At 42.5% G+C, this 121,896-nt stretch overlaps 6 protein-coding genes and 1 long non-coding RNA gene across 13 annotated transcripts in view; 5 read left to right on the forward strand and 2 right to left on the reverse strand.

The window, feature by feature from the left end:
* The window catches only part of LOC114565702 (uncharacterized), a 12,342-nt gene extending 11,095 nt beyond the window's left edge, over nucleotides 1–1,247 (reverse strand). The window contains exon 1 of the long non-coding RNA XR_003693964.1: nucleotides 1,083–1,247. This is a non-coding gene — a long non-coding RNA (uncharacterized LOC114565702). The remainder of the gene's footprint in view (nucleotides 1–1,082) is intronic.
* Nucleotides 1,248–10,414: 9,167 nt separating this feature from the next.
* Nucleotides 10,415–13,077, forward strand: ticam1 (TIR domain containing adaptor molecule 1). The gene is made up of 2 exons (XM_028593337.1): nucleotides 10,415–10,719; nucleotides 10,924–13,077. The coding sequence occupies exon 2, from the start codon at nucleotides 11,067–11,069 to the stop codon at nucleotides 12,888–12,890; it is 1,824 nt and encodes a 607-aa protein (XP_028449138.1). The 5' UTR covers nucleotides 10,415–10,719; nucleotides 10,924–11,066; the 3' UTR covers nucleotides 12,891–13,077.
* A 3,225-nt stretch (nucleotides 13,078–16,302) lies between these two features.
* On the forward strand, nucleotides 16,303–63,936 carry camsap2b (calmodulin regulated spectrin-associated protein family, member 2b). Its single transcript, XM_028592414.1, has 21 exons — nucleotides 16,303–17,041; nucleotides 22,286–22,545; nucleotides 29,732–29,911; nucleotides 30,989–31,075; nucleotides 36,225–36,366; nucleotides 38,052–38,191; nucleotides 39,662–39,752; nucleotides 39,907–40,011; nucleotides 46,830–46,899; nucleotides 47,020–47,304; nucleotides 48,764–49,493; nucleotides 53,314–53,460; nucleotides 53,546–53,777; nucleotides 54,747–54,930; nucleotides 55,891–56,605; nucleotides 58,361–58,497; nucleotides 59,341–59,552; nucleotides 59,649–59,748; nucleotides 61,538–61,653; nucleotides 61,759–61,877; nucleotides 61,965–63,936. Exons 1-21 carry the CDS (start codon nucleotides 16,900–16,902, stop codon nucleotides 62,262–62,264), a joined length of 4,494 nt encoding a protein of 1,497 aa, XP_028448215.1. The 5' UTR covers nucleotides 16,303–16,899; the 3' UTR covers nucleotides 62,265–63,936.
* Nucleotides 63,937–65,565: 1,629 nt separating this feature from the next.
* On the forward strand, nucleotides 65,566–82,400 carry wdr47a (WD repeat domain 47a). The gene is made up of 17 exons (XM_028592342.1): nucleotides 65,566–65,776; nucleotides 67,588–67,757; nucleotides 68,220–68,303; nucleotides 68,467–68,551; nucleotides 70,589–70,720; nucleotides 70,939–71,115; nucleotides 71,560–72,068; nucleotides 72,529–72,646; nucleotides 75,514–75,695; nucleotides 76,609–76,848; nucleotides 76,931–76,994; nucleotides 77,426–77,583; nucleotides 77,954–78,123; nucleotides 78,231–78,401; nucleotides 79,465–79,596; nucleotides 79,796–80,014; nucleotides 80,848–82,400. Exons 2-17 carry the CDS (start codon nucleotides 67,600–67,602, stop codon nucleotides 80,988–80,990), a joined length of 2,742 nt encoding a protein of 913 aa, XP_028448143.1. The 5' UTR covers nucleotides 65,566–65,776; nucleotides 67,588–67,599; the 3' UTR covers nucleotides 80,991–82,400.
* gpsm2 (G protein signaling modulator 2) lies at nucleotides 81,026–93,872 on the reverse strand. Of its 6 annotated transcripts, XM_028592345.1 has the most exons (17): nucleotides 93,650–93,872; nucleotides 92,671–92,709; nucleotides 90,369–90,752; nucleotides 87,728–87,949; nucleotides 87,505–87,640; nucleotides 86,707–86,846; nucleotides 86,467–86,590; nucleotides 86,193–86,308; nucleotides 85,648–85,803; nucleotides 85,440–85,548; nucleotides 85,078–85,207; nucleotides 84,914–84,990; nucleotides 84,529–84,717; nucleotides 84,224–84,383; nucleotides 83,926–84,116; nucleotides 83,073–83,279; nucleotides 81,026–81,377 (listed from the first exon to the last, which is right to left on the reverse strand). In XM_028592345.1, exons 3-16 carry the CDS (start codon nucleotides 90,431–90,433, stop codon nucleotides 83,085–83,087), a joined length of 2,010 nt encoding a protein of 669 aa, XP_028448146.1. In that variant the 5' UTR covers nucleotides 90,434–90,752; nucleotides 92,671–92,709; nucleotides 93,650–93,872; the 3' UTR covers nucleotides 81,026–81,377; nucleotides 83,073–83,084. The 6 variants fall into 6 exon arrangements, with proteins under 6 accessions (XP_028448146.1, XP_028448144.1, XP_028448145.1 ...); XM_028592343.1 differs by lacking the exon at nucleotides 81,026–81,377 and having other exon boundaries at nucleotides 82,474–83,279; XM_028592344.1 differs by lacking the exon at nucleotides 81,026–81,377 and having other exon boundaries at nucleotides 82,474–83,279; nucleotides 92,659–92,709.
* Nucleotides 93,873–94,031: 159 nt separating this feature from the next.
* aknad1 (AKNA domain containing 1) lies at nucleotides 94,032–106,331 on the forward strand. Of its 2 annotated transcripts, none has more exons than XM_028593503.1 (22): nucleotides 94,032–94,475; nucleotides 95,440–95,661; nucleotides 96,260–97,470; nucleotides 97,610–97,684; nucleotides 97,797–97,908; nucleotides 98,352–98,500; nucleotides 98,579–98,638; nucleotides 98,783–98,916; nucleotides 99,071–99,263; nucleotides 100,381–100,562; nucleotides 100,872–101,030; nucleotides 101,472–101,631; nucleotides 101,775–101,869; nucleotides 101,990–102,198; nucleotides 102,295–102,409; nucleotides 102,909–103,091; nucleotides 103,237–103,346; nucleotides 103,725–103,868; nucleotides 103,978–104,076; nucleotides 105,114–105,228; nucleotides 105,349–105,517; nucleotides 105,640–106,331. In XM_028593503.1, exons 2-22 carry the CDS (start codon nucleotides 95,457–95,459, stop codon nucleotides 105,808–105,810), a joined length of 4,050 nt encoding a protein of 1,349 aa, XP_028449304.1. In that variant the 5' UTR covers nucleotides 94,032–94,475; nucleotides 95,440–95,456; the 3' UTR covers nucleotides 105,811–106,331. The 2 variants fall into 2 exon arrangements, with proteins under 2 accessions (XP_028449304.1, XP_028449305.1); XM_028593504.1 differs by having other exon boundaries at nucleotides 105,117–105,228.
* Nucleotides 106,332–110,919: 4,588 nt separating this feature from the next.
* On the forward strand, nucleotides 110,920–120,483 carry fndc7a (fibronectin type III domain containing 7a). The gene is made up of 12 exons (XM_028593078.1): nucleotides 110,920–111,139; nucleotides 111,903–112,163; nucleotides 113,061–113,318; nucleotides 113,769–113,879; nucleotides 114,772–115,026; nucleotides 115,980–116,237; nucleotides 117,064–117,321; nucleotides 118,107–118,361; nucleotides 118,528–118,791; nucleotides 118,911–118,940; nucleotides 119,197–119,233; nucleotides 119,881–120,483. The coding sequence occupies exons 1-11, from the start codon at nucleotides 110,920–110,922 to the stop codon at nucleotides 119,226–119,228; spliced, it is 2,202 nt and encodes a 733-aa protein (XP_028448879.1). The 3' UTR covers nucleotides 119,229–119,233; nucleotides 119,881–120,483.
* The last annotated feature ends 1,413 nt before the right edge of the window (nucleotides 120,484–121,896 follow it).

Raw genomic sequence — 121,896 nt, forward strand, 5'->3', positions numbered from 1 at the left:
ATGTGCTGGAGGCCCAAATTCCGGGAGGAAGTCAGATGCGCACAGGCTGTTTCCGAGAATTCAGGATGCGCAAAAGCAACGCTTGTGGTCTACTTGCACTATTCCAATTCCTGTCTACATTTAAAAAAAAAAAAACAGTCATGCATGCATTACCTCGCACTGCACACTTCTTTACGAAATATTTTAATTGCGCCGGTTTGTTTCAGTGCTAATTCATTTTCTGGCTACGTTACGCGCACATCCACACACCTAGATGGATCACGGAACATGAGTCACGGCTTGGCGAGAGACGGATGGCGGCTGTGAATGATCGCTGTCTGCTTTCTGCTCTTCAGGTGTCTCGCTCGGATTATTTGGGGGGGGGCAGAAGGGCTGCTGTAATGTCGATACAATGACAGATGGTCCGCACAAAGCCGGTGCGCATTACAGCTGAAAAATAATAGCCACCATTTATCAGCGTTCGCCGACTTTCAGGCCAAATAGAAACAGCAGACTCTCTGGTGAGTGGAATTAATCAAAGTTATATTGTTTGGGAGGCTCCCACCAGGATTCCTTTAAGCTGCACTGGCTATAAACATGTCGTTCAAACTTTCCCAGCAGCGGAAACTGCATGTATCTGTATACTGTGTAGGCCTACAATCGATGCGTCTCGCAAAGAAATTCGAAAAGTTGGGAAGTGTGCAGAAAAAAAAGGGTTGCACGGATCCACCGCCCTCGGAAATCACGTTTTTCCCTCGAGTCACACGGATGTTCTTATGAAATGAGCGATGAAAGACGCGCTTCTCTATCCGCTGGCATGTTTCACATGCGCTCATTTAAGAGACGTGAAGCCGCCTCATTAAAGCGCCAACCCAGACCCCATCACGTCACTTTCACAACCGTTCAATGTGCACATTATTTAGCACAATATCTACTGAATCACATTAAACGAATATAGGCTATTAAAGACGCATATCATTTCCCTTTAACTACAGCCTCACTTTGTACAGATTCTACTGGATTTAACAAAACAACGCCTCCCTATTTTTTTTTTTTTTTTTTTTTAGTTTCTATAGTTGCATTTAACATGATGGCATACTTACACAAATTCCCCTTCACCCGCTGCATGGAAATCAACAGGATTCACTGTCCTGTCGAGGTGGACTGATGCGATTTCTTCAAGTCTGCCACAGTGGGGATTTTCACTCTCATCACATCCGTCCGAGACCAACTCCTCACCGACTGAGCGTCCGGCTCTCTGATCCACAGATTACGTCTGTTTGAGAGGCAGGAGGGAGGGCATCCGGTTTACAGGGATCACCGGGAGGACCGGGATTGGCTCAGAGGAGATAGTTTGATAAAATGCGCGTCTGCCATTGGATGACGCTGAAAGGAGGATTGGGAGGGTCTGTCGTGTATTATTCAGGAGAAACCAGGGTGGGGAGACGAAGAGGAGGATACTCGGGGCAAAGCGGCGTATGCAGACAATGCCCTGTGTCTCAGAAATTCAGATTTCATTGGTGGACGCATCCACTAGAGTTTATGGCTTCCAATAATCTCCTCAAATGGACTAACAGGCAAAATTGGAGCACTTTATGATAACCAAAGAGTGTCTGTGGTAGCTATTAGTGTTTAGAAATGACCTCAGAGTTCTTAATATAGGCTCTGGGATCACTGTAATAATAACCCCATAATGGCAATTTCATGTAGGAAAAAAAAATGATGTAACATTAGAGAAAACCTTAAGATTTACACCATTACAGCAGTATAGCCTATATATATTTCTCTTTGGACTTGTTCTTTCTATGTTTGTTCTATTTTAAGATTAAAAGTAAATATGCTGGACTAACCAGATGGAAGAGGACAACTATAAATAAATCAAACAACCATTATTTTGCAACATCAAACCTCAAGAAAGTCTGCGTGTGTGTGTGTGTGTGTGTGTGTGTGTGTGTGTGTGTGACTTTCTGTATGTGTGTATTTGTCCATGCATGTTTGTGGCTCTGTGTAAGAGTGTGTATGGGCGTGTGTTTCTGCTGTATGTAGGCTACAAGACAGCTGGAACTGCAGATTTTCCACACAGGAGTAGGGGAGGAAATGGTGCATGGATAATTCTCTCTTCAGATCCTTTGGTACTCGCTCCGAGAGTACTCAGCTGAATCAATACTGCTCAAAGCTTTCTCATGTTCCCCTTCTCACATCAGTGCTACTGTTGGGAGGCAGCGGAGTCCGGGGTTAGTCCATTTTAGGTGTTTTCTAGAGATGATCATTTGATTTAAAAACGCCTCCACTCCTTCTTTAGAGGGATCATTACAATGCTAAATCACCCTTGGCCTACAGCAGGCCTCCTGCATACACACATATTCATATCCATAATACAGACTGTGAGTTGTTAACCTGCATACTGAGCCGGTGTGTGAGCAGAAAGAGAAATCCTAATAGCCACAGCGGGGGCTCTTCTCTGACTGGTAGCCATGGTGATTGAACACATTTCTCCACACAGCAAGAAAGGCGGTCTGTCTGTGCTCCACCACACAGGCCTTTTATTAGGCCCAGACCCTCGGACTGAAAGGAAGGAAGCACCTAGTGGAGGATCACACCCACTTCATTGTGACTCTACAATTTTACGATAGTCAAGAGGCCGTCCACCACAAATTAGCTCTTTTTGGGAAGACGCTCCGCTCTTGTCTTCCTTAAACCGATAAAATAACACGCTCAAATCCAAACAAAGCATCACATCATCTGATTATTGTGCGGATTTGAAGGCTCATTTGCATAACTGCTGGGAATGATGCTCTCAGAAGTATAGCACCTAGATTTATTCAGTATTCAGTCTAATTTCAAACATCCAAAAGAGAGCAACAGCCTTGGCTTGATTTCCTTTAAGCTTCTAATCTCTCTTTTCTCTTAATTTAGCTACAGCTTCAATCACAGCTCTTTCACAAATCTAGAATCGTGTGGGAGTTTATATGTCAATGCTATCATGTGAAAATCTTAGAATTCCATATTCGCTGAAAACAATATTTTAATTTTAATTGAAGGGCCATGTGGTTTATAATGGGTTCTAAAGATTTTGGCCCCACTTTCTGGTAAGGCCACCTTTATAACAGAATTATAAGTTGTAAATTTTATTTGAGTTATAAGCCATCAATAAGAACTTCTTGGTTAGTGTTTATTTTGGGCCACTTACCTTCTGGAATACTACAGAGGATCCATTTATTAACCACTTATTAGTCTCGCATTGCCAGATCTTCCTCCACAGCACTGAAAAGGAGGGTCTGGCTAGTCAACACGGCATTCTGGGAGAAAAACATGCTCTGGTTTATTGGCATTTCTTTAAAACAATCACAAACTTCTTGAGCGGCGCTAAACACCGGACAGGGCCCCGGTGCCGATGCAAAATAGCCCCAGGAAGGAACTTGTTTTGGTGGAACATGTGTACGTTCAAAGGTTGTTTTAGTCAGGCAAGGTGGGATTTTTGTTTTTATTGTATATTGTTTTTTTTTGTTTTCCTCGAGATCGCAGAGGGTGGGGGGTGGGAGAGGGTTTTGGTTCTTGTTCAATTGTTTTGGTTGTTTTGTATGTTTTATGTTCAAAATATAAAAAGAATAAAAAATTGATTATAAAAAAAACAAGTTGTTTTAGTCATGCAACAGAAAACTCAAATAGGACAGATAGTATATCTAGCTGTCTGGATTTACCCTGCAGAGATCTGAGGAGCAGTTAAACATCGTCCTCCTAAATCCACCGGAGTTTAAAATTACAGTGGAAGGTAACGGACATCTGGCCGAAAAGAAGGACATACGGTGGAATTTCCTGTGGCACCGGAACAAACCCGGAAGTGGAAAGTCGTGGATATAGACTAACCAATTATTAACATAGATGAACTCCAAAACTAAGTAGAAAGTGGAAAAAGTCATGACCGTTTAACCATTTTAACACAAGACATGATGATGAAGAAAGAAGAAGAAGAAAGTGAAGAAACCACAATTAAGGGATTACTAATATTTATAACTGCATTTTTACCAAGAACAAAGGACAAACACCAGTCAAGGAGAATTTTTACAACATAAGCGAATTAAAAACCTGTGACATCACCACAATGTAAAGTCTATGGGCTGAGCTACGGGTCGTCACCGAGCTATGGGAACTCGCAGGCAGGACCAGCGGGAGAAACACTACTGCACAAAGTGGGCCGCATATCATGGACGTAAACTCTAAAGCTCAGAATTCTTTTTTGGCATATGCGCCAGGTGAGCAATCCTCATTGAACCAAATTGGCGCCATTTTAGGATCTGGAATCCTGTTGTTATTATACAGTCTTACCATTAGCTTATGGTGGCTAATGTTAGCAAACTTTAGATCTTGTTTAGTGATATTACTGAGTCAGCTTTCTGACTCCTCCCTACTTGTGCTACTGTAAACACTAGCTTTAGCATGTTGCAGAAAGCATTTCAAGAGTTTCATCACAAAAGCCACACAATAATGAAATGCAACTCACCATGTTTTCCCGCTTTTGTTCCCATTACACTCGCTTTCGATCATTTGATGATATCTTTAAAGCAACAATCGAGTCAAGAGTTGCCAAATCTTCTCAAAATCAATCATAAAACTCCAAAGTGAGTTTTCATCAATCTGCAAACATGTCTGTTTGCTTAGCTCATAATAAGTTGATATTTCTTTCTTTTCTCATCAAGGCCCATATGCAGCTGTGCCTGTGTAAGCTAGACTGATGTGCATGTGTGTGTGTGTGTGTGTGTGTGTGTAGTACATGCAGCCATGGACCGCACACAAATGGAAAGTGTCCGATGTGCTACTGTTGATTACCATTACCAACGTATTACACTGAGGCTTAAAACCATGGCTGTCCCATACTGTGCCTAGTAAGAGTGACATCTCCAACTGCTTCAGTAATGAGCTGTCTAACATGCTGTCATCCTCTACAGATGGAGCACATACTGTACAGTAGGCCACTCAACATTTCTGAGAATTATCCTACAGACATGAGAGGGGTATCAATCTTCTCATCTAACGCTCAGCAAGAAAGCAAATAAAATTATGTCAAACTATTCCTTTAAAGTTTCAGCAGTTAAATCTTACATGCTGTATATTTAGATAATTATAATTATAATGTGCATATGTCAACCGTAAAGGGCTATAGTGCTTTGGGTAATTTGGGAATCCAGATATCGAGTGTTTTTCCAAAAGAGAACAGGGGATATTAGCATTAGCAATCACCACTATCACTTTTTTTTGCCTCCAAATGTAAGTATAGCTATAAAATCTGGGTAATCATTAGACACACACAGGGTTTGTTTATTTGATGGGTCAGAAAACCTTCATATAGCTGTTGTCTGGTAACTGCTAATTGCAAAACCACAGTGTGAGCGCCTTATCTCACATCATCAACAGTATGGCACAGTCCCTGGCAACTCCGGACCACCTCCACCAACCCCACGTTCAACTTTGCCATCATGAATGCCTCCTGTCGGGTTTCATTCCTGCTCGATGCCAGCAACAAATTCTCCGTCTCAATTAATCACTGAGTTTCTAATGGAATGCTTCCCTTCAGGATGAGGCCCATCACAGAGGGGGCTGCAGTCAGTGCTGTTGGTGAAGCTGCTCTGATTGCCTGAATACACTCCCAGCTTTGGAGTCACTGCAGATGTCTGCTAATTGTGGTGATTATGGGGAACGGAGGGGGGTAGGAATATGTAATGAATTTCCCATTGCTTTCATGCCTCACATCCTTTGGTTATGTTCATCTGCTATACAAGTGGAGCATCCGCAGGGTTTGGAGACGGACAAAAATGAGATGGGAGGTTGGGCACGGGCTTTTGGACGGGCAGCTATTCTAACCGCAAGTGCAGCCAGATTTGGTCCATTTATTCTTTTTGTTCTGTTAATTTCTGATACAATGCTGGTTTTAATTCCTCTCCTCTCCTGCTCTATGCTCTTGTTCTGTCACTTCTTCCTCCTCTTCTTTACAAATCTATGAACAGCGGACGGCTTTAAAAAACCTTTAGCAACCTTTCTCACTGGCTAATAAGATCCAAATTACACCTAACAAAAAGCAAGTCAATGTTACCTATAAAGCCCAGAATCACAGATTCGTATTAAAGGACTTTACAATTTGAACAACTCAGACCACTGATTAACAGGGGGAAACAGGTAGCCTGGCTCTGGTAAAACAAAAACTACCAGCACCTCTAAAGATCACTAATTATAATAATTACATGTTCTTTTGTTAAATTTGCATTAAAACTATAGGGTAAAAATTAAAAGTTGTGTTTTTTGGGAGGTTATGCCCCAGACTACTGATCCAGGCTAGGTGTTTCCCCCTGTTGCCAGTCTTTATGCTAAGCTACGCTATCCAGCTGCGAGCTGTAGCCTTATATTTAACGTGCGAATATTAGAGTGGTATCAATCTTGTCATCTAACTTTCAGCAAGAAATTGAATAGACCTATTTCCAAAAAGTAAAGTTATTCCTTTAGGAAATAAATTAAATATACAATAATAAGCAAATATTAAACATAATACCTTGAATAATTTCAGGCAGAATGTGAACTGGAGTGAAGATGATGGATCAGAAATGATGTTGAGCAACTTCCAGGTGCCACCAAACATTCATTCCAATTGCATCCGTGATAAAGCACTGTAACGCCAGACTCCAGAGGCAGAAATAGACAAAATGTTACACAGTTCTCATGTTCGGAGTTACATTTTTTAATATTTTTACAGGAAAAAATAAAACTGGTGGTTGTGCATATTTAAAAGCCATATGTAAATTGCTTGTGCAGCTTAACAACCTATTAAACTGAGAGGATTATACACGCAACCTGAATTTCTGCACATTCTTCTTTTTTTTGGTTATCATGCCACTCTTGGACATGTTACTCTGGACGTTGAACTGGAACAAATCATATTCATACATTTAGCATATTAATGAAGTTAAATATCAGACATTCTCTCTTCTCTGTTGTAAATGCAAACATGCTATGATTAATTGTGGGATGTGCTTTTGCAAGGCAAGAGTTAGCTAATTCCTTTGGGGCGAGTGCCCTTCCTGTCACACTGATCAAAGGCTTGTTCTTGATATAAGCATAAACTGCTCCATGCCCCATCGCAGTCAATGTCTGTGCATGCGTGCGACTTTGTGTGTGTGTTTGTGCGAGTGCATGTCTGTGTGTGTGTGTGTCCATCCCCCATCACCAGAGGCTGTATTATGCATTGTTGTTGGCATGGCCTACATGCTCACCCAAGCATGGTGCAGTGTGGTACAGTACACACGTCTTCCCATCCCCAACGCACACCCCTGTCGTGTCCGCAGGCCCGCTTCATTTACCTTTGCTCCTGAATTAATGCTAGTTAACTGTCACATTAATTCAGATCTGTTGGCCCGCTTTGTCAACAACATAAACTAGCCTCAGTGTGTGATAGCCAGGGTTATTTCTGCTTTGATACACAGCACACACATGGCCTGACTATGCCTCAATGTATGTAGGCAACCTAAAGCTGCAACCATCCATATATAACATAATCTGAAAAAAAAAGCACTGTTGCGTAAGATTTTATAGCTGTATGCTGCTTTGTAACAAAATTGCAGAGAATGCAGCAAAAATATTCTCTACTTAGTGCAGTCGTGGCTGTAGTGCAGGGGTTTCATTCAGTGTTTCAATAGAGGCCAAACTGTGGGCGTGGATGCTCGATTGAATGAGTGCATGGCCTTGTATCGGTGTATGTCTTCACATGTACATGTGTGTGGAGCATATATTTGCCTGCCAGAAGCAAGTGTGTTAAATTCTCTTAGCATGTGTGACGAATCAAGTGGCTGGGAAAAGAGCAGCGCGTTGCATGGCCTCTCTCGCCCATCTCACAAACTGAATTCTAAAGACGCTATCGATCTGTCAGGATCTCAATTTGAATTTTGCTCTGGCCCTAACTCACTATCTTATCTATGTGGCTTTGTATCTCCCTGTCTGCATCTTCCAATGTGTCTGTCTTTGTACCTTCTTCTTTATTTCTTGCTCATTTTTTGAATAGATATCACACAGAATGTGTGAGAGAGAGAGAGAGAGAGAGAGATGCAGCAAGCATGAGAGACAGATAAAAAAGAGAGAGCATCCCCCACTCATACGTCTTTCATCCTAATCCGTAGTCTCTGTCCAAGAAAGGGCCTCCTTTTCACTTGTCTGCCCTAAAGCCTCTTATATGTGACCCCTCTGTGGCCCCCATCAGGGCTGTCTCCCACGGCCAGAAACCACGCACACAAACACACACAGAGACACACACATCTGTGCATTTTAGTTTGTAAACCATGTAAAGTTGCATGTGTTTGTTGAAACAACTTAATATTTCAACTGCAAAAACTAGCAGAGGTCAGAATGCATTTGCTCCAAACACCATAACCGAAATGGTTTAAAGTCACGATTTGCTGAACTGACAGAGCCTCTTACTATATAGTTTTGCCTGAAGGTGAGGCAAATTTACCGCCAGGCTGACTAACACAGCTGCTGGGAGAGCGTGTTTCTCGTTAAAAGAACTGACCTCAATAAAGATGGACGTTTGGCAGTCCGTTATGTAACTGACTGAGGATGATCCTAAGGCTGTGTGAATGTGTGCGGGTTTGTTCCAGTGCTTTCATGTTAGGGGCAGATTATGTGTGCATTTGCTTGCATGTGTGTATGTGTTAGAGGGGGTATACTGGGGCATATATGGTGTGCAAGTGTTTAGAAGAATATTCATGTGCATATCATGGCTAGTTAGGGACCGTACGAAAATTACTGGGGTGGTGAGGGGTGTGAATGTTACGTTTCACTTTTTTTTTTCTTTGCACCCTTTCCTTAACTTAAAAAACGGCAACATCTTTCTCCCCAATACCTAAAAAGACAGTACTGAACAGTAATGAATTGGTACAACTTGCTTAATAGTTTACCCCAATTAAAACCTAAACGTCTTTATAACATAGCCAATGTACAGATTAGAAGTGAAATTTTAAATTGTTAAATATATGGCAGACATCACAAAATGTTGAATATTTTGGAATATTCCAGCCACACTCTGCGACCTTGCGTTCAGGTAACCTTAAGTGCATCATACATGCAGAAAAATCAGCAATGCATTTAGTTTGTTGTGTATTTTGGGCTACTGTGGGATCCATGGTGAGATGAGATAGTGAGCCCAGTTGATATTTAGATGTAATATTATTTCGACTGTGATGTTTTTACTTTTGCTTCTATGGCTTCTGCTGCTGTAGCACAGCCCCCCCAGCAAGGAGGGAATGCTGTTTTCCCTCGCAGCAAAAGGAAACATGAGTCAGGACAGCGTGAGCGAATGTCACAGAGCAGTGACAAAATATGTGGTGAAAGCTCCTCTCCCTTTCAGCACAGAAGACATTCCATGGTTTAGATATGATACTGAGTGAAATAAAAACATATTATTGTTTTAACTAAGAGATATATTAATTATCCACCAATTCAACTACCTAAAAAGATTTGATAAGGCATTCAAATGGATTTGAATTTGATAAACGGATTAATAACTGGATTCAGATTTTATAAAACCCTATTGAACCCCATCCCTGGTCATTTAACCAATACAGTCCCATGCCCTGATTGCTATACCCTTTGATATAGTTAATATGTACAGTAAATAACTAGGCTAGGCTAGGCTAAAATAAAACATAAACCAATCCATTGCTCTCCCAGAAAAGTCAAACTACTGTCCTTTAAGCCAAAAGAAATCTGTAAAATAATTTTATACAATCCCATAGTTGGTGCATTATACTGTGGGTTATTATAGATGGGGGTATGCTTAAAACAACAGAGCTGTGGTCTTGGTAGCATGTGCTACAGTATATATCTCAACTGAATGCTGATACTATATTCTGTAAAGATCCATACATACCGATGCAATGCCCCGATATACATAGAAACCACACTTCCTATAGAGTTACTGCGATCCCTCAGAAGTGGTCATACAGTAAACATATCACACTGCACTCAGCACTACAGAGAGGCTCTCTGTCTGCACTGTATTGTGGGATTTGATGCTGGCTTGCACTCTGCCTGGTGTGACCCCACCCCTGGTAAATACAGGGTTGGAGGTTTCCTCTGTGGATAAAAATAAACTTGCCTCTCAGCAGAGAGGGGGGAGAAAAGCCAGAATTCTTCTCTCTTCTGCGCCCATTGTGCACGAGGAGCTAAAGACTTCCACACTCGTCGCAAGAGATTTTTTTGTTCGCAGATTTGCAAAGTTAATGATAAATCTGAGTCCACAAAAGTTGACAGAGTGTCACAAAGTACACATTATAGAAGTGAGCAGCAATTCCGGTGAATGCTTGCATTATTTATAGCGTTTGTTAAGGATGTTGCAACTTATTTGGTCATTTGGTGAGCTATGTTTTACCTTCTTCCTGCTTTTGTCTTTTGTCCTTCATGAGCTCCCTTACTTCACAAACTCTGACGTCATCATTATGTTGCGTTAGTGTTTCAAGCTGGCAGAGGCCTATTAGGTAACAGGCATAGGTACGGTCACTGAAAAACTTGATATCAAAAGTTTGACAAGACTCACCAGTGGTGTTCTGTGGTTGATATCATATGTGCATTAAGAGCTTCCTGTTTGGAGAAGAGAGTTTTGTACTCGTAGAACTGAACTGGAAAACTGGAGACTGAATGACTTCCTTATTTGAGCTGGAAACACACAGAGACTCAAGTTATGGTGCTTAGGACTCCATGCCGGTGAGTAATGGCATCAAGTTAATGATTGTTTAGTTTGATCTTGGTGGATCAAGTTTGATCTATTCAATTTCATTTGGGCTACTTATACAAACAAATGTACTACTTTTTGTTTTACCATGCAGTCAGAACAAAAAGCCCAACAAGTTGTGACCATAAATGTTGACTGCATAACTTCTAAAGTTTGTTAATTTGATCTCTTGACAGAAACAAGAATGTCCATGCAATTGTGCACCTCTCTCTTCAACTCAAGTTTATTGAAGAAATGAAGAAGAATATGTTGTTAAATCACATATGATCCTGTCTGCTTATCTCATTGGCTGAATATTGAGTAGCACGTAAAACTGAAAATGAATCAGGGGGGACAAGAAAATCAGGGGACAGGACTGAGAGATGTCTTAGACATACTAGTTAAGGCACCTCCGCAACAGCTGCTAAGCCTGACATTCAAGCTGGGTGAGTCTCCTGAAGAAAATATCGTACACGCCTTATGTCTGATCCTGCTCCAGAAAGAGGAGCGTGCCCTGAACAAACTCCAGATGCTGAAGGACAACTACCTCGCTAACCATCTAGCTGAGAAGTGGCAGATGAGTGGAGGCAAATTTGAAGATTTTGCTGATCATTGTGGTCATTTTCAAGAGTTTAAAGGAGAATTTTTGGCACTGTTGGCTCGTCTTTTCAAGGTTTTGTCCGAACAGAGGCTGTGTGGTCAACCTCTGAGAAATCTGGCGTATAAGAGAGCCCTTTCCAGGGACATTCAAAAAACAAGCAAATGTAAGGATCTAGAGTATGATCTGCTCAGAGAGGAAGCTAAAAATGTGTGTGGGCCTCAGTTTGCAGAGTTGATTTGCTCCCCAAAGGATCTCAAGTCAGGGTCTTACCATGATCCTCTTAGCAGCTTGGGTGAAGGAAACCCAACTTTAAAAATGACCCTGTCTCAGGAACAGTCAGAGAGAGCTCACAGTCTGCCCAGCCCACTGCAGACGACCTCTCCAATACCCTCATACCCCACTCATCTAGAGATAAGTATACCTCCAACAGCCTCATTTCAAGACGACAAAATAACATCAGATAAATCTAAACTAAACAATTCCGTCCTTGTTGGTGAACGTGATGCAAAAAATGCACTTGGGCAATCTCACACATCTCAGCCTAAATCCAGTGAACCCCCTATGTTTGGTGCAAAGAAACACTCAAAGATGGATGGCACATTAGCCGCAGAGGGCAGTAAGTCCGACAGTCTTATCACTCGATGGGAGACTTTAAACCGAACCACTAAACCAACCGCTGAACCAAACTTTGCACTACCTACTGCAACAACCTTTTTACCACCCAAGATGCCTGTTCCAAATGAAATGCATGAAAGTAAAGATGCAGAAGAGGAGGAAAAGCCAACATTTTATCCATTTGTTATCTTGCATGCACCTGAGGATGAAGATGTGGCCGAGAGCATGAGAGAGAGACTGGAAACTTTGATGCGAGTTGAAGGGGAAGGTGCAACTTTTTCAGGGGACTTTGCCGAGCCTGGAAAGAGCACTCTCAGGTGTGTAGAGGATGCTATCAACAACTCGGCCTTCACTCTTCTGCTGCTTACCTGCAACTTTAACACCCGCATGCTGGAGATGGAGACAGACTCTGCCCTTATCAACTCCATGAACAAGAAACACAAGTACAACACCGTTATCCCTCTGCTGCCACTGAAGAACTGCATGCCCAGAGAGAGCATCCCTTTGGTTTTGCAGACATTAACTCCCCTCAGGGAGAACAGCAGCTTTGAAAGGCAATTAAATAAGTTTTTGTCTCCAGTGAAGATTAAAAACCAGAGAAAAATCTGGACAGCAGAGCAGACAGTAAAAATGCAGCTGGAGAGACAGGAGAGACTAAAGAATTTAAACCAGTACCAGAAGCAGTTGATCAAAGAGTGTAGCACAGCACAGTTGCTGGAGAAAGAGAACCTGAGCCTTTTAATGGCACAAAAACTTATTTTCAACCCCATCGTTCCACCAGAACAGGACGGTGGTGACAGCAGTGTTCGGTGGCAACAACATCAACAACCAAATATTCACATTGAAAATGCTAGGTACATTATGATTGGTAATGACTCTCAAATGACTGTGGATTTTGGCGGAGGTGCAGACAAAGAAGATTCCATTCACAGAGAGGAGGAGCAATAACCTTAAAGAGGATATTTTCTGGAGTCACTGTATTTGTCAAAAAAAAAAAAGAGAGAAATCATGTTTTGTCTAAACACTAAAATGTCAACGCTGTAATAAGCATTGTGGGGTATTTACTGCAGATTGCTTCATTGTATTTACAGTAAACGTGTTGGTGAAAGCAAATTCAATAAAACTGTCAAAAGAGCAATTAAGTGCCATCTTAATGATTTCAGAGGACGCCGTAAAGAGAGTCTATTAAGCAGAACCGTTTCAGATGAATATTTAGCAGAGGACTGCCATCTACTGATAATGTGTGTGTATACTTCCTGATCTCAGCAGCTGCACAAACCCATTGTAGACACTAGGGAGCAATGTTGTTCCACGCTCCTCATTGCTCTCCACAGGATCTTTGAAATGCAGTGTCATCCAATAGCGCCACTGTTCTGGTATCTGAGAGCCAAAAGAGATTAAATCAAATCTTTATATTTTCCTTAGTAATGTTTACACGGGTGTGTGCAGGTTTCTGTAACCGTAACCTGTAGTGATCAGATCAGGCTTCAAGCAGTTAAAAAAAATCTCCAACATTTGATCTTTTATATCCCTGGCTGACTTTTGACTTTTATATCCTCTCATTTGAACTGATGTCACTTCTTTCCTGTCTCTGTCACAACTCTCTTCCATGTTTGGAGATACTGAGGACGACAGCAGCAAGCAGCAGGTTGTTAACAACGTGTTGGAGACATGAACATCACTGGTTGCCACTAACTAATAGAAAAAGATTTTACTGGTCTGATACTGAGGTACAAGTACTCCTTTATACCTGCAACCACTTCCTTCTTAAATAGGGGTCAGGGGAGGAGTCTTACTTGATCTCTTGGCTACATCATTACGTCCTCTCTCTTTTCTTTCTTTATTCCTTGGTTGGTTATACATTCTAGTCTGTTCACTATGTGTCGAGGATGTCAGAAACGTTGATAAAAGGTGTTGGTGATGCTGATGTTGTTGACGATGGTCGTTGTTGATTATATTGCGTCAACTTTGTAGGCCGATACGCACTTTTTCCTACCCTATGTAGGTTACATTGACGCTGCTATCCATGCACCTTGTACTGGTATTCATTTGTCCTCGTACTGTCACGGTTGTCCTCCAGTTGGACTGTGTGTAGAACTGTATGTATTTATGTGTCTTGTATGTGTTTATACTTGCTGCACACCTAATCGCCCTTCGGACACAAATTAAGTCGAAGATGATCATCTCAGGTTTGCGTTTAACCATGACTTGGCCACATATCTCTGACATTTTTCATCTATGAGCCAAACTGCACCCTGAGATTTCCTGACAGGCTGCTTTTAATAGTTCTGACAGAAAATGTATTACATTTAATCTTCTGTCATTTATTTTCCATTTTTGTTGATCTTTTCTTCTTGGATCTCCTTGTATACTGTTCATTTTTGCAAATACCTTTGTTAAGGTAGTTTTTATTTCCTCATTTAGTGTATAACACACATGTGTATGCTAGTTTCCTACTCTATCTGTGACAGCTTATTTTTCAGTGGTGGAAGAAGTATTCAAAGTCTTTTTTTGAGTAGATGTACAGCAGCAATACCACAATGGAAATAGCCAATCAGTGACTAAACGTCCTGGCACTCTTTCTGCACAAGTTAAAGTGAACAAGTACTGAAATAAAATAGTTGGTATTAAAATAAAAATGAATTTAATATTTGTAGTGATTAGGCATTTAAGTGTGTGCAATGGTTCAGCTGAAGCCAGGTTTGACTGTCACAAAAACAAGGTGACACAGGGGCATCCTATTTGCTCAGACTTGCTTCTGTATATCAGCCAGGTTATTACCCAAGACTGACTCTTGCTTCTCGAGTCGAACCTCAGATTGAAGAGGAGCAATGCGGATTCCGTCCTCTTCGTGGAACAACGGACCAGCTCTTCACTCTCGCAAGGATCCTGGAGGGAGCCTGGGAGCATGCCCAACCGGTCTACATGTGTTTTGTGGATCTGGAAAAAGGCGTATGACCAGGTCCCCCGGGAGATACTGTGGGAGGTGCTGCGGGAGTATGGGGTGAGGGGGTCTCTACTCAGGGCCATCCAATCTCTGTACGACCAAAGCGAGAGCTGTGTCCGGGTTCTCGGCAGTAAGTCGGACTCGTTTCAGGTGAGGGTTGGCCTCCGCCAGGGCTGCGCTTTGTCACCAATCCTGTTTGTAGCATTTATGGACAGGATATCGAGGCGTAGTCGGGGTGGGGAGGGGTTGCGGTTCGGTGGGCTGGGGATCTCATCGCTGCTCTTTACAGATGATGTGGTCCTGATGGCATCATCGGCCTGTGACCTTCAGCACTCACTGGGTCGGTTCGCAGCCGAATGTGAAGCGGTTGGGATGAGGATCAGCACCTCTAAATCTGAGGCCATGGTTCTCAGCAGGAAACCGATGGAGTGCCTACTCCAGTTAGGGAATGAGTCCTTACCCCAAGTGAAGGAGTTCAAGTACCTTGGGGTTTTGTTCGCGAGTGAGGGGACAATGGAGCGGGAGATTGGTCGGAGAATCGGTGCAGCGGGTGCGGTATTACATTCAATCTATCGCACCGTTGTGACAAAAAGAGACCTCCAACCTGGCCTGGGAACGCCTCGGGATCCCCCAGTCGGAGCTGGTTAATGTTGCTCGGGAAAGGGAAGTTTGGGGTCCCCTGCTGGGGCTGCTCCCCCCGCGACCCGATACCGGATAAGCGGTGATGGAAGATGGATGGACTCTTGCTTCTCGTGTCTTTGTGTGTCTGTGTGTGACCTAATTCAGCCTAAGCTCAGTTATATCTAGGTGCAGAACTATTCCAGCATGTGCACATTCCTGCGCAACCCAGGAGGGGCCCCGCCTGGCGTCCCTTCATCACCTTTTCGCCACTGGAAAGACATGTTAGAGGGCAGTTGATCATGTTTTCTCCATCAGAAAATGATTTACATTGGTTAATGACCAAGTAAATAGATCAAATTGAACCAAAAAGTGCTGGAGACACTTTATTGCACTTCAGCCAATTTCTGTGTTTTAGACTTCCAAGGAATCCTTTAAGATAATACAAAAGAAAACTACTAATACTTAGATTTGATGTGCAATATGTCTAGTCTGCCCTCTAGTAGCCTAAGTAATCATAACTGTTAGGAGTAGATAAGTCAATGTTTTTTTTAAATCTTTCCAAATCTCAAGGGGAAAAAAAACTAAATAAAATAAGTGTATTCAGACTATTATGCGTGTATTATTACAGAGTCATAATTTGTGAAGAATTCCTTTCTCCATTGAAACAGCATCTGGGATTTAGTCAGAAACCATTCTGCCAGTTAACTCCACCTTGGTTTGTGCTGTGGTGACTCCTGTCAGGACTGAACAGACGGTGGGGTGGGTGGATCGCGCATGCGCAGTGCGCTCTATCCTCCTATCGGTGCCGCAGGAAAAGCGCAGAGAAGACGCCGCGGAGAGATAGAGGGAGAGAGGAAAACAGTTAGAAAAGAGAAGGCAGAACAACATGGATCCGAACCGCGTCTTTAGTTAACGTGTGGAAGCGGCCCGCTGCTTGTTGGCCCGTCAGCTCTCCTCCTCTGACGCACAGCGGCTCCGTTATGTCGGACAACCTGAGGAGAATATTTCGTCAGGGAATGGAGGAAATCTTCAGAAATCCTGCTGCCGCTTAAACCGCGCTGCGCTCTCGGGCTTTAAGGATATTACTGAAACATCTAACTGAGGATGGTGCCCGTGTGACCGAGGAGCGCCCCTGTCAGCTATCCAACTCGTCCGTGCCCTCCAACAACCACGCCACACTCAAAGTTTTTTCTCTCCATTTTTTTTTTTTTTTTTTTTTTTCCAGAAGAAGGGGGGATTTTACTGCATTGAATTCCTCTGGACGGGATGTCATCCGCAGTCAGGAGGAATTCCTCTGGCTGACTGGTCCTCCAGCTGCAGTGTAGTGTAGCGGGCTCCCGAGAGAGAGAGAGAGAGAGAGAGACAGACAGACAGAGAGAGAGATAGAAGATGGGAGATCATGCGGCAGATGACAGAGGGGTGAGACGGACCTTCATCGTCCCTGCCATCAAGAGCTTCGATCACTACGACTTTACCAGGGCCAAGATCTCATGCAGCCTGACGTGGCTGGTGGCCAAGGCTTTCGGCTCGGGTAGGTGGCGCCTCGTAATCGCGTTTATTTATTTGATCTCTGGATTAAGTTAGTGGGAAACATTGTTAAGATAATCATTTTACATATGTGTGATAATGCGGGCTGATGTCGTTTTGGACCAGCAGGACTATTTCCTTGTAAACAACAGCCTGTAATCAGACACTGGCAAACCCAATTAAACTACTTATTTACTTAAATGCTCCTATTCCTTGTTTTTCTAAATAGAAATTACTTGACATATTTCCTCTCTTTCTATTCTATGGAATAGCAGCCATTGAAACCAAATAAATCATTATAAATATCAAACTTATATAGCCTAGGCCTAGTAGCCTATTTTAGGTTGATGGTTGAATTTCTGTATTTTTGTAATTTCCACACACATATCAATTTCTACTTGGAGTTCATAGGTCAAATCCGCTGCTTCCCTGCTCATGTCACAGTGTCATTGATCTAACCTGTTGCTTGCCTTAATGCCAATTATCCCCCACTGCTGTAGTGAGGCTAAACCGTTTATGTAACACTCTGACTACAGATCTGTTCTGCCAGCCACAGACGCAAGGACTTGTGTTGTCACTTGAGTCAAAGGTGTCAGAAAGTTCAATGCGATCGAATGCGTTTTGAGGCCATGCAAGTTTGCAAACACAATGCACACAAACATTCATTCCCACCCATAAAAACAATCTAAAAACACAAAATATTATAATGTAAGAACTTGGCCAACAGTGTCTGACACCACAAACACCACAAACACACATCATGTCAACAAATGCAAATGCATTTGTCATTCTATACACACAGTAAACCCTCTTATAGCCTACTGTGGCTGTTTCTAAGTCAAATGGCTTCTGGAATAAAAACCCAACTTCTGTTTGTTTTACTTGCAGCCGATGTGAATGTTTTCAAATATCTAATCAAAGAGGTAACGTCTTAAAATTGCTTGATTTGTCCAACCAACCGTCCAAAACCAAAAGATACTCCGTTCACTATCAGATTAGATGAGGAAAAGCAGCAAAGCCTCACAGTGGAAAAGCTGGACTATCGATTATCAGACAAGTGGCCATTAAGTTTCTGTTGATCAAGTGATTAATTGATCAAATTGATTGAATGACTACTGACTAATTGTTTCATCTCTACTAAAGTTAGCTGCGCGTAGTATAACTGCTTACAGACTATGAACTTTTATTTAGCTTTTCTTCACAGTAATAATGGGGATGTTTTCATCTGGATATGTGTGTCAGTAATTATTCTGCATATATGTGACTACATATACAGTATCTCCTGTCCTCAGTGTGGTCTGGCAGTCTGTCCTCATAAAGACTGAGTAATTCCAGTCTGCTCTCAGCCCACAGGTTTACTCCAGCCCTTAATGAATGCTTTAAACGACTGCTCATCCATGTACAGTACTCTACTCACACAGACAAACCTAGAAAGAGTGAGATCAAAAGACAGACCTCTGAATCACACTCATTGATCCAACAGGGAGCGCCAAATAGAGCTGCACGTGACTCACTTATTTTACTCTCAGAGCATGAAATGGTGGAGAGGGACAGCAACATGTCTTAGTTCAACAAGGCCTGGGGTTAGTTGGCATACTGCTGCCGCCTTGTTCCCCCCCCTCCATCCCTCTAGTGACACAGTTTCAGCTCCCAGCACCGCCGAGAACTGTGGCCCAATTCATAACCAGTCCTCGGAGCCTTGTTCGGCCTGGTTTGGAGAGATGAGCGATGGTTTGAATCTGGTGGCACCCAGATGTAACAACTTTCTCATCAGCTGAAAGTTTGTTCTGAAATTTCAAAGAGATGGATTTGCTGTTTGTTGTGCTTTCCTGTAGCCCGGGAAAACCCTGACGAACTTCCGGCAAATTTGAGATTTGCTCTGCAAATCAGTTTGGCCAAGAGCCCATTCAAGTCCATTTCCAATTTTTCCAAATCGAGGCACCAATCACAACCGTTGAGGCGGGCTTTACAGCTTTTTGTTTACATTCAACGTGATGGCCACCGAAGAGCAGCAACCCGTTGATGCCGCTGTCGCTGCTACGTCACCCGGATCGTTGCTCTGATTGGTCAAAGACTATCCAGTTGCGCCCAGAGGCATTTGAGTGGCGTCCGTTGGTGATGCCCCTTTTGGAAATGAGCTGTGAATGAAGCTTGCCCAGACCCACTCTCAGTTACAACTGAGAAGGGTCTGTTGTCAACCAGGCTAGCTTTCCTGTGCATATGGCACTTATCAAAACAGTGATTTACAGTAAGAAGAACGTGGGCGAGAGGGAGATGAAAGAGACTCAGAAGACAATTTATAAAAACAGGCACAATGAAGTGTACAACCCCCGAAGTAAAAGGTATGAAATGAAAAGAAAGGCAAAGAAAACCAATGGCTTTTAAGATGCAGTTTGTAAAGATGTGGTCTGATAGGACCGAGACAAAACACACGTGTGCATGTTGAGGTTTGTTAGTGGGTGTGTAATGAATGTCTCTACACTCTTATCCTGATGTGTTTCCATGTTGGCATCAGATGAGCAAAGGACCAATAGAGATCGCCTCAGATTTTAACAACAGTGTGTAAGTGCTAGCCTAATGGATTCAAGTATTGTTAAAGATCCCTACCAGACATGTTTTAATACATATAAAACTACTCGGCTTTGCATAGGTATTTGTGTCAGATTTTGCACAAAAAGTTCAATTAACGTGCTAAACATTGTTAGAATTACATCTCCTTCTTATTGAAAAATCCAGAATATATATGCAAATATTCAGTTCAAAATTTTAACCGTGGGGCACAAGATGCGTCCTACTTCACTGAAAAACCCATTCTGTGTGTGTGTGTGTGTGCGTGCGTGCAGGTGCCTATGCGTTTGCTGGAGGTTTCACATTGCATATTGCCGTGTTAAGTGAGCACAGATAAACGCCCCCCCCCCCCCCCAGCAGATACATTTGAAAACATTTTTTTTTTTTTTAAATGATCTAGTACATTACGTGATAACAATCTGTATAAAGTGGGAGATCAGCACTATTTCAAATGAACAGTGAGCCAACACCACGTACTAACAACATAGAAGCCAAAGCTTATGAACTAATAACCGAATCTCTGTAAAAACATATTACCAGTTGGCAACCCAGATCACTAACTGAATTTTTCTTTTTTTAAACAACGAGCAGTTAGCCAGCAGAGATAAACACTGCTGACCGTGACGGTGTGTATGCTGAGCTGTGATCCCGGGGGGTCTCCAGGGGAGCAGTCTTCTCCGTGCCTGGACTTCCTGTGGCAGCTACTTCCTGTCTGTTTCCTCTTTGATGGCCAACACAAAGGAGAGGGTTTTTACTTGACAAGGCAGATTTTCATGAACTCTATAAAAAAACGTGCTCTCTGCGCTATTGTACCCTGCTCTTCTATTTAAAAAAAAAAATGTAATTAACCTCGAAGCTTTAAGGTCATCCGACTAAACACTTTCAAGTGTAAACTGCCATTATCTGAAAAGAAAGCTTGTATCTTTCTGAATAGTTTCTGAGGGATTTCTCTTCAAAGAGTGTACTATAACTAACCATTTCTAACAAAAGAACCCAAATAACTTCACACAGATGACGCTTAAGTTACCAAAAGTGAGGCTTCTTTAAGTACAGCTCCATTAATCAACTTTATAGACATTCTGACAAACGTTGGATCGATTTAATAGCTGTGACAAGACGCAGAAGGACTGGTTAAACAGTAGATGTTGATGTGGTTTAACATCTGCTTGTTGCTTTGAACATCTATTTTCATCAGCCGGCACTGGGACATAGGAGGGCTGCACTAACCACACAGCCACTGGAAAACTCCCGAGGTTTGATCACAAGCTTTATGGTGTTTGAGCTTTAAATATTTAATTTCATTATGTTGTTTTGTTGAGCTCTTTTGCCTCTACAGTGTTGTTATTTCTGAGGATTTAAGAGCAGAAAGCTGTAGCTTTAAGATACATTCCTTTAGGGGGCTTCCTTTTCTTTCACCGTGATTCAGAGGCCGGCAGAGAGGAAATGACCCCATGCACCAGGAACACACACTTACACTGGAGCATGCAGTGTTATTAAAGTGTGTCACCATACACACACACACACACACACACACACACACACACACACACACATACACACACATTCCTATACAAGTCTTGTCTGACTAAAGTAATGGGATAGAGGTGCATAGATAATATATGTAATTCAGATGACTTGTATAGTATAACTTTAAGTCACAATGTGGTTAACAACAAAGTATGATGTAGAAATAGCGAGCCCTAAAGCCCTCTGTCTGTACGTGTGTGTGTGTGTGTGTGTGTGTGTGTGTGTGTGTGTGTGTGTGTGTGTGTGTGTGTGTGTGTGTGTGTGTGTGTGTCCAGCTATTTTCTTCAAATCAGATTTACTGGATGAGGTAACAGGATTAGAAGGTACTCTATCCTATCCACCTACACACAAACTTGACACACACACACACACACACACACACACACACACAGTGGCTTTGTGCTCACAAGATGTCATGTGGATCTTCAGTAAGATAAGTACCAACAATAGACACATGACATTGGTGCGCTTATAATAGTGAAAACTCTCTTCTCTGCCTGAGAACGGCCTTTCACCACTAACTGACCTTATGGCTCAGAGTAACTCATTTCCCTCTATTTTTTTGTGAAAATATACTGTTGTTTTTAGCGACGAAGCTCAGGAGATTTTGTGGTGTATGAAGTCTTTTCTGTGTCTGTGTGTGTGTGTGTGTGTGTGTGTGTGTGTGTGTTATTGTATGTAGGCAACAAGCTTTGAGCAGGTTGTGGGCACGAAGGCGAGGCTCTGAGTTACAATGAACTGGAGCCATAGCAACAATAACAAAGGCAATAAAATATAGAAAGAATAGTAGAATAGCGTTTTTGTGTTTTTTATTGCCTGCATGCATTCAGTGTTTGCTTCTTTGTGGATGGTGGGTGTCCCAGCAGCGATGGAGCTGGAAGACAGGAGATGCATATAGATCAATATCATCTGTAAACTGGGGCGCCCTGATACCTCACCCGGTTAAACGTGTGCCCCATGTACGAAGGCTCAGTCCTTACCGCAGCGGCCGGGGTTCGACTCCGACCCACGGCCCTTTGCTGCATGTCATCCCCCTCTCTCTCACCCGTTTCCTGTCTACAGTTCTTCCAAATCCCCCAAAAATCTTAAAAAAGAAAAATCATCTCCAACCCATACGTCCCCTCTCCCTTTCTGTGTCTTTCTCTCTGCACAGATGCAGTACCAGAAGAGCTGGCCGAGCCTTTATACAAGGACCAGTACAACCAGGAGCACCTGAAGCCTCCGGTAGCCTGCCTGCTCCAGTCCGCAGAGCTCTACTGCCGGGCGGGAAGCCTGATCCTCCGCAGTGATGCTGTCAAACCTCTACTGGGACACAACGCTGTCATCCAGGCCCTGGCCCAGAAAGGCCTGTACGTCACTGACCAGGACCGACTGGTCACTGAGAGAGATCTGACCAGCACGCCCATACACATGGTGAGTGGAGATGTACAGTACCTGAGTACGAGATTGAAAACATCCAGATTTTTCTGCTGGTTTTACATTTTTACAGTTGGGTCTAATTCATGTTTTTTCTGCATACAATTGTTTGTATTCATGTACATGTTGACGTGTAAAATGGGATCACCGGATTTAGATGTCAATCTGTTCATTTGAAAATCCATACATATGCTCACACACATGTAAGTGCGTAAGCATATAAATCAAGGCAACAACAAAGGACTCATTTTCATTCATTGAAAAAATGTCACAAACTAGCGAAGAATGTCAAACACAATTACCCAGAGGCCGAGATGACGTCTTCAAATTGCATGATTTGACGAACTAAAAGTCCAAAACCCAAAGTCCACACATTTGAGAAACTGGAACCAGCAAATGCTTGATAAATGACTTCCATCGACAGATTTGTTATTCAGCTGATGGTTTCAGGACTATACTAACAGTGGATGTTACTGTGTGCTCTGCTGTGTCTTCCCCTCATGGGGAATAAGTAAGTTATATGATAGTGTCTTTGTGTGTACGGCTCCATGTGTCTGACTGTTAAACCATCCTCCCAAGATCTGTCCTGTTGAGAGAAAAACAACCGCTAATGACAGGTTTCCTATAGCAACCAATTACTCACTGTTCGGTCTCTGTGTCATTCGACAGCTCCGGGCAAACATGCCCTACAGATATTCTAGTAGTGTGTTGTGGGCAGCACTGGATGGAAGAACATAATATTGCTGCAATGTACCGTTATCTTCCTTATTGATTCATCTTAATCTGAAAATTCATTATATTTTTAGTTCTAGATTAGTCATTTAGTAATAGAGACAAATGCCAAAGTAATGTCTTTATATTGCTGTTTTGTCCAACCAACAGTCAGTTTACAATGATATTTAACAGAGATAAGCAGAAAATCCTAACATCTGAGAGGCTAATTTGGGGCATTTTCGCTTGAGAAATGACTTAGCAACTATTATAACTGTCGATAATTTCCTGTTTATTGACTAATCAATTAATTAGCTCATTCTTTCAGCTGTAGAACATAATGCTGCCATCTTTTACTGGACTGTGTAAAGAGGATTCGATTCTGAGCCCCAAAAAACATGTATTTATGGTGTTTTAGTCATGAAAGGAAGGTGAGTCAGTGGCAGCAGATCCAGACACACTGCTACCACACGCATGGCTGGAGAGCGGGCACGTCTGCTGACGCCAAAAGGTGTCTGCATTGCAGTGCGCCCTCTCTCCGCTCGCTCCCTCCCTCTCAGACTCACACTCTGTTTCCCTGTCACTCTCTTACTGTTTCTTTCCTCATCTCTCTCTTTGCCACCTTCCTCCTTCCTTTCTTCATCTCTCTCTCCTCCTCTCATGTTTTTTTGTTTGTTATATATCCTTTCCTACCCCTACCTCTGTCTCATCCAAACTCTTACTGTCTACTATGGATTAAATGAGACTGGGACATTGTTATCTCCTGAACATTTAATTGAAGCGTAATCATATTTCACCAAGCCTGCCAGTGCCCACACTTGTGTCTCTCTTGTTGTAGCCAGTATTTTATTTGCCCTCTGCTTGTGCTCTCCAGTTTTTCCCTACAGCTCTGGGGGATAATTCAAAGTCACTAGTCTGGGCCATTTTTTATGCTTATGGTTGATTGTGCTCACTACATCATTCATTGATTGAGGTTGGCGATTAGGTGCAGCGCTTAATGACACGGTGTCCTTTCTCACCTATAAAAGTGCGAGTGTGTGTCTATACATCTCTCTTTGTCTCTGTGATTCTGTGTTCATGCAGGTGATTTAGCGTACACTTTCGGGGACAGTGTTAAGTAGACAAATGGAGCCCACAGCCCATCGACTCCCTATAGCTATTGACCTTCATTTGTGTAGCACACATTAATCTGTCCGTCCTTAATGTTGCTCTGTGCCCTTCTGGATTCATTAAATTGGCTCCGCAAAGTAGAGGAACTGCCTGTGTGTGTATTTGTGGACTCAGCATGATCATTTCAGTCATGCCAAAGTCAAGGCTTTTCATTTTGGGTTATGGTATATCTGCTGTGAAAATGATGACCTCATGGTTTTCCAAATACTGTGCAGCAGAAGAATAACTCCTGTCAGGGAGGAGGAGGAGCGTGGCAGTCTGTAACAGGGTGAATGGATATAGAGAGAGTAAGGAGGGAACGGGGGGGAGATGAAGAGTTTCGGGGCTGCCATTTGGCTGTGATTCAGGAGTTAGCAGGAAAGTAGAGCAAGAGAAGAGAGGAAAAGGTGGATGTGGGAGTTTTCAAGAGGACAGTTGGAAAGGGGGAGATGGCGAAGAGCTGTGGAAAGGAGGGAAGGAAAGAACGAGAGGAGAGGGAAGGGTAAGGTGATGCCTTTTTGGAGGGCGGGGACGACATGTATGTGCCAGAGAACGAGTGGAAAAGGCCCACTGTTAATATGGCCATCTGGAAAGAGGGGAGAGGAGGGGACAATAGGGAGACCATGGGGGAGGTGAAGAGTGGCGTACATGGAGGAGAGCAGGGAGGGTTGATGAGAGGAGGAAGACGTGATGTGCACTACTGCAGCACTGTGGAGGGTGGGGTCTGACAGTGAGTTAAGCAAGTCTGGTGCGCGCACACACACACACACACACACACACACACACACACACACACACACACACACACACACACACACACACACACACACACACACACTCTTCCAAAGAGCTGTCAGACCTCCAGCAGTGTGCATGAGACCTGTGAGTCCTTGTCTAGTTTACTTTCCGCTTTCTCTTCGACCTTTGTTTTCTGTCTCGCACGCTCTGCCACCTAAAACGCTAAGAAGAGAAATTGACGGAGGAGAGGGAGCTGTAGTGCTAATTGAAAGTTCCTGCAGTGGGGCTTAAAGTTGTACAATAAAAACACTTGTGTTGCTCAGATGTGGGCCATTTATGAGTGTGTACCTGCGTTGAATGGACACTTCTGATCTTTGTGGAGAAAGAGGTTACTTTGATTATCTGTTTGCACAGCTGTATTGTTCTTTCCTATAGATGCCTTTGATCAAGGGCACACACACGCACACGCACACACACACACACACACACACACACACACACACACACACACACTCATGCAGCCGTACAACACTAGTGAGGATGAATACTGATGCCCCTGTTCTGCTCTTTACAGCACTTTATGACTTGCATCTGCCATTTCCACAGCCTTATAAGGCCTGTCTGTCACCATGAGTGGTTTAGACTTGGTTACGTGCACACACACACACACACACACACACACACACACACACACACCAGGTCTTTGTGAAGGCATAATAGACAGCACATGGCTTTTAAATCCATGCTGTACTGTCAACAGTAGTTTTTTTTTTTGGATATGAGTCTGTAAGCAGTGGCTCCATATACTGTCGGTCTGTCTGTCTGTCTCCTTCTCTGTCTCTCGTGCACACACACATATGTACATACACACATGCATGTTAGATCTGAATACAATGTCCTATTAAAACAGTGAGGAAACACTGACACAACCTACACAACACAGTGAGGAACAATAACCTGGTAAAATATCAGAATCTTACACACACACATGTAGATGTAGCACCAAAGTATCAGTCCTCAGACCTTTGTCTTTGTCACATTTAGACTCTATTGATATAATGAATAATTATGGTAACAATAACTCTTTTTTTACTTTTAAAAACTGTTATTAAAGGAATAGTTTCACATTTTTGGGAATACACACAGAGTTAGATAAGAAGATTAAAGCCACTCATTTTGTTTGTTTTAATTATGAAGCTAGCTTAGTTTAGCAAAAAGATAGGGAACAAAAGATAGGGATAAACATAGGGAAACAGCCAGCCTGGCTTAATCTAAAGTTTAAAAATCCACCTAGTAGCACTTTTAAAGCTCACAAATTAACATGTTTTTTGTTTAATCTGTGCAGAAATAGAAATGTAAAAACGGAAAGTTGTGGTTTTACGGGGAGTTACTCGCTGTAACTATTATACAGTACTACTATTATACTGTTACTCTAAAAGTCCGTCCCCTGCTCTCCCAAAAATGTAGTCAATAAAAAGAAAAAATACATAATCCCCTGCCTTTTTTGACCCCCGTCTAATCATTTTCATACAGTCCCTTAAAACATTTTAACAAAAAAGTTTTACACAACTATATAGGCAAACAAAATTGCGATCCATGTTTGTGTTTCAATGCACATGTTAATTTACTAATTGTTAATTGTAATGAAACATAAATGAACAAAGTGATTTGTCATTACCATTCATATACATGTGGCTTAATACACACACACACTCACTCACACTCACTCACTCACACACACACACACACACACACACACACACACACACACACACACACACACACACACACACACACACACACACACACACACACACACAAACGGATGGGCACACACCTTCACAAGCTTAGCAACATTAAACATTTAGAAGGGTTTTATGCAAATGTGTTCAGAAAAGCTTCAATCACAGAAAAGGCTCAGTGGGTTTTCTGGATCTCCAGCTCCAGTCTAAGCTGCTTGGCCTGTCTCTCCCTCATTCTGTCTGCCTGTCAGTCAGTCCAGCTGTCAGCCAGACCGGCGGCTGTACCTCTGGAGAAGAATGCACGCAATGTCAAATATCTGACGGGCAATATCCTGAAGATGAAGGAATTCGAAACAGTGACTGCAGACTGTTACATAGACAGTTCAATATCAGGCTCCAATGCAAACAATCCTGTTTACCCATTTAATACACTACAGCTGTAGCATTCAGTATAACATACTGTATGTCCACCAGAATACATCATTATACAGGTATCCTGCATCAATGTCTACAGACCACTGTTCAGCTTTCAGTAAGCTTGTACATGTATTCTCTATTTTGTAAGAATGATAAAATGGATGACATATGCCTACATGAGGGGACACGTAGATCCAGTACATTCAAGTACCTCAGCACTTATTTCCACGAGGAGTCTGTTTCTAACAGCCGTATTTCTTCGGTACACGCTGTCTGTTTAGACTGGCAGACCTTGAACACCCGCAGCAGTTTTGATTCATAGCGCTGGATCAGTTCTTGGTTTCTTTGGGAAACATTTGGTCACACTGGCTTTTACAAGAGGCTCTGTGGTTCTGAATAGAGCCCTGTGCTTGACGGTACAGGCTGCGGTGGGACGGGTCTCACTGCTTTGTTTATGTCTGTTGGTTTGAGTCACCTGGATCATGGAGCACCTGACTTTAGGTTTTTGTTCAGTTAGGTTGCACACACACACACACACACACACACACACACAGAGTGTACATGTTTTTGAGTTGACCTGGTGGTGTGACAGGAAAGAGAAGGGGAGGTCCGTTAGCCTGACCGGCCTGGAATGGGATTAGAAAGGCCAGGAGAATGTCAAGCTTTGTGTGCTGTAGGTGTTGATGGCTGGTAAAACCACATTAGGTAATGTGTGCACTGTAAATGTACTTACTGTATATATTTACAGATGTTTACAGATGTGTTTTAGAGGGGTTGGATGGATCAGAAACTGTGATTCTCTTAAGATAAACATTTAGCTGACATCTCAGCAACTTTGTGGTGGCCACAAAACGTCCTCAGTTGACATCCCAAGTAGGTTTGAAGCATGATAGATTTACTGTGGGTACAGTCACTAAGGCATGCTACATACTACACATCAAGCAAACAAAAAGTGTGTGCTGCAAATGCAAGATCCTTGCTTACGGTACATAGCAAACTTGCATAGTGGCATTATTGAGCTTCGGCTAAAGTTCACAAACACAAATCCGCACCGAGTAAGTTGAGCCAATGTGATGGATAAGAAATTATAATGAAAATCAGTTGAGAATTTACTTTACTTTGTTACTGGCGCTGGTGATTTAGAGCAGTGGTTCTCAAACTTTTTCCAATAATGTACCCCCTCTGAAATGTTTTTTCAGCCAAGTACCTCTGACCAGCGCAAACCATTTTTGTTAGAAAAAAAGCCTATAAAAACATTATAACGCATCAGTGTCAGATTTACTAAACAACAACCTTGTAACTGAAAAACACTTAAATGCTATTTCTATTGTTTAGAATCCATCACTAAATGCATTCATTATTAGAGTATAATTATTTTAAGAATGAAGACTGATGTTTTTTAAATTAACATTATTTTAATTTTTATTAAATCTCACGTACTCCCTGCAGTGTTCCACAGTACCCCTAGGGGTATGCGCACCCCCATTTCAGAAACACTGGTCTAGAGGTTTAAGGTGCAGACCGCAACAGCCCCAATTCAAGTAACACTGGACATCTCTGTTACAATATATCCTGTCATCTCTCTACTGTCAATTAAAGTTCAATTATAAACTGCCCCACAAAATATCACAATATGCCAAAACCTCTGTCTATAGACATTTTTATTGCCACACAGCATATGCCGTCATATTTCCCAACTCTGATCGTTTACCTCTTTCTACTAGTGCACGAGGAATTTGTTTCACAGGATGACTTCTGCATTATTAGTTGCTCAGTATTTTTTTTTTTAGAAACCCTACTTGAAAGGTGTAATGCTGCAGCAGATGTCAGCATCGCGTCACTGCATTTGAGGACCGTTTTTGCATGCATAAGGGACACCACTCACACTGTCCTTTGCCTCATTCAGTGGGATCCTTACACAATTTCAAGACATTTGTCAGGTTTGACACACTGCATGAAAGTGAGGTAGAGGACACATGGCAGATTGTCGAAAAGCATTTTAGACAGAGGAGAGATGAGACATTTATAAAAAATTGTGTTGTCAAATCATAATTGCTGTCCTGTAGATGCTGTTTCAGTCTTTTGGAACTGTATCAAAAGGGTTAATACTTGCACATCGTTTCTCTTTCAAGAGAACAAAACGTATGATCTTTTGTTGAATGAAACTTTTTTGGCAACTCTGTGCTTAAAAACACACACACACACACACACACACACACACACACACACACACACACAATGACAAGGACATACTCAGAGGAGATGCACACAGAAAGTGTTGGCTGACAGTCAGTGTGATGCACAGAATCACAGAGAAGCACAGCGTGGGAATATAAAGTTAGGCCCTTAATTGTCAGTTTGATGCTTTTGGAAAGAAAGTGGGAGATAACAAACACAATCCCTGCATTGCTCTTATGTTTCTACAGAGTTCCCATCTGGCGCTCATAGATACCCTGATGATGGCCTATACTGTGGAGATGGTGAGTGTGGAGAGGGTGATGTCCTGCATCAACAGGTACTCCTCGGCTGAACCCCTACACGGTGACGGACACATCCAGGAGCTGCCTTATGACACCGAGGATGCAATCGCCACCTGGATCAACAAGGTACACATACACACAGGAGCGCGTTTGTGTGCACACAAAACCACGAGGACATGTGCTTTCCCACTGCAGAGGATAACAACTGAACACATCCTTAAGCCTTTTCCAATGTGACACACAGTTCTCTGTTTTATTCTGGAAATGGAAGACACGAGAGGTGCTGGGAAGTCTGTCAGCGCTCAATTCCTCCACACCGCTGGTTCAAAATCTCATCTGTTTGCAAGAGAACTAGACGAAGAACTGGCACCAACCACATGTAATCATGCCAGAGAGATTACCGAGAGATAACTGACTCCATTTAACATCCTCTGGTTTGCTAAAGCAGGAGTGGGAGAGTAAAATCAGACCCAGAGTAAACTGTAAGCTTTAAGAGGGCTGTGCAGTAGTTAAGTCTCTGTGATTTCATCTTTAGTTTATTTCATCATTTTACAGATTATTAAGCCATTTCAAATTGCTTTTACTTGCAGGAGACTTTTGACACAGTTGTCTCAAAATATGATGTAGACTTAATTCTACTTTGTTTAAAATAATGAAACAAGCCCCAGCATGGCATGGATTAGTCAATTAAACTTACAACGATCACTGCCATTCCCTGCTGCTAAAGCTCATGTGCTTGTGGCTCCGTTTACCAGTCCAAGACGGAAAGAAACACATGCAGCAGGATTAATTCACAAACATACACAGACATTTGAAAACACACATGGGGGATTGTCTTTCTGTGTAGCCCTGAGACCTAGCACGCCATGCTGGGGATTGGCTGATGCGACTTTGTGCACCTTCAAGCTAAAATGTTACATCACTGTTTGTACAGAAACTTTGAAGACAGAAAAGCAGTAATCATAAAAGAGGGGTCTTTTTTTTATAGAAAAAATACTAAATACAAATCAATGAAGTTCTTTCTACTTTGAGCTTGAGTCTGAAGTCAACTGTGTGCTGTTGTCATGTTCAAGTTTCTCCTCTCTCCACCATAGACTTACCATTCAGTCAGTGTGCACAAAACGCTTGTCTGAAATTTGACCTTGATCTCTGTCTGTCTGTCTGTCTATCCATCTATCGTCTGTCTGTCTCTATCCTCTCCAGGTGAATGAACACCTGAAGGACATTCTTGTCGAAGAGCAAAAGCTGAGAGAGGCTTACTTCCACGAGTCAAACACAACAACACACAAAGTAAGAGGACACGCACATTAACCACACAAACTCCCATTCATCATTACGTACAGAGCTAGCTTAGCTTAGCACAAAGACCTGAAACAAGAGGAAACCACTAGCCCCGTTCTGTCAAATGTTCAAAGATCTTTCTACCAGCACCTCTAAAGCTCACGTATTAATACTTGATATCTCTACCTTTGTTTAATTGGCACACCAACCAAAATGTAAAAAATGTCAACTTGTGGTTTTGACATTACTGTTAATTCTTTTACTCCTTATTCGCTTCAAACAAGCAAACAAGTTTATTTCCCCCAAATGTTGAACTATTTTCTTAGGAACAGCAAGAAAAACCAAATATCTTTATTTAATTAGCTTTTGTTTTGAGTTGTATTTTCTATTTTGCAAACTTCTTTTTTGTCTTCTGTCTGTTGATATTACATTTCAAATATTTCCTACTGTTACTCATAGGCATTAGCACATGTCCGCGTCCACATAAGGCACACACAGACGCACATGATACGTACACACACATACAGCACAGTACACAGAGCTCTGTACATCAGAGAAAGAGATGAGCTCAGTCTCAGACCAGCTGCAGAGAAATGTTGGCAAGAGTCGAAACGTGGCTACGAGAGAGAGAGAGAGAGAGAGAGAGAGAGAGAGAGAGAAGAAAAGTGAGGAGGTAAAATCAGAGAGAGGGGAATGGGAGAAATGACACCGGGGTGGGAGACATGGAGAGAGACACTTAGGAACTTTGTCAGCTGTAGCGAAAGGGACTCAGTGACAGACAGAGAGAGTGTTGTCATCCTGCAGGCCTCAGAGTTATGTAAGGTCCATGTGACACAACGAGTCAGTCTGCTGGGACAAACACACAGCAGTCAGCTACCGTCCTCTTCCACTCACTTAACCATGGAGCTACAGCACAAGGCCTTATCAGGCCATGACCCTCGCCGCGGGTCGCCGCTCCAAAACAGTGACAAGAGGGGGAAGGTTTGAAAATGGAAAAAGGAATATAATTTCACTGCGAGCATTGTACAATATAACTGTTGCAAATGGGAATGAGTAGGTAAACTTCCTGCAATTCAATAGCAAGTCAAAAAGCTAAACAGTGATTGAAACTCTGATTGAGCTGAATGTGTAAATAAATACCATAACTGACATCGAAAGAAAGCTTTCTTTCTTTTCTTTCTTTATTTATTTAAACAGGGACAATGTACAATATACATTAACCTTAGACAGGAGAGATGCATTATACCAGGTTGTAGCACTTGTGCTAGTTTCCACCTGAAAGAAAGCTTCAGCTAACTGGTGTGCTAACCTTTGTCTCGAGTCAACAAGACTAGAACTCCACAGCCATGCTAGCTGCTCTGTGAGGCTATGTTGAGGCACAGGGGTGCTTTGGAGCTAAATTCTAAGGCTAGCATGGCAATATGTTCACAGTAACAGCAACATGCTGATGTTTGGAAAGAGTGTGTGCCATCTTAGTTTAGCATGTTAGCATGCTAACATCTTCTGAATTAGCACTAAATGGCTTAAGCTGGTGGGAATGTCATTAGTTCTGCAGGTATTTGGTCATAAACTAAAGTGTTGAAGATGGCGCTAGATGAAAAGTCAAAGGATTACCAAAGTGATTAAAATTCATCCTGAGGGGGACATGAATATCTTGGTGGTCTAGACATTTCACTCAAAACCTCCAGGATTCATCATGAATGTTTGTATCCGTCCGATAGTTTAAAAAAAATAGTTTTCGATATATGTTCAATCTAGAGTTAGCGACTGTCTGACACACTGACATTGCCATCCATAAAGCTACACGGCAAGCATGGCTGAAAACACACGTTATCATTGGGTTACATACAACGGGTTGTAAAATTGTCACATGGTGAGTGTGTCTTTGTTCCCTCAATGGAGCCACAATAAATTACCACTCTGTTCAGAAAGAGCTGCAGGATGTCACGAGTGGCTAAATGAGTTTAGAAAGAGCTTTTATCTGCTGTGGGAGTTTCTTGGCAACTTTTCTCCCGCTCATTGTTTTGTTTTTGTGTCGTTATAGTTCGAGGGATCACTGCCTTAGTGCGATTGCCCTGTAAGCTGATAATACACATCGGTTATGTGACCCACCCCACACTGACACACATAGACACACTCAGGCTTTGTCAAAGGCAAGAACAAGGGAAGAAAGTCTTTTAAAGAGTGTGAGGAATATACTGTACACTCAGTGTCAGTCAGCTGCTTTCCCACTGCATGCTCCATCACACAGCTCCCTCTCTGCATTAACAACTTCAACAGAAGTCTATTCACTGACTAGGGCATACTCAAAGGAGATCTTTTCACACACACACACACACACACACACACTAATGGATAAGCGCAAGACAATTCTCAGTATGGAATCTATTCTGGGACGGCATAAAAAATCTTTAACCGTGGTCTTATGACAAAATACTCAGCATTTCTGTGTGTGGATACTGTGTGAATGTAAGCTTTTTGCTTTGATTACTTCCATCAAGGAGGTATATTAGTTTGCAACATACCTCAAAAGCTTTCGACAGATTTCAATAACATTTTTGGACGAAGGCCAAGGAATGAGTGCATATTCAAAAAAAATTAAATGGTTTCTTCACAGTACAAGAAGAAAAACAACTCTTATTGGATGGATTGCTATGAAATGTTGTCCAGATATTTGTGTTCCCCAGTGGAATAACCCTGCAGACTTTGGTATGCTTGAGTTTATGACCAAATACCTACAAAACTCCCATCTGCCCCAGCTGTAGATTACTTTGTGTTTAGTGCTAATCAGCAAATGTTAGCATGCTAACACGCTAAACTAAGCATGTTAGTATTGTTGTTGAGAGTATTCTTTTTCTTAGTTTGTGAGACTGAAGACAAAGTCCTTTTTAATTGCTCCTTATATGAAGATTTAAGTGCTACACTTTTTATTAAAATGTCCATCTCAAAAGACTTCTTCTGGTTGGATGATTAAAATCAAGACTTTCATTTTATTTTTAGAGACAAACTTATGTGTTTGCAATGTATAATGTTATATGTAAGAAGTTATTGACAAATTGATTAAATGAAGTGCAGCCTTTGCAGAGGTGTAGCATGCACTCTTGGACTTCTTACTATTGTTAAGAGAGAGATTGTCCTCCAGTCTCAGCTGCAAATAGCTAAACTGTTTTTGCTGTTTGCCTAATCCCTCTCCCACTCTCTCCTGTTGTTGTCCAATCATCATCCACCATCAAGTCTCCTAGCAAATGGTACTGGAGATTAGTACCTGTAAGTCCATCCATTCTGAAGAACTCCTCTTCACCGACCACCACCATCTTCCTCCTCTCTGTCTAATCCAAAACCTGCAAGAACACCCCTTCACTTTGTCCCCTCCAGTTCTCTTGTCTTTGCATGTGGCCCAGAGACCCATCATGCACTGGTCAGATACCTCCCACCCCAACCCTTGTCTCCATATTCCTTAGGAATCTGATTGAATCATATAGCAACCATTTTAAATAGGGCTGCATGATATTAGGAAAATATCTAATTGCAATTATTTTGACTGATATTGCGATTGCGATATGATTCACGATATTGAAGGGAATGATCATTTTTGTATCATTATTCTCATTTTCATTGATATATATATATATAAAGATTGAAGTGTGATTTTTTTTTTTTTTTTTTTTTTTGCGAGGATCTGTACCAAACAGAGATTTTTTCTTTAGTCTGTAGGATAGACTTTGTAGGCTGGGACGTCTCTGCAGCACCACAACACTGTATTTTAGAATGGTTTGACACATATTTTGCCTTTAGAAAATATTGCGGCCCCCTGCGATTTGGATATTGCACTAGTGCACTAGTCCTGTAGCATGATCATATGAATACCAAGAAATAGCCAATTTATCTTTTGTAAGACGTTCCACTTAAAACCCGATCAGAAACGAATGCCACTGCCCTGGTATTGTTAGCTACCTATTTTCCTGTTTGGTCTGGATGTCTGTTGTCTGTGTTGTGCATTAAAAAAAAAAAGTGGAAATTTTTTTTCTTCTATTGTATATATGTTAATTGTCAAAGACTGTTACTGTAAAACCTGTTCATTCTAGGGCTGTGCAATTACAGTAAACGAAATGTGGTCGTGATTCCGAGTTCGGCTCCTAGCGGTCACAAAAACAATGTAATCGAGAAAAAAACGATGATTTTGCACATTACATTTTGCAAGTAAACTCTTGTTTTCTCTTGTATTCTGAAGGGGAATTCAAAAAGTTCAATGGGAAAAGTTTCACAGTTTAAGGTGTTTTCACTGTTTTTTTAAGTTCAATAAATGCAACATCTTTCCAAAGTCAATCAGTCAGTCAAAGAGTAATCGTGTTAAATAAATCGTGATTTCAATATTGACCAAAATAACTGATTAGGATTTTTTTCCATAATCGAGCAGCCCTAGTTCATACAAACCAAATCTGATGAAAGAACATTTTGTTCCTCAGAGCTCGATGCAATAGACTGAGAGGCTGTCAGACAGTGAGAGCTGCTGTGATTAAAGCTTCATCACATCTCTTGTAAAATGCATACATGATGCCACTTTTATGTGTTTGCGGGAGTACCAAAACTGATGCCCTGAAGACATACGCAGTGGTGTTGTCTCAGTGGTTTTTGCAGGCCCAGACGCAAATTCTTATTAAAGTTTACATCACATCCACTGTACATCACCACAGTGGAAGATGTATAATGCTGAAAACAGCTCATTCATTTTGTTCTTTTTCTCCTTCTAGAGAACTTTTTCTGCTCCTCACAGGCAATCAAAGGGAGCAAAATAGTGCTGAAGTATTATGATTGCATCTATTTTGATCCATATAATTTAAGATAATTCAAGCTAATTTAAAAATGTAATTCCAGATGTTGTGTCTGATTATTTGCATGATCAATTTAATCTGCATTATTTGAGTTGAGCCTGAAGCCCACCCTATGCTTCCCTCAAATGAACCCTGTGTGTGTGTGTGAGAGTGAGTATTATTGAGTTGTAGGTGTGTGTGTGTGTGTGTGTGTGTGTTCACTGGTGCATGCTGAATAAAAGTGTTTCTGCAGATGCTGGTGTGTTTGCACCAAGAATCAGAGAGCCAGCTGTATTGTACATATCCAGCCCGATGACGATGTCTTTGTGCTGTTGCCATGGTTTCAGGCTCGCTATAGGAGGGAGCATGCCCAGCAGAGGAGCCCTCCATCGCTCCCCCTGGTGGAGAACCTGCTGAAGGACAACACGGACGGCTGTGCCCTGACCGCCGTGCTGCACTTCTACTGCCCACAGGCCGTCAGACTGGAAGGTGGGAACTCCCCCCCCCCACCTGATCTCACTAGCCACACCCTCTATTGTTGTGATTATTCCAAACAGACAAGAGTCAGTTCACTTATACAATTAGAAATAGGAGAGAAGTGGCATTCAATGAGCTAACCACATTGACTTTCAGTCCCAACTTGACAGCACAAAGGTGCTTCTTTTATCGTCTACAACCAGTGGTGGAATGTAACAATACATTTACTCAAGTACTTTACTTAAGTACAACTTTGAGGTACTTGTACTTTACTTGAGTCTTTTCTTTTCATGTCACTTTCTACTTCTACTCCACTACATTTTAGAGAGAAATATTGTACTTTCTACTCTAAATTAATCTGACAGCTTTAGTTACTAGTTACTTTACAAATTAAGATTTTTCGCACACAAAACACATGTAGTTTATAAAATACGATGTTTTATTATAACTTAAACAACCCAACAATATACCTGCCTACAAGAACAGCTGCAATGATTAGCCAATTATACACTTAGTTGACTAAACAGTCATGATTGTTTCCAGTTTCTAAAATGTGAAGATTTTTCTGCATTGAGTAGGCCTACTTTTGATACTTTCATACTTTTACTTAAGTAAAATGTTCAATGCAGGACTTTGTTACTTGTAACAGAGTTATTGTGTTTACAGTGTGATACTTTTACTCAAATGAAGGTTCTGAATACTTCCACCACTGTCTACAACAATATATTTGCATAGAGGGCTTCAAACTAAGCCTTTATTTTCTGAGGGCCTTTTGCCTTTTGAATATATACACAAGTATGTCAATTCAACAAAATGATAGCATAGTAGTCTTCTGCAGGAAAAGTTTCATAATTTTCAAAGGGTTAAACCTAATCTCAAAGAACAACATAATCAAGAGATTAAGGACTCTGTTCGGACTTTCTGTGGTTACATTTAATTATATAAATGGAGGACATTGTTAAGGATGTTGACCCAAGAAAATCACTGTGAGGCAAAGAGGGTTCAGGACAGATATGGAGAACGAGTGTGAGACAGAGAGAAACAAAGACTGGTTTCCTCTCAGCTCGCCCGCGTCCTCATTTCTAAAAATGCCTTCAGTTGGGCTGTGATTGGTCATGAGGGATATGTGACGGAGGACCGTTAGAGGAGTAGCTGGCAGCTATTTCAAAGATAAACAACTCTCCTGTCGGTGCTCTGAGACTCTTGGGATTGAATAGTCCACAGGGCGTTCATACACATGTGAACCAGATGTGGAAGCAAGTTAATTTGGGTCTCCTTACTGGCAGCTTGATTTACTCTAAGAATACAGAAAGGTACAGAATGACATCATTCCAGAAAAGTCAGCTGCTCTAATGTTAGGTTGTCTGTTCCTGGTCTGTTCCCTCTCGTCAGACATTTTACACATGCATGGGCCGTCCTCACATTAACGTCAGAGGGTAAAAATCCTGATGACTCATCCAGAGGGAGTTTGAAAACTTGTGTTATGAACTGTTTCAAGGATTTTGAGTGATTTAAATCAGCTACCGCATATGGTGCACATACTACTGTAGTAGAAAAGTAGGGTCATTTTGTTCTCATCTACTTCTAAGAAAATGTAAACTATGCCTTATCTTTGCCTTCTCTTCCTGTCTGGCCTTTGCTATTACCCCTCCCCTATGTGTGTTTGTGTGTGTCTGACCCCTCCCCTGGCGGAGCAGATATCTGCCTCAAGGAGACTATGTCTTTGGCTGACAGTCTGTACAACCTCCAGCTGGTGCAGGAGTTCTGCAGGAACAACCTCAACCACTGCTGCCATTTCAGCCTGGAGGACATGCTCTACGCACATGCATCCATAAAGGTAGGGAAGTATAAAAAAAAAAAAGAAATGTATGTGGAGGATGTGGAAAGTGTTTTTTTTGTATAATGTGGATTCAGTTACGTAAAGAAAGAGAGAAAAGAAAAGTGTTTGGGAGCATAAGGAGAGTCAGGACGGGAAATTCTAAATAGGCAACAATGAGTCATGCAAGGAAAAGTTTAATAGTGAAGTGAACGAGCAGGCTTGGTGCTCACAGGAGGGATTGTTACTGTGTGTGTGTGTGTGTGTGTGTGTGTGTGTGTGTGTGTGTGTGTGTGTGTGTGTGTGTGTGTGTGTGTGTGTGTGTGTGTGTGTGTGCGTGCGTGCGTGCGTGCGTGCGTTGGTGCTTTTCTAGTACAGACCCCCCCACACTTTCAGACAGAGGACAGATTCTGCTCAGAGGAGATTCACAGTCCTGACCCGTCCCTGCCTGCCTCCCTTGTTCTCTTCCCCTCCACATCCCGTCTGTTTTTATCAAACAACAAAATCTGTGAAACAACTGCTGATTTACCCAATTCTCAGGCGGAGATCTCCTTACTGTACAACTTTTAAAGCATCTCTGTGCCATTCAGACATTAGAAGCAGCAGTGTGGGTAAATAGTATGCAGGGAACGTGGGTAGAAACATTTGGTCACGGTCCGAGCTGACTGGGACTTTCCATTCTTTAAAACAACACAGCACTCTTTGCTCTTTTGCTCTGTATTCACTATTAAAATAAGTGTGTGTGTGTGTGTGTGTGTGTGTGTGTGTGTTGGTGAGATTGTGTGTGCGTACCCATTTATTTAATATATTACACAAAAATAAATGTTGTTTATGTCATTAAGCAGTTCTCTATGCTGTGCCTAAAACTATTTTAGTCTATGAGTCTATGGTCTCATGAAGATGCAGTTTATAGGAATGGAAATATTTTTGGTCTTTCTATCCCTGCTAGAAAGTAAATAAACTGACCTGTGTGTGTTTAACAAGAGGTTTACTACAGATGAAACCATCTGTATAGGCCCCCAGAGCCTCTCGGATGAATGAATTTATCATTGATTTGGGTTACTCACTCGCTGCTTTGTGCATCTATCTGTGAACATGTGACATATTTAAACTAAACTCCAGATGGTGTTTTATGCTGTGATCTGACAATGAAACATTTAATAATACACACACACACACACACACACACACACACACACACACACACACACACACACACACACACACACACACACACACACACACACACACCTGAGCCTGTTACCTGGCAACAGTTTGCGGGCCATGACCTCATTGATCTGTCAAAATGCTGTACGATATTGCGATTGTAGCTCATCTAACATCTGTACAGAGACATGGGGAGAGGAAGCTATGACTGCAAACAGACAAATGGCGTGCTAATGACATTAATAAATAACTGCATATATGACTGCAACATTAACATTGTGTGTGTGTGTGTGTGTGTGTGTGTGTGTGTGTGTGGTTTTTCAGAGTAACTACTTGGTGTTTATGGCTGAGCTTTTCTGGTGGTTTGAAGTGGTTAAACCGTCATTTGTACAGCCCAGAGTCTTCAACCCTAACGGTACAGTACAAGTTCACAATAACATCAGCATGCTATTGTTAACTGCAATGAAGATGACAGGTTTGCCATGTTATGCATGCTAACTGATAACTCTAATAATTAACTCAAGGTTGCAGTTGAATATTGAGTATGTGTTGTATGTTTCCCACTGCAGCCTGTGAGCCTGTATCATCCTGTAGAAAAATGGCTCCTGTGTCCAGTCCAGTTCAACAGAGCTATGCAGACAGACCTGGCAGTCCAGAGTACATCCCTGCACAGGGTAAAATATCTGGGCACAGATCTTTCTTTAGTGATCATGCAGTCAGAGATGTCTCACGTTCATGTTCCACACTCGTCAATACAACAGAAGCCTTGGTATCACTATTTTTCTCAAATTAACTTTCACAAAACAATTTTTTTTTCTTTCTTGAGTTTGTGTGAAAAGGTAGAGCCCCTCCTTTTCCCCAACTCACCTGACATGCTCCACAACATTTAAACTGACCCCTTATCCTACACGCACAAACGCGCTTACAAGCACACACACATGTAGCGGCGAAGGTTTGTAACTACACGCGGTGCCGGCAACCGCGGCGTGGTTCATTCATGCGCAATCTTTATTTACACAACTTTCAGTTACTCACCAAACAGCTGTAAACCACATAGCGAACGACGTCAAGAGGGTCTGGCTGCAGACTTCCAGTGTCAGGCTGCTTCCGTTGCAGGCTCCACTCTCAGGCTTCCCCCAGTGTCAGGACCGGAAATAACAAACTTTTTGTGCGTGTCTTGAAGGAGTCTGGCTCAATCTGTTCCCACGCTAGCCGCCAGCTAACGTTAGTTTAGCTAATAGCTAATTTGGCTGGAGCCTGCAACGGAAGCAGCCTGACACTGGAGGTCTGCAGCCAGACCCCTCTCAACGACGTGGTACCCGTCGATTCTACTCCATAACCCATTTCTTTCTGTTAATCCATACATTGTGCACGCAAACATCAACATTACACTGATAGCACCGACTTTCATTTTCCTGGTCACGCAGCAATTTGTTTCCCCAAGGAACACAAGCCCCATGACAATGGCTATTTTATTCCCTGTTTGGGCCAGGGGAAAGGGTTTATTTGAGCGGGGGAAAGCTATTGTATCAGTATAAAATTATGGGCTGTATTGTAATGCAATGCTTATTCAATTACAGGAAATTAATGTTATTAGTATTATTAGGAGTACATGAGGTGTGTGAAGTATATTTCAATGTATGTGTGTGATTAGATCAAATATCTGCTGAACCACTATACATAACAAAACCCCCTGTGATGTTGGTTTCTACCAATTAGTGTAATTGAAGGGCCTTATTTAAAGCGCAGGTTTTTCTGCCTCGAGAGAGAGTCGGGAGAGTGTCAACTTGCTGAGAGGTTGTATACAGAAACTTGTTGAGAGAAGAGATTTTTTTTTGCTTGTGCTAGTTAAATTGAAAAACCCAGTGGTTTGTTTTGGAAGTTTTTTTTGTTGTTAACAGATTGCTGGATGACGTATTTTAGAGCACTGTAAATAAATCTACATTTTCCCTGCAAATTCACGTTGGCTGTTGGCTGTTGGCTGTGTCTTCATCCCATCACCACCCATTCTCAGTGTGTCCTTGTCGCCACCATCCTGTGTTGACGTGGACGGGGAGGCCCATTTTTCACAGTTGGTGTCAGAAGTGGGATTGTGGCATCCTCGAGGACACTGAGAAAGAGGCCTGGAAGACGGGTCCAGGTACGACAGGCAATGTCATACAGACGGCTGGCCAAGGATGATGAGCAGGAGGGAGAAGGAGTCAGCAGGGAAGAGCTGGTGGATGACACTGGTGGGGCACCAGATCTGGCAGCTCTATACAGCCTGGTAGAGAAGTTCCTGCAGAGCCAGGATCGCGAGTAATTTAAGCAAGAGCAGAGGTGGCGAAGTGTGCAAGTACAGCTCAACAGCTTTCGGGATGAGCTGGAGCAGAGAGGTGCTGGCGGAGCTCCGCCACCAGCCACCCTACCAGCCAACCTACCAGACCCAGCAGCGCTACCAGCACCGGCAGCACTACCAGCAGGCTCCACAGATGCCTGCAGCACCACCGGCGGCTCTGTCGCCAGCAACGGGGACTTGAGCAACCGTACCACGGCTAGAGGAAGGGGACAACGTGGAGCAATACTTGACTACATTTGAGAGACTGGCTACAGCCTACAGGTGGCCCCAAGCTGACTGGGCTATTTTCCTGGTGCCATATCTGACCGGTAGGGCACGGGCAGCGTATGTAGCCATGGAGCCGTACGACGCAGTGGATTACTTCAAGGTGAAAGATGCCATCTTGGCAAAATATGAAATAAGTGCAGGAGTGTACCGACAGAGATTCAGGGACCCAAACCTGCAACCGGGGGAGACCCCAAGAGAGTTTTATAACCGGCTAAAAGACTTGTACGCCAAGTGGATTAAGCCAGCTGAAAAGACAGTTGAAGAGATTGGGGAGATCCTCATTCTGGAGCAGTTCCTCCGCTCTATGACTCCAGATGTGAGGGTGTGGGTCAAGGAGCATGATCCACACACTGGGCTCAAAGCAGCAGAGCTTGTTGACTCTTACCTGGCTGCTCGCCGTGGACCAAAGGACTTCCGCCAGCGGGGCGCCAACCGGCTGTCAGTTATGGGGGTGGAGTTGGTCCTAGGGGTAGTGAGCAGAGTTGGGGTCCAGGCACCAGATATTACCCACCACAGAACACTCACGTTAGGCATATCAGCCCGCCTACAACCATACCCCCCATGAGTAGGGACACACAAAGCTGTGTGTGTTCCATCCCTAGGCTTATTAAAAACCCTGTGTATGTTGGCAAGGTACAGACAGTAGAGGTCACAGTGAATGGCAGGCCAGCGAGGGCTCTTCTTGACACCGTCAGCACCCAGACTCTTGTCCAACCCCACCTGGTGGGTCAGCCCGAAACGCTGACAGGTGAACACCTTAGAGTGTGCTGTGTCAACGGATATGAGCATGAGTATCCTATAGCCGACATCTGTCTTGAGGTGCACAAACAGACATATAGGCTAAGAGCTGGCGTTGTTAGGGGTTGAGCCATCCAGTGATTTTAGGCCAGGATGTGCTTATACTGCCAGAACTGGTGCAGTCTACTCTGCCAGTGAGTATGGTTGCTACCAGGTCTCAGACCAAGACAGATAGCCAGAGGGAATTAGAGATGATGCCATTCAGCCGAGAGGAGATCAGTTCTCCAGAGAAGGTGAAGGCGGTGAAGATCCGTCAGCAGCGCAGACGAGAAAAGCTGTTGGGCACTGTTAGAGTTCTGGCTGAGTCAGAACCAGAACCAGTTGCAGGGGAAGGTATATGGGAAGTTCCCCACGATTTAAAAGAGCTGCAGAGGCAAGATGAGTCCCTAAAAGAGCTCTTCGGCAAGGCTACGGTAGTTGAGGGGGTGAGCACAGGTCAGGCAAAAGCTCTTTTGGGAGAATTTTTCTTTGTGCAACAGGGCCTGCTATATCACCAGCCTGAAGCGAGCAGCAATGAGCAGCTAGTGATCCCCTGTAGCCTAAGGCCAAAGATATTGAGCTTAGGTCATGACATCCCCTGGGCCGGTCATTTGGGAAGTGTAAAAACACTTCAGAGAATAGCTGGCAAATTCTTTTGGCCTGGCATTTATACTGATGTATACACATACTGCAAAACATGTCCCACATGTCAGATCTCAAGCAAGCACAAGGTCAAGCCGTTCCCACTTAAGCCTCTCCCAGTTATTGATGTGCCATTCACTAGGATAGGGATGGACATTGTTGGCCCCCTACAGCGCACACAGGCAGGCCACCAATATATACTGGTAATCTGTGATTACGCCACCCGCTACCCCGAAGCTTTTCCCCTACGAAAGGTCACAGCTAGAACCATTGCCACTGTACTTCTACAGTTATTCTCCAGGGTAGGGATTCCCCAGGAGATTCTAACTGATCAGGGAACAGCTTTTTTTTCAAAAACAATGAAGCAGGTGTATGGGTTGTTGGGTATTAAGGGGATTAGGACCACTCCTTACCACCCCCAGACTGACGGACTGGCAGAAAGGTACAACCAGACCTTGAAGGGCATGCTGAGAAAGTTTGTGGCTGCCAATGGCAAGGACTGGGATCATTGGCTCCCCTACCTCATGTTCGCCTACAGGGAGGTTCCCCAAGCCTCAACAGGGTTCTCCCCCTTCGAGCTCCTCTTTGGTAGACCTGTGAGGGGCCCGCTTGATCTCCTCAGAGATGCCTGGGAGTCACCAAAGCCTACTACCAGCAACATCCTCACCTATGTCATCACCATGAGGGAGAAGATGGAAGATGACCACCCTAGTGAAGGACAACCTGCATCAAGCGCAACGGACCCAGACCAATTGGTACGACCAGAGAGCAAGGCAACGAACCTTCCAGCCAGGCCAGAAAGTTCTTCTACTCCTGCCTACGGAGAGCAAGTTGTTGGCCAAGTGGCAGGGACCATACAGCATCAGCAGGAAGCTGGGGCCCTACAAGCTGGAAATGCCAGAGAGGAGAAAGCAGCGGCAGGTATTTCACATTAACCTGCTGAAAGAGTGGCACGAGAGAGAGGTGCCACTGAGCCAACAGCTGCTGGTACAAGCAGTGAAGGAAGAGGCAGACACTCCAGAGCAGTTCTTCCCTACAGACCATCCAGCAGGAGAGATTGACGTGACACATCTTACCCCTCAACAGCAGCGGGAGTTTTGGGCTGACATACCTGATGGCCTCTTCAGCGACCAGCCCGGATCCACATCAATGGCTGAGCACAACGTCCTGCTGAAGGACACCACACCACTCCGGCAGCGGATGTACCGAGTTCCAGAGCGAATGTTGCCGGTCCTCCAGGAGGAGCTGCAGGTAATGCAGAGACATGGAGTAATTGAGCGGTCGGTGCTACCTGGGACGAGCATCTTAGCCATCTTGGGGAGGTCCTATAGCGCATACATAAGGCAGGACTGACTGCGCAGCCCAAGAAATGCGCTTTGGCCCAGCAGGAGGTGCGGTACCTGTGGCACATCCTAGGTTTTGGGGTAATCAGACCCCAGAAGGACAAGATTGAGGCTATCCGTGACTGCCCGCAGCCCCAGACAAAGAAGGAGATCCGGTCCTTTTTGGGGCTTGCTGGGTGGTACCGGCGGTTTGTGCCTAACTTTGCAAGCCGAGCTGCGGCCCTCACTGACCTGACCAGAAAGTCTGGTCCGGTGAAGGTCAGGTGGGAGGAGAAGCATGAGAAGGCCTTCATGGACTTAAAAGAGGCTATGTGCAGTGACCCTGTGCTGCAGAGCCCAGACTTTACCCAGCGATGGACTGTACAGACCGATGACTCTGGAGTTGGTCTGGTGGCAGTACTATTCCAGGGTGAGGGAGAACAGCAACGACCGGTGGCTTACATAAGCCGCAAGCTGTTTCCCCGGGAGACCAGATACTCAGCTGTGGAGCTGGAATACCTTGCAGTAAAGTGGGCACTGGACACTTTTTTGCCAGGTAGAGACTTTGTCCTTGAAACGGACCACCGAGCCTTAACATGGCTTGGCAAGATGAAGGACACTAATGCACGCATAACACGTTGGTTTTTGGCTTTGCAGCCCTTTAGATTTGAGGTGCAGTTCAGGGCTGGCAAACAGAACGTGGTGGCAGATTTTCTGTCTCGCCACCCTAGTGGCGATCCTCCAGAAGAGGAGGGAAATGTGAAAAGGTAGAGCCCCTCCTTTTCCCCAACTCGCCTGACATGCTCCACAACATTTAAACTGACCCCTTATCTTACACACGCTTACAAGCACACACACATGTAGCGGCGAAGGTTTGTAACTACACGCGCTGCCGGCAACCGCGGCGTGGTTCATTCATGCGCGATCTTTATTTACACAACTTTCAGTTACTCACCAAACAGCTGTAAACCACATAACGAACAACGTGGTACCCGTCGATTCTGCTCCATAACCCATTTCTTTCTGTTAATCCATACATTGTGCACGCAAACACCGACATTACACTGATAGCACCGACTTTCATACACCTGGTCACGCAGCAATTTGTTTCCCCAAGGAACACAAGCCCCATGACAATGGCTATTTTATTCCCTGTTTGGGCCAGGGGAAAGGGTTTATTTGAGCGGGGGAAAGCTATTGTATCAGTATAAAATAAAAAATAAAAATTATGGGCTGTATTGTAATGCAATGCTTATTCAATTACAGGAAATTAATGTTATTAGTATTAGGAGTACATGAGGTGTATGAAGTATATTTCAATGTATGCGTGTGATTAGATCAAATATCTGCTGAACCACTATACATAACAAAACCCCCTGTGATATTGGTTTCTACCAATTAGTGTAACTGAAGGGCCTTCTTTAAAGCGCAGGTTTTTCTGCCTCGAGAGAGAGTCAGGAGAGTGTCAACTTGCTGAGAGGTTGTATACAGAAACTTGTTGAGAGAAGAGATTTTTTTTTGCTTGTGCTAGTTAAATTGAGAAACCCAGTGGTTTGTTTTGGAAGTTTTTTTTTGTTGTTAACAGAGTGCTGGATGACGTATTTTAGAGCACTGTAAATAAATCTACATTTTCCCTGCAAATCCACGTTGGCTGTTGGCTGTTGGCTGTGTCTTCATCCCATCACCACCCATTCTCAGTGTGTCCTTGTCGCCACCATCCTGTGTTGACGTGGGCGGGGAGGCCCATTTTTCACAGTTTGCTAATACATACTGGTGTGGTGCTTTTAGGAAAAATGACATCATCAGTACTATTAGCTGTTACCTGGGGCATGAATACAGAACAGTGGAAGAATGTGTGGATGTGTTTTGAAACCAGAGGCCCTCTAGTGGCTGATTTACAGACATCCTGTAGCTCTAATGCTACATTTGAGCGCTACACTTGAACATATAGCAACTACTTATTATACAGTATAATTTGTTTAGGCATAATCCAATAATCCTGGAATAAATAAGCAGTACTCTCGCTTAAACTGTGTACGTATTTAAGCCCTGTCTTCGTGAAACTAAACTACTCCACATGTGTTGTTCTCTGGCGAAGTAAGGGATTTGATACATCCTGTAAAAAGCCACTCTGTGTCTGTAACAGGTATAATGAAGAGGTCTACCTCCATGTCCTACGTGGATGGCTGTGTTGGGACATGGCCCAAAGAAAAACGGTTAGTACCTTAAACTCCAAAGTTTACTCCACTAAAGCAGATGACATTCATGTACCTCCAAATGTGAAGTGGTCTGTTGTTTCCCTATTGACCTAACAATACTTTTCCTTCCTCCCTCAGCTCCTCCTCTCGGGGAATCTCCTTTGAGATTCCTCTGGACGGAGACCTGACTATGCTGCCCTGTGAAGCTCCCTCCTTCAGCGGTATGACCCGCTCAGCCAGCAGTGACGGTCTTCAAAGTTTCAAAGTTCACTATGCATCCCGAGGGAGCATGAAGCGCCACCACTCCCTCATGCCCGTTGATGTCAATGGCCAGAGCAGACACATACCTGAGGAGGATGAGGAGTTCACCTCCCTCAAACCCCTGGGGCGCAACAACACGTTCTCAGTCATGGACCAAAGCAGGTACAATCCTCTAAATTGCCATATTGTCAATTTAAAGGGACAGTTTAGTTTTTCAATGGATGGCTTTTTATTTATTTATTTAAGTGTATAAATAATCTTATATATATATATATATATATATATATATATATATATATATATATATATATATATATATATATACAGTACAGCCCAAAGGTTTGGACACACCTTCTCATTAAATGCGTTTCCTTTTTATTTTCATGACTATTTACATTGTAGATTCTCACCGAAGGCATCAAAACTATGAATGAACACATATGGAATTATGTACTTAACAAAAAGTGTGAAATAACTGAAAAAATGTCTTGTATTTTTGATTCTTCAAAGTAGCCACAATTTGCTTTTTTATTAATAAGGGAAGAAATTCCACTAATTAACCCTGACAAAGCACACCTGTGAAGTGAAAACCATTTCAGGTGACTACCTCATGAAGCTCATTGAGAGAACACCAAGGGTTTGCAGAGTTATCAAAAAAAGCAAAGGGTGGCTACTTTGAAGAATCTGAAATATAAGACATGTTTTCAGTTATTTCACACTTTTGTGTTAAGTACATAATTCCATATGTATTCATTCATAGTTTTGATGCCTTCAGTGAGAATCTACAATGTAAATAGTCATGAAAATAAAGAAACACATTGAATGAGGTGTGTCCAAACTTTTGGCCTGTACTGTATATAGATAGATAGAGATGTATCCATGTGCCTCCAGCACCAGCAGGATACAGTATACATACAGATGCCTGTTCACTGTCAGATGCTCTTTTGTGCTGCTCCTCAACTTTCAAGAGTTCAACGTGCATGTAAACTTATTATAGATAGACCCCACAAAAAGTTTGATTTAAGTTGTGCTTGAATCCATATGTTACTTAAAGGTGCACTATGAGTTCCTGCATGGTATCAGCACGATTTCATTTTGGTCTCAAATCGTAAGCATCTCTCCTTGATCCGCTAGCTGCCTGCCCCCTGAATACACTGTGAGAAAGCCCGGTCTCGGGAGACAACAAAGGGGTCGTAAACGTCAAAGAAACACTAGGGGCACAGGCCGTGCACCAAAATACAACAAAACACTCCAGCCAATCAACGACAAGATGGTTGGGGGAGGGGGTGGGGGTTAGTGACAGTTACTCAGTTAGTCATGACAGTTACGGAAACATGGGGGAGGGGGAGGGGCAAGCTTGCTCTGTTTTGTTTGGTATTTACTTGGAACATCGACAGAAGTGACGTCATGCAGGAAGTCATAGTGCACCTTGAAGGGCTCTGCTAGAAAATCTCATTTTACAGGTAAAAATATTTTCAAACTGCATGAAGACACATAAAGTTAAGAAGAACATCCAGTAGTTAATCTTAATCTAGGTAAGTGGGAGAAATAGTGAAAACCCACCCAAAGCTGACTGTTAACTTAAACAACCATCTGTTCATTTACCCAAACCTGACTTTAGGTACTCCAATGGAGTCCTCCCGGACAGCAACCACATCCCCAACAATCACCATGGCAACCATAGTGGCCACATTAGCCCATCAACTCCTCCAAGCATTGAGGAGGCCCTGAAGATTATCCACGACACAGAAAGGCCCCATGCTAGCCTGGGTGTGGGGGACGGAGACAATGGCTTCTTTCTCCACGGCGCCGAGCCTTGGGGCCCTTCAGACCCTCCAGGAGCCCAGGGTCAAGGAGACGACCCGGACTCAGCTAAGGCTCGGCTGAACGACCACGACCTCAACTCTGTGTCCACTGATGAAGTTGACACAGGCATCCATGTGAGGACAGAGGACATCCAGAGCTTGGATGAGGACTCCTCCTCTCTGAGAGACTATTCAGATATAGACCCAGATTGTGAGGCCATGACCCGGTCGTGCCCTCTGCCCGACCAGCCGGATAGGGAGAAAAGCAGGGAAGGAGGACGGAAAGGGCTCGATGATGCTGACGCCGAGTATGAGAGGGGAGATAGAGGTGACAGGAGCAGCCCCTGTCCCAGTTCAGCACCCACAATCCCCAGGTCCTACACAGTCAGTCCCGTCTCGTCCTCCGGAGGCGGCCTGGTCCGGATGACCAGCTTTGCAGAGCAGAAGTTCAGGAAGCTGGAGGGAAGGAGTAGTGGAGGAACCACGCCAGAGAGTTCAGATCTCAATGTGCCGTATACACACCTGCCCAGAAGCATTTCTTCTCAGGTTTGTGTCCTATTGTGTCAGTCATTCCCTCTTTTTTTTTTTTTTTTTTTTATTATTATTTTCAACACAACACACAACCCCCGTCATCACCACCCATACAGACCAAAATCAAGAGACGATGACAGTAACTACAATATTCAAGACCAAACAAAATAGACCATAAACTATAAACCAAATGAACCTATGTATAAATGACAACACCTTAAGCCCAGTTCTTTTTTTTTTTTTTTTTTGATTTCTTTATTTAAAAAAAAGGGACAGTGCACATTAATCAACATGAGTACAATGTCCAACATGTAAATGTGCCAGATTTATTTTCATCTGCAGTCCCTAGCAGGTTGATGACTTAAAAAACAATAAATACAATACAACAATACCAACAAGTACACATAAAATAAGAACCACCATCATACACGTCTCTTCCCAGCACAAAGCTCCTTCAGAAAGTTCAGGTACTTTCCCCATTTTCCCGTGTAGACATACAATCTGGCAAACTGTTTGTTAGGTTCAGCAGGGAGGAGTAGGGAATGGTGGACCCAAAATGCAGAGGCAGGCAGGAGAACGTAGAGGTGGAAGGTTTATTAGTCCATCAAAAACAAAGTGCAAACAACAAAGGGAGTCCTGAAAGCAGCAGGCAAAAAACCAATCCAGAGTATAGAAAACAAAAGCAGGGAATCCAAAAAACAAGCAGAAAACAAACCAGCGACTACAAAACAAAAGAAATCCAGGGAGCAAAAAACCAGACACGAGCAAACACTGGGAGACACGACAGGCACACACAAAATGATCTGACAAAGGACAAGGGGAAACAAAGACTAAATACACAGACTAATGAGAAAACACAAGACAGGTGACACAAGGGCTGGGAAACAGGTGAAACACATTAGGCTGGGCAGAGTAATCAAAAAAGGCGGGAAAACACAAGACAGGAAGTAAAGTGGACAAGACAAGACAGAAAACCACAGACTTCAAAACAAAAAACAGGAAACGAAGGCGGATCCCCTCCGGAGGATGTCCGTGAAGGCACACTCTGTCAGGATGACGAACAGGACGGCTGTGGCTGAACCCTACAGGAGACCTGGCAGGCCGGCGAAGGCTAAAACCCTCAGAGGGCCGGGCAGGCAACGGGTCAGCAGAGCAGGAGCCCGACAAACAGGCAACGCGAACAGAGGTCAACAGGGGTGCCGACAGGGCACGAGGTGCAGGAGTAGGCCAGACCATAGACAGGACACGGGGACCAGGAGTCGGCCGGACCACCGACAAAACACGGGGAGCAGGAGTCGGTCGGACCGACAAAGGCAGAGTCTCTGAGGGACAGGACAAGGGCATAGTCACTGTGGTGATCTCATGCACAATCTCAGGGGCGCCGGGGACCGGCAAAGTCACTCGGGCGCAGGAGACCGGCAAAGCCTCTGAGGCATAGGAGACCGGCAAAGTCACTAGGGTGGTCTCAGGGGCACCGGAGACCGGCAAGGCCACTGGGGAAGTCTCTGGTATGCTGAAGACCGGTAAAGTCACCGGGGCAGTCTCTGGGGTGCCGGAGACCGGCAACGTCTCCGGGGTACTGAAACCCGGCAAACCCGACGAAGACTTTGGGAGGTCGGGGAGGTCTGGCGACGGAGACTCTGGGAGGTCGGGCGACGCAGACTCTGGGCGGCTGCACGTCAGCAGCGAGTCTGGGCGGCTGCACGTCAGCGGCGAGTCTGGGCGGCCGCTAACCATCCGGGGTACCGAGAGGCCGCTAACCAGCCGGGGTACCGAGAGGCTGCTAACCAACCGGGGTTCTGGAGGGCTGCTAGTCAGCCAGGAATCTGTGAGGCTGCTAGCCAGCCGGGGATCTAAGAGGCTGCTAGCCGGCCGAGGTTCTGGAGGGCTGCTAGCCAGCCAGGAATCTGTGAGGCTGGTAGCCAGCCGGGAACCAGGGATGCTGCTAGCCAGCAGGGGTACAGAGAGGCCGCTAGCCGGCCGAGGTTCTGGAGGGCTGCTAGCCAGCCAGGAATCTGTGAAGCTGCTAGCCAGCCGGGAACCAGGGATGCTGCTAGCCAGCCGGGGTACAGAGAGGCCGCTAGCCGGCCGAGGTTCTGGAGGGCTGCTAGCTGGCCAGATATCTGTGAGGTTGCTAGCCAGCCGGGATCCTGGACGGCTGCTAGCCAGCTCGGGGACGCTAGAGGGCTCGGGGGCACTAGGCAGTGCTGGAACACTGGGGAGCTCGGGGACACTAGCGAGGCTGCCGGCTAGCAGGGAATCAGGGAGGCCGCTAACTAGCCCGGAGTCAGGGGGGCTGCTAGCTAGGCTGGATACAGAGGGACCGCCAGCTAGTTGGGAATCAGGGGGGCTGCTAGCCAGCCGGGGATTAGGGAGGCTGCTAGCTAGCTGGGGTTCACAGAAGCTGCTAATTAGCCTGGACTCAGGGGAGTTGCTGGCTAGCCTAGACTCAGGGGAGTTGCTAGCTAGCCTAGACTCAGGGGAGTTGCTAGCTAGCCTAGACTCAGGGGAGTTGCTAGCTAGCTGGGGCTCAGGGAGGATTCTAGCTAGGCTGGCTTCAGGGAGGTTGCTAACTAGCTGGGACTCAGAGGGGCTGCTAGCTAGCCAGGGCACGGAGAGGCTCCTAGCTGGCCTAGGGTCATGAGAGCTGCACGTCAGCCCAGGGTCAGGAGAGCTGCACGTCAGCTCGGACACACTGGTCAGCTCAGGCATAGGCTCGTTGGACAGCACGGGCTTGGCGCCGCTGGACAGGGAAGACTCTGGGCTGGAGAGAGGGTGAAGCAGGGCATGGCGTCGGGAGCCATGTTGTCGTCTTCCCCGTCTCCGGCCTCCACGGTTCCCAGGAAATAGGGCTAGGCGAGTTCCCTCAAAGGATTGCTCGTAGTAGGGGGTATCTGCAGAACCGGCAGCTGCTGAGCTGACAGACAGGCTGGTGGGCATTTGCTGGCACTGGGTTAGGCCGGGAGTGAGAAGAGGAGCGTTGGACGCACACTTAGCCAAATATTGAAAAAAGGAGTCAAAAATGTCTCTGGCTCTCCTCCTGGTGACTGAACAGAATAGACAGGACTAGGAGTAGACTGAGTGACGGACATGAAACCTGTAGTCAAACTGCTAGCAGGTGGATGGGTCTGAGTAGAAATGAACCTTTTAACCCAATCTGGAATTGAGTCCTTAAGCCAGGGCCTGTCGGACACCATTTTACGAGCTAAAGACAGAATCACCGCTTTCTGGCAATCACTGCCTGTCTCTTTCCACATTGCTTTCAGCTCTATCAGGTCACAAAGTAGTTCAAAAAGTTCATCAGAATAAGGGCACGCAAGATCCATAATCCAGACAGGCCTAGAGCAGCAACCAGTAGACAAAAAAAAAAAAAAACAACTACTGAGAACCCACCAGAAAAAAGGAAGTACCTCTGCTGGGTCCGAGTGGTCAGGTCATTATGTTAGGTTCAGCAGGGAGGAGTAGGGAATGGTGGACCCAAAATGCAGAGGCAGGCAGGCAGGCAGGAGAACGTAGAGGTGGAAGGTTTATTAGTCCATAAAAAACAAAGTGCAAACAACAAAGGGAGTCCTGAAAGCAGCAGGCAAAAAACCAATCCAGAGTATAGAAAACAAAAGCAGGGAATCCAAAAAACAAGAGCAGAAAACAAACCAGCGACTACAGAACAAAAAAAACGACACAAGCAAACACTGGGAGACACGACAGGCACACACATAAACTCTACCTTTGTTGCAGAGGCAGAAATGCAATTTGGAGTGAGGTTAGTTGGCATAGAATTAATGCCAATGATTCACTTTTTTGATTCACTATTCACTTCTTTCTTCTTTCTTTCTAGATGTCTACACCTCCTTTGCCAATCACATCTCCCTCTCCAGTAACGCTTTCCCCCAGAGACCCCTCCCACCTGATAGCCTCAGAGATGATTCAGCTGAGGATGAAGCTGGAGGAGAAACGGAGAGCCATCGAAGCCCAGAAGAAAAAGGTAAACACATATAAACAAAGAAAGATAGTAGTATAGCTTTAAATGTAAATGCTCACGCCACGTTGCTCTCTTCACATTTTTCCAGGTGGAAGCAGCTTTCACCCGCCATCGTCAGAGGATGGGCAGAACAGCCTTTCTGAATGTAGTGAGAAGAAAAGGAATCACGGCCCCTCTCAGCCCCAGCTCAGGGGAAGCAGAGACGCCTTCTCCAGAGCCACTCCCAGCCTCAAAGGAAAGCAGCCAGGCCAGCATGGAGCGGGCAGAGAGATGCAAGCCAGACGGAGCAGCTCCGAAATCCCCCTGTGAGGATGGTGGAGGTGAGTAGTAGGGGCACAAGTAAAGTTCGCTTTCAGAAATGTAGTGAAGTTACTGTGTGGTCGTCACATTTTACTGAGGAACTGCCAAAATGCACAGAGTAGGTCACTAGCGCAAATTTTGAGTTTGAATTCCTTTTCGCTTTCTTTATGATCAGAGAAAATCCCCACACTCACATCTTGCATGTGTTACTATGGTTACAACATCATTAAATATATATATATATATATATATATATATATATATATATATATATATATATATATATATAGCTCGTCAGTTCAGTTCAATTCCGTTTAAATTATTATTATTATTTATTATTGAAATTCCTTACCCAGGTCTAGCAGTGTACACAATAAGTAATCTGTAAGTGACATAATAAGTAAAGTTATGTCACTTACAGAATGCTTTCTTAACAGCTTACAGCCAGAAGATGTATTAGGTAGAAGTTAAGCTTTTAAATCCATGCTAAAATCACATCTTTGCCATCATAAAGTCCTGTGGTGGATCTGTTTGCTCTCAGACCACAAACTACAGAACTTCCTTTTTTCAGGCTGTCTCGGCCCGGTTGTTTAATTCACACCGATTACCTTAACTAAATGGGAAAAAGTGTCAGAGGTCACTTTAGCAGAACCAAACAAGTTAGCTGTGAAAGCACCTAAACGTTATTTTCATCATAAATAATCTGTAAAACTATTTTTGATTAATCAATTAATAAAATGTCAGAAAATAGTAAAAAAAAAATGCCCATCCTCACGTATCAGAGCCTGGAATCAGCAAATGTGTGAGATTTTTACCTCATTCGATGATTTAAACAATGTTCTGTTAATCAACTAATTGATGAATTGACGAATCCTTGTAGTACTGAACCACAAAATAAGGGAAATAGAATAGCAGGCCAGACAAGGACAGATTGATGACCAAATTGGTAATTGACTGACTGACCTGTGTTATGTAATGTGGTGATACAGGTGTGGCTCCGGGAGAAATCGACCTTACAGAATACACACGCTCCATTGAGAGGCTGAACACGTCGCTGGGCTTCCTGCAGACAGAGATGCAGCGTTTGTCCCAGCAGCAGGAGACCATCATGTCCATGAGAGAGCAACAGCAACGAGCCTGGGTCATTCCTCCTCCTGCTCCATCTCCACACAGGTATCACCTAAGGATATACAGTATATGTAGAGCTGTAACAATTGCAAATTTTGCTGTACAATAAATTGTCTCAGAAATAATTGCGATTAACAATATAATTGTCTCTTTCATTCAAATTTTAAAATATTTATTTATTTATTACTTTTTCCAGCAAATAAAGTTTTGAATAAATACACAGTATATATAAAGTAAACTACACGTCTTTATTATCGTAAAACAAATTTTCGAACTGTATCCCGCCTTGTCATTTTTGTTGCTATGAATGTGTATAGGGTCAATTGCCAGCAACTAAAAATTCAAATAATAAGAAAAATACATAGTCCGACCAATAATCACTTTTATAATTACAATTTGGCATATCTAAACAAAATCAACAATTACCAGTCATACGCCTTAAAACCTTAGCTAATGTTAGCAATTAATTGCCGTTAGCAACGAAACCGCGATTATATAACCATTATGTTATCATTGTTACAGGCCTATATATATATATATATATATATATATATATATATATATATATATATTATTTTAATTGAAAAATAAGTTTACGATACAACTTTATCAGTTTACACTGAAATTTATTTTGCGTAAAGTACACACAAAGTTAGCCAACAATTACACATATAGTAAAAAAGATGAAAACACATCAACAGCCATGACAAAGAAACATGTTCCACGATATCTTTAGATCCAGATCTTAATTGGCAGGACACATGATTTGGGTTTAGCAACAGACAGACTGATGGTATAAAAGAGTTCTTGAGCCTGTTGTGTCTTAACGAAGGGACTCTAAATCGCCTGTTCAATGGCAAAAGTTGGAATTCATAGTTTAAAACGTGCATTGAGTCAGAAGAGATGCTGTTAGCAAGCCTGAGCATGCTCTTTTTGTGGGTTGTTTGAAAGGAGTGTGCAACAGGTACCGTCATCTACCACCTTGTGTGTTTGCTTTCCCCACAGGCAGCTCCGAGAGTTGCGTAGCAGCAGTGTAACAGGTCGAGGATCAGGCCGAGGCTCTGTTGGCTCTTTGTCTCCCATCCTTTCTTCTTCCGGCTCTCCCCGCGCTCCCAATCATTCCCCTGCTGGCCTTAAGCGCCGGCCGGCCTCCTTCCATGCCAGGACACCTAGGACACCCCGACCAAATGATCTGAAAGTCACACCCTTCAGTCGAATGCTCAACACCCCCACCTCTGTGGACAGCCTGCCCAGACTTAGGCGTTTCACCCCCAGCCAACCCCAGGTCAGCGCGTTTGCTTACCTGGGCCACGATGAGGGGCCTCGGGAAAGCGAGAACCAAGAGGCCAAAGACAACAGAGAAAACACTGAGGACAAAGATGAAGCAGTGGTAAAGAAGAGTGCTGGCACTCCTCAGCCATCTACTACAGAAGCAGCCAAAGAGAAGGAAGACGAGCGACAGGAGGGAAGAAAACAGGCAGAGCGAGCTCATTCCAAGGGTGGAGTCAAGCAGTGTCAACCGGTGTCTGAGATCCAAGGGCCCACAGGCAGCCGGGTAAAGGGAGACGCCCAGGACAGAAGAGACTTGGTGGAGGTGCCTCTGTCTGGACCGAAACCTCCTGAACGACGACCGCACCGTCAGGAGATGACGGGAGCGACAGAGGCCGGAGGAGACATGTACGGAGAAGACCAAAAGATCTGCTGTGGATTCTTCTTCAAGGTGAGCTGGAGCTACAGAATAAATGTAGGATCATGTGTATTGTCATGAAAACATTTTGTTTTGATTATCTTCCCAATGTCTAGGATAATCCATGTAATAGTTTCTGTAGATATTTTCTGTAACATGAATTTAATTCTCTACTTGAGCTGGACAAACACACATATAGGTAGGGGCTGAATTGGACACAGGTTTAGATGTAAACTTCAACCATAAACTAACATGACTTCATCTGCTTTCTGTTTCCATATTTTATTACCTCCATACTGCTTGTTGTGGGGATTTTTTTGTGTGGAAATAGAGTATGAGAACTTTCAGCCAGAGAGTGAATAAATGGATTTCCCAAAATGTCGAACTATCGCTTTAAGCTTCCGCAAAATTCCAATCTATACACACAAAAGACACAAGGATTTCCTGCAATTCAAGACCAAGATAGGCTTCTTTATATTTTGGATTTGACTGATATGTTGGCTTGATGAGCATCATCAGTTTTTCTTTTCTTCATGTCAACAGTCATGTGTCTTGTTAGCCGTGCTAGCATCAGAGCCCGCTTGTTTCTAGGGAATGCAGATGAAAATTAGCCTGCATGGCTTAATCTGGCACATTTACATGTTGGACTCTGTGCTCATGTTTATTGATGTGCGTTGTCCCTTTAAAATAAAGAAATCTCAAATAAAAAAGAAAATAAAAATAAGATCTATATTGTTTCCAAATGAATCAGATTTATAACAAACTGTTTCACAGTAGACATTTTGACTCGTCATAGCAGAAAGGAACAGTTGGCACTAATGAAAATAACAATGGCGTCCAAACAGACTTAAGTTATCGTTTATTCCAACATCTATCATATCTATCTATCAAGCCGCTGAACTCCAACAGTACATCTTAGCACAACAGAGAAAAATACACTAGTACTTCTTGCACTTTAATTATATGACAGTTCCAATTTAAGAATATTGAAGTCTGTACAGTCATATGTGTCCTTTTTATTTCCTAAGATGTTTCATTGATCTTATGTTTATGTTGATTTTAAAATGGTTTTTGAGTTACATGTTTGTGTTATGAAGCAACAGATTGTAGCACTATTCCCAAGACAAATTTCCCCTCGGGGACGATAAAGTGTATTCCATTCTATTCTATACAATTATTGTAATGCAGTGCAGCAAGTAATAATGTGATTAGCTGCACCTGTGTTTGACAGGTCAAAATGTCTGCTGTGGAAAAAGTGCTTTGCAACTTTAGTTTAACTCCAACATTTGGTCCCCCTGGTCACCACCTGCCCCAGGTTTAAAACCAGTGCAGACCAACTGATACAATGAATGCACTTTTCATTAATAATACAGTCTATACAGTCTTGTGGTGCTATAAGCAGGGAGCAGTGACAGGAAGAATCTCATGCTGCGCGAGCAGGCCACGACATGTGCAGTGTTGTGCCTGTTGAGCCATGAGCTAATCAAAGACAATACATGAGTGAATCTAGGCCAAAAATGACTGCCAGAACACAGATGCATAGTGGACCTTTTGAGCTGTGATTATAGAGAAATGTCAGAGCTTTGTTGACAGAAGGTAATTAATGCCACATTAAATACTAAATACCATCATAATTATGAAGGATCAGTATCCTCCCTTTCAAACATTTATGAGGGCAATTTCACACTAGGCCGTTATTTGTCATGATAAATGTCATGAAGGTGATGAAGATGCATGTCTACGTATAATCTGACGTATTCTGTGTGTTCGTCGCCCATCAAACCCCAGGATGATGTGAAAGGGGAAGAGGACATGGCAGCAAAGAAAGCAGCTCTGCTGGACAAGAGGCTGAGGAGGGAGAAGGAGACGCAAGAGAAGAAGCAACAGCAGGAGCTGGACCAGGAGCAGAAGAAGGAAGCTGCACGGTCGGTCGGACTTTCTCTCTCTCTGTCTGTCTATTTGCCAATTTTAACACTGTTCCCGATGGTTTGTAACATACATACGGGCAGCGGTGCAAGAAGTATTCATATCCTTAATTTAAGTAAAAGTACTAATACCACACTGTAAGTAGTGTGTAAAGTAAAAGCCCTGCTTTGAAAATGTTACTTAAGTAAAAGTATGTAAGTATCATCAGGAAAATGTACTTTAAAAGTATTTAAATGTAAAAGCACTCAATGCAGAAGACTGGAAACGATACAAAGAGTTCTGTCAATCAACTAAGTGTTTAATTGACTAATCATTTCAGATGGACTTGTATTGTTGAGTAGTTTAATTTATAATAAAACATAAAGTGTTTTGTGTGCAAAAAAATCGTAATTTGTAAAGTAACTTATAAATAAAGCTGTGGAGTAGATTAGTTAGTAAGTAAGTAAGTAAGTAAGTAAAATTTATTTGTATAGCACCTTTCACAGATAAAAATCACAAAGTTCTTCACAATAAAATGCAATACAACACAAGAAGTCACAATACGAGCAAATTGAAATACAAATAGAAAATGTAACAAACAACCATAAAAAAAACCATCGACTAAGTAAAAGCCTGCTTGAACAGCAGAGTTTTCAGCTGCTTTTTAAAAGGTTCAACAGAATCCACACAACGTAGCGAGAAAGTAGAAAGTGGCATGAAAAGAAAAGACTCAAGTAAAGTACAAGTACCTTGAGTTTTGAGTACTTGAGTAAATGTACTTAGTTACATTCCACCACTGCATACAGGGGGTCTTTTGCACTCGCAGTCACACAACGAGTCTTTGTCCCGGCGTCGTCCTGCAGGTTGAAGGCCGAGGAGGAGCAGCTGAAGAAGGATGACGAGAAGGCGAGGAGGGATTACATCAAGCATGAGTATATGAGGAGGAAGCAGCTCAAGCTGATGGAAGACATGGACCAAGTCATCAAGCCTCGATCTGGAAGTCTCAAGAAGAAGCCCCGGCCCAAGTCCATCCACAGGGACGTCGTGGAGACTACGCCCCCCGTCAGAGCGACAGGTGGGTGGGCAGCATATTAAATGATACGCACGAACGCGACACTTATCGATGCACGGCAGCCGCTGATCCGTGACCTGACCTGTCCTCGTGTTGCAGGGGTGCGTCCTCGAGGCTTCTCAGTATCAAGTGTTTCTTTGGCGTCTCTCAACCTGGCTGACAACGACAGAGATCAGCCAAATAACAGGAAGAACAACAGGTAAGACCCGCTCTCTGCCTGCAGCGTGGATTTTACACTCTCATCTTCCCCTTCATTTACAAATCCAAGATGTAAAGAAGCACAAGAGGAACAAATACTCTACATGCACCTGTCTTTGTCAATAATACACTGCCAGCCTTAAAAAGCAAAGAATTACACTATTGAAATTATGCGGAAATATAATATAAAGACAGGTTAAAATTGTGTTAAAAACGTAGTACCGAGATTGGATGACACAGTTAAACCGGAGGGTTCCCGGTTCAAGTCCCCCATACGGACCAAAGTATGGTGTATGGTGGTGGACTGGTAGCTTGAGAGGTGCCAGTTCACCTCCTGGGCACCGCCAAGGTGCTCTTGAGCAAGGCACCGAACCCCCAACTGCTCGGGGCGCCTGTCCACGGGCAGCCCCCTCACTCTGACATCTCTCCATTAGTGCATGTAGAGGTACTGAGCATGCGTGTGCAATTCAGGCCTGTGTGTAATGTGTAATAATAACAACAGAGTGAAAACATTGTAATTTCCCCTTGCAGGATTAATAAAGTATACATTATTATTATTATTATTATTATTAGAGCTGGCAGTTTGTCTAACATGTTTAACAGTTTTAAAGGAAGCTCAATTATTAGGTTAAGTTACAGCAAATTAGAAGTTGGCTGACAACTTATAGTTCTACGTGCTGACTTCACTCTTTACGTGCATCTCAGCTCCATGCACCTTTTCTTCAAACTCCTTACAATCCTATTTTATTCTTTAAATATAAATGTCACAATATCACACTTGTTTATAATGTATGTTTATTAAAACTGTAAAACGTATTTCAGAATTACTTGTTGACCATTCATCCATATATTACCAACACCCACCCCTTTTTAAATTTGTGTCACACCCAGGTGTCGTATACTCTGCTGTGGTTTTAATTTCATGGCGTGTTTTGATGTTGAGCTTATTTGTTCTTATTCCTAAGTCTTGACTTTTATGAGGCTTACACTCTCTTGAATCTCTTGTATCCCTCTCTCATTTCTCTTTCTATTTTGCATGCGTCCCTCAGAGGCAATAAAGTGTCCCATATCCCGTTCTTTCTAAGCTCTCCCAAAGACAGAAAGGGAAGGTCAGTAATGCTCAGAAAAGTGATGACAGATGACGCGTACTGGATGTGGCTCCATGTAGCTTTAGCCTGCATTCCATTAGACATTCTTTCAACACGCACTCGCATAAAAGTAGACCGATGTGTCAACAGTGCAATAATCTGACATATTCTTTTACTGCATTACGGTGCACGGGACCTCAGATGTTTCCGCCTCAGCTCTCCTGCTCTTTACCGTCTCTCTGCCTTCTGCCGTATTGCTATCAGGCTGTTGTTTGCTCTCTTCTCCGTGCTGGCTGCTCTCGCTTCACCACTGTGTTTGCTGTTTCCTCCACAAGTACTCAAGCTCATCCCTCTCAGTAGCCATAAAGACAGCACTGAGACTTTGCTTTGCTTGGCTGAACGTGCCTTTCTGTCCCTCGCTGCACAGCTTCGTCGGAGTCTGTACAGTATGATGTAATGCAAGACAACAGGCAGGGTTTGGAGAATTGTGTCACAGTGTCTGACCTTGTTTTACCACATCTTTCTGTGTCTGTGTGTGTGTGTGTGCGCATGTGTGTGTGTGTGTGTTTAAAATCTACGTGTGCATGTCTGTCGGCGTGCGTTCATACATGCTTTTGTGTATCAACAAATGTTACGTGTTTGTTGTGGGTGTGTGTTGTGTCCGTGCGTGTCATTTGTTGGTTTGTATGTGACTGTCTCCAGGCCAGACTCTGCAGAAGGTTTCTCTTCCTGTCCTTCGACTGGTAGTCGTAACGGAGAGAAGGATTGGGAAAATGACTCCACCACCTCATCCACTCCCTCCAACAATGAGTACACAGGTAGAGTACATACTGTTTACACAGTTTGTCAACATTGACACAGCTACTGCACATGACAAGACATTTTATTTCTTGCAGTCTCATGCCTGTGCTTTCTTTCCACAGGACCCAAACTTTACAAGGAGCCCAGTGCCAAGTCCAACAAGCACATCATCCAGAACGCCCTGGCTCACTGCTGCCTGGCTGGCAAAGTCAACGAGGGGCAGAAGAACAAGATACTTGATGTATGTTTTTTGCAATGATGGGTCTGTGTCTTTCTGCATTAAATATTCTGCACTAAACAATGACTTTTCTTTGTTTTTTTTCTGCAGGAAATGGAGAAATCCGAAGCCAATAACTTCCTTGTGTTGTTCCGTGACGCCGGATGCCAGTTCAGGTCTGTGTACGCCTACTGCCCCGAGACGGAGGAGATCACCAAACTGGCCGGCATCGGGCCCAAGAGCATCACAACCAAGATGATCGAGGGCCTGTACAAGTACAACTCGGACAGGAAGCAGTTCAGCCAGATCCCAGCCAAAACCATGTCCGCCAGTGTGGACGCCATCACCATCGCCAGCCATCTGTGGCAAACCAAGAAGCAGGGGACGCCCAAAAAACTGCACACTAAGTAGCGCCAGATGGCCGGGGGGAAGATTTGGACACGCTTCTCTGGAACGAACACAGAAGAAATTGCGGATTTTACTTTTTCATTAAAAGGACACACGATCCCACTGTAACAAATCACAACTGGAATGTAGAACACAAGTGGGCCTCACAGACATTGATGTTGTTACAGAGTTGTTACAATCTGGACTACTTAAATGGGGCACGAGTGTGTACTGTGTGTCAGCATGTGTATCAATGTTCTCATGTGCCAAAAAAATAGAGAGGAAAACAATAGGCGGACCAATGCCTTACCTAGTTGAAGCACTGAATGTTTGGTTTCTATAAGTTAATCATGTGTGGCCTTATGCTTGTTTTGTGTCATATGGATGCGCTGTGAGTGTCGGTGTCATTTTGTCAGCGCTTGTTGTAAAAAGTCTGTTGTGATACAGGAGAGCTCGTGTACTCACAGGTCTGGGATCAGACCCCTGGCCCCGCCACCCCGCCACCCCCTCAACCCACACACTCAAGCCCAGGTTGATATAAGGGTGGCCTGTCTGATCTGTGATCAGGTAGAGGCAGCATTCTAGATGAGTTTTGCTGCTATACAGGCATGTTTTTTAACATGTAACTGAAAAACCTATAAAAAGTTCAAATTTGTGTATGTGTGTGTATAGTGAAGTGCCAAGACGAGTAAAAATTCCTCAGCTGGTGATTGCAATTACTTTGCAGAAGTGTGAAATGATGAGAGTATGAGAGTTGAGCATACCTGCAATAGACTCTTAATTTATTTCATTTTGATAATGCTTTGAAGACATTTTGATCTTAGATTTTATTCAGAGAAACATAATATACTGTACATAAATAAGTTAAATTAGTTTGTATAGGATGGCAGATCCATTGGAAATGAACGAGTCCGCTTGTGATAGCTTTTTAGTAGCTTTTATAATTTATCACGTGTGCGTAGCAGTATGTTGTCGTTTGGGGCCTTTAATTGTGCTAGAAATGCAAAAACAAAAGTGTGATCACTCAACAGTATCACTGGGAAGACGATCATCAGTAGTAGAATAGACGGATGTCCCACCCTGTGTCATCACTCTGTGCAATTTAAGAGTAATTTAATCACCGTTGTTCATGTTGCAGTTGGAACTAACAAATACTCAAAATGCCACTTTCATGTGGATATTGTCTTACCTTTTAGATCTTGATTACCCTCAAAGTAGTCCACAATTGTAAATACATGAATTCACCTATGATAGCACTTCAAGACCCAGTCCACTGTCGTTGAGTTGTGTCCGCTTCAGGACTGTCATGCTTTTTACTTTACTTTCACGTTACTGTTACATTTTTTGTTATCACGTTCCTTCCTTAGTATGTGTTGGCACTGTACAGATATATTTTGGCATAAAGAAGTATTTTTTGTAATGACATTGACCTGTTGGAGGTGTGTACTAATGATGCAGTACAGTTGTTGAAGCAAGTATGTTGAAAGCAAAGGCAAGGTATATAAAGTCTTAATTGATTAGGCTTTATTGTGGTATTGTATGAAATTCCCTTAAGTATACTGACAAAAATCCTAGTTTTTTTTTCCAACTCTGAATCCATTTTTGTTTGCAATTTACTAAATATGCTCAACTGTTCATGGGTTTTGGTTGTTTTTCTATTACTTGAGCTTTATTAAAATGCCAGCTATCAACATTATGCATGGTGTCTCATTTCACATCCCTGTTATGATTGATTTAAGTGTAATATTGGCCTCATTTAAACTGACATAATATCACTCCACTACCACAGGAGCTAAGTTAATAACATGTAATCATCATAAACATATGCAATACCTGCTTGTATCGTCGTCATCATCATTATTGTGCTGTGTAGGCTGCACAAACACAGACTATCAGAGGGACTCACACAATTCACAAAAAATCTAGTCACTCTGCAACACCAGACATACTTTTGTCTTAATAATCATCATCCTAGTCATTGTCTGTAGTAGTGTGATGTGTGCTAAGACTAGTAAAACTTTACTGGCGCAGACACTGAATGGGCTGTTAAATAAAACATAAGTTATTCAGAAAATCTGCACTTTATCCACCATATGCTCATATGTCAGGGTTTATTTGTGTCCACACACACATTGCTAGTGACATGTCTCTAATGATAAATGAAATGGATCCTTATCAAATGTTTATGTTAAAAAAAATGGATATCAGCTGATATAGCCTTATAAATTCTGATCAAATTTGGTATCACTCTCAAAAACTCAGTATTGTTCTGTCTCTAATTGTTCCGCTGCTTGCTATTTTTCAAATTGATGTTTTCTATTAAGCACCTATGAGTTGCCTAAACTACTGTAATGGACAAATATGATGTTCTTAGATATATCACTTTACATTCCTTTATAACATACGTATAAATGTTTAACAGATGTGATATTTAGTTTTGCGTGGGCTGTGGAAATAATGTATTACATTATGCATTAGACCAGAGTTGTGCACAAACACTAATAGGGGCAGGGGTTAGACATTGAGCACTGGCCTGGTCTTTGGCTGGGACAGGATAGAGGTTTGCACTGAGGGGCCTCTGAAGGGTCAGTGCTAATGGAGACAGGACACTGCAGGCATATAAAGCACTAACAGCTTACATAAATGCCCAACGTTTTGGAAGTACAAGTTAAAATAGCCTACTACATTCTAAATCTTGCCTAAGTAAAAGCACTTAAGTATACATATGTAGAATGGCTCATGTCAGAATCATATCTATAACTCTGGATTATTATTAATGATGCATTATTGTAGACATCACATCACTAATGTTACAGCTAGTAGGCGCTACTTTTAGATACTTTATAGCCTATAGGCTACTGCCAGGTAGATTAATAATATCTCATCATTTATTAGTTCATTTATATTTTGTATTAATAATATGGCTCTGCAACGTATTTTGTATGCTGTAAGTGTAGCTATTAGAGTAAAAAATACAATATTGGCTTCCAAAATGTATAGAATAACACAAAATGGAAATACTCAAGTAAAGTTTGAGTGCCTCAAAATGGGCAGTTACAAACCACCACTGTAGCCTACACAAGCCAAACATTGTGAGGAAAGTATTAGATTGAAAAGGCCCCATGTTTACCTCTGTGCACGCCACTGCGTCGTGACACACTTAATACAATGTTTGACATTTTTCATCTCTGTCACAATATTTAAATTATTTCTATCATGTTGTATCCTTGCTGTTGATGAGTGTGTGGAGGGAGGGAGGGAGGGAGGGATGGATGGATAGATAGATAGATGGAGGCGGTGCTCCTGCAGACAGCAGGCGGGTAGCAGCAGGCAGGGCTGGGCAGCAGCAGCGGACCGCAGCGGAGAGGCAGAGGAACATCCAGCAGGGAGGGGACACAGCCATACAAGGAGGAGGGACAGACAGGCGAGACAACACTACTGACAATACCGAGCGGTACTCGTCGTGACAGCGTCTGTCAACAGCGCGGAAACAACCGGGGCGCAGTCTTTTTCATCCCATGCATTTTTAGAAACAGGTGAGCATTAAACGCAGCGCGTAGGCGGATTTGTGTTTTTCTTGGGAAAACTGTCAGTGCAGTGCGCACCCCGCCCGTCCAGCTAACTAACGGATGATGCCTCTCTCCTCTCGGCCTGGCTAGCTAGTCACTCTCCCCCTCCAACCGCCGGGTTAAATTAGCCCGCTTTGTAAGAGCTCCGACGTTAACTAGCTATTTGTTAGTTTTGCTGTAATCCGGTCGTTACATTCAGAAGCTATTTAAAGCTAACAAATAGCATAAGCTTCTTACAGACCACTGTTTGAGGCTTAGTGCCAGTGTTAATAGCTAACCATCTCCCATGCTAGCTTAGCAGGACTGCAGTGCTTGTGTCTTCGACTTGTAACGTTAAGCTAGGCAAACATGCTTTCTTGCTAGTTTTGTATCTGGTGTGTTATCTTTGATAAATAGATAGATAACCATAAATGCATTAGAGGCTACTTACTGTCATGTCAATAATAGAAGAGATAATTGTCTCCTGTGTAAACAAAACTTGTGGAGGAGCAGCGGTTACTGTCCTGATTCACCAACCTCTGTTGTCTTGCTCACTTACATCTGTTTATCAGAGTTTTAGGTTTAATGTGATTTAAGGTGTGACACAGTGCAGACACTGCCCTTACTAGCTATATCATGATCTTCTGATAGGGAACAGCTTGGCCTTTATCATAATAACATAAGTAGTTGTATGAAGATGGATAGTGGTTAAGTCAAATGCTGACAAGCATTCAAATATATCCTAAGCAGCACTTGGCTCAGTCCATCTGGATAGCACCACCAATTTACTTGACTAGGTGTAGCCTAAAGATAAAGTTAGCATGCAAACAAGAGTGTTTCAACAGACTGCACTGCTGTGAGGTAATACACCTTTGATCTGCAAAAGTTAAACTCTTCAGAGTAGGAGAAGTAATGTGAGATTTGTGACCGCATTTTGGGTTTATACATAGAGAGTTACTTTTATGTTAGATGAAATTTGATCAGGCTGTGGATTAAGATGAAAATCTGTACATTTGGGGTTATAAAGCCTTTTGTTCATGCTACAAAATGAGGCACTACTCATTTTATATGCATACAGTTCCACACATGCATATTTAGGAGCGTTCCAGTCTAACCACATTCATGTTCAGTCTTCCATTCATTGCCACTGACCAGCTTCACTTGAACGTCTGCATTTTATATGATTTCTCCTTTTTACAGTCACTGGATTTCTCCAAGAGAAACTTGCCACTAGGGCTGGGCAATATGGCTGAAATCATTATCAGGATATCAATGAGGATATTTTCTGAAAGTGATGTATGTCTAGATGCAAGTGTTTGCAAAATCATTATGAGGAATCAAACTGATGTTCAATGCAATAAACTGTGCCCCACTTTTATGCATTTCTTGGGACCAATTACTTGTAGCACTTAAACTTAAATGTTTGTCTTCAGTCTCACAAACTAAGAAAAAGAATACTCTCAACAACAATGCTAACATGCTGTTCACCATCTTAGTTTAGCGTGTTAGCATGCTAACATTTGCTAATTAGCACTAAACACAAAGTAGTCTAAAGCTGAGGCAGATGGGAGTGCTGGAGGTATTTGGTCATAAACTCCAGCAGACCAAAGTCTGCAGGGTTATTCCACTGGGGAACACAAATATCTGTGCAAAATTTCATAGCAATCGAGTAATAATTATTATAACCTCTTTGTTTTAGATGTGTAAAACAAACATTTAAGAACTGATTTTGTTAGTTTTTACTTTTGTGTGCGTGTGATTTAATTAGTTTTTTGCGTCTTTGACCTTGTTGTTTGCAGCCCGTCGTCACCATGACAGCGGAGGAAACCATAAATGTAAAGGAGGTGGAGATCATCAAGGTGGTCCTGGACTTTCTCAACTCCAGGAAGTTGCACATCAGCATGCTGGCTCTGGAGAAGGAGAGCGGCGTCATCAACGGGCTCTACTCAGACGACATGCTCTTCCTCAGGTAGATGAACTCAACAGCAACAGCCACACCGTGCGGTCTGGATACGGCCGTCTCACGTTGCAGCTCCTAAAAAGCTGCCTACTATGAAACAGGAACAGCAGGCAACTGTTCCGGTCATACATTTCAGATAGTGTCCTCTACACTGGGGATAATGTAACGCTGTACTACTGCTGTAGATGGGAGTGCTTCCTTGAAAGTCAGCCAACAGCGTGTTGTCTGCAATTCTACTCAGCCTGAGTGTTAAATACATTTTGGTATTTCACCTAGTGTCTCTTAATATGCTGTCTCGCGTTGTCATGGTACCCCTTTTTATTAAGAAAATACCACAGCAAGTAGAGTGTTCAGTTTTATGGCCATGTTTCAATAAAAACAAATTCGAGTTTACAAATTTGTGGGACATTTAAAAATGAGGACATGATTCCATGTGTTACCTGTGTGTTTAAAAAAAATGATTTGTTTCAGACAACTGGTGCTCGATGGCCAGTGGGATGAGGTCTTGCAGTTCATCCAGCCTTTGGAGTGCATGGATAAGTTTGACAGAACAAGGTGGGTTCACTGTGTGAGTCACTGTCAGCACGTTCAGGTTCATGTATCCTTTTTTAATGCGGAGGTATGCCTGCAGCAGCAAAGTTTGACGCAAACGGCATCGCCACTTAAATTGCTTTTTTTTTTGTGTCACGGTTTCTAATGTCACCCGTCATGGCCGCAGGTTTCGTTACATCATCCTCAAGCAGAAGTTTCTGGAGGCTTTGTGTGTGAATAACGCCATGTCTGCAGAAGATGAGCCACAGCATGTAAGTCACTAATAAATGTACTATCTATTAGTATTTTCGAATGCTTTTTAAGCCTCCCAAGTGACAACACAGCCTTGAATTCTTTTCCTGTTGAATAGACTTTGTAACAGCTTTGTCTTCCCACTGACTGTCACTGGTTGTCTTGGCAGTAAACAAAGACGAGAAGAGAAGCAAACAGTGTTGTTCAAACATGTAGTTTAAAACTGCAGCTCTGCAAGTCATGTGAACAAACCTCACAATCTTTGCGTTTTAAAAGCAGGTTGTGTGCGTGTATGTGTGCGTGCGTGTGTTTGTGCTCAACAGTGGCTGCATTTGCATGCATGACGTAGCTATTGGCCTCACTGCGGTGAAGGACTTATCCGGGTTAAGCTGTTTATTTGCTCCTCTGATACTACGTGATCGACTCTCCATGTTAGAATAAGCCGTTTTTAAATAATATATGTTTACCTGTGATGTCCCGCCCACTAATGAAATGGTTGAAAGGGAAAGAAAGTGCCGTCCATCTTCTGCCCCCCTTCCTTTTTGTCTGAGCCATAGGTTGCATTTAACCCAAGAGAAAGAATGGATGTCTCAATAAGCAATACTAATGTTTTCTTAACAACAGAATTTACTCATATTTACAGCTGGGCGATATGGAGAAAATCAAATATCACAATATTTTTGACCAGATACATCGATGTCGATATTGTTGCGATATTGTAGGGTTGACTATTGGTGCTTTAACAAATATATACATCAATAATGTGGATATCATGGCAAATTATAAAACCGTAAGTAAGTCCAGAAAATGACATCACTTCACTGTAATGCAGCCTTTAAAATCAGGAAAAGTAAGTAAGTAAGTAAGTAAGTAAACTTTATTTATATAGCACCTTTCACAGACAAAAGGAGTCACAAAGTGCTTTACAGTAAAACAAAAACAGAGCAAAGACAACACAGCTATATGGCTAAACAACAAGTGTCATATCACGATACTACGATATCCAAAATTTAAGACGGTATCTAGCCTCATATATCGATGTCGATATAATATTGATATATTGCCCAGCCCTAATCATATTGCAAGGCGAGTATGAATATGACCAGAAATCCAAATTGATCTAAAGAGAAATCCAAAAGTAAGATGATTCTATGACACAGTAATCAGTTTATTTATGGGAATAAGCAAGTTGCATCTTCTCACAATCAGAGTGTTAGCTTTCTTGAGTTGTAGCTCAATAATGACGTGTCAATCCAAAATCGTGTCACTGAATAACACCTCCATGTAAATGTTGCCATGAGGATGTGCTGCCAGAGGGCTTTAGAAACAGTAACTGAAGAATGGAATACAACTGCAGAGTTGCCAACAGCTCTAGAGAACATTACAGAATGTTTCACTTTTGCATCAATTCTTTATGATTTGCAGAAATGTCACCACAACAAATGCATAATGAAATATTGACTTTGATGCTGGTGGCCATTTTGTCATAAACCCTTGCAGAGGCTAGACATCTCTGAGTCGGATCCAAGTGTTTGTAAATCCTAATTCAATTATCAAATAAATCACACATGCAGAGACATTCAAAACTCATTCTGTCTTTTCTACTCATGCTCTAGCTGTTGGCCGACTGTCACATGGCAGAGTTGCAGTTTGTGCAAGAGCTACCGTGTCCTATTAACTGGATTAGGTCAGACATCTGTGGACATAGTGTGCTGCTGTGCTGACGGGTATTGGTTTTTGTGATGTGGCGTCGATTGTGTGTTGGCAATTACTTTTCACGATAGTGCAGGACAACATTTTAGGAATAGGACTAAATCTGTGTCTTTTTTTTTTTTTTTTTTTTTTGTATCCTGTTCTGATTTCTTGTGCATGTTATCCTGGAAGCTGGTGTTTTTGTTTTCTCAGTCTCACTGACATTTAAAAGCCATCTGTGCCTCCGTTGTGTTGCTGGAGAAGCTCTCTCTAAAAAGTACCATGTTTTTCTATCTCTGCTGTTCAGAGAGAAACTTCTACTCCGTCATCTGTGACAATCTGAAATATGTATTAATGTTTTGTAGTTGGAGTTCACCATGCAGGAAGCAGTGAAGTGCCTCCATGCCCTGGAAGAGTTCTGTCCATCTAAAGATGACTACAGCAAACTGTGTCTGCTCCTCACACTGCCTCGCCTCACAAACCATGCAGAGTTCAAGGCAAGATCTATGAAAGTGGATGGAAACGGAAATATTTCATTTGTAAAAAATAAAGTTTACTTAACGAACTTAAAGTTTCTTGTTTTTTGCAATTTGCTGAAACTGAAAGCATCTTTTTTTACTCTCTTGTGCACTTTCTGACAGTTTAATTGATTTCACTTATAAAACAATACTGTGTTTTGTTGAAATCTTTACTTCCATGTTCCGTGTTCCTGCAGGATTGGAACCCGAGCACGGCCAGGGTGCAGTGTTTTGAGGACGCCTGCACCATGGTGGCAGAGTTCATCCCTGCAGACAGGAAACTGAGTGAGGCTGGATTCAAGGCCAGTGGGGATCGACTATTCCAGCTGCTCCTCAAGGGAGTCCTCTATGAGTGCTGTGTGGAGTTCTGCCAGGTTCGAACCACTAAAAGCAAGCATAAATACTGCGGCCTAAACCAGTTTACACATGGTCTAATGCAGAGGTGCCCAAATTCTTTCATATAAAGGGCCAAAAAATCTATCTGGATGGAAGGCCACAGGCCAAAAATAAATGTTGATGTTATGTGAAATAACATTACAATAAAATGTATTATTTTTTTTATAGAAAATTAACATTCTAAATTTAAAATAAAATTTCAAAAATAATATCACTGCTCTTTGATCTGCCTCACAGTAATTGTATTAGTTTGCAGAGATGGTCCATAAAATAAGAGGAGAATAAGCATGAGCATGTCAAATGTTATGGTGGGCCAAAACAAAGGGAGGACGGGCCTAACTTGGCCCGCAGGCCCCAAATTGGGCGGCCTTAGTCTTTGCCGATGATTGAAACTAATATTTGTTGCATTTGTTTGCGTGCAGAGCAGGGCGACGGGCGAGGCGATCACGGAGAGCGAGGTCCTGCTGGGTGTGGACATGCTGTGCGGTAACGGCTGCGATGACCTGGACCTGTCTCTGCTCTCCTGGATGCAGAACCTGTCTCACACCGTCTTCTCCTGCGCCTTCGAACAGAAGCAACTCAACATCCACGTGGACCGCTTGGTCAAGCCCACAAAGGCGGGCTACGACCTCCTCACCCCGCTCATCAGCAAACTGTCTCCGTACCCCTCGTCCCCGCTGCGCCGCCCCCAGTCCGCCGATACCTACATGTCACGCTCCTTGAACCCGGCGCTGGACGGCTTGTCTTACGGGCTGTCTGGCCAGGATAAGAGAGCGAGTGGCGGGGAGATAGCGCCGGGCAAAGGGGTCTCTCCCATGTCCCACTCGTTTGCCAACTTCCACTACCCTGGAGCGGGAGGCCAGAGCCTGACCAGGAGTCTCATGATGGAGAGCTCGGACTGCCACAGCATCTTTGAGGAATCCCCTGAAACGTAAGGGTTTGGAGTTGACCTGGTTAGAGCTGGAAAGATGAAGCGATTTATCGATTAGTTGTCGAACTATTAAATTAATCGCCAACTATTTTGATAATCAATTGATCAGTTTGAGTCATTTTTTATGAAAAAGGAGTAACAATTCTCTGATTGCAGCTTCTTAAATGTGAATATTTTCTAGTTTCTTCACTCCTCTCTGACAGTAAACTAAATATCTTTGAGTTGGGGACAAAAAAAAAAAAAAAGACATTTTGGGATGCCACCTTGGGCCTTTTTTTCACCATTTTCTAGACCAAACAACTTCTCGATTAATTGAGAAAATAATTGGCAGATTAATCGACAATGAAAATAATAGTTAGTTGCAGCCCCAGGTCCTGGTTTTTGTCAGTCTCTGGTTTTATGCAGGCTGTTGTCAGATGTCTTGGATAATCTGTTGCTCTGGTGTGTTTTCTCTGTGAAGATCTAGGACAGACACACCCGTGGATAAGATGATGAGTTCAGGCGGAGCTCAGAGTCTTCGTCCTGCCTCCGCTCCGGGCGAGGACGCGCCATCAGCTGGCACCGACGACAGGAACGAGGTAAACATCAACAACCTTTGCTTTTTAACTCGTTAGACCTGTTGTATGTCACACATTACTGAACAAGGGCTTTATTTTATTATGTCGCTGCGTTGTTTTTATGGGTGGGTGATTATTTTTTTTATTTTTTGGGACGATTTTTTAAATCTTTTATTTTTCCTAGAATCAATATTACGGCGACTACATAATATCCGTTTCCAGCCAAACAGACCGAAAGCAGAAAATGCAGGAAATCCACGTTATCTACTTCTTTACAAATGAAATAAATGTCAGACCGACTGACTGACATGTGATGTCCATTCTTCTTAGAAAACAGTTAGTTTTTAGAAATGTCTCATGATATATTGTCTCTAGAAGGGAATTATTCAACTTTTATTTTTGTTAAGAAGTAGAAGAAAAAAAACTTCTAGAATCGCAGTAAATCAAAATCACAATACAAAATCAAATTGGCACCAATGTATTGTGAAAGAAACCGCATATCCCAGGCTTAATTGTTTTCTTTCCTTGATGGGTGTTGCCTACACCACGGTCTATATATATATATATATATATAGGCCAGTTCTGGTGAATCTTTGTCAGTGTGGTGTGTCTGACTCATCTTCCTCCTGCAAGTCTGCATTGGAGCCTCGTCCCTGTCAATGCTGACATGGCTGCTTAGAGGGAGAGGCTCACTCCATTCCAGCGCTGTTGTCCTCTGCCTGGATGACAGACTTTGATTAAAGGAAGTTGTCCTTGTTTTGGTTTGTTGGTGGTGTATGCTTACATCATGTCCCAGCACTTCATGTACACCTTAAACCTTAAGTGCCTGTAGGAAATGGGCTTTTTGTGTATCTGTGTCCAGACACATGGAAGTGAGTTATTGTAGTTTAGCCCACTGATTTATCAAACTTCTTCTCAGAGTCCCAACTTAAATCTGAACACACAGACATGATACACATCTTCTTAGATATTATACTTTTCAAAAGGTCCACAACAAAAGTTTAGAATTCTTAGACGAAAGACTCTCCTCATAATTATGAAAATGTGTTTCATTATTAATCATTATCAAGTTGTTCTTAAAGTGCCCATATTATAAAAAAAAACACTTTCTGGGATTTGGGGTGTTCTTTTGTGTCTCTGGTGCTTCCACACCAATCCATCCATGCTGTTTTGAGTAAGATCCGGTTTCTGAATGTGTCCTGCCTTCAGTCTCCTAGTGAGCTGTTCAAAAGCGGCTCGGACTGTGATGTCACAGTCCGAAATGAGCTGGCTAACCACAACCGTTAGCTCGTAGCATTAGCATGCTAACGCTAGCATGCTACGTCGTTCTCAATAGCAAAGCACTACTACAACACACACAAGTTCACCATAATCTACAAAAGAACTACTTCCATGTGCGCCCTCATTTAGAAGTCTCCCAGCTAATCCTGCCTTGTAACTGACCAAAGTTGGAGAAACAGGCTTTCTTTTACTGTCTCTAGAGTTAGCTAGCTGACATGATCTACATCTGAGCTACTGAGCATGTGCGACTGCAATCAAAGATAGTAGTGAAGAAGAAGATGAAAAGAGGTCTCACTCTGTAGCTAAAACAGAAACCAGGTGAAAAGAGGATCTGCAGCTGTGAGAGAGAGCTGTGCAGTACAACAAAAATATGGTGTTTTTTGAAAATTAAACCATGTAAACCTATTCAGGTAAAACCTTAAAATACAGTTATGAACCTTAAAATGAGCATAATATGGGCGCTTTAATGTTTTTTTTTGTTTTTTTTTCATTACGGATTATTATGAGACATAATGCAGCTCTAGTTGTTTCAGTATCCAGCCAGTAACAAAAGAACAAAGCAGGGCAGAAACTGGGAGAAGAAGCCCAGGTGGATTTGGTTCCAGGTCAGTAGGGACATGTGGCTCAACAACTCAGGAGCTCAACCACAAAGAAAAAAAAAAAAAAAAGAGTCTTTACTGCCCTCATGATGCCTGTAAACACAACATTAACACAGTATCTTTTTCTGTCTGTCTCATGCTTTCTATTGTGGTCCCTTTTTGTGTGGCTCAGTGTGAAGGTAGTGCTTTGTACTGCCTTCCCCATCACCCTAGAGACACATAGAGCCCTCCTCCCCCCTCTTGTATCCTCTCTGCCCTCCATCCCTTTTCAAGCACGGGCCCAGTGCCAGTGTCTCTCCCCTCTCCAAACAGTAGAGGCTTTCCCATTAGATTGTCAGGACAGGAAGCAGAGGACAGAGAGGGGAAGTGAGCTGTCCTCATCTCTCAGTCTCACCCTCCTTCCTCCTCTAATACCTGAACCGACAGAAGAAATGGGTGGAGCAGGGTTCCTCTGATCACAATGCTGCCTTTGAGCAGTGTTATAAGAGTTGGCAGACTTTCCTCAGATGTTAACATGCTTCGCTGCGTGTGAAGATTATTATACTTTGTCTCCATGTGTCCTTTTTCATTTGTACAGATCTGTTTATGTTCCATTTATGTTTTGTTTTTCTTATCCAGAATGACTTAATCTTCTTTCTAAAAGCGACACCATCATAAAAAAAAAAGAGACTGAAACTTTTTGAATTGGAAAAATAATTTGATAAATAAATTAGGATACTCAGGATCCAAAAGAAAGTACAACGGTGTAAAGCGATTACAAGTAGAAGTTTGGAGGTTTGAAACCAGATTCCTAAATTGTCCAGAAGGCACAAGTAAGTTGATTTTTAAGGAAGTGCTATAATTTGTTCCAGAAATCGAGTTGCACCAGATATAAAAGCACTTTTTTACAAGTTTAGACCGAGCTCATGGAACATGAAGTGAAAGCCAGTCAGCAGAGGGAGTCTGATAAGGTCCTTCTGAGTGACAGAGGACTTTTTTGTTTTTAATGGCATCATGTTCACTCCTCAGCTTCGCGACTCCACAGAGAAGTATGAGGAGTACTATCGGCAACGTCTTCGCGTGCAGCAGCACCTGGAGCAGAAGCAGCAGCAGAGGCAGCTGTACCAGCAGATGCTGCTGGAGGGAGGGGTGCAGCAGGAACCCCCGCCTAGTGACATGCAGCACAGCCTCACAGAGAAGTTCCTCAACAGGTACAGACACGGCAAGAGATCCCTGTCAGACAGGTAGTGCACACATACTGTAACACACCTGTCAAGTCCTACGGCAAACTGCTCTGAAAGCAGTCGGCCGTGTCAGGGTAGTTCTGGTTCTCACTTAAGCTTGCTAATTTCTGTATGGGTTTTTAATATCTTCACACAATAGGGGAGCAGCTGTCCTACAAGGACAAGTAGACATGTTAAAGCCCCATGTGGCTTTTCCTAGTATGACACACACCTCCCCCCGCCACAAAAGAAAGCCACCTTCACTCCACACTGCACCATCTGTGGTGATCAGCTACATCACGTCACATGGGACCATCGCCTCATGTGTATTAATTATACACAATATTAGACCCAGACTTCACTCAAAAATAGCACCCAACTTAAACATGTATGTAAATGCTCCCAAACCACAACAAGAGTAAATTTAATTTCAAGTCTATGACAAAAAATGAATGTGGTAATTTTTGCTCTGTCTGCAGGACAAAGGCCCTTTGATTTGTCCCCCGAGAGTTCCTCCAGTCCTCCCTTTCCCCAGCCTCTCCCTGTCCCTGTCTCCTCTGCATTATTCACCAGAGTAGCTGTGCATAATGACATCATTACCTCAGTTGTCTTTTGTCCTCTGCCCCCTTTGTAGTTTCTACTAGATTTAACTGAGTCATCTCAGTCAGCGTACAGAGCCTGTAGGCTAAAGTAAAATGTGTTGTGCCTTTCTCCTTTTCCAAATGCTAAGTACAAGAAAGCTCTTATGAAACGAGAGAGGAAGAAAGGCACAGGCTAGAAGAAAGAAAGATTTGTAGAGACTGTGTGTGTGTGTGTGTGTGTGTGTGTGTGTGTGTGTGTGTGTGTGTGTGTGTGTGTGTGTGTGTGTGTGTGTGTGTGTGTGTGTGTGTGTCCGGCTCAGGTCCATCCAGAAGCTGGAGGAGCTTAATGTGGGGATGGAGGATATAGGGGAGGAAGTGAAGTCTCTGACCCAGCAGTGTAATGGCAACGGGAACACCCCCGCCTCTGAGGACAATAACAACACTCCATCTGTGACCCCGGGGAAGACCCGAGAGGGAGGGGTGCTCAGCAGCACCCCACAACGCAGCGTTGGGGGCCGCCCGGTCCCACCTCCCGATGAGTCCCCTGTCAACTCCCAGAGGTATTGTGGGTGCCATGTCTTTTGTCTCTATACCGGAGGTTGTTGCGCGGTTGAATTTGATGATTGACTTTTTTTTTGCCAGTGAGCAGAAACAGAAAGGAAGTCCACAAGGTGACACTCCAGGCTCCTTATCCCGAAGTAAAGAGGTAGGTATGCACACAAGTAACACCCAAACAATTCTGTCACACCTGCTGTAAATAATGTATCCCTCACCAAGCATGTAATTGTCTCGCTGCGCTGAAAAATGAACCTGAAATTACTTTTCTTCATGCTCTGTGTTTATTATTCATTTTCTCTCATGTTAGCTGTTATTACCGTCACAGAACAATTGTTCTCTGGCTCTCATCTGATTTTAAAGTTGCGCACATTCCCTCTTGTTTTTGTCACAGCATAGGACGCTACAGGGGTAATGCTAATTTGGCATTTGACTAAGCAGATTATAGCATGATAATATTGCGATGTCATGCCGGCATCATGACACTGTGAATGTCATAGGGTAGAGAAAATCCAAGATTATACTGCTAATTACACGTAATCTGTGTGTTCATGTGTTTTTATATGTGTGGTTTGTTTTCAGGGCGACAAGCCTAAAAGCCTGTTCGTGCCAGTTCATTCTCTGGAAGATACTCAGGCCATTCGAGCTGTCGCCTTTCACCCGTCTGGATCGCTGTACGCTGTGGGATCCAACTCTAAAACTCTACGTGTCTGTGCTTATCCAGAAACATTAGACCCAAGGTACAGTAACGTGGACAATCTCCTCAAAAGCATTCCAAAAACAATTGTCTAACCATTTTTTTTCTTCTTATCAAGAGTAGCCCCCTCTTAAACAGAATAATTGATATGATTGATTGTACGATGCATGCCATTTGAGTTGGTCACGGAAAGTTCAAATTCCGATATTTTGGGGCACTTTAAGGACTTCTCATCCATGTTGGTTTAAAAGTTGAAACTTAAAAAAAACAAGTAATAATGGTTGTTTTCATTCCAGAAAAACCTCCCCATACATTATTTGAATGTCTACCAGTTTACTCACTTCTGTTCTTCCATTTGTCTTTCCTCTCCTTCCTCTTTTTTCCCCCCTCTTCTTCACTCTTCCTCTCCTCAGTGGTTCAAGTCCAACAAAGCAGCCGGTCGTCCGCTTCAAGAGGAACAAACACCACAAAGGGTCCATCTACTGTGTGGCCTGGAGCCACTGTGGGCAGCTGCTGGCTACAGGCTCCAATGACAAATATGTCAAAGTCCTACCTTTCAGTGCAGAGACATGCAACGCCACAGGTACACACAGTTGGATGCTGCATTGATTTGAAGTCAGGGCACGGGCCTGTTATTATCAGCATCTCACAAGCATTCTCATCGTATGTTTGCGTCTCTCTGTGCCCTAGGCCCAGACCTGGAGTTCAGCATGCACGACGGCACCATCAGAGACCTGGCCTTCATGGAGGGTCCAGAAAGTGGAGGAGCCATTTTGATCAGCGCCGGAGCTGGAGACTGTAACATCTACACCACGGACTGTCAGCGAGGACAGGGCCTGCACGCCCTTAGTGGGCACACAGGTACACGGACTGTCTTATCCAATCGCCTGTCCTTCTGAAAAACTCATATGGAGTGGAGTCCAAGAGAGAAAGATTGGATTTAATTCAGTTTTATTTATAGGGCCCTATTTTAATGATCTAAGCGCATGACGTGAAACGCATGCCGCAGGTGCGTTTAGGCGTGTCCAAATCCACTTTTGCTAGTTTGACGGCAGAAAAAAAGGGTCCGTGCACCGGGCGCATGGTTCAAAAGGGTTGTACTTAGTGTCTTCATTAATTCATACGTGTGTTTTGGGCGTAACATGCAATAAACCAATCAGTCATCTCCCATTCCCTTTAAAAGCCAGGCGCGTTTGGAACTTGGCACATTGCTATTATGATGGCAAATTTGCACTTAATATTTTTATTTGGAATCTTTTTGTGTGTGTAGCAAGCATAGTGTGTAGCAAACATAGTGTGCGCGCGCTGTGCACGAGCCTAGGCGCATTTTACTAATGCGTAGTTAAAATAACAATGAAATGCTGCGCTATTGACTTTAGACCAGGTTTTTGTTGCTGCCTCAAGATAACAATACGCCAAGAATGCACCTGAACGCACCTCCCTGTAAGACCAGCCCGCCCATGGGCGCAGGTGCATGTGCTATTTAAACGACGCGGGCGCTGGACGGGAAATTGACAACTGCGTCGGTCTTAAACTAGAAAAGACACTTGCGTCGGGCTTCGCGCCGCACTGCGCCTGGTGCAAGACAGGGCCCATAGTATCAAATCGGAACAGAAGTTTTCTCAGGACACTTTACAGATAGAGTTGGTAGAGAAGTCTAGACCACTCTATAATTTACAGACACCCAACAGTTCTCCCCCCAAGAGCAAGCATTTGGTGCAACAGTGGCGAGGAAAAACTTCCTTTAAACAGACAGAAACCTCGGACAGAACCGGGCTCTGTCGCTGCCGGTTGGGACACAGAGACACAGATACAGAAATATAGTTTCATAATAATTACAGCAGTCGGTATGATGAACAGTGGCAGTTCTAGTAGTATTGCCACTGACAAGTGTGCGACGTGTCATTTCTGTGTTGCTCTTTAGGTCACATTCTGTCTCTGTATACGTGGGGAGGCTGGATGATTGCCTCTGGCTCTCAAGACAAGACGGTGCGTTTCTGGGACCTCAGGGTGCCCAGCTGTGTCCGAGTAGTGGGAACTGCCTTCCACGGCTCAGGTATCACCTGTGTGTTCACCTCCCTTCTTATATCAAATATCGCTAGCAAACCCTTGGAATGTTTGAGCAACGTATGGCACCAGAATGTAACACTGCTTCCATAATAGGTCCTGACTCTCTCAGTCAGCACAGAAGGCTTTTACTGGTTTTTACAGCTACTCCACTCTTTTTTTTTTCTTCTTCTTCTTCTTCTGCACAGGCAGTCCTGTTGCCTCAGTAGCAGTCGATCCTAGTGGCCGTCTCCTAGCAACAGGACAGGAAGACAGCGCATGCATGCTGTATGACATCAGAGGAGGACGAATCGTCCAGGTGTACCGGCCGCACTCCAGTGATGTGCGATCGGTCCGGTTCTCCCCCGGAGCACACTACCTGCTCACTGGTTCCTACGACACAAAAGTCATAGTCTCCAACCTCCAAGGTATAGTGGGTCTCGTCTGCTCACATATGAATGATATATTTATGATAAATAGTTTACTGCTTTTACCCGCCATTAGCTTCTTCATGTGGGCTATCCTGTTTTACTATGACCATAAAAACCTAAATGGGTCGTGCAGGTGTGTTTGCAGCCATGTACTTTATGAAACTTGTTGTTAAATATCCATGTGATCCAGGCAATGCAAGGCATCTCTCTGGCTCTATAGAGGAATTAAAAGAATGGTTTGAAAAGTTCTCTGTTTTATATCATTGTAAACTGAATATCTTTGGGATTTCGAATGTTGTCGGATTGTTTAAAAAAAGACATTTAAAGACGTCAACTTGGGCTTTGGGGAACTGTCACAGGCATTTGTGACTATTTTGTAAAAATGTTGAGTATTTTGGCAGTTTTATACTATAAGTGGAAAACAAATTGGTGGTGGGGGGGTTCGATTGTTATGTGCCAAACTATTTCTTGGCGGGGACCAGTGCCCTGGAGTCGTCACAATAATGGCAAGACTCCAGAGTGTGTAGAAAAATGTTATTAAGATCACGGATTCTGAGTTTTTCTTTTTTTTTTTTTAGAAACACCTGTTCTCAGTACATATTCTGTATCTTTTATGAGGAAGGGAGACTGTACTTGCAGTATGTTTTCCACAGCTTGTAATGTCTATAAAAAGGAAACGTAATAGAAAACTGGGTCTCCTTAAACCACTTACAGGAAAAAATGTTTTCAAAATAATGTGAGACGTGTTCTTGTCTCAAGGTGTGTCATGATTTTAACACCGCCTGACTGAGCTCCATTTCCTGTGTGTGTTTGTGTGTGTGTGTTGCTAGGTGACCTGACCAAACCGCTGCCTCAGACCGTGGTGGGAGAGCACGGCGACAAGGTGATTCAGTGTCGATGGCACACACAAGACCTGTCCTTCCTCTCATCCTCTGCTGACCGCACTGTCACACTCTGGACACACAACCCATAACACACACACACACACACACACACACCACACCCACACACACCCACAACCAGTTATAATCTAAAAGACACACATTCCCTCTAACACTCCTTCTGACTAACAACACTGTCATGCTCCCTTTCAACACACTTAACACACATTACCACATGGACTGTTGAATGAGCCTTTCACTCATCTGTAGGAAACCAAAATGGATACAACCCGGTGACACATCAAAAGCACACGTTGCATGTTCTCCTTTTTTCTTTACATTGCTCACATTGCATCCGTCACACCGACTGTCGTCATCTTGAAAAGGTTCAACAGCAGGATCATTCATTATTCTCCCCATCACTCTATCTTCACTCCTTACACACCGGTCAGTTGCTGCATGTCCTTTTCCCTGAGGAGCTGTTGAGGTTAGACAGGACAGAGTGCTTTGTTCATGATGGTGCCTTCCTTGAGTTCTCAGTTTCCATAGCAAAAATGTAAAACAGATAATATGGTCATTTTTTTTTTCCAAGATCAAATTTTGTTACGTCGTCTTGAGAGAAGTCCTACATTCCTTCTTCATTTTGCACATCATTTTTCTTACAGCTGGTGTTATGCTGCTATTGTTTGGTGACACAAGAGTTGAATTGATGGTGTGAAATGTAATTTGATCAGTGTGTCAGTAGTGAGCTTTTCCTATCAAGAGGCTGAATCTGTGGAGGTCATACTATCCTGTTGATCAGTCAGCTGTTGCTTCCCTGTGGGATGTGCCGATGTCTAATGTTACTGTATCCATTGCATTTGCTACAACTCCAAATGTGTAAATTAGCGTGTGTGCGTTTGTTTTAAATTTGAAACCAGTGTTTCTTTGCGCTGAAAATGTTAACAGTGTCTTGCGATGGCTTGTTTGCAATGAAAGATTGTTATTTCAAAGGGAAATACAAAGTGTAATTTGTGGTTGAGCGCCCTAGCATTCAAAAGCTTTGGTTTGTCTACTGTAACAATACACCAACAGTAGGTGGCAGTCTTTGGCCATAGCAAGGGTCGAACCATATGCACAATGAAATCTGAGTGGATGCACGGGTGTTTTGATATTTATTTAGAACCAGTATTTGGGGCATATGTATTGTATTTTTTTCATGTATTTTACATGCGCACTTTTTTTCTTTTAACATTGTCTCCTAAAATTGATTTACTTACAAAGATGCATATTTTATGTTAATTTATAGTACACAGTATATTGTTTTAACAAATAAGGCCAAACTAATACGTACATAGATGTATTTATTTCAGTTGTGTTTATGTATGTACAGTTATGTTTTTGAAATGCTAGTGGCTCTTGTATTAAGCCTTTTTAATTCTTGTTTTTAAAAGTGACTTAAATTAATTCAAGCTAACTCAAGTCTGACTGCTGGTACGTTCAATAAAGTGTCTTTTACACAAGCTGGATCTTTTGTGTCACATTGAACATTTAAAAAAAAAAAAAAAAAAAAAAAAAAAAGTCAAAACAAGATGCTTACGTGGATGAGGCTTTATTCCTCTGGCGTCATTGAAGCATTTAGTACAAACGATGTGTTAAATTCATTCTTTTATCAAATAGCTGGCTTAAAATATCATTTCCTTAACCTGACCTTGGATACTCTTCAATCCCCACCCCAAAAAAACCTCACATATAAACAAAATACATGGAACGAGTGCTGTACCTCTATCTACACTGACTCAGACACCACTGTGAGTAAAACCACATTACTTCATAGTGGTGAGACGGCCGAATCATAACAATCATAAAAAGTACAATAAATACAGACATAGCTGCAGTTGTGTATTGGAAAATACACATAGTGTGAACTGAAATGTGTAGTTGTACAGAAGGATAAAAAAAACTACACTTTGTCTTGTCCCTGATACTACTGAGAGTTTGTTGTTGTGCAAGATGTGCGAAACAAGTCCTTGTTAATTTGAGTTTTTTTTCTCCATACTGTATACTACATAATGCTGTTAATAATAGTGCTTTGTTTTGTCCAAAAAGGACAAATAAAGATAAAACAAGGCTTTCTTTTGTGAGTGACTACCCATTGGTCAGAACGCTTCATGAGATGAAAAACTAAAAACAACCTGACTGTCCCTTTAGTGCTTAGTTGAGCTGGAGCTGGAGCTAGGCCTGGCTGTTGCATTTGCTGCAGAAGGCAGGGTGACCCGTTGCTCGTCTATTCGTTTGGCCTGAGAGCGCATGATGAGGCTGAAGAAGTCCTCGTCTGGTATAGTGGGCCCCCGGACCGGAGGAGGGGGAGGGGCACAGCGCTGGTCATCTAAACGGGACCCCTGGTCGAGCGAACAGGAAGAAAGAGAGCTGCAGTTTGAGATCTGGTTATGTGGTTTTATATGTTCTTGGTTGTAAAAAGCACATTATAACTGTTAACGAAAAACTCAGGAGCAGAACAACTTATTTCACGTGCATGAAGAAGATTCGGGAGATTTTGCTGAATTCTCAATTGAGGAGCATTTAAGATTAAACAGTACAGTGTAGGTGCCATCCCAACTTCTGAATTTCCTGTCTTCCTGAAGGTGTATTTCAACTTTGCTGGATTTAAATTTAGCTGACCCTTTAAGGTAAACAAAGATATTGCAGGCACCTAAAACACAGATGGTCTCTCTCTCTCTGGGCATTATGCTAAAGTGTGGCAGGCCCACCAACCTCCAAAAGGAGACAGTCCTGACTCAAAACACTCCCTTGTCATCTAGCTGCCTAGACTCCCTTGATCCATGGAGGCCAAAAGCTGAAGTACTCCTCTGCCTGGAAAGGTTATGATGGACACTGACCTGAATAAGACCTGGGGTACCACTGTCTCAACATACATGGAATGAGTTTGTAAACTGGAAATTCGCCCCACAATAACTTCTTGTGTATTAAATGTACTGCATGCCTATCATTGTGCAGTAGCACTGTGTATTCGGTCGTATCGGGTACCTGGCACTTGACGAGCATATCGAAGAAGTCGTCGTCGGGCTCAGCGCTGTCAGCGTTGGCCATCAGGTGGCTGAGCACGGCCTGGTTGCTGTTTTGATGGAGTCTGAGGCCGGGCAGGCTTCCCCCCGCTGCCGACGACTCCTCCGCCCGCCGGCCTGGGGCGCCAGAGACGTTGGCGGACTCGGATACAGCTGCAAGAGTTTGAGAGAACCGATGAGGTGCCAGGAGAGATACACTGCAAAAAGGATGATGTACTGTGACGATGGGATTCATTTTGAGTGTGACTGCATGGCCTCACTTTTCCTCATGGCTCTGGGTGGCGTTTCTGGACCACTGCTTAATGATAACCTGCTGCCCTTATCCTGTATTGAACAGCGTTGGTCATCCATACGGTTGCTCTGGAAACGGCTCAGCAGGTCAAAGAAGCCCTCGTCTCCGAGCATGTCAGGACTGAATCGCTGGTAAAGTACAAAAACATGAACGTAAAAAAAAAAGAGCTAAACAGAACAGGCCTTGTTTAATGATAGCTGTATGCGACTAAAAGTGGTTTGTGTGTGTGCGTGTGTTAATGGTTATCAGCTGTATGCACCCTGTACTGCGTACCTTCTGTGGTCCCTGTGTGGCCGTCTGGGTGGTGTCCAGAGTGTTGCTGGTGTCCTGGAGGACCTTACTGGAGCCGCCAGCCTTGTACTTCTTCCCACGCAGACGGCTGACAAAGAACAGCTTGGAGGAGCTCTTAGCCAGCAAGGGTTTCGACTCTTTGGTCAGGATGTCACTGTTCCACTTCTGACCCTTCAACACACAGGAGGGGATTAGTTACCACAATGCAGAAGGGAAATGAGGGGAGAGACGATAAGCTTGGAGGAGATAAAGCAACCAATTATGTGGTAAACACTCGGTTTTAGTAGCAAAGCGGGACTTAAGACGGATAGAACATCGTGTGTGTTAGTGGGTTAAGGACTTCGAGGGACAGGAGAGGAGTCCTTACATTTATCTTGTCTGGAGTGAGTTTCATCAGCTCCAGCTTCTCCATGCTGTGTCTTCTGCTCATCCTGGGCCTCGCTCCTAAAGCACATACAGTAGAACAATTACAACCATGTTAAACACCAGTCATACAAACGGTTAAAAGAAGACGTGTAATGTATAACTCACCGTGCAGGTTGTAGTCTATGTCCGTATTCTCTGAAATAGTGGAGTTATTTGTGCTGTAACTTAGACCCAGAACCGTCTGGAGATCAGACACGTTCATACGAGCCGTCAGCTCCCCGCTTCTGTCTCCAGTCTAGAGGGGAAAACACACACACACACACACACACACACACACACACACACACACACACACACACACACACACACACACACACACACACACACACACACACACAATTTGACTACTGAAGGACTTCTTTACCTGTTGTTTTGTAAAGTGTTTTAAAATATTGTTTCCAATGCTTTACTGTAAAGGCGAAATGCAGGAAAGGAAACCGTCCACTGCTCTCGTTTACATGACGTACCTCTTTGCAGATCTCCAGGTGTTTCTCAGCAAAATGCATGGCTTGGTCATGGTTCCCCAGTGCAGTGTAAGCATTTCCAAGACTCCAGCATGCACGACCCTCGCCAATCCTACATCAGAAAACACAATTAAATACATATGGAGGTGTAGTTAAAATTATTCTTCATATGTGTGTGTGTGTGTGTGTGTGTGTGTGTGTGTGTGTGTACCTGTCATTGAGGTCCTGGGCTATGATGAGGTGTTTGAGGTGGTAGTCTATGGCTCTCTCATAATCCTGCAGAAGTGTGAAGGTGTTGCCCAGACTGTAGCAGGCCTGGGCCTCCACAGCGCGATCCTTCAACTGCCTGGCCAGCTGCAGTGTCCTCCTGACAAACACGCAGACAAGCCGGTTCAAAACACTGCAGAGAGGCCTCAATATTTGCATCTGGCTTTTTACGTCACACAGGCTTACTTTCTCACAAGAAGTCCCCACAGTTCCCACATTCTTGGAACAACATACCACGTCATACACAAAGTAAAGTTTCCCTTTTTTTAGATATTGGGATTACTTGCTATTTGCCTGGTGGACAAAAAAAGTTAATTTTGAACCCTGGTTTTTAAATCAAGAATGAAAACATTACACTTGTATTTTAAAACACAACTTCATATCTGTGTAGATAAGTTATCATTATCTACTCTGCCGCCGTTGTTTAAGGAAAAATGTACTTGGGTCAGACAATGATTTAAAAAGATTCCCATGTAGGCTGTGGCTTACTTGTAATGTTCAGCAGCCACTTCGAATTCCCCCAGAAAGATATAGGCGTTCCCCAGGTTGCAGTAAGCCCGTCTTTCTGCCGAGCGGTCGCCAAACTCCTTAGCTATGAGCAAGCGCTGTTCAGAAAGAGACATAAAAAAAACATATTTTATCATACAGTATCTGTTAGAATAACTGTCATCACAGAAGTAGGTTTATAATGCTCGTCTATGGAGTGTGTAGACTTTGCAAATATGCTTTGATAGTGAAAGGGCTTTTTAGGGTTACGCCACACCTGTTCGTGAGAAGCTACCGCTTTGCGGAAGCTTCCCAACAAGTAGTAGGTGTTGCCGAGGTTACCATAGGTTCGACCCTGAGCAGCACGATCTCCAAGCTCCTTCACTATCGCCAAGTTTGCCCTGAAAATACACATACGGTCAAATGCACTATGATGGCATAACAGCAAAAAAAGGCATGGAGTCATTAAAATATCACCCGCGCATATTTACTAGCACCATACTGTGCAGTCACTTACTCGTAGTACTCAGCTGCCTTCCTCAGTGCCATCATGACCTCCTCTGGGAAATCTCCAGGCTCGGCTCCACTCCAACAGATACTTTTGCCTTTGGCGTGGTACACGTTCCCAAAGTTATACAGAGCTCGCGCATGACCGACCTAACACACATCCAGGAAAAACATGTCAGTGCTGGCTAGGGCTGCGTATTGGCAAGAATCTGGCGATACGATACATGGGTCACGATTCAATATATTGCAATATATTTCCATACTGTGCGTAAGGCGATATATTGGGATTTCTTTTTTAAATATATCTTTGTAAAAACTAATATTTAAAAAAAAAGACATGATGTGCATAAAAGTCAAAGAAGTTTACTTTATGTAAACAATTTAGTACACGCTATTCGATAGTATGGAGTATTGTGATTTTCTTTTCCTTCTTTAAAACCAAAATTTGAATAATACACAAACTATCATGAGACATTTCTAAAAACTTTTTTCTGAGAAGAATGCACATCAAATCTCATTTATTTCATTTGTAAAGAAGTTGAGAAAAAGATCTTAACATGTATTTTCTGCATTTTCTGCTTTTGCTGAAAACGGATATGATGTAGATATGATGTAGTAGCCGTCAGCGGTACCGTATAAACAGAAAATATGTAGCTAAATCATTGGTATAAAAAAAAAATTATTCTAGGTGAAAGAATCGATTATAAAAATCATTGCAAAAAAAAAAAAAAAAAAAAAATCGCGATACATAGGATTTTCCCCACCCCTATACACTGCAATAATAGGCTTGAATATCCTGCTGCCTCACCTTGTCATTAAGGTCTCTGGCTATGTCCAAGTGCCGCTGACAGCAAACCACAGCCTCGTCAAATCGCCCCAGCACCTTTAATGTGTTGCCAAGGTTTCCACTGGCTTTGGCTTCTCCAAGCAGGTCACCGATTGTCCTGTGCAACACACGTTGTGTTAGTAATAATACATGTTGTAATGATCTGTTGGTCTGCACGGTTGTGGGGTTCTTGTGCAGGTCCAACCTGGTCAAGGTGAGGTCATGCCGGTGGAACTCTAGGGCCTTGGCGTAGTCATGCAGGTGGAAGTAGGCATTGCCCAGCTGACTGTAGATGGCACTGAGCACCTGCAGGTCCTCTGTGCCCACCTGGATGGCAGCTTCAAAGAAGGAGACGCCTGCTCTGTAGTCGCCCACCTTACAGAGCCGCTCACCCTCCAACGCCAGCTCCAGGCAGGACACCTCCATCCTACAGCGGGAAGAAGCAGAGTCAGTGCATCAGGTGTCTAACAAAGATCTGGCCTGCTGTCTTAAAGTTGCTGTAGGAAGGATTGCGAAGATCCAGGACTAAGCCAAACAATTTGAACATTGACTACTTTGTCCCTCCCCCCTTTCTGCTAAAGCCCAAAATGGTCTCCTAAGCCCCTCCCCCCACGAGGGAGAATGAATGCGTGTAAATGAGAAGTGATTGACACGCCCTGGCCCTGATTGGTGCATCTGAACAGGGAGCGGTGGATTTTTGCAAATCACACTACAGGCTGTAGGTTGTGCCAGAGGAGCTGGATTTCTTCTTTTTTTTAATTACATGCTTCATGTAGTTCTACTGGAACATAGAGTCAGTTTCAGCAAATATGACAGAAAAGTTAGTTTTATCTCAGTTTAAGCAAATATGGCAGAAAGTTAGTTTTATAAGTCTTACCTACTGTACCTTTAACTGGTTTTTACTGAGCAGCACCAAAGTATCTAAATCCAAAGAGCATCATTAAGGCCCAATAATGAAGAAGCTGTGGAAAAACAGTCCTTCTCTGGCTGAAAGCTACAGCCAACTGACCGTAACCCACTCACAACCAAGGAACAAAGCTTGTAGCCTTTGCTTAGAAATAGAGCTTTGAGCTACTTCCTTCCACATACAAAGAACAATGGGGTCTGTTTGTTATGGTAGATCTCACATCCCTTTGACATGCCTCAGAAAGTGAAGTTGGTTCCTTCCTTTTACAGTCAAATGAAGCAAAGAGCGGGTGGAAATAGTAAAGAAAAAGTATGCCAATGTTCAGCATTCCCCTGGTTTTCAGCTTTGCTTTAGAATCAGAATTCATTTAAATATGTTGTGTCTTAACAGATCCCCATTGGGTACTGGAGGAAAGCAATATCAAATGTAGGATATAATATTTAAAAAGCATTTAGAATTGGGTTGTCTCAAAAAACTTAATAACCACGCCTTGTGGAGTTACAAATGAGGCTCAGGTGTTTCAGGGCCAGATCATAGAAAGGTCAGACAATGGCTGGTGCCTTATCTGCACATGGATTATATTTAGATTAAACTGCATATTTGTGCAAAGCAAAACTTCTCTGCTGCCAACTTTTGTTTTTCATGAAACTGCATTGTTGGGGAGAGATTGGCTTCACACAAAGTCTATTCAGTTTTTTCATCTAGTGTGGATTCCTCACGTGAAGTAAAAAGCTTACATAGTCTACGGTGTGCTATTAAAATGCTCATGTAATGCATTCTCAGTCTTAGGCATTAAATTAGAAAAGCCTATCTTTTTGTTTACTACAAAGTTACTGTAAAGCCATATTTTTCCAACACTGTAGCAAATACTAGCCTACCTGCTCGCTTTCTGTGTCTTACAACAACAACAGCAGCACATGGAACTTCTGAGAGGCATCTACCGAGGTTTCTACTAGAAAAACTTCCAGGCTGCAGCTCCTTCTCTTTGTCTGAAGCCTGGAGAGACCAATTTAGTAATCTGTAGTAAAGGATGGCGATCAAGATCTTGTTTGTTGTGATCTAAGTCTTAAAAAAAAAAAGTTTAAAAATAGCATTCCTTTCCTGTGACATCAAATCCATTGTTCATCTGACATCATAGAGCTATTTTAGCATCACGTATTGGAAAACCTTCAAGGAGACGTGTGTGATGTTACAGTCACAGTATTAACTTCCCAACGCATGGCAGCAAGGAAACTGCTCGATCATCATTTTCTCAGCTAATCTGCTTGTCTTTAAAGCTCCCTATTCTGACCCGGTCACCTGAGATTACACCTGTCGAGCGCACACCCGACAGATTACATTGCTGGTGAGTTCTAAGTAGATTTATTAGACACGCCAGGCACAAGCAGACCGAAGTGACGTTTAAGGGAATCAAGTGATTAATGATAACCAATCTGACCGTAGTAGTAGTATTTGTTGGAAAAAAAAAAAACATATCCTCCCACCAAGCATACGCCAACCATACCAAAATAAATTGGACACACACACGTGCTGCGAGTAACAAAAAAAGCAGTGATGAATATTTCAGGGCTTGTTAAATATTGAAGCCAACTAGAACAGGTCACACCTGCTGCCAGAGCTCTTTACCTGGGTATGTAGGGACAGCTGGCGGATGCTTTGTTGGGAAACACGCCTGCCTTTAGTCAACAAACAGTCCTCCCTCTATAATTTACCTAAGGCTTCAATTTTCAATTCCATATAACACATAATACCATCACTTCCTCAACAAGGAGATAGAATTTAAAAAAAGAGATTTGTCTTCTCTTAACCAACAACCAATCATTTCAATGACAGTCCATTCTAAAACTAACGAGGGAAAGCAAGATGTTAAAAAAAAAAAAACGAGCCAGGGAAAAATACTCCACAACCATACCTTAGTTGAGAGAGGAGAGATTCCTACCTGTAGCGGACATGAAAGGACTGCTCCTCAGTTCCCGTGCTAACCACTGAGCCACTGGTATCCATTGCTGCGCATAATATGAGGGAAAATCCCAGTCTCGTTCCGGAAAAAATGGTTGCGTTTAAAAACAAGAGCCAACAAGAAAGAAAATAAAAAAAAATAAAAAAATCTTTGGTCAAAGGGAGTTGGGCAAGAGGAGGTAAACCAAAGAAAATGTCACGAAACGTGGTCAAGTGTGTGAGCGTCCCTCTGCTGAGCGTTGACAGGGGAAGGCAACCCCATGAGTGTTAGAAAGAGCTGCAGAGTCCGGAGCGTCAGTCTACTCGGTTACGTTCGTGTACTGTGTGTTTTGCGTCACCGCACCTCAATCTCGCCAGTGGCCCTCTGTGAAGAGAACACAAGATGCTGTATGTGAAGCCTCATTCTGGCCGCACGGTGCCATGGCAACACCAACCAAACAGCAGCGTGCACAAGCAGGGCAGGCAGAAAGTGAGAGAGCAGGGTGAGAAAAAATGGATGGGGTTCAACCACACACAGTCTATGGGTTCAACACAGGCAAGCTGTCAATATAAGACGGTGACCCAAATCATCCAGGCTTGGAGATGTGCGTTTGTGCTATAAAGTTGCTACAAGGTGAGCAAGCTATGAATGCCACAGAATGGAACCTAAGCAGGCAGAGATGGCAGGAAAATATATCATCTCCAAAGAGTGTAAATGCAAATAAGAGGAAGTTTTTGAAAAGAAAGAGAAACCAGCAACCTGTTGCATGATTTATCAAGAAAAAAAAAGGTCACTAAATTAAAAACTGAAGCAAAAACAGAAGAACCTACTGTGCGTATGCAACTTCCACCAAAGGAAAGGACAGTGATAAGCAAGCTACATGGATAAGACTGCACCAAGTATAGACCAGAGCCAATCATTACCACATTTCTCCATGAGGTCATATTAGCCACACCCATTTGTTCCCCAAATTTCATGCCCTCCCCTCACACACACACACACACACAATGGAAAAATGGGGCAGACCAGATATTTGCAAACTGGGTTAATTCTTTATGCTAAATAACAGATAAATGAAAACAAAGACATGGCAAAAAACAGTGTGTATATTTTAAAACCTTTCAGAGACAGTTGAAGGACATGGCAATAGCACATAAATGGCATTGCATTTTATAGATTAGGCATTGTAAATGACCACTGTGTTCCTTTATCAGTTATCTACTGTATATATATATTCAGCCCTACATTACATATAGGCCACTCAACTGTATGCTAAATTGCCCCCTTTTAATATTACTTAAAAGTCAAAATATTGTCAGATATGTTCTGTACTAATGAATGCAGGCCCAGTTCTACCGATTGTGCATAGAAAGGAGGCCAGTGTTAATAAAGTACCTTGGATGAGGACCTTTGATATACAGTACAATAGGCTTGCTGAGCAGTATAGTAGTATTAGATCAGCACTGAGCTCATACTGCAAGAAGAGCACACATCTTAAAAACAGATGACAACCAAAACAAGAACTGTTTTGACAAATTGCAACAACTCAATCATGTCTTGTTGATGTCAGAATTTTCTACTGCCACTCAAACACAGTATGAGTGGCAGTAGAAAATCAACACTAAGCTTAGAACTGAGGGGGGGGCATTTTACAGTTTAGGGCCTGCTCACAAACAAGTGTGAATAAAATGTTAACTTTCTTGCTGATAACGCAAATTTATAAATAATACTAATGACTATAATTTACCATAATCCATGCATTAACTAAACAAAAACAGCCTCTGGCAGTGTATAGCAAAATCAGCTCTTTGCCCAGCCTGTTCTTCTTGCTGCTATGTAAATGTAACAGTTAGGTTATAATGCAAACTAAAGCCCATGGCTTTGGATGTCTGTGCAGTACATGTTCCAGCACATTATTATAATCACCAATTGATGTGTGCCAGTGTTGGTGCAGCCTTTTCCACCTTCAAATGCCAACTGGGTGTGTTTAAGAGAGCGCTGCCTTGCTCACAAAGCTACAGTGAGCAACAGGAAGGAGTGACCCATGACTAAAAGGCACATCAAAAGAAACAAGACGGCGAGTAATCACTGACTCTTCAGTCCCAAATAGGACATGATTTCATCTTCAGCAGATGTGAGCTATTTTCGTTGTGCTTACAGCCCATTGATGCACTAAAATGACTACTGCCAATGAGAGCAAAATCTAAATTTGGAAACACCACTCATCATTATACCATGAGCCAACAAAAGCCTGCACCAAAACAAAAGAAAGAAATAACTACATACGTACTGGGATACTGACCTGTGAGTCTTCCACACAGGAACAGGAAATCTGGGAAGCCTGCAAGGAAAAGGTCTGACCATGAATAACTTTACACCTAAATATACTGGTGTCGCAGTCCCTGAGTTACTGGTTACTTGAGTTTGTAGTTGAACATTAAAAATGTCTATCATAATATGGACACTATGATACAGATTTCTACATAACATTAAACTTGCACTGAATACTTGGTGGTTTAGTACTCCAGATGATATACACACACTCAGTTGCCAGTTTATTGGGTACACCTAAAACTAGCTGTACATAACACAGCAGGCTCACCTAATACCACTCAATGAGGGAAGGCTAAATATTAGAAACACATCCCAGTATTATTGCAATATATTTCAACATCACCTCAAACTACAGCTTCTAATTGACAATACATTTGAGCAAAGTGTACCTAATAAACTGGCAACTGAGTGTATGCAGCATATTAAAGGTCTGGGTGATGTGAGTGTGTGTATGCCTCTATAACTATGTATTACTAAACTGGCATATACATTAAATAACGAAAGTGCAAGTATAATGTGAAATGACATCTGTATGAAAATGGCCATATACATACAAGACAAATACAGTTAATTTTTGTATTAGGTAAGTTATATATACTTTAACTATATTCAACATACGTTCTTATAGATCATAAGGGCGTAAATAAACACAAACACGATTGATTATCATAACTAATCTCTACCGGACACATCACTCACTGTCAGTATGAGCTCTATTCAGACAGACTTTAGAGCAAATCTTCAATGAGGAGGCTTTAAAGCGAGGGTTGTGAACATCACACGTTCATGATGGGTAACTGTCAACGTTAACGTTACTGTATTGTCAGAAGTTTAACACCAGCTCGAAGACACACGCTCGGGCTGTGAATTTACCCTCTTGCTGGTTACAGTAACGTTATCCAGCTAAAGATTAGCTAGCAAATGAGCATGTTAGCTGCTAAACTTACGTTTGGCGATCCAGTTCGAACAATGGTGAATTCTCTTCTTTTCTTTACTTTTTCACAACAATAAAAACATAAGGTCGATTAAAAAAAATCTGTCTGTTATATAGGGACAAACTGTACTGACGTTATATGCAGACCAACACGCTACATTATCCCTTAACTTTTTGTAAAACTTTGATTTAACTTCGAGAATGAAGAGAAAGAGAAGAAGAAAACCGTGGCTGTACTACCGTATGTGTTTTCGCCAAGTAACCAATCAGGGGACGACATTCAAAGGTAGCCACACCCCGAACAACAGTCATTGGACCAATAGATTTGAATAGAAAAGAGATGACGTATTGTCATTATTTACAAGCAGACTTTATCATGTATGAAATTTCGACACCGTTTCCCTTGCAAAGTAAGCACACAGGACCACTTGGCCGCTGTGTATCGTTAGGGGAGGGGAGGGCGTAAAGTTCCCTTACTCAGACCTCATAAAAGACTCTCAATAAATACTTAAAATACTCTGGTTGGTATTTCAAAACTATCTCTACTTGCTGACGCTCTTTTTGGTGGAGGTTTCCCCACCGTTACCTAGCAACCAGGCTCCGCCTGTAAGCTGTGAGCCAGCCCTGCTCCAAACGTTCAGCGCTGCGCCGCTGCCGTGCAGTTTGCATTATTGATGATGCCACAGACACCAAACCTGTTCGAGATACCATATGTCAAGAAAGAAAGACCCAGAAATACACGGCTAGCTGCAAGATGATGTCAGGAGCAAGAGGATGGCTGCGGATCGGATCAACTTAAAACTAATGTCGCACTGCTGAAGGACCAGTTCATAACCCGAGTAAGTTCCCACCATAAAATCACTATATATAGCTATGAGACTTAAACATTTTGTATAAAATCGCAGTACAGACACTGAAATGTGAAATTGCCTTTTTGATAGTCTGACTCTGCAGTGTAGCAGCCTATGTTACTTTCTTGTAATGGCACACAGTGGTAGAAAATAAGTACTTTTACATTTTACATTTACTTGTATTTTTATACAGTTTACTTCACTTGAGTTTTTCTGCTCCTTTATATTAAAGTATCCCTTCAACCTACAATTCAGAACCAAATATTGCACTTTTTACTTCATTAAGTGTATTTGACAAAGTTACTATACTTACAGTTTATTGCTAGCCTGGTTGACATCAGACCCTTCCAGCAAATCTCAAATTTGCCAAGTTCGTCAGGGTTTTCCCATGTAAATAAACTATAGTTTATTGCTATACATATTGTCATTTTACATGCATAATGTCATTTTATGATGAATGTTAATTGGTTGTTATTAGATTAAATTTACCAACAGAATATTGATAACTCTCTTGACCATCTACGGTAAACTGCCGCTATATCATGTTAAAGAATGCATAACAATACTACAATAATATCATTTTTACAATAATGTAACACTGACAGAGCCATGTTAAAAGTATTCAATCAGTGTTATGCTGCAGAATAAGCCCTTTTACTTTTGATAGATGACTAAGATTTAAAATGCAGGACTTTTCTTCTAATGGAATATTTTAATATTTTGGAAATGCTTTTCTTATTTAAGTAACCTTCTTCCACCACTGTTTCTCACACACACTTTTACCCATAAACATAATTCACACCTTACACATGTCACGCAAACCTCACACAATGCACCGGATGTTAAATAATTGACAGCTTAGCACCTTTTGATCCAATGTTGTTGGCACCTTGCGTTGCTAAGTGATGAACAGGTTCTCCATCCTCCTTTCTCACCCCCTGTCCTGACACAGGTGAAGACAAAGTGTCCATGGAGGGAGAACCAGAGGAATCAGATGAGGATGTTAAGGGAGAGGACAAGCCCACTGTGCTCTGGGAGAAGTCCATTCAGCAGAGCATCTTTGTCGACCTAAGTGAGGATGAAAGTCTCCACCTCAGTGATTTGGAGAGTTCTTTAGCCTTACATCTGTCCCAGGCAGAGTCTGCTGCCTCCGAAGCAAGCATCCATCTCAGTGGTGAGTCCTGGAGTCACCGCTGTTTATTCTTTTTCTATAGAGTTTTTTGTTGGATGTTAAACTGGCTTGTTTTACCCATCCTGAACTATACAATAATAATATACAATAATTCTATAGTGTTATAACACATATGTAGCAAAGTTTGCGTTTTTCTCACACATTTAAAACAGATCATTAGTGATGATTTTAGACTTTGTGGCACACTGCTAATATGATACAACAGTGATGAGGGGAAATATATTGAATTTTTTGGAGCTATCTTTCCTTTTTGGTGACATGTAATGACATGTGTTGGCAGAGTCACAAAGTAAGTTGGAGCTGTCATTGTTAATGGTCTTAAAAAAAAAGTAAATTCGGTTGCCTGGGTGGCTGAACTGGTGGAGCGCACTTCCATGTACAGAGGCTTAGTCCTCGACGCAGCGGCTGTGGGTTCAGCTCTGACTTCTAGTCCTTTGCTGCATGTCAGTCCCCCTTTTTGCCCCTTTGCCCTGTCTAAGCTGTCATGTCAAAAATTAAGGCCTATAATGCTAAAGAAAAAAAGTAAATTTAAAGGCCCTCTAATTTGGTATTTATGTTGTTGGTGTTCTCTATTTTGCAGGGAGTGCAGAGCTGTCAGCCTTGGAAGTCACCTCCTCTGAGTCCAGTATTGTCAGCAGTCAGAGTGAGAAGGTGGTAGAGAGCAAGAGCAGCATTCTGCATGTGTCTGCCCAAAGACCAAACACCATGCAAGATGAGCCGCCCCTAAAGCAGCAGCATGACGACCCAGAGCAAGATACTAGTGACGAGGATCAGGACGACCTACCTTACGACGGTGTCCTCGGAAGCCCCTACTTCGACCAGGCAGCTAATTCTGAGGGCAGTATGAGCTCTGATGGGAGAGAAATAGTTCATGCAAGTCCTGATGTTCCTGCTTTGCTTGAATGTAATACAAGAGATAAAGATGATATTATAGAACGTTTGGGTTCTGTCGAGTGTAATGCTGAGAAACCAGCAAGTTTGTCGCAAGAGGATGCCCACACCAAACAAGACAGGTTTTTTGATCCTTCCAAGCCGAGTGAGGTTGCCCCATTATGCCCTTGTCCTTCAGACATTAACCAGTTGTTGCTGCGACACTTCTCCCAGGAGGAGCTGCTGTGGTCGGGTAGGCTGATTGAGGCAGAGACCCTGCCGGAGGTGTCCCTACTGGAGAGCGTGGATTACACTGTTTTTAGCTGTGCTCCAGCACACAACAGCACAAAGGTTAATGGTAACCACTCAGAGAGCTATGCTTGTAATTCTCAGATTGTTCAGAGTTTCTGCTCAGACAGGACTGATGAAAAGTGTACAACTGCATCAACAATTTCAAGTTTAGAGGAAGAAGCAGAAATGAAAATTGATAATGCAACCTCTACTGCTTCTGACAGCTTTACATCCAGCTCTGCAAGTGTACACTCAGAACAGGGCAGTGGGAATACCAGTGCCGTAGACGTAGAGAAGCAGGAAAACCCCGAAGAGGATGATCAGATTCAGAGAGTCCCACTTTTGCGCACCAGGTCCTTCAGCGAGATAAAGTATGGTCAAGGCCAAGTCCATTACCCACTCCCGGACTTCTCCAAGATTGCCCCCAAGGTGAAAATCCCCAAAGCTCCAAGCGGACCAGTCAGCTCTGTTCCTCAGAGCCCCACTGGCATGCACAGAGCCCAGTCCTCTCCAGGGATGTTAGAGGTGATCAACAGAGTCCTGGAGGATTCAGTCCATACATCGGAGAAGCCCTACGTCTTCAAAGACGAGGACAAACAGTCTGCTCCAGCACTGGTGCATCACCTGCAGGTAGAAAACATTCAGGGTTTACACTGCATTTGCACCTATGCTTTTTTGGTATTTTGCTTGTATTTCCTCCATCAGTATCTAGTATGAATGCGTGCATAGGACATAGGACTAACGTTTGTCTCATTCTATATGTCTTTAGGCTGAATATGATAAATTACTAACCAAATATGCCGAGGCAGAGAACCTTATAGATCAAATGAGAATAGGAACCAACGTAAGTAGAACGTTTTTTCGACCAACCTACTTTGTGTAGGTGCAGAAATCAATTATAATTTCCGAGTCATATTTTCAACGCAAGTTACAAGTTTATGGATCTCTTTTCACAGGCTCAGCCCTCCTCAGAACTAATGCTTTATTTAGAGTGTGATGATGATCATCAAGGAAACTTAATTGAGGGAAGCCATCTTGGATGCGTGGCTCCTCGCCTTCCCCCATCAGGTACGTCTCTGTGTCCGACATCTGATATTATGTCAGGTCCACGCTTTGCTTCGCTACCTGCAAATTAGTGTAGCTGGTTTCTATAGAGACAAATGGGGTCAGATGACACTATTCCAGTTACACAAACATGTTTTATTTGCTTTTGGAGCAATTTAATTAAGTGGAAAACAATAGCTGGGAACTGGACATATTTAAATCCTAAGATGGTCAGTAACTGTAGGCATATAGTTCACAAGACAGACATTTGCAAATTATTTGCATGTATACACTAAAAGTATAAAATATTGACACACGAGGTAAAGACAGGTAAGAAAAAATTATCCTTTGATTCCCCTTTTCTGTACCATTTCGATAGATATGTAAATGTCAAAGTTTATCAGAGACTCATTATCAGGGACATGTTGCTTATAAATTGATGGTGTTCATAATGGTTTTTTTATCAGAAAACTTAGGTGAGAAAAAAGAAACAATCCCCCAGAGCAACATTAAGGAGGTGAACCCAGCTCCCTCCAGCCAGCCTGAGGAGGGTCCCAGTGAGGGGGAAAGAATGACTGCTGAGCTGACAGGCATCATCAGCCAGTTCATGCAAAACGTAAGTTTGAAGCATATTAAAAGGCTACCATTAAATGCATAGACCTCTAAAACCATTTTTGAACCTTCTTCTATTCAGGTGGAAGAATTCAAATTGAGTGTGAGCAGCATGTCAGTGAGCACAGCAGAGCAGCAAATGGTAACTCTTGTTTACTTCCTGTTTGTAGTTCTTTACTGCATGTAATGCACAGAATATGGAAATGTAGAACATCTTGATTTTATGTCTCTGAGGTGCAAATTCTTTCTTTGCATGTGCATACATGTCAAATGTGCCCATTGTCAGATGCTGAGGAGTATTATGGAGGCTCAGGACCAATTGGAAAGAGAATACATTAGTAAGAAGGAGGAGCACAGAGCTCTGGAGATGCAAAACTACATGGGCCTGTCCAGGAACACTGGCACCTTTGACCCAAACAGGTTAGAGAGAGAGACCACGCCATCGCACCTGGGTGAATGTGTCCGCATCATTTTGTGTCTTCATGCGTGTGTGTGTGTGTGTGTGTGTGTGTGTGTGTGTGTGTGTGTGTGTGTGTGTGTGTGTGTGTGTGTGTATGTCTGTGTGCGCACGCAGGCTGATGGAGGGAGACATATTCAGGATAGGGATGCACCTTGAGGACATAAAGGAGATGATAGATAAAAACGTGTGTGAGCAGATTTCTCCACCCCACTCATCCTCCACTCCCATGCCCATGAAAGAGATGGTGCATGTCAAGCCCAGTCCTCTCTGCATGCCCACACTCTCACCTCCACCCTCCCTGCATGAGGTAACCAACTCACAGACACACCCATTGCCTCAAAAAAAAACTCACTCACCTTCACAATTCTTTGCCACTCTAGCAGCTCTGCTGTAGGAATGGCATGTAAGTCAGTCCACCACTCGGTCCACAGTGAAATATTTCAATAAATATCGGAAAGATTGCCATGCACTTTTGTACAGACATTCAAGGTGATCCCTAATTTTGTCTGTAGTACCGCCATGAAATGGACTTTTCTGGCTTTGTGTGAAATGTCTCAACAACAATGTACGTAAGGTATAGGCCACTATTTTTATTGGGGAAAACTTCTGGTAACAGTCGATAATGCTCACATCAATGGAGCTATTTTACAGTCGAAGTGCTGTACGTACACTTAACTTGCTTTTTGTGGCCACTTCATAATTTTAATCAGCTTTCCATAAATGTTCTGCTGTACATACACAATACCTGATCACTCATTTTGTAACGGCCTATGGTTGTATGGCAGTTTGTAGCGACATTTCCTCTCTGTGTCTGTGCAAGCTTAGTATTACAAATATAGGTTATCATAACCAGTGAGACCTAATGCATAGTAATGATAAAAAAAATAAGATCTGTTTGTCAGCAGCACATATTAAATACTCATTAACATTTTCGGGATTTATGTTGGTTATACTTTGTAGTGTATACATTTTATTTCAATTTTGCTTTAAAAGTTTAGGTTCCTTTTTCCTTCTCTTTTTTTGATACATTAACCCCATGGATTTTAGGGATTTGAAGCCACATTAGCAGCAGGTCTCTAGGATTTGCTAAAGTAGGTCAGTTAGTGAATTATCATTTATAGTTCCCAGAAGATGTGACCAGTGGCTTGACATTTTGGTTCAGAGTGAAATGCTTTGACAACTAAACAACATTTATGTTCCCTGCCCAGGATGTATAATCACTGAACCTCAATATTCTTTCAATATTTCTAATGTTATATACTCTAGCCTGGGTGCAGCCTGCTCTGTGTTGAATAGTAAAAGTTAATTTGTAGCATCCACACCCTGAAAAAATGCTGAGTATGTGTGTGTGTGTGTGTGTGTGTGTGTGTGTGTGTGTAAGATTACACTAACTGCCAATTATCTGACTGGGTCTCATGTTTCAGGGGCAAAGTGCAGGTTTTTCCCATATGGGTTATAAGATGGAGGCACGGAAAGAGGAAAAAAACAAGGAGGAAGTGGAGGAGGCTAGTGAGGTCCATGGAGATGAGGAATTACAGCAACGCAGTGAACTCATAACAACTGACTCTTTACTGAAAAATACTCAACACAGATACTGCCATTCAAGGTGCCTGTTAAGATATTTTCAACGCTCCAATAATATAACAATACAAAATGTGTATAAAGTACTTTTTATTATATTCTGTATAGAAAAAAGAAAATAGTTATCCTGGCTAGGATACATACATATGATAGAGTACTGTTTTGTCTAGCCATTGATGTTTTGAGTGCTGCTTACATGTGTGTTTGTGCTCAAATAATAGGCACGTTCTCAGCCTTCCCCTGGGCAGATAGGGTTTCAGGTGCAGTGTTGGTGTTAGGTTCCACCGAGTGTTTGAGTCGCTGTGTGCAGGCTTTCTTTTCTGTCCTGTTTCAGGAGCTCACAGGGCTCTGTGGAGGGACTGGAAATCCAGACAGCTGAAGCTGAAGAAGAGAGGAGCTCTGTTTCATTAGAAGTGATCGATAACAGTAACATCTTGGCATACCTGAGTGGAAGCAGCTCATCCTTGAGACAGAGGCAGTGGACACCCGACAGGTCAGTGTTGTGATGTTAAAGGCTACCTGACCATATAGATGTAAGAGCTAACTCTGACTGTGATTGGCTCTCTATTGTGGTTTCTCTGTACTGGTTAGCTTTTCAATAATGTATGGCTAATACAAGTAATCCATCTTGTAATTCTGTCAGTGTAAGTGCAAAATGTATGTATGTATGTATGTGTGTGTGTGTGTGTGTGTGTGTGTGTGTGTGTGTGTGTGTGTGTGTGTGTGTGTGTGTGTGTGTGTATATGTATATTTTACCGATGCATGTATGTAATTTATTGTATTTCAAACAAAACCCTCACCCTTCCCCAACTGTATGCATGTATGTATGTATGTATATTTTACTTATACATACTGTAAGTAATTTTTTGTATTTCAAACAAAACCCTCATCTCCACCTCACGGAATCTAAATATCTCACTTGTTGTTGCTGCAGTCGTAGCACCCCAGACAGTGTCTTGAACCCAGCGGGTGAATGGGATCTGGGTGAATGTGTGAGTCTGGCTGTGGAGGTCTCATCTTCCTCTGATGCACACAGAGACTCAGACACCCACATTCTCTCTGAGCCTCCTCTCAACACCTCATCTGTATCACAGGTCAGTCACAGATAGTGGGTTTGTTTGACAATTTTTGGTCTAATGTTTGTTGTGCAAGAGATTTTCAGGGATACTGTTTAAGTTACAGTCGTGTGTGGAGGATGCACAGGCTGCTTTATTTAAACGGGTTTTCTGGGGTGCAGAGGATTTTGAGCACGGAGACAGACAGTGGATTTGGGAGCTCTTACTTGAATCAATCCACTTCTGGACCATTTCAACCAAATCTACTCACAGAAAGGTACAAATCGATACACACAGCATCAATGAAATACATTAGTATTTAATAAAATTAGTTTCTGTAAATCCACAGTTACTATCTGCATGTCAATTTGAGACGTTTGATCCTCTCATCTTACAGTGTGCACTCCCAGAACAATGCTTTAAGTAGCACAGACAGTGAGGGCTCCTGCTCCAACCTGCAGACAGCCATCCATTCAGCCTCCCTCACCAGCCAGCGGCGGGTCAGTCCCCACCCATCTGTCCAAACACAGTCCTGTGGTGCAGCAGCAGCAGCAGTGGAGCGGTGGGTGGAGAGCACCACTAAGGAGCCTTCAGTCAGGCTGCAGGGTGAGCAAATCCATCTAATTAAGAAGTTCTCTTTTTATTTCATCTTATATGGTCAATACTGAAATGATAAGCACTTCTCCACCACTGACCAAACAGGATCTGAATGCAGCCCGCCTGCCCAGCTCCATCACCACGTATCAGAACCAGCACTCAGCACCACCATGGATACAGAAGAGAGAGGCAGCCCACTGTACTCCTGCTCATGTAATAGGTCAGTGTATGCTCAGGAGCAGCTAGTGTTAGTGGTTGACTGCTGAAAAACTACAACTTTAAGCTAAAGATTGAATCATCCTCTTCTCTGCTGTCGCCTATTTAATCAGTGAACCTTAGGGGTGTAAATCACACTTTTTATCACAATATGATATTCAATCAATTACTTGGGCGATAGAATATTTACTGATATCACAAAGTGTGCCACGATACGATGTTGATTTGATTTAATTCAGGGGCTTGCGACCGATATAAGACTAAATAACTAACATATGATTTGACAAGTTTATTACTAAGCCCTTAAAACACAAACAATTAAAAATAAACTACTCTTTTTGGTAAGAAATAAATACAATGTGGGAATTTCAAAATAAAGGCGCATCTTAAAGATGACGATATGTATCGATATTTTCACTTTGTATCGATAATATTGGATCATTGATGATTCCAGATAGATGTCGTTACACCCCTAGTGAACATCTGTATATGTGTCTGTTTAGTGAGGCTCTCCTGGCCTTGCAGTCAGAGGTATCCCGGCTGAAGAAGGACCTGGAGGAAGGCTTGGTCCAGTTGCCTCACCTAGCAAAGAAGATGGACTACCTCACCTCCAAATACAGACAGGATCGTCAGGAGCGCAAGTCTAAAACCAGACCCCGGACCCACCACAGACCAGCATGCAACAGGTGATCCCGCTGGCTGGTTTTAGTGGAGGAACAGAAGGATAATGGCTATTTTTGGGGGTGTATTGATGTATGAAAGAGACATTGTGTTCTTACCGTTTATTCATTATACTGTCATTATTATGACCCTTTTTAATCTACGCTCTAGTGTGTGGAAGCCATCAAGTGGCAGCACACAGAATGTGAGCGATCTCAGTTCCAGTCAGGTGAGGATAGAGGACTGGATCTCTTCAAACATGGGCCCCAGCCACAGCAAAGGTACTCCACCACCGCCAGTCTTGTATAAAGTACTTGAAAGCAATACTACTACTAAAGTCACCTTTTCGAATACTACTTGAGTTAAAGTCTTAAAGATTCTGATATTTACTGTAGTAGTAAGTATCAAAAGCAATTTTCTGAAATTAAATATATTTAATTATTAGATGCAAAAGTAAAATAGAACTTTGATTATGAACTTTATTGTGGCTTCCTTATAGTAAAGCATAATACTCAAGGTTTTCCACACCTTCTTAAACATCAAATTACTGACATTTGACATCAACAAAGAGAAAAACAGCAACAGAATTTTGTTTGTGAGTATCGTGTGTCCGTATATTTCCTCCGTCATCTACTATGGTTAGATCATTTGCTCTTCAGGTACAGACAGTGGTGAAACAGCTGGCTCTGAGATCATGTTGCAGTTCCACAGTTCGCCTATAGCGAGCAGGAGAGGCGGCAGCAGTGTGCGCTCAGCGGCAGAGTTTCAATATAAACTTCGTGAAGTGCTGCAATCCAACAGAGGTCAGAGCCAAAGCTGTTTTTCACAGTGTAGTTCTTTGTAAATTGTATATAATTTACATGGGTGATATGATATTTAAAAAATGGAACAACGTGTGTTATGCTCCTTCAGGGTCAGAGGGAAACGGCTCAGTGAGAACCTCTCGTCTGAACAGCTCCATTTTAAAAGGAGGGAAGGCTTCTGATAGCCATACCAAGCAGAGACTACAAAGTAAGTGACTTTATCATCTACTGTTTAGAACATCAACATTTTGGTGTCATTGTGATTGATGAAACAATGCATTTTGTCCGATTTACATATAGGAGATTTTAAACTAAATTCAACTATAAAAAAAATTGGTTTCAGAGTATACTGTAAGAGTAGTCCTGCATTGCCAGGCCTATCTCTATCTTAGCGCTGTGGAGTAAGGTCTGACTACACCACAGACACATTCTAGGATAGAGCATTTCTAGGATAGAGCATTTCTAGGATAGAGCATTTCTTTTAACCAATCACAATCATCTCGGGCGGCGCTAAGTTCCGGACGCATTGACAGTGGCTCTGCAAAAATAGTCTCAGGAAGGAACTTGTTCTGGTGCAACATTTGCACCCCGCAAATACAGAAATGTGAGCTGTTTAAATTAGCTGGATACATGGTTAAAACTCATTTACTAGTGTCTCGGCATGTGTAATTTGTCCAAAGCAATCCCTGCCCATCGGTTCCAAAACGTCCCAGTTAGAGAGGAAATGCCATAAACATATTCTTTGTAAATCTTTACAATCATTCCTCGGAAGAACCAATCAGGCCTGCATTGTTGCACGATTAAAAGTTTCTTCAAAACTTGCCTTTTTCAGTGTGTAGCTTGCTTGCTCAAAGTTTGTTGTTGTTTTCCGAAGCAACCAGAGAGCGGAAGGTGAGGGATGTCAGGCCATTATCCTGGAAATGTATCTGTAAGAGAAACAGTGTTGAAACAGGGCAGAGATATATCATATTTCATTTTTTTTTTTATTTGCCAAGTACATTTAAACATACGAGGAATGTATCTTCCGCCCATCCTAACTAATGAGGAGCAGTGGTCAGCGCCCAGAGACCAACTCCACTTGTAATGCCAGTGACTACAACAAGGGCAATGGCAGGAGTTATTTAGCATGCACGTCTTTATGAGTCATCGGAATCATCACCATGATTTTCAGTATTGTGTTCAATTGGTACATACTGTATACAGTACTGTAGTGCTTCTTATCTTACTGTATGTTCCCGCGATCAGCAGCCGTCACGGAGAGTTCTTACTCCAAGGAGGGGTGGTCTCTTTTCTCCTCTGCATCTCTCCAGAAGCCTCTTCTCCAGGTCAGCTACGGCTCCTCCAGCAGCCTGCCTGCGAGGTAAACACATACACATCACTTACTGAAAGCACACAGATATTAACCAGAGGTGAAGATATTAAATGATATAGTGTGGGTAAAGTGGAGTCATTCTTTCTTGCTGTGTGTCCTCCAATCCAGCTATAAAGTAAGGGAGCCGCCTCTGCAGTCCACGTCCCATCACAGAAAGCGCTCCACCCAGTCAGATTCGGCCCTCCTGCCCAGTAATGTGTATTTCCAGCGGACACCATCCCCAGTATCAATGCCCTCAAAGACTGGCAGCAGGACAGGCAGACACAGAGGGAACGAGGTGAGATTTCTTCACATGCATGTCTGCTGAGATCCTCCCTGTATAAAAGAACATCATCTGTGTTTCTCCAAAACAAAAAAGAGCCAGCAATTTCATAGGAAAGTCTGCTAACTGTTTCCTAGGAGGAAGACATGAATAGGACTCTAGACCAGGCTATTAAGATGGCCCGCAGCATGAAGAGGACCACCGACCGAATGGCCAAGAGACTGTCAGCGGACCTGGCTGAGACTCGAGTCCACAGGAGACATGACAGCATGCAGCCACCAGGGGGCAGGAAACACCACGAGTTATAACGAGCACAGTACACACCAGTTTACTCTGCCAGTCACTGATTTCCTGATGCCTATGTAGAACATATTTTTTTGAATGCTAAGTTATTTAAGGACCTGTTTATGTTAATTTATTGTTGTTTTTTTTTACATGGATTGTTTGTGTATTTATACATAGAAAAGTCTGAAATCACACAGCAAAAATATATTTTATTAGATATTATAACCACCTGTATATTGTAAGGTTTTTGGATTTTTCTTAAAAAGCATATGTTTGTTGATGGGCAGCATTTTGTTATTGCCTATAGGTCCCTTAAGTGTTTAAAAAAATTCTTCAGCATCTCAGTTTTATTCTGACCGGTGTGTAAAACGTAATCAAAAATACGTTACAGCCACTATAGTGGGAGAAAATGACTTTCTGACACAATATTTTTGATAGCAGAAAAAATGTGATCCAGTTGTGACCTCTTGTTAGGGGTCAACATCAGTCACAGTACAATCAATCACTCAGCAGATGAAGCAATAAACTTGATCTTTTCACAGTTCTCCATGTCAGTCCACTTGTGTCACCTAACCTTTTTGCTTTGTTTTATTTTACCTGCTCCCCAGCTATAAGCTATCCAGTACACATAAGCAGTCACAGGGTTAGGAGAAGAAGTTAAAGGTCCCATGACATGGTGCTCTTTGGATGCTTTTTTATAGACCTTAGTGGTCCCCTAATACTGTATCTGAAGTCTCTTTTATATAGACCTTAGTGGTCCCCTAATACTGTATCTGAAGTCTCTTTTATATAGGCCTTAGTGGTCCCCTAATACTGTATCTGAAGTCTTTTTTATATAGGCCTTAGTGGTCCCCTAATACTGTATCTGAAGTCTTTTTTATATAGGCCTTAGTGGTCCTCTAATACTGTATCTGAAGTCTCTTTCCCGAAATTCAGCCTTGGTGCAGAATTACAGCCACTAGAGCCAGTCCCACAATGAGCTTTCCTTAGTATGTGCCATTTCTGTGTCTGTAGCTCTTGAGGAGGAGAGAGAGGGGGGGGGGGGGGGGGGGGGGTGGCCTTGACCAACTGCCACTTTGCTCGTTTGAAAGTAATGATGTCTCTCTCTCTCTCATGGGTGGGCTAAATTCTCTGGGCGGGCAAAGCAGAGAAAGGGGAGGTAACCTTGCTCCTTATGACCTCATAAGGAGAAGATTCCAGATCGGCCCATCTGAGCTTTCATTTTCTCAAAGGCAGAGCAGGATACCCAGGGCTCGGTTTACACCTATCGCCATTTCTAGCCACTGGTGGACCATAGGCAGGCTGGGGGAACGCATATTAATGTTAAAAAACCCCATAAAGTGAAATTTTCATGCCATGGGACCTTTAAGTCACTTAAAAGTAGGCCAGATTTGTAATATTACAACTCAGGTTTGAATGAGTAACTTTTGTCCTTTTAGCCCGATTTGCTCATTTGGCACCTCTAATGTGCATCCCTGCTGGCCTGTGGGTGTGGCGACACAGTGTCTTCTTACCGAGTTTCTGTTTGCAGGGCTTTGCTGGTGCCAGGCTGTGTTCACATTTTGTGTTGGGTATCTAGTTTGACTGTTGTTGTTAGGGGGGGTATCAGGAAAGAAGATGTGTCCAAACAACATTCCCAAATGGTTCCATCTGATTGTTCAAAGAGCGGATAAAGTTCTCAGTGTGCATTGACCTCTGGGCCATCAACAGGAAGGAGTCACTGTGAAGCAAGCATAACTCTTCAACCAGTGCTGTTGATCCCTCACATTTAAACACAGACATTTCAGTGACTCATGTTGAATGTGTAATGAGACATTTTTAGTTAGCACGGTTGCAGAATCCTAAATGTCCACTGTAGGTGGGAAGCTAAAATACTGTGCAGTAAAATACTTTGTATATTGCAAATGGCCAGCCAAACTATTTATAGAAAATATTAAATATATTTTAACCATTGAGTAACCTTATTATGAGACAAAACTGATGTTGGTGGTGGAGGTGCAACGGGTTTCCCCACATAAAAACAAACATGAATTCAATACGTAACAGGTGCAAAAGAAGACAAAGGAAATCTGTTAGTATTTCACGTCTTTGTGATGGTCAGATGACTAATGTTTTCACGGAAAGGGATATCTTTATTAGATTAATTTCCCTCTCATGAGCAACGTTCTTAGGACTTGACTTGGAATAGTACAGGAAAAGCTGCTGTCATTGGCACTGTCACCTTATATAGCTGCAGGTGGGTTCTCATGTTTGTGGTCTCTACCAAGAGTTCAATAAAGTATGTCTTCTTCTTTAAAGGATGAGTGCACAATTTTCAAGTCTGTCTTAAATCAGTTTTCACTTGCTTGTACCTACTCAAGATATTCCCTTAAGTGCTTCCAGGGTAAGTAATGGAGGAGCAAATCTGCAGACTTCACTCTGCAAAAACAGGGACTTATGTACGACATTTTTTTTTGAGGACAGCCTCATTCTAAATTGAGATATGCATTTGAATATCTATTTTTCATAGAACCAGGACAGTGGATTTAGTCTCCCATCCCTTCCATTTCAAGAAGGAACATTTCAGGAAGGAGCAATTGTTACAGGAAGATAACACATTTAATGTCCATATGGAAACGTGAGTACTGTTCTCAGACGGACAAAAAGTGAACCTATCCTTTAAGGATACAGATTGTCTAACTTGATTAATAACAATCTTAACTCTTAATTCTTCGTTAGTTATGTCTCAAGGTTTTCAAATAGTTAATAACCAAAAACAATTCTTAACACAGTATCCTTTACCACATATTGAAGTATGCTGGAACACACAAAACAATATTGAATACTTTTTGTTCTTTGAACTCCTTCTGGCCTTTATGCACAAACAAGTTTATCTGGTCCACTGGAATCCTCCCAGCCCATCGTTATAATACACACCTGAGGTGGATCCTCAGCCACTGGGGAAGAGAAAAGCTATTATGATAACATCGCTTTGTTACCTTAACTGGAACTATTGGCACATACACAGTATTGTTATGTACATACAGTATAGAGAACGGTAAAGTGTATGATGACATAAGCCTGCTTGTTTCTGCTGGTTTGTCAGTGTTGTGGTGAAAGTGACAATTGAGCTCAGCTGATTCTAAAGCAGCTACATGAACTGCATCTATATCAGAGAATATAAACAAGTGTATTGTATACGTATACTAAGACACCAATTGCCATTGCAAATGTTATACTTTATTGACACCCAACTAACATGTCATATCTGTATTTACAGTGAACTCAGTGTTGATAGATTTGTGTTAACGAATTGAGGTCAAAATGAATAATGGCTCAAAAAGAGGTTTCATCTATCCCAAGAGTAATCAAATATTGTTTGGATGAAACCTTAAACATCATCTTCCTTTCACACAGAAACAGGTCATCACTTGTGTCAAGTTGTCTTTTTTATGTAAGATATAATGATGGATATTTCTCAACAGGGATGTTTGGGTATAGTTTCTTTGGGGGGGAGAAAATATTTCAACACTACAAGACAAGAATCAGAGATGGTTGCAAAAATGAAAAGTCTGCTACAAAAAGTCAGATTTTTATCGACATTCTGGTCTTACAACGATGAGCATACTCGTCTCACTCTGATAGGCCGCCCAGACACCCCTGTGGGGAGGAGTTACAGCCTTTGGGCTCTTTGGTATTTGCTGAAACAATAAAGGACCTGTCGTTTCATCTGAAAGAGAGGGAGGGCAGGGGGGGACAAAAGAAAAAAAGTCAAATTTAAGCCTGAGCTACTTCCCTGAAGTCATTTTGAGAAACATCATCACACATCTCGCCTCCAGGCAGCAGAAAAACGCTGAAGGCATGGCAGAAACTAGGTCAAAGATGCTGAAACTTTTGATTTTATTCACATTCACGGAGGTAAGAGATGAGATTCGTTTCTAAATGTACACTGATTATCTCTTAAATGTTTTCACAAGAATACAGTACAAAGAACAATTTTACCAGCATCAGTGTGCATTGGTTGGCAAGTTTCCCTATCTTTGATAAAGTGCTTATTTTAAACATCCAGATCAATAATAGTGTGTGTAAAGGGAGGACTTTTGAAACATGTGAACACTGGCTCTTTTGAGTGTCACTGCTTTCAACAAGTGTGTGCGGCATGTCCAACCTTTGCTCAATAGACAAATTCATTCCGACCTGAAAGAAATACCTGCGCTGACCAGTCCTGAAATCTGTGTTGAGTGAAGGTAATGTGCAGCCTGCTGCCTCTCATGCGCCGAGAATATGATACAGGCATTAAATCCTGCTGCATAATTAGCCTCAGGATATAATGTGAAATACCAATAGCGCGCTACCCTTGGAATGATGTCCTGTCTTGAAAACACTGCATTTCCTGTCATTTCTCATCAGGGTTATTTCCTTTCAGTCATTAACCTGCCATGTTTTTTCATTTTCAGATTTGTGCTGCTCAAAGTGGTAAATTATCTTTTTTTTACATTTGCCTTGAGATAGTTTATAATGATCCCAAACCAGTGCCTGACTGGGACCCAAAAAAGGTGGAGGCACCATAATTCAGCAGTTCCATGACATGATCGTTGCATTTGTCTTGGATATATTTATATTCATATTTCTTGTAGGGGTGACCCCGATTAGTTGACTATTCGACGATTCGATCTAAGGATCCTGATTCAACTAATCTCACAGTTGAATCGTCGCGGTTTCTGAAAATGTGGTTATGAAACAAAGGATCATTCCATTTGGGCTACATTGGGGTGCTGAATATCCAATTTTATGTAGAATTGCTTGTTTTTTTCCAAGAAATCATAGCCTTTTTTTGGTATGAATATCTGCCAAATTATAATACTGTTAATAACAATTAGAAGTAAGGTTACTCATGTGGAAATAAAATCAGACGTGCCGGTACCATTTCAGGCACTGTCCCAAACTCACATAATGTACAGTATTCCTTAATTTGAAATGCAAATTACCTTAGAAAGCATCAGGCTGTTTTTATTTCCCCAAAATATGATAAATTATAATATAATATAATATGTATATATAATATGATACTTTTTGAATGTATCCCATCATTGCTTTCTTCTCTATCTCCGTCAGCCGTCACCGTGTCAGTGTTTACAGTCACATCTAAGAGTATGACAGTGCAGTGGAGCGGCTACACTGGGGCCAGCTCCTACAAGATCACAGCAACACCCAGGAACTCCCCGGGACCATCAGTCTTCACTCAGTTCAGTGGCAACGTTGTGATGGGCTCAGTCAACTCCCTGTCACCCAACACAGTGTACATCATGAAGCTAGAAGCCATGGACAATGCCCTCAATGTCCTCAGCAGTGCAGCGACACAGGAGACCACAGGTCAGTGACAACAGCGAGGAGAAGTAAAGGAGGAAAATGAGTCCTGGTGGATGATTCAGATTCAGATAATATCCATAAAGACACGTGTCTTACATTTATACAGTGGTGGAAGAAGTCCTCAGAAATGAATCTGCTAATATTTTGGTAATCAATTAATCATCACTTTTCCCATGAAATCCCATGATCTCCGGCCCCAGCTTCTCCGCTGTGAGGATTTGTTGCTTTTCCCCGTGGGTCGTCTCTATAAACTGGATATCTTTCGGTCAGACAAAAACAAAGCGAACAGTTTGTAGACATCACATTGGGAAGAAGTTTGTAGACATCACATTGGGCTCTGGGACATTTCTCACTATTTTTAGAAGTTAAATTGAACAAACAATTAATGAACAAGAAAAATAAAATTCATGAAATCTTCTCATGTTTTGAGTAAACAATCCTTATCTGTATAGAAAGAAGTAGCCATAGCTTTCAAATAAATGTAGTGGAGTAAAAAATACAATATTCTTTCTTAAATATGGTGGAGTAGAAGTAGTAGCATAAGAACTCAAGAAAAGTACAAATACTACACAAAAGTGTACTTAAGTATAGTAGTAGAGTAAATGTACTTAGTTACTGTACTTTCTACATTTCTAGTATATTTCTGTATATATACAGAAACTGTTATAAATTGTCAATCAATCGTCATAAAGTAACCTACTTTATTTTAAAGCATTCTATTTTGTTATCTGTCGTACTGATTTTGCTTCTATCATTTGCTCTCCAGCTCCTGACGTCCCCAGCATTGAACAGGCCTACTCCAAACACAGCAACAGCATCACTGTGGAGTTCACAACCGTTTCCGGGGCAAGCAGCTACCTCCTGAGGGCAGAGTCGAAGACCGGTAATTTCTTCTCTGAGACGGTGGTGAGCAGCTCCCCCGGCACCGTGGTGCAGCTCCAGCCTTACACGGACTACAGTCTGAGTGTCATGTCGATCAACTCTGGGGGGAGGAGCCAGCCCTCGTACCCAATCGAGGCCAGGACAGGTACGGACCAAAAGTCTTAAAGAGTCCTAAAAACCCTTCACAATGTGACTTCAGTAATTCAAATAGTGATAGAAGATTGAAAAACTGATCAAAGTTTAGACAACACTTTTTTAACACATACAGTACAGGCCAAAAGTTTGGACACACCTTCTCATTCAATGCATTTCCTTTTATTTTCATGACTATTTACATTGTAGATTCTCACTGAAGGCATCAAAACTATGAATGAACACATATGGAATTAAGTACTTAAGTACATAATTCCATATGTGTTCATTCATAGTTTTGATGCCTTCAGTGAGAATCTACAATGTAAATAGTCATGAAAATAAAGAAACACATTGAATGAGAAAGTGTGTCCAAACTTTTGGCCTGTACTGTATATCATTTTCACCCTGAAGACCGATACTATTATCACTAATAATCTATAGAATTTAATGATAATGACCTTTTTTGCCCACTTTCACATGTCCGGACGGACACTACACATTAGAAGCCGTTTACTGAAGATGGTAATCGGTGTTTGCAAAGTGAAAGGCAGCCTTTTCTGTTGACCCTGTAGGACAATAGTTTGTTGGCTCACCCTGCCGGCCATAATGGCGTGTCATTTCACCGCCCATTGTCACAGAGTCTCTGCTCTTTGCAGCCAACACACAAGGGTGTAAACTGAATCCATGCCTTTGCAATATACTATTCTCATAATATGAAAAGCAAAAACCATGAGAACTGGGTTGTCTCTCTTCCCCGAAGGAGTAATGTAACATAATCACAGGGAAACGGTTTCCATCTCACACCTCTTACAAAACAAATCAAGTCAGGAGAGTAGAAGTAAGAAACCTGTGTGTCAGTATCTTTTCCCTTTACCCGTCATTGCTGTCCACCTTGATCTGTCTTTAGTGGTAATGGCGCCCAAGTTAAACACCACCTCTCCTGAAAACGGCACCATCCTTGTGACCTGGACCCCGGTGGAAAACGCTGTCCTCTACACGCTCTGCATCATCAAGGAGGGCTCCATGTCCCGCAACAAACTCAACACCACGGACACCATAGTGAGCTTTGGTGGCCTTGAAGCAGGGGCCACCTACTGTATCAAAGGCACAGCCTGGGACGCCGCGGGTCGAGCTAGTGAAGACCTCACCACCTGCCAGATCACACGTAAACACGATGAGATGTCTTAACATGAATCCAACATATTATTAGCAACTATAAATCAGCCTATTTGTGGATAAAAAAACAATAATGATGAGCTTACTGGCTTAATAGGTAAGGTAATCACTAAGGAAGCCATCCACAGATACAATTATCCGTAAGGATTCACAGTGCCACATTTATGTTTATATTATACATTGGTTTATAAAAAATGCCAACAGTTATTTTAATAGCTTAGTATTCTATGCACTATAAAAGGTATGTATAAAGGCTTTAGGCCACCCACCCAGTTTAGTATGCAACTTCATTTTATACAATATATGTAGTAGGGGGTCCCTGCTCCGTCTCTCTCTCTCAGTTAAGGGGTCCTTGGCTTAAAAAAACGTTGTTGACCCCTAATGTAGAACATGAATGTAGCAGATACTGTTACTCATTTCCTTGTGATTTCACTTCCAGGCCCTGCAAGACCAGAAGTGATCGCCGTCGAGGTGACTCAGGGCCGATCTCTCGGGGTCGCTGTGTACTGGATGTCAGCGCAGGGAGCGAAGAACTATGTGGCCTGGACCAGTAATAGTCAAAACTGTTCTTCAACAGTTAGTGGTTACTGTTTTATCACACCTGTGGAGTGTGGCCAGAACCACTCTGTCTCTGTCATAGCCTATAATGACGCTGGGCCCAGCAGCCCCTCGAAACAACTAAAATACATTACATGTGGGTATATCACACACAACCATAGCCACATACAACATACTTGTATGCATGTGGCAAATATCAGACACAAAATCCTACATGTTTTAAAGAATAGTTTGACATTTTGGGATGTATGCTTATTTGCTTAACCCTTGTGTTGTCCTCGTGTCAAATTTGACCCTTTTTTCAAAGTGATTTATATCAGAAATATGGATTTCTTTCAACCAAATTGCCCAAAAATAACATGGATGTTTCCATACAACTTTCTTCAGGTAAAATTAACGATCACTTTCATTGAATTTTTGGGTGTTTTATTCAATTTCATAGCATTTAAATTTTTTTTTAAATGGTTTCAAAACAGTATCCGGACTAAACTTTGACATCTGATACCCATCTGTGATCCACTCAACATCCTCTGATCTTAACTATTAGTCAAAATAAATCATAATTTCTGCTTTTTTAACTAAAAACATGTATAATTTCATATAAATGAGGTTTGTTGACCATGAATTCCAAGAATAAGTGTAAAACCTATTATTAAACCAGCTCAGGTTTTTTTAAAAAGCGCCAAAAGCATGCAAAAAGTGACAAATACATCTGAAAAAGCAAGTTCATGGTTGACGGGAAGACAACACCAGGGTTAAATTAAATAAGAAAAGTAATGCCACTCGGCAAGAAAGCAAAATAAGGGTATTTCCCAAAATATCAAACTTTTCCTTTCACAAGTGGTGTCCATTCCTATGAACCTCTACGCCTCTTTCTCTGACAGATCCCTGTCCCCCAGAGAACATCTGGGTGGAGGAGCCCAAAGCAGGCAACTGCTCGCTTGTGTGGAATGAGGTGCCACTAGTGGAGTACTACATGGCTTTCATAAAGAGGGACGACGGGACTGAGAATTCGTGTAACACCACTAAAACCACGTGTCCATTTTCCTGCATGTGTGGCTACACCTACCTCACCACCGTCTTCCCCTACAACGAGGCCGGCTCCAGCCCTTACGCAAACGTCCGCAACTACACCACCAGTAGGACCAGAAGCACCCACATAGTAGTACCAGCACTGATGCATGTTTTTGTTATCAAGTATAAGGACCATACAAGTGGTTTTGTTTTATTTAGCTCATTAACTTCACATCAAAAATGTAACCTGTGGCTGCTCCACAGCACTTTTTAACATATGAAAAGGCCAAATGAAGCTGGGGTTGGCAGTTTTTTGGAAAAGGCAACAAAAAAAAAGCCAGAATTAAAAAATATAGCTCTCCCCTCTCTGTCCTAAGCCCCTCCCACCAGACGAGCACTGGCACATGCACACGCTTCATACAGTAAACATTACGAGTGAGTCATTTCAATTATCCCGTTTGTGATTGTGATCCTGATGCCAAATTGTAGCAATCCTTTTTTGGAGTTGCTTTGCAATGTAGGCAGTTGTTACCAATGCTGGAATAGATACTTTTTCTGCAGGATTTTTCACCATTGAATCAGTCTGTCACCATCTGAAGGGACTTGCACCACGCCATCTGCATGTGTAGAACAGCCAATGGGAATGCCCTCTCTCTGAAATGACCTGTGATTGGTCAAAGTCTCCCATCTCAGGCTAGATTTTCTACAGCCTGAAAACAAAGCCAGGATGAAGTGCAGAAATCTAGTTTTATCTTAGTCCACTTGAATTACAATATACTGAAAGGTTATTTTTATACTATTGCCCAATGACACAAACAAACTGCCTACCTCCGCTTTAAGCACACTCGCATGGCTTTCTGGGACACATGGACACATGACACACCTGTGCCTTTTCTAGTCAACAAGATACATTTGGAAGAAAAAAAAAAGTTTTAAGTACATGCAAGTTGACAGGTGGAAACAATGACTGTCTGGATGGTGTAACATATTTTTAAAACATGTAAAGTCATCTGTATAGTCCTTTGTTGATTAATGTTCTCACCTATTTTTGCATTTCTACTCCCCACCTCTCCCCCAGTTCCTTGTTGCCCACAGGGTGTTAGCATAAATCTAGTTTCTACAGAGACCCTGGAGATCAATTGGTTGCCCGTCAAAGGGGCCGAGCTGTACGAGACAACGGCGGCAGAGACTAACGATGTCATCCACTGTAACGACACGGCGCCAGTGTGCGCGCTGTCAGATTTGAGGTGCAACACGGCTTATACTGTGACCGTCACACCTTGCAGCGAGTTACGAGGATGCAACCGCACCTGCACGCCCCAGACACATGAGACAGGTATTAATGGGGGTATTTAGAGGGACATCTCACCTCACAAATACACACTTATCCACATACACACAAGAGAGTGAAGGCAGGGAATTTTGTGAGATAAACCTAAAAGCTTGATGGTGTTTTAAGCCCCCACCATCGACTTCAAGGCAGCGCTGCGACCGTCGACTTCAAGGTACCTAACCCTAACGTTACCCCTAACCCTAACCCATGCCTAACCCTAGTGCCTTCCATGCAGCGCTGCCTGGAAGACGACGTTGGGGACTTAAAACACCAAACACCAACCTAAAATATCAAACATCTAAAACATAACACAGTAGCCTAATGCTAGTTCGACATTTTAGGAAATACTACTTATTTTTGCTTTGTTGTCAAGAATTAGATGAGAGGATGGATACCACTCTCACGTCTGTCCAATATACAATATATGAAGTCACATACAGCAGCCGGTTAGCTTATCTTAGCACAAAAACTGGAAACAGCTAGCCTGCTTCTGTCCAAAGCACTATAAGCACATATACACACTTTAATTCTGTAGGGCCTAAACAAATGAGATATACTATGTTCATCAATAAGGTGATGTTATGTGTACTTTGTTACCTTTGGACATTGCCAGGCTAGCTGTTTCCCCCTGTTTCCAGTCTTTGTGCTAAGTTAAGCCAACCAGTTGATGAAGGTAGCTTCATATTTACCGTACAGGCATGACAGTGGTATCAATTTTCTCATGTAACTCTTGGCAAGAAAGTTAATCATCATATTATCTGAAACTACTTCATTACAATAATTCCTCGATCTGATGCAATAACATTATGTGTTTTTGGTATGAAAACAGCTCCGTGTGCTCCAGAGATCGTGAATATGACGCAGACCAACACCTCCACGTACAGAGTCCACTTCCTTACCCCCAACACCCCCAACACAAATTATACCATCACAGCCATCGGACGCTACGACACACACTCGTGCCAGTCTAGAAACGGCTCCTGTGAGCTCACACAGCTGCCCTGTGGTTCAACCTATGAGGTCATGGCAGTGGCCATGACAACTGTGGGGAGAAGTCTACCTGGATACAGTAAACCTTTGGAAACAGGTATGGCAGTATGAGTGGTTATCAATTGGACTGAATGTCACATACATTTTAAATGTGCAGTCCAAAAAATCACAAGGGCCAAGTGCCTTATCATTGGGTATAAAATATTTGATTGTGATTTCATCCATTTTTTAACTATCCCAGCTGAACCATTTAACAATTGTTTTTGTCCATTTTATATATTTTCATTATCAGGGCTTGTAGCAAACTTTTTTGACCACCAGCCACACAGGCTTTGTACCAGCCAATTTCTTTTTGCCTCATAAAGCATCGTTCTTGAACTTGTTAAGAATACACATTTAAGTGCTGTTAAGTTATTAACAAAATCAATACTGCACTATATTAAACAATATATACAAACAATATAACTTTAAAACAATATTGCATCGCAGTACAATTGTTCTGTACTGTCATAATTCAGCCACTCAACCTTGCCATTGTCGCCAACTGTCCACTAATGTCTGCTTTAACTTTTCTTTGAATCATCCTCTTCTTTTTGTTGGTTGCTTGTTGTCTTCATCCCAATAATGTGCTGCCACATTCTTTTGCTCAAATCCAAGGAAATGGTGACCTTGGTTGAAATGTGAAAGAACAGTGGTAAAAAAACAACTAATGAATCATTCAATTCGAATTGGCTAATGGGGGGCAAGTCAATTGACAGTTTCACCCACCAATGGCAAATTTCATCCACATTTGGCGTGTGGTCCAATGTGGATTTCAAGCCCTGCTCATTATACATACATTCAATCCAGTATTGATTATTGTTCTGTAATTCACTCCCCGAGGTCCTTGCTGCCCCATGTATGTGAATGTGACCCAGGTCACCCAGGCTATGACCAACGTGACCTGGTCACCTGGCAGCGGAGCTCGCTCCTACATCACCACCCTGATGTCGCCGCGCGGGAATGCGAAGTGCCACACTCTGGACACCCATTGCCTGATGGGATGCATCACCTGTGGCACCAACTACAGCGTCAACCTGGAGTCCATCAGCAGCACAGGACACAAGTCCGAGTGCAAATATCGCGGATTCTCATCCAGTGAGGACAAAAACATACATGCACACACACACAAAAATATACACACGGATGCCTGTTTGAGCGTGCGAAATGAGGGATGAATAATGACAGTTGGAAATGGTCAGTAGTATAAAGTTTCCACATGAACACCACCACAAACTCAACTTTTTCAAACTCATTCTTGTAGGTGCCTGTTGTCCAACCAGCGTCAGGCTCTATCGCAGGACCAACAACTCCCTCAGGGTGCACTGGAGCTCTTTGGGCCCTCAGATGCAGAACCACACGGTACAGCTGTACGGGACAGCAGCCAACTATACCTGTATCGCAGCTGCCGGCAGCAAATACTGTGATATCCAGGAGGAAACGTGTGGGGACGTCTACACGGTAGTGGTGGCACCAGTGGGACAGAATGGGATCAAAGTCAGCTTCTGTCAACCCAGGACATACTCAGGTGAGTCATAAAGTGGATGTAGTAAATGATTATTATCACACATTTGATGTGATTTGATTTGTTCTCATAATTATTGGGAACAAGCGGCATTAATGTGTTGATTTTCGTCATATTCTCAGTTCCCTGCCCGGGAGGTAATGCTGCCATGGGTAAGTATCCTCTAAACTTCACTTTTTGTTTTGCAGTAGTTAAAGGAATAGTTTGACATTTTGTTAAGTGTTAGATGAGAATATTGTTACCAGTCTAACCGTTGAGAGTGGTAGCGATCTTCTGATCTAATTCTCGGCAAGAAAGCAAATAATCTTGTTTATCAAAATGTCAGAACTATTCTTATAAACTTTTATTAAGTTATGAGCTGTTTAAAAACTGCTACTGCACTGAAACCTTGTTTCTCTCCTTCTTAAGTGATCTCTCGTAAAAGACGAAGTGTGAATTAAGTGCGGTAAGTCCATTGTCACTCAACTCGCTCCAGATAAGAACACACTGTCTACAGACCACTTGGAGGTATAGTATAGTATAGTTACAGTGCTTTGTGATTGTGAACTTGTGTTTACGAAATTGATAAAAAGCTGTTTTCACAGGACACATCCATTGTGCTACTTCACAGCTTAAAGAGTATCTTATGACAACGCGAGCATCCTTAAATTAACTGTGCCTATAGTGCACTCGTGTTACAATAGCCGTGAATATTTGAGTAGAACATATAGCATATATAGACAAGCACAGGTGAGGCTATCTGTCTTTACCTCTGGGACTTATTGATATCGTGTCTGTAAAACACGGGCAGAAGAATGAGGGAACATGACTCAGGGAAAGGATGACAAGGATGGAGAGCTGCAGCAGGAACGTGACATGGGCATATTATTATGTCTGTGATGATAAATAAGATGATCTTCAATAGCCTCTGACTCAGTATGACAAGGCTGTATTCTGCTTTGTGCATATAAAGGAAAGTTTTTTTTGCACAAAACAACCACGTATTGAGTGTAATGAATCAGTATTGAAACTATGATGAGATGTGTGTAATAACTGGTTTTCCCACTGAGTCCAGGTTGATAATTTCTCCCTCTCATCTTTCTTGCCCTACAGTGAACCCCTCCACTTCCCCCACCTCCTTAACACCAACCCTCTAACATGGACAGAAGACTGTAAAGATCCAATCTATCCAAAAGAAATATATTTTGTTGTTACTGCTGCTTGCAAGGAAAGCTGTATAGAGTCTGACAAATTGTTTTCTGCTGAATAAATAGGTAAAAACACTGAATTAAAACACAAAAATATATAAAAGGCGGCTTCTAAATAAATAACTGTGGGCATTTATCCAATTTATTTGAACAATTATTGCTACTTTTTTTTAAAGTAGGCTGCATGTTATTTTATCTTCTGTTCTGCTATTCCTCATGTTTAATCAATGCGGTTGCCCTTTCATAATAAGACCTAATGTAACCTCAATATGTTAATGACATCTAGTAAAAATGAAAAAGGAGCAGAAATAGAAACTTCACAGTGAACCTTCCAGATAAATGAATCATGGCAATAGTCATTGAAAGGCAAAATAAATTTAAAATAAGATTAGGACTTCTCCAAGTAGAAGACCTCCATGCGGCGGCTGTTGACATGCCTCTGGGTTGTAAAGCTGGTTGGTGACCCAGAAGAGGGTCAGTTAAAAGTGGGGCCGCAGGTATCCATCTGGTTAGCCGGAGTCATGCATAGCAAGTCCTGTGGATGATACTCAGATTGCTGCTTTCATTGGATTTGTTTTTCTCTGTTGACAGATAACAATAAAGCACATCGTTTTTGCATTACAACATTGTGTGCAGGCAATCATCTTGTGTGGGTTTTCTTTATAAAGTAGAAGATGTTTTTGTTCAGGTGTGTGTGGGCTTGGATACATGAGCTATATTTAGTCCTCCAAAAATAATCCAGAAAAAATCCATCAGACAAACATGCTGAGATACAGTAGGTCTTACTCATTCAGGAGATGACTTCCACTGAACGTAAAAGTGGTCAAACTTACCAAAATGTCCCTGCATGAGCTTATTGCACATGTATTTTACTATCCACAGGTGGATGATCAGGCTAGAAATGATGATGATCACCCCTCTATAAGCAAAAGAGAAAATCTTAACTTATTATTGAATTATATGAAATACCAATAACTGATATGTTTGCTTGAATCATTTTAATTCAGTTGCACACATACACATAGAAAGAAACGGAGTATCAACCCTTTTTCTTTGACAGATGTGCGAGTGATGTAATCATTAAATCATTATGAAAAAAAAAGAAAATCAGTGTACTACAATTCTTCAATCACTGTTGCTAAATCAAAGTATAAGGGCTTTATTAGCATATTCAGATACAGTATTGACAAAGCACCGTATGAAAATTGACAAAGAGAACACTATCTGAGGTCGATTATGTGTTGTGTACTCTTCAGTACAAATATTGTGCAATAAAACTGTGACTTGATGTTTGAGTATGTATCAGGTCTCTTTCTCCACTATGGATCCAAAGTAACAGTTTGCTGTATACTGTAACTTAAGCTTAATTATGATTTTCATTCCACTTTAGGAAAAGAGTTTTGTACTTTTGTACGATACCTATATCTTTATCAAACCAATGTGCACTTTATCTCATTTGATTCAGCTGTGTTTTTTGCCAATACTTTATGGACTTTTTAAAATCTTAGGGAAATTAAATCATTGTTGTTTTTCCAGGTTGGATTATTTATACAAACAATATCCAGCACAATGTATTTTAATTTCTTCCTAACTACATCCATTCAGTAAATTTACCACCAAAACAAGCAGAGTGACCAGAATTCTCAGAGGTGGACTTTCACTAACAATTACTTTGTCAAATTCACAGAACATGCATGTATTTAAGAACGTGTTGTTCCTACACGTGGCAGACACAAGCTATTTAACATTCAGGTGGATATATTGTACATTTCACCCTAATAATTAGCATGTTCATTGGGACGTATAGCGCTGAAGACAAGCAGCCAGGTAGAGTTTAGAGAGAAGAGCGAGACTGATTGTCACACATGCAAGCTATCACATTAATGTATGTTACACTAAAATTGAGATGCTGTACATATTA

Source organism: Perca flavescens, chromosome 12 (assembly GCF_004354835.1).
Source record: "Perca flavescens isolate YP-PL-M2 chromosome 12, PFLA_1.0, whole genome shotgun sequence".
Taxonomy (NCBI): domain Eukaryota; kingdom Metazoa; phylum Chordata; class Actinopteri; order Perciformes; family Percidae; genus Perca; species Perca flavescens.

What these genes read in the sequence shown, in the direction of transcription:
- fndc7a (XM_028593078.1), top strand. Translation starts at nt 110,920, where the DNA reads ATGACAGTGCAGTGGAGCGGCTACACTGGGGCCAGCTCCTACAAGATC. An exon ending in CCCAATCGAGGCCAGGACAG is followed by an intron (nt 112,164 to 113,060) that starts GTACGGACCAAA and finishes ATCTGTCTTTAG; the next exon opens with TGGTAATGGCGCCCAAGTTA. An exon ending in ATATCGCGGATTCTCATCCA is followed by an intron (nt 118,362 to 118,527) that starts GTGAGGACAAAA and finishes TCATTCTTGTAG; the next exon opens with GTGCCTGTTGTCCAACCAGC.
- camsap2b (XM_028592414.1), top strand. Translation starts at nt 16,900, where the DNA reads ATGGGAGATCATGCGGCAGATGACAGAGGGGTGAGACGGACCTTCATC. An exon ending in ACAGGCCGTCAGACTGGAAG is followed by an intron (nt 36,367 to 38,051) that starts GTGGGAACTCCC and finishes CTGGCGGAGCAG; the next exon opens with ATATCTGCCTCAAGGAGACT. An exon ending in TCAGTCATGGACCAAAGCAG is followed by an intron (nt 47,305 to 48,763) that starts GTACAATCCTCT and finishes ACCTGACTTTAG; the next exon opens with GTACTCCAATGGAGTCCTCC.
- aknad1 (XM_028593503.1), top strand. Translation starts at nt 95,457, where the DNA reads ATGGAGGGAGAACCAGAGGAATCAGATGAGGATGTTAAGGGAGAGGAC. An exon ending in AGCAAGCATCCATCTCAGTG is followed by an intron (nt 95,662 to 96,259) that starts GTGAGTCCTGGA and finishes TCTATTTTGCAG; the next exon opens with GGAGTGCAGAGCTGTCAGCC. An exon ending in TACCAAGCAGAGACTACAAA is followed by an intron (nt 104,077 to 105,113) that starts GTAAGTGACTTT and finishes TCCCGCGATCAG; the next exon opens with CAGCCGTCACGGAGAGTTCT.
- wdr47a (XM_028592342.1), top strand. Translation starts at nt 67,600, where the DNA reads ATGACAGCGGAGGAAACCATAAATGTAAAGGAGGTGGAGATCATCAAG. An exon ending in TTTGAGGAATCCCCTGAAAC is followed by an intron (nt 72,069 to 72,528) that starts GTAAGGGTTTGG and finishes TTCTCTGTGAAG; the next exon opens with ATCTAGGACAGACACACCCG. An exon ending in CATAGTCTCCAACCTCCAAG is followed by an intron (nt 80,015 to 80,847) that starts GTATAGTGGGTC and finishes GTGTGTTGCTAG; the next exon opens with GTGACCTGACCAAACCGCTG.
- gpsm2 (XM_028592345.1), bottom strand. Translation starts at nt 90,433, where the DNA reads ATGGATACCAGTGGCTCAGTGGTTAGCACGGGAACTGAGGAGCAGTCC. An exon ending in CCAGAGACCTTAATGACAAG is followed by an intron (nt 86,847 to 87,504) that starts GTGAGGCAGCAG and finishes GATGTGTGTTAG; the next exon opens with GTCGGTCATGCGCGAGCTCT. An exon ending in CCACACAGGGACCACAGAAG is followed by an intron (nt 84,384 to 84,528) that starts GTACGCAGTACA and finishes GTACTTTACCAG; the next exon opens with CGATTCAGTCCTGACATGCT.
- ticam1 (XM_028593337.1), top strand. Translation starts at nt 11,067, where the DNA reads ATGAATCAGGGGGGACAAGAAAATCAGGGGACAGGACTGAGAGATGTC.